General features: G+C 38.0%; 15 protein-coding genes, 1 long non-coding RNA gene and 5 pseudogenes across 19 annotated transcripts in view; 13 read left to right on the top strand and 8 right to left on the bottom strand.

Moving 5' to 3' along the window:
* LOC126790484 (auxin response factor 8) overlaps positions 1-3,001 on the top strand; it is a 9,348-nt gene extending 6,347 nt beyond the window's left edge. For both annotated transcript variants that reach the window (XM_050516733.1, XM_050516741.1), the window contains exons 11-13: positions 439-1,439; positions 1,531-1,721; positions 2,510-3,001. In XM_050516733.1, coding sequence (XP_050372690.1) covers positions 439-1,439; positions 1,531-1,721; positions 2,510-2,687 — 1,370 coding nt within the window. In that variant the 3' untranslated portion in view covers positions 2,688-3,001. The remainder of the gene's footprint in view (positions 1-438; positions 1,440-1,530; positions 1,722-2,509) is intronic.
* A 1,619-nt stretch (positions 3,002-4,620) lies between these two features.
* LOC126803399 (CAX-interacting protein 4-like) lies at positions 4,621-5,579 on the top strand (annotated as a pseudogene).
* Positions 5,580-9,684: 4,105 nt separating this feature from the next.
* LOC126803389 (kinesin-like protein KIN-7N) lies at positions 9,685-12,082 on the top strand. The gene is given in 14 exon segments (XM_050531200.1): positions 9,685-9,828; positions 9,921-9,984; positions 10,223-10,312; positions 10,398-10,446; positions 10,448-10,502; positions 10,592-10,705; positions 10,788-10,869; positions 10,971-11,041; positions 11,128-11,190; positions 11,307-11,449; positions 11,494-11,614; positions 11,686-11,734; positions 11,737-11,765; positions 11,849-12,082. Coding segments are annotated over 14 exon segments (1,182 nt in total). The 3' UTR covers positions 11,957-12,082.
* A 3,638-nt stretch (positions 12,083-15,720) lies between these two features.
* On the top strand, positions 15,721-18,364 carry LOC126803378 (26S proteasome non-ATPase regulatory subunit 8 homolog A-like; annotated as a pseudogene).
* Positions 18,365-20,602: 2,238 nt separating this feature from the next.
* Positions 20,603-21,354, top strand: LOC126790553 (uncharacterized). The gene has a single exon (XM_050516842.1). It carries the CDS (start codon positions 20,666-20,668, stop codon positions 21,128-21,130), a length of 465 nt encoding a protein of 154 aa, XP_050372799.1. The 5' UTR covers positions 20,603-20,665; the 3' UTR covers positions 21,131-21,354.
* Positions 21,355-24,366: 3,012 nt separating this feature from the next.
* On the bottom strand, positions 24,367-26,864 carry LOC126790584 (uncharacterized). The gene is made up of 4 exons (XR_007671749.1): positions 26,736-26,864; positions 26,563-26,635; positions 26,357-26,388; positions 24,367-25,825 (listed from the first exon to the last, which is right to left on the bottom strand). It is a non-coding gene; the product is annotated as an uncharacterized LOC126790584 (long non-coding RNA).
* A 4,683-nt stretch (positions 26,865-31,547) lies between these two features.
* Positions 31,548-35,700, bottom strand: LOC126803371 (pentatricopeptide repeat-containing protein At5g66520-like; annotated as a pseudogene).
* A 7,609-nt stretch (positions 35,701-43,309) lies between these two features.
* On the top strand, positions 43,310-45,598 carry LOC126790577 (uncharacterized). Its single transcript, XM_050516879.1, has 2 exons — positions 43,310-43,479; positions 45,378-45,598. The coding sequence occupies exons 1-2, from the start codon at positions 43,330-43,332 to the stop codon at positions 45,444-45,446; spliced, it is 219 nt and encodes a 72-aa protein (XP_050372836.1). The 5' UTR covers positions 43,310-43,329; the 3' UTR covers positions 45,447-45,598.
* A 1,714-nt stretch (positions 45,599-47,312) lies between these two features.
* Positions 47,313-48,760, top strand: LOC126803361 (exopolygalacturonase-like; annotated as a pseudogene).
* A 7,875-nt stretch (positions 48,761-56,635) lies between these two features.
* On the bottom strand, positions 56,636-61,493 carry LOC126803351 (uncharacterized). The gene is made up of 5 exons (XM_050531160.1): positions 59,427-61,493; positions 59,215-59,327; positions 58,826-59,137; positions 57,441-57,540; positions 56,636-57,334 (listed from the first exon to the last, which is right to left on the bottom strand). The coding sequence occupies exons 1-5, from the start codon at positions 61,491-61,493 to the stop codon at positions 56,636-56,638; spliced, it is 3,291 nt and encodes a 1,096-aa protein (XP_050387117.1).
* A 2,833-nt stretch (positions 61,494-64,326) lies between these two features.
* Positions 64,327-68,102, bottom strand: LOC126790546 (protein LEAD-SENSITIVE 1). Its single transcript, XM_050516829.1, has 2 exons — positions 67,860-68,102; positions 64,327-65,148 (listed from the first exon to the last, which is right to left on the bottom strand). The coding sequence occupies exons 1-2, from the start codon at positions 67,951-67,953 to the stop codon at positions 64,475-64,477; spliced, it is 768 nt and encodes a 255-aa protein (XP_050372786.1). The 5' UTR covers positions 67,954-68,102; the 3' UTR covers positions 64,327-64,474.
* Positions 68,103-69,319: 1,217 nt separating this feature from the next.
* LOC126803344 (uncharacterized) lies at positions 69,320-74,046 on the top strand. The gene is made up of 6 exons (XM_050531151.1): positions 69,320-69,323; positions 69,702-70,026; positions 70,117-70,213; positions 70,388-72,008; positions 72,916-73,009; positions 73,234-74,046. Exons 1-6 carry the CDS (start codon positions 69,320-69,322, stop codon positions 73,265-73,267), a joined length of 2,175 nt encoding a protein of 724 aa, XP_050387108.1. The 3' UTR covers positions 73,268-74,046.
* A 38-nt stretch (positions 74,047-74,084) lies between these two features.
* Positions 74,085-80,268, bottom strand: LOC126790507 (serine/threonine-protein kinase PBL36). Its single transcript, XM_050516764.1, has 9 exons — positions 80,238-80,268; positions 80,002-80,097; positions 79,330-79,647; positions 77,294-77,665; positions 76,796-77,005; positions 75,571-75,948; positions 75,194-75,437; positions 74,964-75,111; positions 74,085-74,746 (listed from the first exon to the last, which is right to left on the bottom strand). Exons 2-9 carry the CDS (start codon positions 80,033-80,035, stop codon positions 74,369-74,371), a joined length of 2,082 nt encoding a protein of 693 aa, XP_050372721.1. The 5' UTR covers positions 80,036-80,097; positions 80,238-80,268; the 3' UTR covers positions 74,085-74,368.
* A 1,906-nt stretch (positions 80,269-82,174) lies between these two features.
* LOC126790561 (uncharacterized) lies at positions 82,175-82,945 on the bottom strand. The gene has a single exon (XM_050516855.1). It carries the CDS (start codon positions 82,708-82,710, stop codon positions 82,333-82,335), a length of 378 nt encoding a protein of 125 aa, XP_050372812.1. The 5' UTR covers positions 82,711-82,945; the 3' UTR covers positions 82,175-82,332.
* Positions 82,946-83,864: 919 nt separating this feature from the next.
* On the bottom strand, positions 83,865-86,894 carry LOC126790569 (ubiquitin-related modifier 1 homolog 2). The gene is made up of 5 exons (XM_050516867.1): positions 86,769-86,894; positions 85,441-85,485; positions 84,531-84,606; positions 84,347-84,429; positions 83,865-84,192 (listed from the first exon to the last, which is right to left on the bottom strand). The coding sequence occupies exons 2-5, from the start codon at positions 85,461-85,463 to the stop codon at positions 84,075-84,077; spliced, it is 300 nt and encodes a 99-aa protein (XP_050372824.1). The 5' UTR covers positions 85,464-85,485; positions 86,769-86,894; the 3' UTR covers positions 83,865-84,074.
* A 902-nt stretch (positions 86,895-87,796) lies between these two features.
* On the top strand, positions 87,797-104,675 carry LOC126790513 (2-methylpropanoate--CoA ligase CCL4-like). The gene is given in 6 exon segments (XM_050516776.1): positions 87,797-88,192; positions 88,194-88,302; positions 88,305-89,128; positions 89,130-89,214; positions 89,217-89,361; positions 104,600-104,675. Coding segments are annotated over 6 exon segments (1,635 nt in total).
* A 1,255-nt stretch (positions 104,676-105,930) lies between these two features.
* On the bottom strand, positions 105,931-106,833 carry LOC126803335 (zinc finger BED domain-containing protein RICESLEEPER 2-like). The gene has a single exon (XM_050531138.1). It carries the CDS (start codon positions 106,831-106,833, stop codon positions 105,931-105,933), a length of 903 nt encoding a protein of 300 aa, XP_050387095.1.
* A 4,060-nt stretch (positions 106,834-110,893) lies between these two features.
* On the top strand, positions 110,894-112,742 carry LOC126790537 (probable acyl-activating enzyme 6). Its single transcript, XM_050516818.1, has one exon. It carries the CDS (start codon positions 110,906-110,908, stop codon positions 112,586-112,588), a length of 1,683 nt encoding a protein of 560 aa, XP_050372775.1. The 5' UTR covers positions 110,894-110,905; the 3' UTR covers positions 112,589-112,742.
* A 6,799-nt stretch (positions 112,743-119,541) lies between these two features.
* Positions 119,542-123,748, top strand: LOC126790499 (DEAD-box ATP-dependent RNA helicase 24). Its single transcript, XM_050516752.1, has 5 exons — positions 119,542-120,219; positions 120,457-121,685; positions 122,818-122,857; positions 123,003-123,414; positions 123,508-123,748. Exons 1-5 carry the CDS (start codon positions 119,640-119,642, stop codon positions 123,557-123,559), a joined length of 2,313 nt encoding a protein of 770 aa, XP_050372709.1. The 5' UTR covers positions 119,542-119,639; the 3' UTR covers positions 123,560-123,748.
* A 3,994-nt stretch (positions 123,749-127,742) lies between these two features.
* LOC126790520 (pentatricopeptide repeat-containing protein At1g02370, mitochondrial-like) lies at positions 127,743-129,622 on the top strand. 3 transcript variants are annotated; one of them, XM_050516796.1, is made up of 2 exons: positions 127,743-128,058; positions 128,234-129,622. In XM_050516796.1, the coding sequence occupies exons 1-2, from the start codon at positions 127,961-127,963 to the stop codon at positions 129,429-129,431; spliced, it is 1,296 nt and encodes a 431-aa protein (XP_050372753.1). In that variant the 5' UTR covers positions 127,743-127,960; the 3' UTR covers positions 129,432-129,622. The 3 variants fall into 3 exon arrangements, with proteins under 3 accessions (XP_050372753.1, XP_050372761.1, XP_050372744.1); XM_050516804.1 differs by having other exon boundaries at positions 128,170-129,622; XM_050516787.1 differs by having other exon boundaries at positions 128,175-129,620.
* Positions 129,623-130,488: 866 nt separating this feature from the next.
* On the top strand, positions 130,489-138,388 carry LOC126803330 (pentatricopeptide repeat-containing protein At1g02370, mitochondrial-like; annotated as a pseudogene).
* The last annotated feature ends 4,837 nt before the right edge of the window (positions 138,389-143,225 follow it).

The raw sequence follows: 143,225 nt of genomic DNA, 5'->3' as shown, positions 1-143,225 counted from the left end.
GGGTTTGGTTAGATGAAAAATTGATACTATCGTATGGAGTTGCATTTTTCTTTTGGTTGGATTAGTCAAATAGCGGGGGTGAGGATGTTGGAAATTATTGTGTAGACGAAGTGATTCTTTTAGGGTAGAATAAGAATTTTTACAAGCTATTGTCATCTTTGCATGATGTTTTTGTTGTTGGTGAATTGCTCCTTAAACTTCCATGTCAGTTGCTCAGTTTACTAAAAATTTTATCATTAAAAGAGAAAATTAGACTACCATATGTAGCATCATTTTTTTTTCTGAAACGATGTAGCATTGTTTTTCGTCACATGTTTATCAGTTTGTCCAAAATTCCGTTTATTCATGACCAGAAGACCGCACACAAAAGCTGTCATGATTAAAAAGAGAATAAAGGGTCCATGTAGCTAAGCTTTTCATGCTTTATTGATATTCCAGATAACAGAGATGAAGCAGCTAATAGCTTAATGTGGCTAAGGGGGGGAACTGGAGAGCAAAGTCTTCAATCCATGAATTTCCAAGCTGTTGGTATGTTCCCTTGGATGCAACAGAGATTGGATTCAACATATATGGGAAATGATCCTAATCAGCAGTACCAGGCCATGTTGGCTGCTAGTTTACAAAATATAGGAACTGGAGATCAGTTAAGACAACATGTAATGCACTACCAGCAGCCTCTTCAGTACCTTCAGCAGCCAGGTAGCCACAATCCTTTGTTGCAGCTGCAACAGCAAGTAATTCCACAATCAGTCCCTCACAATATGCTGCCGGCGCAACCACAAGTTCCAATGGAGAATCTGCCACAGCACCTTCTACCTCTGCAATTTAACAATCAAACTGAGGAAGAGCCGCAGCAACAGCAAAATAACTACCATGATGCACTTAAGGTTCAAAGTGAACAACTCCATCAGAGTCAGCAAATGAATGTGCCATCTCCATCATTTTCTAAAACAGATTTCACAGATCCAACCACAAAGTTGTCAGGGTCTACGGCCTCTAGGCAGAACACGCTTGGTTCACTCTGTCCTGAAGGGAGTAATGATGTTTTGAACATCTCCAGAGCTGGTCATTCTTTGCCAGCTGAGCAGTTACCTCAACAATCTTGGGCTCCAAAGTTTGCATATGCGCAGTCCAATGCCTTTGCCAACCCAATGTCATTCACACCTTTTAATGAGAAAGAAAATGCTGTTGATCAAGAGAATTGCAATTCAGATTCCCAGAATCCTACTCTTTTTGGTGTTAATATAGAATCTTCTGGTCTTGTGTACCCCACCACGGTGCCCAACTTTGCCACTTCATCAAATGATGCTGACTTGCCTGTGCCTTTAGGGGACTCTGGATTTCAGGGTTCTCTATATGATTGCATGCAAGGTTCGTCTGAGTTGTTGCATGGTGCAGGTCAAGTTGACCAACCTAACCCAAACTGTACATTTGTCAAGGTCTGCGCTGAAAATGATTGCGTATTGTTGGTTTTTGGTTCTCTTTCTCTCTTCAAATTGTTTGGCAGATGATACTGTGTTATTGCTGCAGGTGTACAAGTCAGGGTCGGTTGGCCGCTCACTGGACATCTCCCGGTTCAGCAGCTATAATCAGCTGCGAGAAGAACTGGCCCAGATGTTTGGCATTGAGGGAAAGTTGGAAGATTGTCTTAGATCAGGCTGGCAGCTTGTATTTGTTGACAGGGAGAACGATGTGCTTCTTCTTGGAGACGACCCATGGGAGTAAGTTCTTGATTGAATTGCACATGGACAATCTATTATTAGAACATTGTTCAGTTAAATGATGGATGTCTTCCTATCCAAAGAAATTTAAAACCAACTTAATATGGTTATCATTGTTGTTAGAATGTTAGTTCTTGACTGAATTGTTAGAATGTTAGTAGTAAGATAAATGTTAATAGTAACTTCCAATGGTAGGCCCAAAAAAAAAAGGCTTATAAGACTGAGATTGACAGATGGTTTTTGAGTTCAAAAAATCTCACTCTTGATCCATATATTGGAGGGTGGTAGAGTGCTAGATATGAAAGATTTTTTTTAATTACATTCTAACTATTGTTTCAAAGCTGATGGCGGTGAGATTTTTTAGTATTTGGAAGGTTAATTATGATCTTTTCCAGTGTCAACTTATTCTATCTGATATTATAAAGGATGGCTGAAAACATGTTAAGCATCATTTAAGCAGAATTCTAATCCCAAAAGAACTGGTAGTTCATTGGTTCATCCCCAAATGGTTATGAAGACAGAAAGAGTGCAAATTCATGATTATTACAGGTTTGCATAATTTTGAAGGGAAGGGTGATAGATTTCATCTCTCTTTAGTTTCCTGGGGATGTAGGTTGATGTTTTCTGTAGCAAGGAGTATTTTTTTCCATGAAATCTTCATTTTTTATTTTTATCTTTTACGCTTTCTGTTTACTTGGTTGGCCGAAGTCATTTACTGTTTCATTATATGAGAAAGCAACTATTATGTTTAGGTTCTTAGTTTCTCATCTATAAGACATTGTGTGCAGGTCCTTTGTGAACAATGTTTGGTATATCAAGATACTTTCTCCTGAGGATGTGCACAAAATGGGCGACCAAGCGGTTGAATCCTTTACCCCAAATGTGGGTCAAAGGGGGAATAACAGTGGAAATGAATCTCAAGACCATGTATCTGGGCTACCATCTCTCGGCTCACTTGAGTACTGAATTTTGTTACTTGTATGAGAAACTTCCACGCCATAATGCTTCTAATCCTCTTAGCAATGAGAAATTCCAGTTGGATGCAGTAACGTGGGATCTGCTCAATCTGGTGTTATCTCGTCTACTTTGAGTGTGCATCAGTATTATTAGACATCTCCCCGGAGACTGTTTTAGCTCTGATGAATTTGATTTTTATAAGGTATATTTAATATCTTAAATTTGGATGATGAAATCAATTATACGGTGTTCAATGATGTGATGTTCATGTGTGTACTGTATAATCTCATAATTCTTCTGATATATATTTCAAAAATCTATAATATTAAATCAATGACATAAATGGAAAATTTTACCGTTGTTGTAAGGTGCATGTCATCATCAGAAATTGTATAGCAACATCCAATGATTTGGCCACTCCCTTGAGAATGTGAGAGTTCCGACCTTCTCGGAGCAGTCTCGGTTTGAGACCTAGGTCTCAACTGGCAATGAATCACTTCCAGTGTTCGTTTTAACGACGATCCATCGTGACGGCGTGGCGGTGGGAGGTTCCGATTAGGTGACTTTTAAGTCCCTGTGTCATTTCCACTACTATAACTTGAAGTCCTTTTTTGGTGTAAACAACAACACCAAACTGAGAATGCCATGTTAGAGACATAATAGAGAGAAAGATTGAGAAAGTAATAATATTTCTAAGGGTATTAACAAAAAGAAAACAAAATAGAAGAATTAGAAAAAGATTGAGAACGTGGGAGATGAGAGCACCCTTCACCCATGTTCTCAACATGCGCCTTAACGTGTGCAATAAGGTTAGTCTAATATCATAACCTCTTTCTAGTCCACAATGAGCTTAATTCTCAACTTGATCATCTTCATTCTCGGTTTATTTTTCAGTTCTATGCTTGCGGTGTCCTAGGTAGAGCATTAATTGTTCTTCCAAATTGAGGGTACAATACGACATGGAAGTAAAATCCACACTATTTTATAATTTACACTAATTGAAGTCGCATTAAATATTAAAATATAATTGAACTTCAAAGAGTAAATTGCAAAATAGTCTCCTAAAATAAGTGCTCGTAAGGTGTTGTTTCTTTCCCTAAGGCTATTGATTTCAATGTGGTAAGGAAGTATTCACATTTTTTTTTCTAAACTAATACAAACCATTCACATTAAGTTAGGAATTACACTGCAAACCCCCCCCCCCAGAGAAATTACACTGCAATAACCATTTTGACCAGGCAAGAGTCGCAAGCCTTGAAGCAAAAACTGCGTCGTTTCTCTCAGCCCGAATTAAATTCTAAATTTATTAAAAGGGCTTTTTTTGGGTAAAAAGGGTCGTTCAGTCTCCTATTGAGTTTTTTTTGAAGAAACGACGAATTATCATATAAATTAAAAGGTGATGTACGAAATAACATAAACAAACTCCCACTTCCTTTTCGGAAGCAACGATAATTAAGAGTTTGCGAAATGAAAAACTTCTAACAAACTAGAAAACTAGAACTAGAAATTCACATCTCAATGTTGAATCTCTGTAGTCGGCCCAAAGTAACCGAATATGTCATGTTAGCCCAAAGTAACCAAATATGTCCTGTTTGCACGGCTATTTCTCCTATTGAGTTATTTCTCTCTCTCTCTCTCTCTCTCTCTCTCTCCCCATAAGCTTCATCTCCAATCATGGTTTCATAGGTAACGCTTCAATCTTCAAGCTTGTAAGCTTCATCTCCAATCATGGTTTCATAGGTAACGCTTCAATCTTCAAGCTTGAAATTCTTTCTTGAATCATACATCGAATGCAAAAGCCTTAGATCTTCTTTCAACGAAAATTATGCTTCAATTTTTTGTCCAGATGGATTAATTAATTTTTAATATATAATTTGTATTTGCTTAGGGTTTGATCTTTTTTTTTTTGGCAAATCTTAGGGTTTGATCTTGGAATATCAAGATGCCAGCCACCGCAGGAAGGGTTCGCATGCCGGCGAACAATCCGGTACACAACATTGCTGCCCTTCAAACCAACTGCATCTGGCAAAGTGCCATTAAGTATGATCCCTATAAACCAGCAGAGGAAACTAGGACCTCTTCTCAGGCCAACTCTATGATCGATGCGGAGAATGCCTATGCTAGTTACCGGGAGCTCCTTGCTCTTGCCTGCATAACCAACTCGACCACCGCTGATGAGACTTGCGGCGCGTGCAAGAGGTGCAACCGTGTTGGCCATCTCACCTTTCATTGTAGGAACTATCTCAGTTTTAAGGAGGACGATGATGACAAGGACATGAGACTGATGAAAGCTATTCAGTCTAATGTTGCATCCGAGTTGAGTAAGATGAAGGGGAAGCTTGGGGAGAATGTGGTTGAGACTAATAGCGATGGGGAGGATGAGGATATTGAGGATTCAGATTCAGACTATAATTCTGAGATTGAGAGGCTCATTGCTATCAGGAATGGGAAAACGAGTATCCGGAAGGAGAAGCCTAGAAAAAGGAGTCAAATACAGATTATGGGGAGTGAAAGAAGAGAGGAAGGTCGAAGAAGAGGAGAAGCATCGAAAGAAAACATGATGATTCAGATGACTTTGAGAAAGAAGATAGGAAGAAAAGGAGGAAGGAGAGACAGAGAAGGAGGGATGAGTCCTCTGATGAGGATGGGAAGCGACGTCGGTGACATATGAAGAGTAGGAAAGAGAAAAAGAGGAGGAGAAGTCATCGGCATTCTTATGATTCCGAGTCTGATGCATCTGAAGATAGGCACCACAGTCGGAGGAGCAAGAGGGCAACAACACCATGTGAGTCTGATGCAAGTGGCTCTGATGATGCGTGGATTCGGCGGTTAGGAAGTGTCACACCCCGGAACCATTTCCGGTCCCGAAATGCAACAGTAATCGCCGTAGTCTTAAATTAGTACTAATCGATACGGGATCCTACGCATCGACAATACCAAATTATGACTACAAGGCTATGGGGATAAATAAATAAGTAACAAATGAAATCAAAATAAGAAGCTAATGAGGTTCAAATTCAAATTATTAAGATGAGCGGAAGGTAGCAAATAGTTCAGAAAAATCAACAATGACGTGAAAGAGACATGTCATCACAACAAGTATCGGATAATGGGAAAGAAATGCAAGTCTGAATGCAAATAAATAGAGTACACAACAATGCGATTATTAAAGTAGGAACGAAGATTGAGAAACAAGGAAATCACACTGGAAGCTGGCTCCTTGGTATCAAAAGTAGACTACAACCAATGCAATGGCACTAGCACCTAGTCTAAGTCCTCGCAAGCCAGCTGCCAGGTACCTGAAAAGTAGGGGTGAACACTCGTCCTCGCTAACCCGATTCGGGTGAGACGATCCAACCGTAGTTAGGTTTGAAAACCATAAATATATATATACATATATATATATAAATATAGTATATAAATATACTGAGTGTTAACGTAAAAACGTAACAAGTGTCAAACCGAGACATTAACATGTCTCCTGACAAAGTAGGGCAAGTCTTAAATCAACAGATGTGAAATATGAGAAATCAGCTCAATGTATAAAATGCGTCATCGGGGTACAAACATCCTAATCGACCTCACTGTTCATCAAACAGATGAACCGAGAGCTAAACAATACTAAAATATGAACTACGGTGCCGGACAATTGGGACAACGAAAATCACCGTAGACTGGACACATGGTGCCGGACAATCGGGAACGGAAATCACCGTGGCTAAATACATGCAGTGCCGGACAATCAGGACAACGGGATCACCGACTTATAGTAATGCATAACATAAAATAAATGGGTTAATCTCGAGACTTAACGAACAAAGTAAAGAGCAAATGTATGCATGCATGATAAAGACATATAACATATATATTTTATATATAGAAAACCACTAACTCGGAAGGTACCGGCTCACCCTACCGGACGGCTCACCCTACCTGATATAACAATATCGAAGTCCGCGCCCCAATTCTCGTTCCTCGTGTTATGCGTAGAATCGCGTCCCTCAAATCCGTCTCGCAACTAATCAAGTAACGAAGGGAAGTGCGTAAGGGTCAAAGTGTTTATAGGTCGATTTACTAATTCTTCGTCGGTTTGACGAAGTTGACCATCCGAGTCGAGGTCTCGGGAAGGTCGGTTGATCTAACATTGGTAAGTGTGAGTTTCGATTAGTGTGTATTCACATCTAAGACTCGAGACACGAGTAGCATAACAATTGGTGAAGGTTACTTTATTCTTCCGACATTTAACTTCATATGCTTACGAGTTCCTCGATTTCCCAATTGGGCAGAAATCGAGTTTAATGTTTACGCGAAATTTATTTGATAATGGTTATTCATTACCTTAGTAACAATTACCATTTATTTTACCTAACGTAGAAAAGTAAATCTATCCAAGTAAAAAGGCTAATTACCAAAACAGTGAAAATAAAAGTAAAAACAAATTAATTAAATATACTGACAAGTAAAACAGTAAACAGAAGTAAAACCAAATTAACTAAATTTATTGTCGGTTAAGCTGTAAATGGTAACTGGGTAAATTCACCATGGTAAAAATCAGGGAATTTAGCCTATCGGCTCCGACGAGAATTTCGGCCAAGATCTCCACCTAAACTCAACCAATTTTGACATGCAAATATATTACGAGCAACATAACAAGATTTTCAACATAAGCACATCAAAATAAATAGGATTCGACCTCATTTGATCCCCCAACCAAGATAGGCAGTCAATCTCGTCGCCTCCAAGCTTCTCCACCTCCGAACCGAGTTGCTAGAGACTCGTTCTCGCCTCCCAGACGTTCCTGTTGCTGCGCCAAGCTCCTCAACGAACCCAAAAACCGAAGCTCGCTTTTAGAACCGAAGAACAAAGTCGCCGGAGTTCGAAGAACACGCCGGCGAAACCAAAGGGAAGAAAAGGTGAGTTCAAGGTCCAAATTTCAGGTAAAAGGTGGTAGATCGAATAGAGATTTAAGAATAAGAGAGGATTTTAGCAGGAGAAGCCCCATAAAGTCGCTAGAGCTCGGTGAAATCAGCGGCGGACGTTCGTTGCTTCAAGATTTGAATTTGCCGGAACGGAGTTGCATGTCAACTCTGTTGGTATTGTCGGAGAGAGGAGAGAGAAAGGTTCACGACGGTGGTGGTCTCGTGGTGTGGTGACGTCGGATGGTGGCGGTGCAGCCAGGAGAAGACGACGCTGGGTTTCTCTATTTTTGGAACAAAAGAGAGAGAGATGCGACGAGGGAGAGAGAAAAAGAGAGGGAGATGAACATTAATGGATGTGGGCTGAGGCTAGGGTTGGGCCTCCCTTTAAAGGAAAACTAACGGTGGAGATCAAGGGAAATTCTGCTGTGCGCGGTGGTATAGCATGCAGCAGCTTAATCTACCACTCACACCCCCCACACGCCCACGTGCATCTAATGACAGTCCTTCTATCACCATCCAATCTGTATGTATAACATGCAGCTGATGTACAACAACTGAACCCGGAGATCAAACGATGTAGATCAAAGGCTGAGGTTTAAAAATGTTAGAAATGTATTTTTTGAAATGCGACTTAAGTAATCATAAACTTCGTAAATTCGTAAAAAATTTATCGAGCGGTGGAAAAATATTATGCGAATATGCCCGCACTCGTGACGATGCGTAGTCTAACATAAAGTTGATAAACTAAAAATTTGACATTTCGAAAAAATGTCAATAAGCATGTTAGTTATGCCAGAAAAATAAATAAATTTTTCAGGCGCTCAATGAAGGGGTAGAAAACGTTCTAAGAAGACGATCCAGAAACACCATCATGATGAAAAAGAATAAGAAATCTGTGTATGCCAACAAGTCGCTGTTAGTTTTGGTAGTTTGCAACTATATACTATTGCAATTGTGAGACAACTAAATACATTGTCTCGTACAAGCGGCAAATATCAGTCCAAAGATTCAAAAGTTCAAAACATTACTGTGAGACAATTGTTACATTCAAAAATATGAACCACATACACTCATCCTCACTTCAGGTCAGATGTGATGAAGCCTCTTCTTATAGAGCAACTAATGGATCAAAAGGTTGTGAATTTGTATGTATAAGAAGTGTCGGTAGTCCCTTGTTTGAACAAAACGCATGCGTAAATGTGTAAGCCCAAGTCGGTATAAATCAAGGCCCAAGATTAAGTTGAAGGTTTGTCATGATCTCATGGTAAAACAGGTAATTCATACATATACATTTCATGTTTTTCATTGAGGATAAAAGAACAGTCTGATATCCTAATCTTCTGGGCTTATCCTTTGTATAATAAATTGGTCTGTTTTTTTTTTAAATCTTGCTTGTCAAGTTTTCTCTGAGTTCTCTTGTTGAAATCAGATTGATTATGTTCAGATCATTTATTAGGCTTGCACTCTCTAAGTGTAATCACTTATGTATAACTCTTATGTTTAAGAGTTAATCAAAGGTTTCCCCTAGTTGTCTGTAGGATAAAGATTTGCTTTTGTCCTTGGGAACCTTTGATGTGCAAATTTGCATGCTTCATTAATGCCAATTTGCACTACAAACTTGGCCATAATTGTCAGTTTGCACCTCAAACTTTCATTGAAGTCAATTTATCTCCTAAACTTGGTAAAAATTGCCGATTTGCACTCCATCCGTTAAATTTAATGTTTTCCATCCAATTTTAAGTCACATGTTAATCGCGTTTGGCGGGGCTTATAAGCTCCTTAATTATGAGATGAGGAGCTTTTGGTGTTTGGTAAAGACACAAACATCTGACTTTTCTTAAAAGAGAAAAGTCACAGACGTTTTCAAGAGATAAACAAAAACTGCCCTAACCATCCTTTGAATTATAAGTTAAGTAAAGAAACGCGGAGCACTTTTCGCGAATGAATAATATTTTGATATTGACGTTGGTTACCCCTGAAAACATCAACAAATTACAACATTGGTTTTTGTTTATTGAAAACCGACCTTGAACTCCAGATGCTATGCGTGTCGGAACTACGTCGCTCCTCTATCTTCCAGCCTTTTCATGGCATCAGACCAGCCTAGAGTTATTCCTCTCGACGTCGTCATCACCCATAAAACTTTAATTTTCAGAGACAAGACCTGGAGAAAGAGAATCGAAGGAGATAAGGTAGTGACAGTTTTAATGGGGTTTTCTGATTCCGGCCAAGTCAGGGCTTCTCATGAGTATGGATAGCTTCATCTCGTTATCCTTGACACCTAGGTGGCCTTAGTTTTTGAGGAGAAGCTTTCTTGTGAGAGAATCGATCAATTGATGCTCAAGAAAATCTGTCGGGTTCCTTTGCACTTTCCGGCGACGAGAAAGGTATCAGAGATATTCCTCACAATGTGTTTAATGTGATGATATGCTTCGATTATAGTTTCCGTCAATGTTAGACAGAATTGGAAAGTCTGGGATTTTACTGCTCTATCAATATAATGTCTCTTACGCTTTCGATAAATCTCCAGATGCCTAATGTAAATCACATAAGCCCTAATTATATGCTTATGTGTATTCATCTGTTGCCGTGGAAGTCTAATTCTGTGTAGTTTCGATTTTGCAAATCATGTGTTCGATGAAATGTGCAGCAATTCTAGGGTTTACGATCTTCTCACCAAGGACATAATCCACGCCGTAGTTGAAGGTTTTAATGGTAATTACGAAATGCAACCGTTATCTTCTAATCGATTGTCATTCGATTTGATTCGAGTTGTTGATGATGTAATTGGTGTGTATAGGAACTGCATTTGCGTATGGGCAGACCAGCAGTGGCAAGACTTTCACTATGATATCCTCGAATCATTCACCGAGCGGTTAGGGATGTGTTTGAGAGAATTCACATGGTAATGTGCTTTGTACTGTTGCTTATTGTGCTTTATGTTTGATGATATTGGTTAGTGTGTTGAATTTGATGGTGGTAATGCACTCTCAGATGTCGACCCGAGAGTTTCTTATTCGAGTTTTGTACATGGAAATATATAATGAAGAAATTAATGACTTTTTGGCTGTGGAGAACCAGAAATTGCAGATTCATGAGAGTTTGGAGGTAGGTTGCTAGAACACTGTTTGGAGTTTATATTTAGGTAATTCTTTTAAGTTAACTGAAATCAGTTTCTTGTCTTGTCTAGCTTGGAATATTTGTAGCTGGTCTTAGAGAGGAAATTGTCAGTAATGTTTAACATGTGTTGAAACTCCTTGAATTTGGAGAAGGTTTGCCCTTTGAAACCATAACATGACTGGTAGGGACTTTTGTTCTTTGTAATGTGTGTTACTTGAATATTATTTCTTATATATTGACGAAATTGTTTGGTTGCATTTAATACACTTTGAAGAAACAAATATGAATGCTCGGAGTAGTAGATCTCACACAATATTCAGAATGGTGCATTATACTGAAATCTTGCATGTAGAGCTTCAACTAAATACTGGATTTGCTTCTAATTGATACCATATACCTTATGCTTTTAGGTAATTGAAAGCAAAGAGAAGGACATTAATGCAGGTGCTGATGTCGTTCGTGTCTCAGTCTTGGTTTGTATTCTTCAATCATGCCTTTCTTTTTTCTTCTTTTTTTGTGTGAAAAGTTCACAGAGTTGCATTTATGTTGTACTTTTTGATATTCATTAATAACTGCTGCGCGTATGTAGAATTTGATAGATTTAGCTGGTTTTGAACGAATTGCTAAAACTGGAGCTGGAGGCATACGTTTGAAGGAGGGAAAACATATAAAGAAGAGCTTAATGAGTCTTGGTAATGTGATTAACAAGCTAAGTGATGGTGCGAAAAAAAGGTATATTACCTTGTTTTAGTAAATCATCTTCAAATGATCATAAGATTATTGATTTGAATGCAGGGCCATATTCCTTATCGTGATAGTAAGCTAACCCGTATACTTCAACCTGCCCTTGGTGGTAATACAAAAACTTCAATAATATGCACTATAGCACCACAAGAGGTAGTCTATTATACCTTGCTGAGATACTTAATATCATTCTTCTACATTTCGGTGTTTAATGATGAATTTAGGTACATATTGAGGAAACAAGGGGAACCCTTCAGTTTGCTAGCAGAGCTAAGCGATTACTAACTGCGCTCAAGTAAACGAGGTTTGTTTATCACTATGTTTTGTTTTGTTACCTTGAATATAAGGGTGACGTTAATTATTATCAAATATTCAAATTTGTCACAGATCTTGACAGAAGCATCCTTACTGAAGAGACAAAAACAAGAGATAGAAGAGCTTCATGGAGTTTCATGCCCTTTGTTATTGTGCAAAATCTATAAAAATAAAAAATAAAATAAAAAACCATGGACTGTAAAGATTATGTTAAAATGGCCGGCACATTGTATTCATTTAAGCATATTCTTGGAAAAGAGAAAAAAAAAAGACTTGAAATTATTTGATGTCCAAAATTGTCATTATACAAACTCATAAGCTAGCTTAAGTTTACTAAACACTCTGCACAACTTATGTCACTAAAAGTCACTTATAAAAAGTAATTTTACCAAACAGTCAGCTATTAACTTATCAATAACTTATTCTCAGAAATAAGTATAAGTCAGTTTTTCTTATAAGTTATGCATTTAAGGGCAATATTGTAATTATATATTTATTTATATTTAAGAATGAAATAAATTAATAAAATTACTTAAAAAGAACACTTGCTACTATGTTTTTTATTTTATTTTCAAAACATGTTATTGATTTATATATTTATTATTTTACGTGATATGATATGTTAAAATATATTAGAAAAATATAAATAAATACATAGAAAATTAAAAATAAATATATACATATAATACAGTCCATATCCAGAGTGAAGCTTCACTCTGAAATTTAAGAGTGAAGTTCCAATTTTGGCACACTTTTCGGTCAAATTTTTTCAGCATAAGCGATTCAATATTTAGGTATGCTATTCAAGATCATCTCTACAAAATTTCATCCAATTTGACAATGATTTGAGCTTTCAAAATTGAGATTTACACGAACGGTTCACGTTAAACAGTTTTAATTCATTCATTGATTTAATCTAATTTCAATACCTTAACGATGTCCGAATTAGATGAAATTTTGTATAGATGATCTTGAATAGCATACCTAAATATTGAATCGCTTATGCTGAAAAAATTTGACCGAAAAGTGTGCCAAAATTGGAACTTCACTCTGAAATTTCAGAGTGAAGCTTCACTCTGGATAGGAACTGACATATAATATATATATATATATATATATATATATATATATATACACATAGAACACACTATAATTGAATGTGTGAGTATGTTGAATATATAATTTGAAGTAGGGTTAAGTATGTAGAAAAAAGATATAAATAAATAATTTGATTAAAAAAATAATCCTTCTTTTAAAGAATATTTTTATTTGTTTTTAAGAAAAATATAAATAGAAAATGATAACATTACCCCTTATGTGCATGACATTTGACGCAAAATTGGATATAAACAATTAAATTTAACTGAAAGGGTGCAAATCGGTAATTTTTACTAAGTTTTATGGGTAAATTGACTCAAATGCAATTCGGGGTGCAAATTGACAATGTCAGCCAAGTTTGGGGTGTATTTTGGCAATTTTGCATTAATGAAGCTTAGTACTTTGAGTTTAGCTAATGAGATCTTTGCTCTGTTAGTTGCATTTACTTCCCTTAGAGGAATGTTTTGCCTAGGGTCCCTTGTAACCCTTACTAAGTTTGTTAACTTTGTTTGGCTGAGGCATATACTCATATATAAGCGGAAAAAACTTGCGTACAAACTAGTATGTACGCGTGCGTCCAAACTCTCGTTTATTTGCACACTTTGGGAATATAAATATATGATTTTAACCGTTCAAAAGTTTAGTTTATTACTAAAGATCATTTATGTAAAAGATCAACATAAACAAAAATCATCTTCATAATCGATTGCATCAAACAAATTAATAGTTATGGTGAAAGTTAGTAGTCTCATGATCAACCGTCAATTTGTTTGATGCAATCGACTATGAAGACGATTTTTGTTTATGTTGATCTTTTACATAAATGATCTTTAGTAATAAACTAAACTTTTGAACGGTTAAAATCATGTATTTATATTCCTAAACTGTCCAAATAAACGAGAGTTTGGACGCACGTGTACATACTAGTTTGTACGCAAGTTTTTCTCTATATAAGCAGCCCCTTAGCTGTTTTGGAGAGCACACTTGTGCCTCCTTGTTCTATAAATAAAGAGCAAAAGCTCTTAGCTCCTTGGTTGTTGAATTTGTCTTTGTACATTTTTTAAAAGCTGAGTTTTCTTTTGTGTCTGCATTCTTCTTGGTGCTTAGAGTCTTTCATGCGAATATAAATCTCTAAGTTTGAACAAACCTTTTTCAAAACCTATATTGCATTTGCATACCATGAGATCGTGATTGGTAATGCATCAACCCATGAAGTGTTCACAGTGAATTACTTAGTTGCTAGCTAGATTATGTAGGTGAAAATTTAGTGTATATTTCATTGTTGTAAACATACGAGAGACAAAGTGAGGTAGAACAGACGAGAGACTAGAGGTCTAAGTCAGGATAGGTAACGTGATTTCTATCCCTGTGTTGCTACGAACTTATAATTGTGTGAGTTTACTTAGTGGAAATATTTGTGTCTCAAGAGTTAGAGGCACGCAGTTTTTCTCCATGGCTGCAGGGTTTCTTCGAGTAAAAAATATTTCTGTGTTATTTCTGTTACCGCAACTCTACATTGTCATAATGGTATCCTTGTGATTCAGGATAGCACAATACACTGCCATCCTTGAAGCTCAATCTCAAACGAAAAAGTTTTTAGTGTCCTATTCACCCCCCTCCAGGATCTTTAGAATCTCCTTGGTGGAGAGTTGCAAAAGGTTGCACTATGTTTGTGCATGGGAACCAAAGCTGACATTTATCTCATCGATGAACCAAGAGCATATTTGGATTATGAGCAGCTCATTGTCACTTCAAAAGTCATCAAGAGGTTTATCTTGCATGAGAAAAAAAACTGCATTTGTGGTTGAGAATGACTTTATCATGGCTACATACGTGGTGGATCGAGTTATTGTCTATCAAGGGACGCCGTTAATTGATTGTAGCCAATTCTCCTGTCATTACTCACAGGAACGAATCTCTTTTTATCTCATTTGGATATCACATTTAGAAGAGATCCGACCAACATCGTCCAAGAATCAACAAAATGTACTCAACCAAGGATATAGAGAACAAAATAATGCTAGCTCCTACTACTAATTAGATGATTGATATAATCAGTTAATAGGTCTGCTAAAATTTCAGACAAAAGGATCTCTGGCTGGCCAGCAAAAATAGAACTTATTGTTGATTATTGCCTTTTTGGTACTCTTTTCTCTTTTCAAATTATTTGACAGATGGCATTGTGTTATTGTGTTCTTGATACTAAGTCAGATGTTTGGTATTAGGGGGAAGTTAGAAGATTGTCTTAGATCAGGCTGGCATCTCTTGTATTCATTGACAGGGAGAAAGATGTGCTTCTTCTTGGAGACGACCCAAGTTCTTGATCCAGTGGAATACTGAAAATATGTTATTAGAAAATTGTTAATTTAATTGATGGATTCACCCCCAGATAGTTATGAAGACATGAATGTTTACTCTATTTTCAAGAGAAAGGTGAGATATTTTATCTTCCAATTAGTTTCCTGGGGATATAATTGATCTATTCAGTAGCGAGGAGTATTATCTTTTATGAAGTCTTCGGCTATGTTTGGTAATGTTTATTGCCTCTAGTGATTATAAGTTAAGCCTGCTGTTGCGTTTGGTAACTCAACTTCTTGTCTGCGGCTTCTAGAAGTGATGGTTTTTTCCGTCCAAAAGCCAAAGTTGCTTGACACCTCCTTTTAGAAGCAGAAGCCCGTTGGATCACTGTAGCACTGATCACTGTAGCGAAATGAATTTTTTTGTAATACCGATGGGTACCCTCATCTGCTTCCATGAATTACAGAGAATTGCATTAGGAAACCTATCTTCTCTTAACGTAGGCGCTGCTCATCTCTCTCACTTCTCTCCTTGAATGACATCGATAAACACTCTGGGTTCAATCACGATTTGTGATCATCAATCACAGTTCTGGGTTCAAGCAGGCAACACATCTTCAACATCAATCACGGTTTTTGTGTTCAAGAATCAATAAATCATTGGGTCTTGGACTCTTGTGTAGTAAATCGGTCAACAAGTTAGTCAGAGAAACAGAACAAGCACAACAAACCAAGAGAAACAACCACAAAGAAAAGAACACAAGAACACATATTTAAGGTGGTTCAGCAAATAGCTTTGCCTACATCCATCGGACAAAAACACACACTTCCACTATATTAATAATGGGTACACAAGAAAGACTAAGAAAACAATGACTCTTCTCTTTCTATCTTTTTCCTCTCTGCCATCTCTCACCCTCTAACCGAGAATGGAACACACTATGCTCTTTGTCTCTGCGATGCCTAAACCTAGAGCATAACCCCTACTTATATAGTCATAAGGACAAACATGTTTTCTCACCAAATAGGAATCCTATTCTTAATAGTGGTAGGCTGTAAAGCCTCCTCCTTCTACATGTAAACCATCATCAATAATGATTTCCTATCCTTACCGGAACACCATACTCTAAGAAACCATCTTAGGAAAAACACATGGGTTGGAAACCCAACATCTTGGCAATCTGATTCAAGGTTAATCTTTTAGCAATCTTAATTTCTGGAGGTTTAGAGAAGAGGGGGGAGAGTTGAGGGCTTCTCCTTGTAGCAAAGGGTTTGAGGTGAGTAAACTTGCGAAACTTCCTTCTTTTGTAAATGTGGCATTTGGTTTCTCTCTTTAAATAACTATGTTGATTGACAAGTAGAATTGTTGGTTGCCATTAAGTTGTCAAAACATAATTGACTGTTCTGCTATATTGGTGAGAACTTCAATTTCAGGGGATTGAAGTGTGAGAAAAGCGAGAGAAAAACCAGAGAGAGGTAAAAGGTTGAAGAAGAAGAGAATGAGGGCGAAGTTTAACGAGTTGAGTCAGAGCTTCGGACGATTCAAAGTGGCGTTGATCCGTAAAGGCTTCGACACAACTAGCAATCTCCTCTTGGATCTGAAGGTAGCTATCGATTTTTCGAAACCCTAAGTTTGTTTGCTTCATTTGGGCATGATTTGATAGCTCTCAGTTGTGTTAATGCTGAATTAGATTATCAGTCTTGTGAATTTCGGCTATTTGGTTAGGTTTTTGGGTGAATTTGAGTTTCTGTGTTGGTCTATAAGCGTTGGTTGTTAAAGTTTGCAGTAATTTGGGAGTTAATAGAGTTCTGGGAAGCATTTTAGGTTATATTTCCATTTCTCTTGTATGAAGTTGTGTGCTTTTTTGTTGGCTTGCGACACTTTGAATAAGCCGTTATTTGTTTTTCGATGGGTGTGTGGTGAGCTGGAATCTGTATAAGAGAGATGTGAGGGAATAACACTAATATGAAACCTAAATAGATAAATGTGGGACATATGTATGATACAATACTGTGATACGGAGCCTAGTAACACATAGTACAGCTTATGGTGTGATGCTTGGTATGATTATGTCTGCGTGCGTATGTCTAAAGAGGCGTGGTGGTTCTTCAGCTGGTTGTTAGGCTGATGGGTAAAGAAATGAATTGTGTATACACTATTTGGAGGTGTTAGTAGTTTGTTTTAATGTTTGTGTTTGAGCTGAACTTACTCGATTGTTGTTGTTGGCAGGTCATGTTGACTAAATTCAGCAGCCTAGCACCCTTGTATGAAGATAACCTAATGCGGCTAAGGAATTAGAAGTAGCAAGTAATGTTCTTGTTCGGATTATGTTGTTGATTTTGTATTCGTATGGAGTTCTTAAAAAGAATTGTGTGATAGTTTCCAGATTATTTGCCTCTACCCCTTGAATTTATGATGTTTGTGAACTTTCAGGGGATATATATGAGCATGATGTTCTTCTTAGTGTGAAGACTGAGGATCAAGAGGCATTTGAGAGGGATTTCTTTCAGTTGAAACACTACTAGACAGATGCTCGGTAATTTATTAAAGCCTAAAACCATTATTTGAGCTACATTTTCTACTACAAAAATTGAGTCGTCTACTATATGCACACATATATTGTGATATATTGAGTAGAGGCCAACTTGGCCACGGTGAACTTGCTTGGAAAATATATAGCTCTCTTAGAATACATGAGTATGTGTGTGGCATTAGATAATCTTTTTGAAGTTAGGGTAACACATTTTCTGCTGCAGTGTTATTGTTAGTTGTGCCCTGTATGCAGTTAGGTGTTTGCTTATATTAGTTTCTTAGTCCTTTAAAATCTGGTCACATGGCTTTTAAAGTACTTCACAATTCTTTTGGAGCAGTAACCGTCTTCCTCAATCCACCCAAGAGTACCCAATCTTAGGCCTCAACCTGTTGAGACTCCTTGTCCAGAATAGAATAGCTGAGTTCCACACAGAACTGGAACTGCTATCATCTGCTGCTTTGGAGAACCCTTGCATCAAGCATGCAGTGGAGTTGGAGCAATCTTGTATGGAAGGAGCTTACAATAGGGTGTTGCATGCTTGGCAGACAGCGCCATATGAAACTTATGTTTACTTTATGGATCTGTTGGCAAAACAGTGGGGTAATTTTCTCCCCTTAGTAGATGTAATTCGAATGTTGAGTGACAAGAAATTTAGTTGATAGTAGCAATTGATTACTGGTATTTGTTCTTTTTTTTTTATTTCAGTTTCTATTGTGAATGATGTGAAAGCACTTTTTATACATAGTTTAGTTCTTCATTTCATGTTCATTGCATCTACTTGTGGAATTTTTCAACTCTTAACCTAGTTGCAAAAGCATGGTTTGACATCATTTTTCTGTTCATAAAGAATTGAAGTCATATTTGTCTCATCTCTTGGGAAGACGCAGCCGTAACATGGTTATATCAAGTCAATGTTTGTCAAAAGTTGAAGTTCAGATTTTATGTCTTCTACTGGAAGTAAGTTGATAGATCTCCCTCAATGCCTTCTTCATCAGACATGCATGTGTCTGAGGACCATTTATTCGAGGCTTTGCAAGTAAGAAGCTATCTGAAATTTGCAATTTCATTCTGGTTGTAGATATATTTAACTTCTCATATCTGCATGCATTATTTACTCTGCCAATTGCTATTTCAGTTGGATGGTTTGGCTCTAGAAAACGCTTCCACTATACAGCCTTGTATTAATGTCATTCCAAACCACAACAACCAAATTTACAGTGGACTGAAGCCAGAACTTCAGGTTGGTTTTCTTTTAGTTCTTGAAAACTATGCATGTCTTGCTGCTTGTAAGCTATACCACCGAATCTTTCTTGGCAATGAGTTTATGTGAAGTTGTAGCATGATGGAAAATATACAATTATGAGATCGTATCAATCTGTTGGAAATGGAAGTTGGTCTTCTTCTTTATTTTCTTGTATCGTGCATGAGCTTGTGTTCCGTAAACTGGTAACTGCATTTCACAACTCAAATGGGGACATACAAAATGCAAGTAGAGTAGTCTTGCAGCATTTACAGGTTTGTCTTCTCTCACTATAATTATAAGCACAACTGTTTCTTCTAAGACAATTGACGCGGATGTTACTGCTAGCACAATAAGTCTTGGTTAATAAACCTTTTTTGTATATTTATGTGATTACTAGTTGGTCTATGAATGTATTCAAGATATTGGCACCTGCAAATTAATGATGAAGCAGGCAGTAGAGCACATTCATCATTATGAGGTTATATTAACTTTGGAAAGTCCATGCATGATCAATACTACTGCAAAGGAGAAAAGATAAGATCATTTGTCCCCGACCTGAAGAGGGAGCTCAAAGGTATCAGGGCAATTTTCTTGCAGAAGTGGTTGTCTATTAGAAGACCAATGATTCATTGTCCTGATTCATATTCAAATATATGTATTGAAAATACTAACCTTGAATCAATATCATTCATTATTCATTGCCTTTTTTCCTAGATAGAAATTGTTAGCAACCGCTTGTACTTATCGTCTGATATGAAGCTAAAAGAGAATATCATATCTGTTTTCCTATGGTGTTCGTTTTCTATAGGAAGTTGATCAATGCAAGTTTGTAACAATATTTCTGAATATATGGTTTGAATATATATATATATATATATGATATTATCTTATTAACAAATAGTTGAAGCACTCATTATCAATGATCATAACCAAGTTATAATGTTAATAATATATTTAATAAAAATTTTAAACCAGTCAATAGTAATCATATGAAACACTATTTTACATCAAAATCAACTTGAAATTATATTACATGGCTAAATTAGTCATTTGACAAATTAAAAGCATAAGCCAATTTGATTTTACCAAACGCTTTGTCACTGCTTCTGCCATTAACAACCACTTATAGAAGTCAGTTCACCAAACACCCAGCTACTTTATTTATCAACTACTTATTCTAAAAAATAAATATAAGCTAACTTTTTAAATAAGCTTAGCTGTACCAAACACAACCTACATCAATATATTTCACCCTTACTGTTTAGTTGGTTGGTTGAAGACACTTAGCATATATTTATTATTTGGAACTAATGCATCGAAAACAAGTGACTCCTGCACTAACTTAAGGCGTTCATTGGCATTCTTTTCCCAAATGAAGCGCCTTCTGATGAGTTCATTTTCGCTCTTTACGTTTGTGTCCTTCCTTTCCTCTATGCCATTCCTCTCGTATCATGCCGTTGTCACCTCGTCTATTGTCGTCATCTAACAACAACCCTTGCTGCAACTTACTCTACCTCTAAGAATATTCGTATTCCTTATTTTCTTCTTCCTGAGTTACTTACTTATTTAGAAAATTTATGCAAATGAAAAAAAAAAAGAAACAAAAGAGAGGGTAAACACTACTATATAAGATATCATAAATGCGATTAAATCGCAAAATCCCCAAAACTGAAAACAAAGAGAAGAGAAGAGAAGAGAAAGAAGGAGAGGCTGTGAGATGGCGTCAACGGCGACTCTGATTACTCTTCTAATCCTCTCCATCTTCGCAATCTCCGCCACCGCCAGACCCTGCAACACTCTCTTCCTCTCCTCCTACTCCGTCTCCCTCCGCCGCCTCCCCTCCCCCTCCGGCTTCGTCACCGTCGTCACCGAGATCAGACAGCTCCGCCCCATCCGCTTCTACCAGGACGCCGCCGCCGATGAGCCCCGCCGCCCTCTCTCCACCGACCTCAGTTCCCTCCGCGATCGCACCAAGGACATCCTCAGCATCGTCGTCGCGCTCCTCTTCGGCGTCGGCTGCGGCGCCCTCACCGCCGCCACCATGTACCTGGCCTGGTCCCTCTTCTCCGCCCGCCAGTCGTTCGATGACGCCGAGGATGACTTCAGCCCCAAGAAGATGGGGTATGTCAAGATTCCCGAGGCCGTTAAGGCGGCGCCGGTGAAGGAAGCCGCGGCGGTATGAATTTCATCTCTCTTTTTAAGATGCTTTTTATTGTGTGTGAAAATGTGACCGTGTCTTTGGGATGATGTCATGATGATGATGATGATGATGAATAAGCATATATTCGTGAGCTCCTGGTCTGTATTGGGCTCGAAATACTGTCTCTCCTTCTTTCTCTATGGACATGATACATTTGAAGTCATCTGATGTGTTAATATATTTCTGTAATTATTAATTTTGTGATTTCTGGTTAGTGTTTTCAATTTCATTATCTAGAATTTCACATGCTGATTGATGGATGGCTTCAAGTTCTACACATTTATAAGTTTGGCTGTTTCCGTAGAAAATGCAATATCATTTCAGCAAGGTCAAGTGTTGAACTTGTTGGGTGAATGACTTTGAAGTCGGTATTTGTGGGTGCATTTGTCCATTTCGGAGATTGTGTTCATCAGGTGTCAGGATAGGATTAGCATCTGAAGTTTGTGGGTGCATTTGTCCATTTTTTTTGTTATATTTTCATATCTCATTTAGATTTTTGGAAACAGGGTTTCAGTTCTAACAGTCTTAAGGATAGAGTGCTCCTATTGTCTATTGGTACACTCTTGGTATGTTTCTTGTGCCACTGGCCCCATCATTGAATTAATCAGTTGGTGTTTCTTGTCTAGTTTTTCTCTGTGTCTTCTGTTGTTCTTTCTCTCTTCAGTTTTTCTATTTTACTTTTTGAGTGTATAGCTTGTCCGCTGTGCTATGTTCTCATTTTTTTTTGTTAATCAACTACTTATCCTAGGTTTTTTGGGTGTAGTAAATGTGGATGTCAGATTAATGCATATAAGCTGAACATGGAAATTATTCTTCTCTTGGTTGTTAAATATTGGCAATTTTCTTTGAGATTCTGATTCTTTAAGTGGAAAAGCAAAGGAAGGACATGCTGGAATTTTATAAAACTAGGAAGTTGAGGGCCACAGTAGCCTGGTTATCTAAATTTTTTCTTGTCCAGAGTTTGCTATGGGTTAGAGATTGTGGAACAGCCTTAGCACTTTAAAGATGATTAGATGTTATAAGTATCAGCAACTCTGTTTGGAGTTATGGGCTTAAGATGTTTGGATCTTAATAATAGATTGGTGGAAAAATTGCTTTGATCTCCTAGGTTTCAAAATTTGAAAGACTTGGGTTATAGGCTTCTTTGAACAAGGAGTTGGGTTATAACGTGGCTGTCGTATACTTTTTTGGCAAAAGGCTGCAGAAAATTGTTGAAATTTGGTTTCAAGAATGTGAGGAATGCGATATTACCTGGAGGTGAGGTCCTTTTTTTGGTGTTGGAATTTACTTTTCCTCTGAATAATGTTTATTGGAGTTGGGTTCCTAGGCAAGAAGTTGGGATATAGGTTTCTTTTGACAAGGATTTGGGTCATAAGTTGGATGTCGTGTATCCATTCAGTAAAAGACCGCAGACAAGTATTGGAATTTTTTGAGGATGTGACAAATATGTTTTTACCTGGAGGTGAGGTTACTTCTTTGGTTTAACCATTTACTTTGTGCTGATCAGTGTTGATTAATTTAAAAAGATGCTTGATATAATATTTTGTAGAGGTAAATCATAATTCCAGCTTGTTATGTGGCTTTGTTTATTAGGCTTTGTCAGTCACAGGCCTTAGCCACAGAAAGTTCAAAACAGATATTTATACATTAAAGTTTTCTCATCCCCTCGGTGGTTAATAGTTATAATTAGTGTTACTACATCTTTGATTTCCATGGCATAGATTGTAGGGATTTGTTTTTCTTTTTTGTATTTGTTTTCTTTAAATCACCAAAAAACAGGCCTTAAAAAAAGGAATGATTAGAATATAGAGAAGCAATCTATTTCAGTTGGAGTTGACATATAATATGATAGGTCAATTTGTGGATGCAAATGAAGTTACTTTCTGCTGATTAGTGTTGCTGGGGATATACGACATTTGTTTGAATGTTTTATGGTATTATAGTTGATAAATATTATATGGACATAGGAATCCATGTATGTTTTATGGTATAAATTTTGATATCTTTGCCGTTCTGTGAAGTAACCTCTGCTAGCTCATAGATTCGATTGGCATCAATCTATGTAGCACCGACACCGACGCTGTGTCACTGACACGGCGCGACACCGCAACCCAACAAATCTTAAAAATCTAGATCCCGACACGGCGTTGACACGGCAATTTATATATAATTTAATATATATATATTAATGTGTAAAAAATATATATAACCCTACATAATAGTTATAATATCAAATTAAAGTTCTAAATTCATTCAATTACATCATAATTCATAAGAAATAACATAACAATGTCTAAAGCATGTGATAAAAGTGCGAAGTTTAATTGATATTCATAACAAGATTAAATTAGCCTTCACATGGCTTCAATCAAACAAGAGACAAGTCTCTTTCCCCAACACCTATACATATAAACAACCAAATATCAAAACATGTAGATCCAAAGTAATTGTTCAACAAAATATTGATGACTAATAGCAATATATATCATAAACTTACCTTCACAAGTAGATCAAGACTCTATCTCATCTTCAAAAAATATAATCATCTCAAACACCGGTTCATCAAGGGACAAAGTGACAAGTTTAAGCATATCAACATTCCCCGATAACATAGACTCATGACCATCTCCCGCAAGATCCCACATTGAATCCAAATCTTTTTTGTAACTAGGATCCCTCTTTGCCAAAAGACGAAGATTTGTGTGAACATACGCCAAATCTTGTGCTCTTTGTGGTTGTAACTTGTTTCTCTTCAAACCATATATGAAACTATATGTACTCCAATTCCTTTCGCAACAAGAAGATGAACAAGGTTGATTAAGCAACTTAAAAGCCAAAGATTGGAGTGGGGTGGAAGCTCCATAATTACCCCACCAAACAAGAGGCTCAAAGTGAAACTTATTTTCCAAAGCTTCGGGTGATGAATAATCTTTCATGTTCAATGAAAAATAAGCAAACTCTTCCATCACTTTGTTACGAATTTGACCATTCGGAAAGAGCATTTGAAGACACTTCCTCCTTTCATTGTTGAGTTCGGCATCTCTATGTGGAGTAACCTGATTAGGGTCCTCTTCAAGCCATTGAGAGTTATAGTACTTAGGATTCAAGGAGTGAGCCATGCAATGAAGTGGGGTGGAACTCTTGGTCCACCTTGCAATTAATGTGGAGTACACCACTTCATAAAACCTTGTTACGGAACAATGCTCTTTTATGACATGTGCAAATTCGGGCTTGTAGATAGCCATCTTTACTTCCTCTATCATTGTATCCCACCACTCATAAACTAAGTGAAGACAAGACCTATCCATATCCCCCATCCTTATCATCTCATATATAGAACCCATGAATCCAATCATACAATCAATCTTCTCCCAAAAATAATCATTCAATAGCAGAGCCTTCACATCTCTTGCTTTACTAACATCATCTTCTTTATACATGTCCCATCTTGGACTTATGACCATTTGTTGCATGCCATTCTTCACTTCCTTAAACCTTTTAAGACACACATAATGAGAAGCAAATCTTGTCTCGGCAACACTAAGCAACTTCAAGGTACAATGGTCATTATACATAGACAACCGCATGTTGTGATTCAAGATAAAGTTCTTGATGGTATAAACATTATTCACAACTTTCATAAGCCACCCCAACTCTTTATCTACTTGCTCACCCGGTAAATGAGAATTTGCTTTCAAAGTATCATCTAAAACAAGGTTAAGGGTATGAACCACACATAGTGTTTAAAACATGTGAGGGTGAGTACTCTCAACAATTGCACCAGCAGCAGAGCACACAGGTGCATTATCGGTCACTACTTGAACCACATTATCGGAACCAATTTCATTGACGGATTCCAAGAGCAATCTACTAACTTCAAACTTGTCTTTGTATTGCCCTTCACAATTGATTGCCTTCAACATAATAGCCCCATTGGAACATGCAGCCATCATATTAATCAATGGCCTCATTTGATCATCAGTCCATCCATCCGAACATAAACTGACACCGGTTTCTCTCCAAGTCTTCTTAATAGGTTGTAGCATCCGTTCAATATGACATATTTCATTATCAAGAAGTGTGGTTCTCAATTAGTTGTACCCTGGAGGAACATAGCCTGGAATCTGTGAAGCACGACTATAAGAGTTTTGGTAGTGAGGATTCTTTGCTAGATTGAATGGCAGTCCACTAGTATAGAACATTCTAGCAACTTCAGCATCACATTGTTGTCTTTCTTCAATCTTGAAAGCTTTGGTTAGTTGCGGACTCACTCCCCTTCTCTTCTTCTTCACACTATCCCTCTCCTCTAAGGGAAAATAACTCGAACCACTTCCTGTCAAACTTGAAGATGAAGGCAAAGGAACTTTTCTAGGTGCTCTGTTACTCAACTGTTGTTGACAAGACTCTAGAAGTTCTAACATTTCCGACTGCTGTTTTGATGTGACTTTGGGGCAAGCAATGACACCATAACCTTTGAGTTTAAGAAAATGAGCCTTCACTCTTGAATGTGACCCATGGAAATTCCTTTTGCATATTTTACATGTAACAGAAACATTGCCTCCGTTGACTACCCCTTCCATTGCCTCCTTAGTAACATACTTCCAAAGTGGTGTATTTAGATTTTCCGGCTGAGCTGACTCAATACTTGGTTCTGTCTCAGCTGCACTTGAGCTCATCCTACTCAAATAAACACATCCTATTTATCATGACAGTCATCAAATGGCGTTGTATATACATCTTTCTCCTATTCAACAGAAATCATTTGTAGGACAATATTATAATAAGCATATATATGAATTCACAGTAACAATTCCAACTATTTTCAGAGGCAGACAGTCCCATCTATGTTATTAAGAAAAGATGCACGGATTCAAAGCTTTCAAAGTTTAGGCCTGTCCCATTTACAGGCATCTATAAAAGTTTCAAGGCCGTGTACGCACGGGCTTCCATGTCTAGAATGGATGTACATATTATTTCACAGGTTTTGCTATGCTGTTTTAATTTTGAACACACCTGGCTAGTTTCTCATGTATCATGCATTGCTTGTCCTATCTTCTATATATGTTATAAATCAATGATAAGATAGACTACGGGCAATGATTAACCTTGCAAGTTAATACAAAAAAGATAGACACAAAATGATCTTCATAAGGAGGCTAACAGAATTCGTAATAATAGATAATATCAAAGAAGAGGCAAGCAGCGTACCTATGTTTTCCTCCACACGAAGAACAAAGTATCTGCAAAACAAAACATACATCGACTGGTCAAACACAGTCAAGATGATAAAATATAATTCATTTAGGTTCTAAGGCTCTATAAATTCAATCTATGTGAGTACTGCAGTGGATTGATGTATAAATCTACTGAGACACACATAGAGTTTACAAGTTTTTAGGAGAAATAATGCAAACCTGCTGCTATCAATTACAGGTTCCACCGGATGCGGCTCTCCTTTTCTTAAAAATGCCCGAGCATATAGTTCACCTATTAATAAGTAAATCAGGTTATGGTTGAAAAAAAAGATGGAAACCACACATCAAGTTGATATGATGAGACTTGTTATAGTAAAATTAAGTATTCTCACCAGTGTTCTTCTCTTCTAGTCTGATAATGCAGTCTTCTCCTTTGCTTATGACTTTCGGTATTCCTTCTCAAACCCATTTGTTTACATCCCATTCATCAGCCTTGGTTCTAAGCTCGTAGATGAGTGTGATTCCAAACTCGAGAAAGCTTTTGCAATGATGATTATCTTCCAAGGTCGATCTGGTTCAGCAAAAAAAAAAGAAATTTTGAAAGTGGGAAAACTGGAAAAGTTGCGGCCTCTCCCTGAGGCTTAGGTTTTGTTGTTAGTTTTTTTTTTTTAAATCCAAAATAGTGTGACGTGGCGTGTCGGAAACGGGTCGTCAACGTGTCGGAAAAGTCAAAATTTCAGACACACCACGTGGCGTGTCGGGCAGTGTCGGACACTTCGACACTTCAGTCTTTGAATCATCAATAAGTCTCATAGTCGAACTTCCAGTTGAACCCAATGGTCTAAATATCGTTTTTGGTATCGTATCGGTCGAGAGGTAAAATAATATATCGGTTTTATCGGATTTGTTTATTTTCAATAAAATTTATAAAATTATACTTCAATATGTAACAAATAAACTAAAAAAATGGTACTAAGTAAACTAAAGAAAATAAATATTTGATTTAATAACAATTAAAGTACACGAACGACATCTAATAATAAAAATAGGTATTTAAGAATGATCATTTAGACTTGAAATTAATCATATATATTTAAAATATATATAAATTAAAAATATATATGAAAAAATGAAAAAAAAAATATATAAGTTTGACTCAAATTAACAGGGTGTACTTACGATCAATAAGAATGAGGAGATTTGGAATATTTGTAGGCTTGATAATGACAATTACAAACAAGAGTTTCCTGGTTCCTGTCAAAGTGGTGCTTATCAGTAACTAATAATGCACCCAGTCTGAAATTGTTTTGGTCATTTACTCACTTTGGTGTTCAGTGACATACGCCCAGCTGTAGCTGCACCCCTTGCTAAACCAATCAATGTGCTCCGTGTATGTGTAAACAGGTGAAGCTTACTACAGGCACAAATGATGAACCCACTAACTAGGCTACTAGGTTTGGTAACAATACTACAAACCAACTTATAAATGATTAGATTAAGCATGTCAGACGCAAGAAGTGGTAATTTTTCTTTATGCGATAACACGGAGAGTAAGTCATAAACGAATGCTTATTGACCTTGTTCACAGAGAAGTTGGCCTCAAATATCAATAGATGAATGCAACTGCATTTCTGTAGAGCCACATTTGCCAAGTGAAATTGCACGGTGGCTATATCACGGCTATTCATTTCAGCAGTTTTTTGTTTGTTTCGTGGATAAATGGTGAAGATCCTAGTAAATTGTCCTTTTTCTTTTTTGGGTTAATAAGATCCTAGTAAATTGTCATCAAAACATCTTTTGTTGTGGTTTCTTTCCCATTGTCGTCAACCGTGAGGAATCGAATCCTATATGTTTATGCACCTGTGAGCTGTTTCATAGCCGATATTTATTACTGCAGATAAGTAGCTTCAAAATCTTGAATTACACAGTTTTAATCATTCTTCTACCAGAACCTTTAAGCTCATGTGCATTGAGACTTGAGTCGATCTTTCAATGCACATACCTAGAGCTATCAGAAGAGTAGTATGTAAAGAAAATTCCTCTTGCAATTCGATGAACTTAAGCAAAATTTTCAAACTTTTTAATGAAGAACAGATCAGTAAGACAGTTAAGCAACAAATGTGTGAAACTCTAGTTTTAATGGAACCTAAAAACTAGAAGATCACCAAGAACAAGAATTAAAAGCTAAACCAGTTACTTAGACATGAAGACTACTTAGCTGCTGCAGAGGATAGAAACGAATCACCTTTTTGTTGTCCTTGTAAAAGAGAAAGCTCATGCATATGGCGCTTTGATATTGGCAAGAGATAGCCGGAACACCCCACAGAGTCGCCATAAAAAAAAATAAAAAAGCCTGCTGCAACCACGGTTCCTAAACTGTCATCCTGTTGTTTGTAAATTAACTTCAACATGAATATGATCAAACTTCCGAAACACATGTCAATCACGAAGTAGGGGCCAAGATAGAATGAAATTCCCATGGCCATTGCATTTGGAACAAATCTATAGATCTTGTACTCAGTCTAATCTTCAGAAGCTCTCCCTCTATGTTAATGGCAACGGCAAGTGCGAAAATGGAGACTGCAGTTGCAAACCAGTTTTTAGGGAGTGCGCCAATGCCCTCAACTCCGCTGGATTTGGTCATGTGGAATCGCCAACTTGGTAAGCATTGTAGAAGAGCCATCATATCAAAGGTAACAATAACATGACACAACCCACGGCTGTCCTGAGAAGTTGGTACAGAACATGGTATAGACCATCACCAAGTATCATGCCTATGGAGATACAGACCCTATAACCTTGGATTCCGTGAAGACTACTTGCATAAAGATGAACATCATATCAAATACCTTCCATTTCTTCAATCAAAGGCCATATGATTCCCCATGACATCACAACTCCAAGGAGCATGGATATGTTCACCATGTAATCGGTGATAATTCCACAACCAATATATGCCATTAAGTCGAAGTAAAACCTTGGCTTATATGCTTTCAGACCAAAAGTAGGAAACGTAGCAAACCCACACCATTCCTGACGAGGCCACAACGCATGTTTGCACCACTGTGTTTTTTTCGTTGAGTGAAAGGCTGCTTCAACAGACCAGACTTTTATACAAAGAGATGAGATTGAGCTTGCACACTGTGGATTATACCAATTTCCAATATGAGGAAATGCGACGATGCTTCTTCCTTTTTGTGGACAATGCTGTGAACAAGCCTTGATAATAGTAATATCTGGCTGCAGTCAGCAAGCAGTTAGAGTCCTGGTTAAAATAGGAGGAGAAGTAGATTTACAAATGAGGTTTGGATTTTAAACCAGAACTAGGTATGTTAAAGTATACAAAAATGCGTTTACAATTTTCTACAGTTTAATCCAAAACCAGGTCGTATTTAAAGATAAACTTTTTGTGTTTGTTGTCACAGCTACTTTTTTTTTTTACTAGCTACTTCTGCAGAAAACATGAACCGGAAGGCAGCCTCTGAAGAACAGTTTTCTGCCTCAGAAAGAAAACCATTTTTATCACTCCTTAACTAGATTAGATATCACTTTTCTTTAGAGTTTACACTGATGAGAAATTTAATATCATCCAGGTGGTCTGATTATTAACCTACATCTACTAAACATATAATCAAAATCATAAGAAGTTTAGTCACCAAAAAAATCATAAGAAGTTTTCTATAAATGACTTATAGGTGACAAAGTAATTATAGATCATTAAAATTGACGTTAATTTTTTTATATATTTTGTAAATGATCAGAGAATTAATTTCCTAGTTGCTGTCTGAAAGTCTTTTGAAATATGCCATAATTTAATTATCATTAATGCATCCAAAACGTTCCTGAATAAATCTACACAGGTGAAATTCCAAACTGCTAAACTGACATTTCATTTGACATTCCTAAGTCATGAGAAACACAAATTAGTAGGTTCTGCAGTGTAACAATTATCCAGCAGCATTTTTCAATTTTTATAAATTCAACACATTCATAGGCTCATCAATTTTTGCATAAAAGATGCAATTGAAACCTAATTTTGGGTTGTGGAACAGTTAGACTTGAATCATACCAAAGAAAAACATGGAATATTACAGTTTATTATTGTGAATTTCATACTTGATATGTGCTAATGAAGTGAGAATACCAATTCTGAGAGAAATTGATCAGTATTTTCGTCTAAAATAAAAAAGATATAGACTTTTATATGACCTTTGCGTGAGTGAAAATGCATTCAACATAACCAAAGTCAAACAACTCACATCTGTATTTCAAACATACACACATGAACTACATACAAACAAGAAACAATCCAATTGAAATTTACCAGCAATAGAGCAGAAGAAGTATGAGGAATGGAATAATTGGAACACTGAAGAGGATTGAGCTTGAAAATAAATATTATTTGACCTTCAGTTGAAATGAACTTTTATTCTAGAGCCGGTTGAGATTTCCCTTATCCACAACTACAAACTTGAGCTGGTTTGGAACTTCCCATATTGACAGGGTGTGTAACATGACTGCCTTGCCAAGTACATCTGGAAGTTGACAAGGGAATCTTCTCTTTTCTCAGTCTACTGAGGTTCTTAAGAAGCTAGGAGCTACCTATTTATGATTATACTAAGTATGGCATACACTAAAAGTGATAGGAGTTTCTAATCCATTACATGGGTGAAGAAAGGATCAAAGGAAGTTACTTACCTGTAGCAACAGTTTGTTGCAGCCACAGTAATCCACTAAATCCTGAAAAAGATGTTGCCTTTTATCGATCCTTCCAGCAGCTCTCTACTCGCCTCCTTATGCGGAATTACTGCCCTATAATGAATTCAACAGAATCTACAGGGAATACTCCAATCCTGAGCAACCCGTCTTAGAGAGTCGATGAATCTGCCTCTAGCAATAGTGAATAATATAGTCCTTTTGTTGTCGAAGGTGAGGCTACTATGCTCCAAGCCTCCAACATAAAGAAATACACATTGAGAGCCAAACAAAGTTTCCTTCTGCAGAGGAAAGAGACTTGCCCATCCAGCGGCAAGCAGCCCAATCAATGAGGGAAGGCCGAATGTATTGAAAACACGATCCATGTATTGAGCTAGTATTATATCTGTTAACAAGGACATTGTATCATATGTACAAAACTATAAACTATCATTGAAAAGGTGTAGCTTTGAGAACAACCGAATGTAAGTGTTTGCCTAGAGGAAAAAGAAGAACATAGGAAAAAACCTACAGACAGTTGAACAAGAAATCAAGTCGTTATTAGTTGTTCATGTACTCACCCTCACTACAAGTTATAGTTTAGTTGTCATCACCATCAAACCAAAAGGACTTTAAGTGCTTAGCAGTCACAAAGGACAACAACATGATATCCTGCATGAGCACATGTGATCTGTCGCTGTAAATTCATAAATCTCGCCATTGACTTCAATTGAGCTACACCCCGGAACCTTTCTCACCCTTTTCTCTTCCATTCCTTTCCTTAAGAGTGTGACATCGTCCCACTGGTTTTCAGAGGCATATATATTTGAAAGAAGAACATGCACACTGCTGTGATCTAATCTTTGCCCAGTGAAGCGCTCCACCATTTCTTTCCCCAAATCGACATCTCCATGAACTCTACAGGCATCTAGCAATGCACCAAGACATATGAATCTGGTTCCATTGGCATCTCCATCACAACCTTCTTAGCCTCCTCTAGCATCCCAGCCCTCCCCAGTAAATCTACCAAACAACCATAATGCTGAACCTCTGGCTGTATCCCAAAACTATCCTTCATACTTCTGAATATTCGTAATCCCTCATCCACCATCCCCACTCGACTGCAAGCACTCAAGACACACAAACGTAACTTCATTAGGAGCAACTCCCTCACTCTCCATTCTCACAAACAATGAAATGGCACTTGCACATTCCCCATTGTTAGCAAAACCCGAAATCAATGAAGTAAACGCAAACACATTCCTCTCTGTCATCTCCTCAGACACTGCGCAACCAGTCCCAACACAACCGCACTTTGCGTACATGTCCACAAGAGCAGTCCCCTTCCTCCTAATATAAGCATGTATCCACTTCCCCTGGTTCAACGCACCAACAAAAGCGCAAGCAGTGAGCGCGCCGACAATCCCGGCAAGACTAGGAGAAACACCAGCAGCCTGCATATCAGCGAAAAGCTCCAACGCCTCTCTAAACAGCCCCAAACGCACATACCCGCGCTCCACGAAACCGCATTCGTCTCAGGCATTTCATCGAACACCTGGCGCGCAGTCACAATCTGACCACTCCTTACGTACCCATTAAGCAACGCAGTCCACGTAACCACAACTTTAAACGCGCTCCCCGCGAGCCGAGTCCGTAAGCTCACACGTCACGTAGAAATGCAGCAACCCCTTCTGCACGAAATCGTAAGAGTCCCAACCCAACCGAATCGCATGGGCGTGGAGCAGCAGGCCGAACCAAACGTTGGAGCAACCAGCGGAGCATAGGAGCGTAGAGTGACAAAGCTTGTGTCGGTAAAGGCTCTGATCATGAGGTTCCAAATGTAGGTGGTTCGAGTGGGCATGAAACGGAAGAGGTGATAAGCGTGGCGGAGGTTAGGACGGTGGACGTGAGAGACGGAGGAGCGGAAGGCAATGTTCTTGCCTGCGGCGTAAGGGTCGAAAAGGGTGCCAGAGACTAGGAATGGCCAAACTGACCCGAAAATCGAAAAAAAACCAGACTCGAATCCAAACTGAATCCGAAAAAACCGAAATCCGAATAAAACCGAATTGAAAATAAACAAATCGAACCGAACTGATTCTATTTGGGTTGGGTTTTGGGTTCAGTCCCTTAGAAACCGAACCGACCCGAAAAACTCGAAGTCAATGGTCAACGTTACAAAACGACATCATTTTGTCATATTTATAATTTTACATTATTATTATTTTTTTAATAAAAATAATAATGTAGTCGGTCTCACAGCCGCACCTAATTTCTAACTTAATTGACCTAATGTATAAGAGGTGCATTATTTAGCAGTCTTGTTTCCTTCATATAGTCGCTTCATAATGCGATAATTTTATTTTAAACCTAATATAAATGTTATGATACATTAGTTAACACTTAGGCAATTGCCAACTCTAATTCGAAATATGGTCGATCGACACAAGCAGATGTGATCGGTATATATATCTAGGGACCACGTAAAAATTTCATCCATTTTGGACATGGTTTGACCGTTCGTACCTACGGTTAACTAAAAAAGAGGCGTTTAGACATATTGAAACCCCATTGACCGCGGTTTTCCCAAATAGATTTCTTCAATGCGACCGCGCACGATAGGTAACAAAAATTAGGTGATTTTAGATATGCAAACGGCTTTCGGCGTTCGCATATTTGTAATAGGTCATCCCTTAAGGCATAATAGTGGTGTTTTCGATTTACCGAAAATTCAAACGGTCAAATGAGGTCTGAATTGGATGAAATTTTTATAGGGTCACTAAATATATATACCGATCACATCAGCTGATGTCGATCGATCCCTAGAAGTTTTCTTCATATAGTCGCTTCATAATGCGATAGTTTTATTTTAAACCTAATATAAAGGTTATGATACATTAGTTGACACTTAGGTGATCGTCAACTCTAATTCGAAATATGGTTGATCGACACCAGCAGATGTGATCGGTATATATATTTAGGGACCCCGTAAAAATTTCATCCGTTTTGGACATGGTTTGGCTGTTAGTACATACGGTCAACCAAAAAAGATGTGTTTTCACATAATAAAACCTCATTGACCGGGGTTTTGCCAAATAAATTTCTTCAGTGCAACCACGCACGATAGGTAACAAAAATTAGGTGACTTCAGATATGCAAACGGCTTTCGACGTTCGCATCTTTGTAATGAATCCTCCCTTAGGGCATAATAGTGGTGTTTTCAATTTACCGAAAATTTCGACGGTCAAATGAGGTCTGAATTAGATGAAATTTTTATAAGGTCACTAAATATATATACCGATCACATTAGCTGGTGTCGATCGATCCCTAGAAGTTTTCTTCATATAGTCGTTTCATAATGCGATAGTTTTATTTTAAACCTAATATAAAGGTTATGATACATTAGTTGACACTTAGGTGATCGTCAACTCTCACGAAATATGGTCAATCGACACCAGCAGATGTGATCGGTATATATATCTAGGGACCACATAAAAATTTCATCCATTTTGGACATGGTTTGACCGTTTATACATACGGTTAACTAAAAAAGAGGCGTTTTGACATATTGAAACTCCATTGACCGGGGTTTTTCCAAATAGATTTCTTTAGTGCGACCGCGTAAGATAGGTAACAAAAATTAGGTGATTTCAGATATGCAAACGGCTTTCGGCGTTCACACATTTGTAATAGGTCTTCCTTTAAGGCATAATAGTGGTGTTTTCGATTTATCCAAAATTACAACGGTTAAATGAGGTCTGCATTGGATGAAATTTTTATAGGGTCACTAAATATATATACCGATGATATCGGATGGTATTGATTGATCCCGAGAAGTTTATATCATATAGTCGCTTCATAATGCGATAGTTTTATTATAAATCTAATATAAAGGTATGATACATTAGTGGACACTTCGGCGGTCGATAAGTCCAGTTTTAAATATGATGGATCGACACCAGCAGATGTGATCAGTATATATAGTTAGGGAACCCGTAAAAATTTCGTCCGTTTTGGATATTGATTGACAGTCCGTACCTATGGTCAACAAAAAAAAGGCGTTTTAACATATTAAAATCCTCATTGACCGGGGCTTTCCCAAATGGGTTTTTTTGTGCGACTGCACACAATCGGTGACAAAAATTAGGTGATTTCATATATGCAAACGCTTTTAGTGTTCGCATTTTAGTATTTGGGTCTTCCCTTATGACATATTAGTGTTGTTTTCGGGTAAAAGCCCATCGGACTTGAGGGACTCGGTGAACTTTTCGGATCCACGGGCTAAATGATAAGGCATAAGTCAATTAGGTATGGAATAATCATTAGACCATTAGTTTTTCATTTTTATGTTAAATTTTGTATTTTTAAAATTAATATATAATATTACCTATTTTACATATGGGTAAAACCGAAAAAAAACTGAACCGAACCGAACCGTACGGGTTGGGTTGGGTTGTGGGTCACAGTCTCTAAAATAGAAAAACCGAACCGAACCGAATCAAATTTAAAATTTGGGTTGGGTTATGGGTTTTGTTCAAAACCGAACCGAATGGACCCGTGTCCACCCCTACCAAAGACAGCGAGGTGGGATTGGACTTGTTTGAAGTGCGCCATTGTGAGGCACTGGTCCAGAAGTGAGAGAGCTCTCTTACTTGATCGACTCATGTCATCTGACACTCAATTGATCGGAGATTGACTTGAAATATGAAGTGATATAGCTCTCTTACTCAAATTTCCTCAGTTGAACTTTCTCAAAATCGGTGTTATTTATAAGTTTTATGTATGTTCAATTGTTACAGAAGAATCCAATTAGCATGATATAAATTGAATCATCATTTTTATTCATTAATAAGCAGAATTTATATATGTGCATTACACTGAGTATCATGTAGATTCAGAAATTATATATATTTTCTTAACTAGACTAACATATACTAATTAGGACAAGATACACCGGAAGATTACATAGAGTAATTCTCCTACAACACTCCTCCTTGTATCGCGATTCTAATGTGTCATGGTGCAATACTGTTGCCTCGTTAAAAACATTGTCAAGCAAAACAAAAATCTCTTGGGTAAAATAAAAACCTGGTCGAAGGGAAAAAGAGCACAATGCACCAACTACAATTGAAGATAAAATGTGGTATAGACTCTCCATGAAGTCTGCAAAACAACTCCCCCTGGTTGATAACTCAATCTCGGAGTTTAGATACATAGCGTATACGAACGCTCTTCACATTCTTCAAAAGTAACAATTGGTCAATGATTTGAATATCAAATCTCCCTAAACATTCTTAAATCAAACATGTACACTTATCCATACATGGATAAAAAAAAAAAGAATTCCATAACAACTCAAAACAAGAGTTTGCAATAAAAAACATATTCACGTGTGGTATGACCTTCACGCATTTAAATAGTCATAACTTCTTCGATACAATAGATATGGATGAACCATAAAATGTTCTGAAAAATAGACACATGTGGCTTTCCAGTGATATATAGTTGATAACCTAATTCGCTCTGAGCTGATCACAAAGCTCCATCGAAGTTGACTCAGCTGTAGTTTCTGGATAGATTCGTCCTATTTTACTAAAAGAGCTATACCTCACTCAATATAAGAGATATGTCCAATGGTTGGTGTACCTAGAAAGTAGACACATAGAGATTTCCAATGGTACTAAATTCACCATTTTCCAACAAGTGAGCTGCCTTATAGGTCTCGTGGAAGTTGTCCTACGAATCTGGGCAGATTCTGATATCGCTTCATCAAAGTGTCTTTTGTGTTGGGATATAGGATTTGATGTCATAACGTGTTGTGATCAAGCATTGACATATGTCTGGATTCACTCAGCCATCATCTTGGCCTTACGAGTTTAACCGAATGAGGTGTCGAGTCATGTATATTTACAACAAGTACATGCATACACATATCATACTTAAATATGGAGAGTTTCATCTCTTAAGACTTATCATCGCTCATACAGCGGAAACACGTCTTTTATGACTTCGACTGATTCATGGAATACTTGTAGATATTGGTTTAACGTCCTTATTGCCTTTAGACAACCGATGAACACCATCATTAATAACAGTCATCACTTTTGAGACCTAGTATTCTCAAGATCGTTTCATTCTAAGTACAGCTGCATTCAATATTGCATATCCCCAGACAGTTATGTGTAAACTACTTATGCGTAACGAGTGCCCTAACTATAAGCTTTAACTGCTTAATTGTCGCTCTTGCTCATCCATTCATGCAGAATGAACATGGGGTTACAAGGATGTCCAATCTCGGCTATGCAATAAAAGGTCTTCAAAGTGAATTCTCCTGCATTGTCAAGGTGGTGAGCCCTGAGTTTTGAGCAAGGATCTTCGGAAAGCAGCATTTGGCTCTTAGTTCATTAAGAGTCTATCACACTTCATTTTACTATCTCTTTGTTAAAACTGGATCTTACGGCTTTCCAGGAGGCTGTGGTGGCGACATGGGTCGATCATCACCATCAATTCCTACCGGATAACACTTTCCATGTAGGCCAATCTACAATATTGGAATTTTACTTCAACAGAGTATGTATAATTCGACATCAAACTCATTCAACATCGTCATTCTTCGAGATCTCTCATTTGGATAAGTATTAACATTGAGGCGTCCCCAAATGATAACCATCATCTAAGAAAACAGACGAGTGAGTATCATTTATCATATATCAAGTTGTGTCATAGCTCGCATTCAACAAGTATTATCGAACCAAGTGGTCTCTCTACACTTTCGTAAGAGCCATGGCCTAGTGACACCATCTACCACATTTATGGAGTCACCACGTCACCAACAAAGAGTGACTACATGTCCATTTGTCGAATATCAATCCTTACGGGCATAGTTGCAGCATGTATCTCTAATCTCGTCACTTCCATTTGTAGGACTATTAGGAACATGATGATGCACAGTGGGATAAACCACGACAAAACCAAGTCGTTGAACTTGAAAAAATTTGTTCTTCTCTCCTCCTAACGACGGGGAGACTGACTCATCAAAAGTGACTAAACGAGATCGCCTGTTAAGGTCTTTATATAAGCGGACATAGATTGGAAGTTCATGTCTTATTCAAAGATGAAATTCAACATCAAATAACTCATCATTATGCGCTTGTGGAGGCGCAATTTGGCACATAAAATATGTGGACGATAAACCGTTAACATAATCCGTTAACAAACATGCATATTGTTAGACTTGAAACACTAACATGCGAATCGTTACAACCGTAACGTCAATTATGGTGGTATAGATGGATACCGTAAAACAAGACACGCTACAAGCCATAATTCAAATTGTTGGTTCGTTGCAAGCCTAGGCACATCAACAACTAATATCGAACCTTTGTTTTACACTTCCTTGAATGGTTCACTGACTTTTTGAATCCCGAATGCTACGCAATTTTAGGAGAAAGTACACATGGGTGTTAAAAATCCAATGTCACCGGCCTCACTACCGGAACCGATCGAAAAGATACCGAACCGATACATAACGAGTCATTGATTCATTATTCCGAATCATAGTATCGTGAAAGAATACAATTCACGCTATTTTCGAGTCATGAGATGCTCTATATCATTAGAAGCGATATATAAGAACTCGTTCACAATGAGCTTGTAAGTGATAAATAATGTTGGCACAAAGATTGTCTTCAAGTAGCTTATCGTCTCACCAATTTTTATATATGGTATCGTTGTGAATTCATCAACGTAAATAACTACTATGACAAAAATCATTTCATAGGTTCAATTGCTCTATTGATGCATAAAAACATGTGACTTGAATCATAATGTCATAAGGCATTTAAACTTGAGCATATAAACTGCTCATGATTCTATATGATGATCTAGTCATCGTAGTCACAAATGATTAAAAACTAAATCCATTCATAGCTTTTCATTTAGGTATGCACTCAACGTCTCTTTAACATATTCATAAACAAGAATATAGAGACAAGTAGTCTTATGTTAAGACATAAATATCACAAAATAAAACTCGACAAGTGCATTGATATAGTCCCGAATGGCCGTTTAACGTTACTTAAGGGTTTTAGACCCTCAAACGTCATTCACGTGTGATTTTGACATGCAAATATCATGCATATACACCATAAATCCAAATACAAGGATCGGTGTTGCCTAGGCATACTAAAAAAAGGTTTCCAGCGTAAAAAAATGGAGCCAAAATGCTAGGAGTTCGTGAGGAGGCCGTGCAGGGGGTGCATGGACTGCGGGGGGCCTGCATGGGGGCTGCAGGGCTGATGCAGGGAGCTGCCAATTCCCCTTGGCTCGGCCAATATTTGATGCCATTAGGGGTAAAACCGGACGGCGGATGAAACATCTTGGTGATACCGTCAAGGTCGTAGCTCACGAACCTGTTATAGTTTGCTACTCCCCTAATCTTGTACGAGCGTTAGTTGAATTCGAACTTTGTGAAAACATCACCATATTTTAGAACGGTGGAATATAGAGTGCATTACATGACATGTAACACTACAAATCATCACCCAAACAAGGTGGAAACATGTCATAATAAGACATTAATCTTATGCCACATTTAAAAATGTGGACTTATGTAGGTAGTGTCATGTAGTATGTAATGCGTTACATTGCATTAACATATTGCTTTTCGTTTATTTGAACTACATGAGAATTTTATAGCCAACAATTGGATTGAGGTCTTGACCATGAACCAATTTAAAAATGCATCGACTAAGTAACATTAGTCACAGATGCTTGGGAATAAACGGATATGTAGTCATTCAGACTATTAATCGAAGTTTTATACTTCATTCTTTTCATTTTATAACTGCAATTTATAATTGCTTTATAATCCGTAATAGTGAGAAGATATTCTCATGTTCTTCTATATAATGAGTGTCTTGTTTCAAGAACTTCTCATATCTCGCTCTTGTATATTTTGACCATAATGTTTCTGTCTTTCAATGAAACGATGTTGCACCAACAGCAATTAATCCGGACTAGGTGCATAAACACATCCAACATAAAAATGCCAAATTTCAGGCGCATGTTGCGGTCAATAAGAGGGAAGATTCATTATGTATCAATATACGACACAACTTCCAAGTACTGAATTGGAAGTCAAGTCCCAAATTATGGTAACTCAATTCAATAAACCGTGACAAATTCCGTCACAATGGTATAAGTGACAATTTCAGTCACAAACCGGTGGTATAAGCGATAATTTCCGTCGCAAACCAATTTTTGTCCCATTTTTTCAAACTTGTAGCTACACACAACGGCTACGAATGGTAACAACGGCACTCCCAGCCGCTCCAAAAATTCGGTACCAAGGGAATCATATCCATGTATACCACCCGAGAGGTGAAAGAATTGGGTTGAAAAAGGGAGGTTGAAAGTCCCCGATGAAAGACAAAATTCAGAGGAATTGAAATTGCATGAAAGCAACAACGTTAATTTAAAACATACTTATTTGTTTGCTAAAGAAACAGCTTATTAGTGTTGCTCTTGCTTGATTTCCACATCATGCTTGAATCCATGAATATACGTCACGAAGTGACTCTCGCCATTCGATTTTGTATCGTTATGTGATAAATTTCACTAAAATTAAAACATATGGTTAGTTTAAATTCATCACATATAAAAATCAGTAAAATTAAAATAAAAGTATTGTATTTGTGATGCTAATTTTTTTTACCTGGGACAAAATTACCATACCCTTATTTTTACCAATTTACCGAAAGGTAAAAACTCTATCGTGTCGGGTCAGGCCACAAATATTCGGGTTGGACCCTCTGAATCTGGGTGGAGGGCAGCAGTAGCACTGCGTCGTCAATGGAGGAAATCTCCATAGAGTCGTCGATGAGCTGCGTCGATTTCTCCAAGCACCGGTCGCCATCGTCAAGCGAAGGAGGGCTGGTTCGGCGGCCCTGAGATCCGATGGGCTTGTAGTCGGATCTAAGACTCCGAGTCGGACGTCGGGGAGGCTCGATGAGCGATGAGGGTTGAGCGCCGGAATTCGTGGCTGCGAGGCGTTGGGCTACGAGAGGGTGGCCGGTCTCGCCGAGAGGAGGACGGGGAAAGTCAGGCGAAGCTTTGGTCAGCGCAGGTCGACCACTGTGGTTAGAGACGAATGGGACAAGAAGTCCGATCATGGCAGATCAGAGAAGAGGTGTGGTGCCGTCGTCGATGCAGATGCAGAACCCTCCGAGGACTAACGCCAGCCTGGGAACTTGTGCAGCGGCGCCGTGGACGGTGCTAGGTCGATGATGAGGAGCAAACCCGATCATGGCAGATCAGAGAAGAGACGTGGGTGCCTAGAGTGAACTTCTGGGTGCCCAGAGCAAGAAACAGTTTCTAGTTTTTTTCGTCTTTTCTGCGAAATTTTTTTCGGCAGAAGGAAAATTTGCTTCATCTTCCGTCAATTTTTTTTTCATGACAGAAATAATTTTACGTCTTCTTCTGTCGAATTGTTTTCATGACAGAAAGAAATTTTTCAGAAATTAGGGTTCTAGACCTAGGAACTTAGGGTTAGAACTACGTGTTAATAACATGTTACATAAGAAGGCAATACACATCAAATAAGGTGAAGCATCATCATTGTTCATTGATAAGGAGGCCTTATATATAGACATTACATTGAGTATCTTGTAGATTCAGAGATTATATATCATTCCTCAACTAGACTAACCTATACTAATTAGGACAAGATACACCGGAAGATTACGGAAAATAATTCTCCTTCAACACAATTATCTTTTTTTTTTTAAGATGATGAATACCTTCGTTCAAAATGCAAACAAAAGCCAACGAAACACCTCTACATGTCACTTGTTACCACCTTTTCAGGTTGGACAAAGATCCATAGCAAAACGTCAAGGGGCAAATATCCCGTCCACCTATCTAAGCAATAAGCACCATGCATAAGAAAATTCCATGATCAACATAGGAATACAAGAACCAAACCAAGCAAAAGAAAAAACCAAAACCTAGAGCTCAAAGCAAATAAAATAGAACAAAAACCATACGAGAAAAACAAAAATACTATAGGAGGCCAAATTTCTAGGCCCATTACTCTCCAGATCCTGGCTCACAATCCCAGGCCCAAGCCCGACCCAAGGTATTTACTCCCAACCCGCCAGTAACAGAACTCGATGCTGATACTAGATCTCCAGTGCCGACCACCACAACTGGAACTCAGATGCCTTGCACTGCAATCCGACTCCATCTTTGAACCACAATAGCCGAAATGCCTTCTTGGTGACCTAGCCCCAGGACCGACCAAGTGAGATCTATGGAGATCGATAAAAGGCCCTCAGACAACCCCTTGCTCCAGGAAAAAACAATCGCTGCACCACCTCCATAATTTGGATCTTCATAATCGCAGGTAGTAGTTATCCTAGACCCATGTGCACCACCATGAACAGCACCCTTCAAAGGGCGGCTCTGCCACCAGACAAAACCAGCCATCCTATAAAAAAAACTTTTCATACCGATAAGGTACGACACAACAGAACTGAAGAGGAGCAATCAAGGACAACGCAACAAGGTTGCGGCCGGAATACGATCTAGACGGGCTAGGATACCGAGCAACCAAGAGCGGCTCTCCTTTTAGGGTTCTCATTGCACTACCGAGCTTCTTATTCTCTCCACTGTGAACTATATTAATTCGACTCGTTTGATACATATGTATGTTCATTTATCAATTCCGAAACAATGTTTAATACTGTTTTTTGTTTAATGTTTTCTTAATTTGTTACGAGAAATTTTATATAGACTACATCAACCTCTTAATAGAGACTCGCATTTGTCATGTACACACTTCAAATCTCAAATAGAAGCACCCAAACAGTAAATTTTACTGTTAATTAAATTTTAGATTGACTTGAGTGCAAAATGTCATCATTCATAAATTCATATAATTTCATACTTGCCCGCCCATATAAACATACCGATAGGTAATTCGTGGAAACTGAGTATGATTTTTCCTACTCTTCAATTCGTTTCGAGTCCGATGTTATATGTACTTTGTCAACATCCCACGTTGTCTCCATATTTCATGTTAAGTTCGTGTGTGTTGTTTAGTTTCAGATCTAAATTCTCCGTCGTATATATGTAATATTGAGAGTTTAAATGCTAATGAAGCGTTTTACACCGCCAAAGACCACACGTACGGTGGTAGAGACGAAAATGAAATTGATTAGAACTGAAAGGACGAAAAAGCAATTACGCATTTCACTATTTAACCTACGGAGGAAGAAGAAGGAAATAAGGAAGATGGCGAAGCGAGTGGGAGGCAGGAACAGGGACGACGAGTCTCCACTGACTCGGACTGTCAACTCGGTCTTTGGCTTCTTCAGATTCGCCGAGTTCGAAATTCTATTCGTCCTCTTCTTCGTCATCGCCTTCATCATTTTCAAAGACCTCGTAAGTTCTCTCTTCCCTACATTTCTATCGAATTCTATTCAATTTCATGTGGAATCTTCCTGTAATTTGTGGAATTCGAATAAAAAAAACTGTAATTGGAGTCATTCTCACTCAAGAGTCCTTGGCTTTGCTAGTTGTTAGGGTTTTGTTCACAGGGGGATTTTTGTAGTCTTGAGATTGATTGATTTTCCAACTGTAAATGGAGCTATCTGTTGTGTTAGTATTGACAAAAGAAATAACACGAGGAAATACACCGTGTTACTAAAGTTGAGTATTTGTATCAATTTCCTGGACGAACACATGGTTCAATCTCCCAACCCTATAATTCCATCAAGCTCCTACGTTGTAACTGTTTAATGGGTTTTCTTCTATTATGTAAATGGCTGTTTGTATGGTAGATGAAGTGTAGTGTCCTTACCCCCAGATAGATCTTCCAACTGCGAATTATTTATTTAATATACTTCCTGTGATGATCTTTTATGGGAGTGCGTTGTTAATGAATAATGTAGCAATAGTGCCAGATTCAAACTATCTGGAGAGACCAAGAAGTTTTTTCCGTTCTAATAATTGTGTCCTGTGCTCTTCAGTAAAGTGAAAAGGTTCTTCTTGATGATTTCAATATATCAAAGGTGAACATGTTTCCGTGTTCCTAAAATTGTATTCTATGTTCACTCACCTCGCTCCTGAAGGTCCATATGCATATAAAATTTGAAAATTTCAATAGTTGTTGGGGTGCTGGCAGCCCAGCAAAGAGAAATGAATGAAGATAGTGACAGTACTTTTTTTTTTTGTCAATGTATTTGATTGCCAATATTAGACTGAGATTTGTTGTTAAATAACAACAGTAAACAATTCAGGCCCAAATGCCAACAAGGGGCTAGTGGGACTGGTCAGCAGCTCATTTATTTGAACCCCCTTCTACACCGTCTTAGGAATTTGCTATAATTTCCTTTTCCTGTAAACTTGGTAGTGTTTGGTAGGAGGCCCCAGGTTTACATGGATTCCTAGCTAACCTTGATATTGAGGTTTGTGTCTATTGTATTCTACTTTTTTGTTTTTCTAAACAACTATTCAAGCCTGTTTTCTCTGAACTTTCACTCGGTGATATGTTCCTTATTGTTTCGAAGTGTCTTAAAATGAACTTTAGTCAGGAACCACCTGAGCTATCTAGTGCTTTATCTGCTGATATGCATATACCACTATTGTCTGCTGACTTAGGAGCACCAGTTGTAACACATGTGGGAATCAAACGATTAATAGAGTTCAATTATAATACGTAATCTTTTGTTATGTTGGTTCTCTGATTTCATGGCAATCTAAAAATATTATCTGTATACTATTTGTTTTAAGATTTACTGCTTTATTTGTGCCATACAAAAAGTATTTCCAGAACTTGATTGGGTTATCCAATGTAATTGGAATGGAAGGTATTAGGTAATGTTCCCTTATGATTGATGTCAAACTGATAGACACCTTGATAAAAAGTGATGCTTGCTGGATTCCCATCTTGTGTCATTTAGAGAACAGAAGAACTTCTGGTGAGAGAATTGCTTGATATAGATATAGATATAGAACATAAGTTTAAAGAATCTATCAGTTGAGAATAATTAGATTATCAATTAGATAAATTTTAGTACGCCAGTTTGATTAATATGATTGTAGTTTGTAATATAGAGAATGGCTGCATTATTCTTTTTTTTTGTTTTTTCCTGATTTAATCTGTTGTTTTAGCTGCTTTTTAATGTTAATGATATATGGACACAGCTCTATTCCACCCCAGATAGTAGGCATTGAACATAGTGGCATAGCTCTTTTTCTTTCCATTTTGGTAGTTCTTAAATTAAAATGGTTTGTGTTTTCATAAATTGCAATCTGAACACTCGTATAAATGGTTGCAGACATCGCGGCCGGAATATAGTCAGATTCTGGTAAAGAAGCCTGGCGGAGGTGGTTTTTGGCCTTCTTAACTGGAGTTCTCAAGATTGGATAAACAGGTTTCAGTTTTGCTCTACTTATATTTTTGTTAGTGGAACCTAATTCCCTGCCATCCATGCACTTCGTTATTCAATGTATTTAATGTGATTTAATGCATCTCCCATGATATAGACAACTTTTGCTCTTCCATGTCAGAAATTTTATCCCTATGTAACAAGTTTGGACATTAGACCCATAGGGGTTTTGCGTTATAGAATCATTTTGTATGTTTTGAATACAGAGGTTGTGATAATGTGGGGTTTTGCTCACAGTACTTTTTCCTTTGTTCCATTTCTTTCCTTTTCTAGACAAACCCTTGAATCCATTATCCTTAATCTTTCCTTAAAACTCTCTCCGACCCCAATTAAGTACGGTTGCCAGAATCATTCATGCTGAATTTAAAGTCCCTAAAATCAGGTTTTCACCAAGCAAGCCTTTTCAATTCTTTAGACAGCATTCTTGAGCTTTGCTCTTAGTGAACGCATAGAGGTATGATCAAGGTAGTGTCTCGTCAGAATGTTTCCCCAAAACTGAGAGTCCCCTGGAATATCTTTCAGCTTGCCTTTACAAGCATTTATATTTTCATTTCTCTTTAGATCCAGGTTGTCCCACGAGGATAAGCATAATCAACGGCTCCACCCATTTAGCCTCAAATGATAGATTGACAAACAGTAAGGCATTAGTTACCTGTCTGCTTGGCATAAATAGGGATTGATGAGGATGTTACAGATTGAATGAGTGGTAACCTACGAGCCATACTTGTAATGTATCTATTAGGCAAAAGTCCATGCTTGTTGCAAGGAAAAATTCAATTATCCGGCAGACAGCGGCCCTTCCAAGTTTCTCTTTGCTGCAGCTGCGCTAAGCTCAGAAATTTGGCAAGTCTCAGTGTGTAAAAGAGGTAACCAGTCACTCACTAGATGGACCCTTCCCTCCAATTATCATTTGAAAATTAGTTTGATGGATTAATCTATCAAAACTAGTGTCTAGGGTCTGCATTTGTCATAATAGATGCTCACTGATCTACTCTTTTAGATATCTCAAGAATTTTGGCAAATCAATAATATTTACTCCGAGTGAAGGCTTGCGAAAAGCTTTATAGTTCAAGAAAGATTGATAAGAGCACTCTCAGGGTCCATATCGATTAGCTTCATATTTCTTGGTAAAGGCATCAAGCAACTGGCATCAATATTTGAGTGATGAACACAATTCATGGACCCTGCTCTTTTCAATTCTTTCCAATGTATAATCAGAGTATCATACTCTTCAAGTTAGGTTTATGAAGTTCTCAGTTGTTCCTTTAAAAACTACATTTAAATTTACTATCTAACAGCTCTCACTTCTTGCTTGATTGCTAATTGGTTGTTTAAAAGAGATAAGAGCATACGCACCTATTCTTTATAAATGTCATGAAGAAATTGCCTTGCGATTCTTCTGCCAATCTCAGCCGCTTCATCGCCAGCCTTCTCAATTTATTTATTTATTTTAGCCAATGCAATCCAGTCGAATCCGATCACACCTAATTCCCTCCTTAATTGCTGGCTAGTGCTGTAGGAAAACATTACCAATTTCTATTGGGAAAACAATGAAATCAATCCAAATAACCTGGGAGAAGTAGGAATATTCCTAGACATAACAGAGCAAATGGAAACTTACCAATTCCTACTAGGAAGAAAAAACTAAATTGGCTAATGTTTTGTTTCAACTTTCCAAAAATATTAGTGGCCGGATTCCTCAAGAGATTAGGAATTTACACTTATTCATTCCTATAGATACGCAAACATCCTACTAGTATGACATAATCAACAAACAAATTCACAAGCAGGTAGCGGGTATTGCACAACATATTCACCCTTGCAATGAGCTTCTTAGTGATACTTTTTCTCTTATTGTTAGCATCCACCACTGTAGCTGATCAACCCAATGTCTTCGACGTGACAAGCTCAAAATATGGTGGTGAACCTAACTCATATTTCAAAGGCATTGGCAATGGCATGGACAGATGCTTGTGAGTCAACGTCGACCAGCATTGTTCTTGTTCCAACGGGAACATATGAATTATCACAACAAGCAACCATGGAAGGTCCTTGTAAGGCTCCTATACAGTTTCAACTCCAAGGAACATTGTAAGCTCCAAAAGATCGGAGCCAACTCGATGAATATTGGGTTCATTTTAGGAACATCAACATGTTCACCTTATTTGGAGGTGGAACCTTTGACGGGCAAGGAGAGCTTTCATGGAAGGAGCACCACGACGGTACCCCTGTCGATATAAGTTCCAAAACCGTCAACAATTCGATGATTAGTGACATAACTTTCAAGGACAGTGCAAAATTTCATATTAAAGTTCATGACTCCGACAACATTACATTCCAACGTGTTATAATCACAGCACCGGAAGATAGTCCAAACACCGACGGAATCCACATAGCTCAGTCGTCAAGGATCACAGTCTCAGACTCCAACATTGCAACCGGTGACGATTCTGTTTCGATCGGCGATGGCTCCAACCAAATTCTAGTGTCCAACGTTAATTGCGGACCAGGTCATGGAATTAGCATAGGCAGTCTAGGAAAGTAAGAAAACGAACAGCCAGTGGTTGGTATCACGGTCAAGAACTGCACGCTTACCGGCACAACCAATGGAGCGAGAATAAAGACATGCATGGCCTGATTCTCCAGGATCAAGTGTGGCTTCTAATATACTCTTCGAAGACATAATCATGGTGAATGTGAAGAACCCTATCCTCATCAACCAGAACTATTGCGACAAAGGCAAGTCTTGTAAGTTAGCGATTCCGTCCAAAGTTCAAATCAGTGATGTGAGTTTCAAAAATATTAGGGGCTCTTCTTCGTCTCCCGTCGCAGTTAAGCATGATTGTAGTCGCAGCGCACCGTGCCGGAATGTGGAGTTGTCTGAAATCGACCTCACGTACAGCGGAGACGAGAAAGATGAACCTACTTCTGAGTGTAGTAATGTGCAGCCGAAAATAACTAGCGTTACTAAAGCTCTTGCTTGTGCCAACCGAAGTGACATACCGATCGAGGCAGACACACCTCCTCTTTCTCCCGTGGACACGCCACCTCTTTCTCCGGTGGTGGACACACAACCTCCCCCGGTAGCATCAGGTGATAAGTCTCCGCCGACGACAATAATATATGGGCCTCCCAATCCCAATGTTTTAAAAACTAAAAAGCTTAAAACTACTTACATAACGCCTCTGTTTTTCGGTCTGGACACCGAGACTCGCCTTTTACGCCTTATGTTACGTTTTTACGCATTTTACTACATACTAGCAAAAAAATAATCTTTTTAAGTATCTTTTTATATTTATTTATATAATGTGTTTAATTTGAGGAAAACTATCTAAAACGTTTGGATTATGAATTTCATTATATCTAAATGCAATAAATTGGTAAGTTCTTATGTATATTTGTTCTTTTTGTATGTGTATAATTATATGTTTACACATTTAACTACTAATTTTTTTTTATAACATAAGGCTTACGCCTTATGCGCCTCAAGTTCTAAGGCTCAAGGCCAGTGCCGGCCCTGGGGCGGTCAAGAAGGTGCGGCCGCACAGGGTCCTCCGACCGGCAAGGGCCCTCTGGCCGACAAGGGTCTGCAAATTTTTTTTTTCAGTAGAAATAAGGTATTGAACATATACTAAGCATAATCCATTTATAACCAAACAAAGTGGTTGGTGGATTGGCTACATACTAGCTTTTATAATTAGAGTGGCAATAAGATTGGGGGTTCCATACGGGTTTGTGTTTTTTTTTTTCCTTTTTTCCCCTTTATTAACTCCTTCCCTCATTCATTTATACGGGTCTGATTTGCATTTCGCACAGGGCCCTCGATCACTTTGGGCCGGCCCTGCTCAAGGCTCTTAAGAAAACGTCTTGGGTTACACCTTCGCTTTTTAAAACATTGTCCAATTTCTGGCACAAAGCGCCAACCCTTCCACGGTTGTCTTCTAAAATTGACAACAAGCATGGACTTATGCCTAAGTTATAATGAGACCAGAATACGACATCATCAGTAGCAGTAGGTTGGAGGATCTAATGAAGCTCCTAGAAAATGGACATTAACACTTGGTATTGCATTCTTTTGAGCTTCCCTGCCTCTGCGCACTGCTCATTTGCAGCCGAAACCTATGTTGATATTCAGATAGGGTCCAGGTGACTTAATTGTGGGAACTAGAACGACCATGCATGCATCTTATTCAGTTATTCTTACTCAACTTTTTGAGGACTTCTTGTCTCTTGAACCAACAAATCAAGGGCTTCTAATTCATTCTGATGACAGATATTTGAGCTTTTTTGATTTCATCATATATATCTACATGCAACAGTACGTACACTACTAAATAAGCAAACAACATGCATGTCTGACAAATCGACCAAGGCGCCGCTCTTCTAGCATGATGAATCTATAAACATGTTTTTGGCATTGCTGTGTCAAAAACCCTGCGGTGCGTGGATGATTTTTTTTCTGGCAGTTTCTAGCTTCATTGAAAAGCATTAGAATTTGCTGGTTCTTCACTGGTCCTTAATGGTGAAAAATTGAAAATCACTCTCTCATTAGCCTAGCCTGGTTCCTAAATCTGATAATTTATGTTGTACTACATGTTTTATTATGGGTTCTAGAATTAAACTGCTTTGGTGCAATGTTAATTAGTCCATGCCAAGTGAGCTTTCTTCCTGGAAGACATGCACATATCAAACAATCTCATATTCCCAGGAGTTGTTGCAGAAATGCCAAATACTAAGAGAGATAGGAAGGGGTTCATGGTTTGGAAAATCAATCTCGCGAAACCGTTATGATATATAAGCTCAGCTAGCAATTCATTAAGGCAGGTACTACATACTCTTTTCAGGTACATGTTAATGGAAAGCTCACTAAGACGTTTCTGCTGGGAGAGGGGACTTCACAATTCAAGGCGACCCTCTATGACTCTATCCCATTATCTCTCTTTGTGCCTTTGCATAAAGGGATTACAAGCTTATGATCACTTTGAACATAAGCATCTTAATTAACAAACATTTTCCGTCTCACTAACATCTTGTTTACTGTTATGCTCAGCAAAGCCTATTCACTACAAAAAAAAATTTCTTTACCCACTTTTTTGTTTCGTGGGTATAGCTCAATTGCCCACGGAATTGTGTCTCTGTTGCTCTTCCCCACGGTGCAGCGACAAAATTGAGATATGTCGGGACTACTCACGTGGCTATTGCCAATTCTCTCACGTATATACTACATTTGTGGGATATGGGACCCACCTCTATATCTGATCAACTATCTCACGTTTCCATTTGTTTTGTGGTTGACCAAAACCTTCTATTAATTCAAATGGGCCCTCTCATAATTGTATATATCTTATCATGTATTCAATAGTTATATACAGTATACCTATAGTATTCTACTTTTATTTTCACCACTTGAAGTAACTACTTAACAGTAAAATAAAATTTTCAATATTTACCAATGACTTAATTTTATAATATTTTTATAAATATTATTTTTTATTTAAATTATTTACAAATTATGTTCATATCTCCAATTTTTCAATTAGTCTTGTAGAACCGTTTTTCACAATCCAATATTAATCAAAAGTAAGAAAAAGAAGTAAATATACATAAAACCGATATATATATATATAAGCATGTCTTCAACATGTGTTTTTGATATATTACATCTCCACCATATCAGTTGATGATAAAAAGAAGAGAACAATAGTCACAGAGATTCATCCTTAGCAAAAGTGCATCTGGTCATCATGTCTTGCATATTCATCCTCACGTCTAAGCTAGATCAATTTCTTTCACCTAGTCATCTTCCATTTGTGACAAGTTGGGAACTCTACGCATCTTTGAACAATGAAGAAATTTGTTCTATGCTGCAACTAGTTTTTGTCCCAAGTGTGGAATTATTTGATCCTTGTAGCCTCATAATTTGAGCTTGTTGCTTCTGAATCATCACTTCCATCATTTGCATCCGATCCATGAATGCATCTTTATCTTTCTTCCTTTCTTCTTTATCTTTCTTCATTTCTTCTTTACCTTTCTTAATCTCTTCTCTAAGATTATCCTCCCGATCTTCAGCTTCTGCTCTAACTTGCTCCATTTCAGAATCATGTGCAACACGAAGAGCTTCTACCTCCAATCTAATCCCTCTTCTTGTTTCTTGAAGTGGTATGCCAGGAACATCTTCATGTCTCACTCCTAATCCAAATCCTCTAACAAGTGCACGCTTTTCTTTTCCCAGGACATGTGCATAAACTTCATTCGCTTCTACTTCAGTAAGAGTATCTGGTTGTTGTAAAACTCTCTTTCCTTCCTGAATTTCCAAGATTTTGTCTTTCATCGCTCTCTGCATCACATACATTTCAATCAAAATCAAGAACATAATACAACACTAGATAATTTGCAAGACATAAATGACATAATTCTCACTATTGCTTTGTCTGCGTTCTCATCTATTGTTGTTCCATCTTTCCTCAAGTGAGTTAACTCAAACATTGTGCACCTACTTGGAGACGCGCCCCCATTTGCCTTCTTCTGATGATTATAATTGGAGAACATAAAGTATGTTCATAAATACAAGCACTACAATTGTAAACATTTAGTATGACAATTAAATAGCCTTTACATATGTTATGGAAGAGATATATTTGTAAACATACCAATAATAATGCTTCATTCTTAAATACCTAAAAGATATTAAACTGTGTATGTGTAATCAGATTGAGATGTATGTGTAGTGTGTAGTCATATCTATATATTAGAATTTCTGATGCATCAGCAATTCATATAGATTAACCACCTGGAAATCAATTTCACTTACATATTTATGCCTCAGCTGTGCATATGTCGTTGTCCCTGTTGTTTGGTTCATCCTACGAAGTCCTCGAATTCTCTTATTGTTTGCTGCACATATCTAATCAAATATGTAATGAATGAATTAGTGGTTCTATTAATACAACATGTAACTCACTGTAATATTTGACAAACAACTTGATGAAATAAGTACTTTTGCATCTTCAGTTTCCCAATGATCCACCAATTTTATCCATTGAGGCTTGCTGACCCTAGCATCTGGACAATTATAATGATTTGGCGTATCCTTGTACTTCTTGATCCAATCTTTCTTCAATGTATATTTAAATCCTTTCCATCGATCATTTAATTTTCTTTCAAAGGTATATCTGATCTTACCAGCATTGCTTGAAGTATTTGGATCAGTCCAATCAATTTTCTTCTGCATTAACAACATAATGACCACAACAATATCAAATGTATCAGTCCCCCAATGAGCTATCCGCAAACGCGCCAATTTAATGTGCTTTTAAAATGATGGCTAATAATTACCTTGGTGCGTTCCCATGTTGCATCTATCGTGTTTTTATCAAAGTGGCGCCAATCTAATACATCAAGTGCAAGAACTGTATGATCTGCTGCCTCTATGCCAATATGTCGTTGCCATTTAGCTACAGTATCACCAGGTTCCACTGCTTGACCTTTTGAGTTAAACTGAACACTCTCTACACCATCTCTTGCAAAATGAGGTATGTTTATACCTCGAGTAAGAGACGAAGTACCGTCATGGTTGGCTTCATCTCTCTCATGTTCTCTACTTAGGTTAGGAAGAGATTCAGATCCTAACATGGGAGTAATCATTGAATCCATCTTGAATCCCAGGTGAATGTTGATCTGCCAAGAAAATAATAATTTAAAGTTACTATGAGAATAAAAAATTTCATGACAAAATAAATCTTTTGAAGTTCTAACCAATGCCCAAGCAATCATTTGCCAAATGATACAATAGGTTGATATACCGACTAAAGCCATTCTAGCATTCCTTCTATATGATTTCGAAACTTTAGCCAAATGTATCCAAAACACTTTGAAATAGCTCTATTATATGTAAGAAGAATACAGCTCAAGTATACCAAACACTCCATATCAAATGCCTAGAGGTTAAACCAATACATCTTCATACAATAAATTGTAGGTATAAGTATCACACCATATTTTCTACAGATCAAGCATGAAGAAAATAGCATTTAGAATCACCTCCAGGCAAATAGGAATAAATGTCTCCACAAAGCAAATTAAATGTAGACAAATCATAGAATATATAACCTGCACAACCAGGCTTGCACAATTCAGCCTTGGTTTGATGATGCTAATCTCACTAAACAATAATTACAGAGAGCACTAAAGAATATCAGAGAGTATTGTTCATGTGGAGAACTTCCTCTACTTGATCCATTTGTTATGCATTAGTGTCTCTAACCTTATCTTTTTATTTATGTAAGTGAGTGCCATTTCCCTCCAAAATTCAAACATCCAAAATTGAATACTTTCTCTATTAAAAATAATACATTGACATTGTACATATGTTTTAAGCGCCAAACAATGCTGAATGCTCCAACCTCCCGCCCAAAATTAGAAAACCACCTGTTACATAGTGATTTTAAAATTACAAAGTGATTTCTGAAAGAAGTATGTAGTAATTGTTGATTCTAATCTATAGTGATTTTATAATTAAAAAGTAATTTGTGAAAGAAGTATGTGGTAATAGGTGATACTAATTATGCTAATTTGTCTTATTGCTACACTTGTGTCAATTATTTATACAAGTAGATGTTGTTAATACCAATTTTTTAATTGCTTATGAGTTTAGTGGAGTACATATACATTGAATCTAACCTTTGCTGAGTTATTAGATCCACTCCCATTTTCTTCAGTTCCTACTACATCAGCCATCTGATTCAGGCCACCCACCATGGCCCCCAAGTCTGCAAGAGGAAAACAATCAAGGAGATCAAAAGTGTCAAGAAGAGCCAAGAGGTCCAGGAGAGCAAAGTTATCCAATGCAACGCATTGTCCAACTTGTAATCATCTTCTGCACAGCCAAGATATATCAGATGAGACTTCAACCCAGGCAACAAACTCTTTTACAGTAAGAATAGCAGAAATTCCCAAAACAGTTGAGTTTCCAATTCATTTAATCAAAATATGGTTCCCAGCTCTTCTATTACTAGATGGTGCAATTGATCAGCCAATACCCACCGAAGATGGCTCAATCCAATCAACCCCAATGGAAAAAGGTAAGCAGGAAATTAGCCCTATTGTTTCTGATACTGATTCTGATGCATGTGGAAAGCATATTTCCTACAGAAATGCGCAAGGGCTGTTTACTAAAATTTCTGATGTTAATGTTAATAACAACCATGGTGCAACTACCTCATGGGGGTTTAAAGAGTACAATGATGAACTGCGGGCTCTTGGATATGGTTCATGTAGTGAGTACCGATCGGAAAACACTACGGACGACGATGGAAACAAGGAATAGCCAATAGGTGTCTAATGAAGGAGAATGAGGTTTTGTCTTAATTATTTTGGGGTGTGAACAAAAAGTACATGAAATTGAGGTTTGTAGGGAAGAATTAGTCAGTTAATCCAAGCCTCTATGAAAGTTTGTACTCTTGCCCTCAATACCATTCCATCTCCTGTTTTTGTAATATATGTAAATTATTTTCTTTCTCAGCTATATATTTTCATGTTGAACATCATATATTTCTTGGTGAAACTATGCAAAGAAGTGCAGCCCCAATATGCACCAACCAGTTGTAGATTTTCACCATTCATAATGTAAGTTTGACTCAACAAGAAGTTTGGGAGAAGAGTTTTGTGAATTGTTCATATATGTACTAAATTTGTGAGAAAGGTTTGTGAATTGTTCATGTACGTACGTTGGTCTCAGGTTTATGGATGAGCTACTTGCTTACTCTGTTGATTCTTCATAAATTTTTCTTACAGGTTATAAAAACTATAGTTAAGCAGTCTTATTCTCACATTCATATTCTACCCTCAACCTAGAATCAACATGTGTTGAACAAGGATATTGGCAAAATAACAAAACATTTGGGTAAAAACTAAAGGCCGTAGGTGTTGGCTCTAGAAGTGCTTACACTATAAAGTCTTCATATGTGATTGTTTATCCAAAAATGCATGTGATGCAGTCGAAAAGATCACGTTACGAAAATATGTAATCTCTACTTAGAGGAAGCGAAAAAAGATGATTGTAAAAGAGCAAGAGAGGCATTTACTTGATTGAGCACAATGGCATGACTTCCTTGACTCCAGTAAGTATGTAGCAGTGAACGTATGTAGAACCATAACCATAGAAAACCAGCTCCTCCATCATATAGAATTCCGCACACATGATCAAGAATTTATCCCAAAATCGATCGAAAAACATGATGGCAACCGGTTCTAATATCTTGCATTTATGAGATAATAACCAAATTAAAGTGCATCTTAAACATTTATGTTGATGATATCTCTTAATGCAATAGTCAAAACAAGAGAAACTTAACCCACAAGAAACCAAGACTTAAGACAAGGAAGACAATCAACGAATGATCATTTGTACTTCAAGTAATACAAATCACATAATACATACAGAACAGGACCTAAGTCAAAAAATCAAAGTTTTTCCAGAAAGATCATTTAGGGTTGATTCAGAAGTACTCAAGTTCTTGATATATAATTCTTCATGTTGGGAGTTCATACATATCGATATATTGGGTATTTATTATTAGATTACAGACTCCGGTGATATGTCTAGCACATGTAGAGTATGAAAGTTGAAATGTAACATTTCAGATTGAAGAAAAATGTTAGGTCCAACATCGAACCGGATACCATGCATTGCTAGTATCCTCACTACAGTTAGACAAAGGCAAAAAAACAAAGTTACTTTTCCATACTTGCACGTTCGCCTTTGTCCAGTAAGTAAGTTCTATTGCTAGAATCCAATTTATCAAAACATTACTTGATTACAAAGCATGTACAAAGGGTTGAAGAAGCAATCATAAACAGGTCCAGCTAACCTCAACCAACCTACAGACCAATTGGCTAGTGCATAAGAAACTGATAATATCCCAAAATCCTGAAAATGACAAATGAACAAATTAATTAACCAAAAGAACAAAACAGAATGAGTAATCAAATAGAGAAGACCTCCACAATTTCGTAAAGAACATGATATACATTTTGCCATTTGTTAAAAAAATGATCAATCATAGTTATCATAGAAATCTGTAACCTTGATTAAGAGCTAAGACGATTTTGCATGTACATTCAGCTCTTCATCTGATGTGCTCGGCAAATCAAGCCTCGCCTTCGGAACTGGTGTCAGAACTCTCTAGCTCCGGAACATAAGCAACTACAGGTGGTAATTCTTGATTCATTGTTACTCCAGGTATATCAGCTCTCATCTCAACCTCGATACCATCAAGCAAAGGATCATCTAGGTCTTGTGGATGACAGGGGTCAGTGTGTGCAACCTCTACCAAGTCAAGTAAGTCTCGTGGTTTGGTTTTAATAGCAACCTGCCATTCCTTGTCAATCGGATCTTGCACATAGATGACTTGTTCTGCTTGAGATGCAAGTATGAGCGTGTCGCCTGGGGGAAGTAGTTTGTTAAAGTTCACCAATGTGAATCCATATTGATCAGTTTTCAGCCCTGCAGAATTTCCGCCACTCTGAACCCAGTCACAATCAAATAATACTATCTTTCGGCCATCATCGTACTGAAGCTCGATAACATTTACAAGCTTTCCATAGTAGTCTTGCAACCCATCCCTCGGGTTTCGATCATGGACGCTGGTATAACTATTGACATTAGCATTCACAAACACACCACTGTTCTGTGTACTCTTTTTCCGATCCACACGATTAATACGAAATCTGTAACCATTAACAACATATTTGGTGTAAGTTTTACACCATTGGCTTGGATCTTTAGCCAATGCCAACAAGTCGGGATGAATATCTCCTTGAACTCCACTCGCTTGCATGCTACAAACCTGCGATAATATTGAGAAACATAACTGTTAAAATGGCTGGCTGCAATTTGTAGAAGACTGAACTATTTGAATTTCAGTATATATATATATATATAACATGTTTTACATGGTCCTTGAATGCCTGAGGAAATGATGCATTTGAGTCTTTATCAGCTTGCCATAATGTCCGTCTTCCTTTGTTGGCCCTCCCATTGGCTCTATGTTCTCTGTAGAGTGTTAATCAAATTAGTAGTAGGAAGGCAGAAATACATGCTGCAACAAAGATTTTGTAGTTATTATTACTGCATAGAAGTAAGAATAAGACATTGAAACAACTTAATGTCAAGCACTTTTGGGTAAGATAGATTCAGGAAGAAGATTGTCTACATAGGAGAAATCTGTACTTGGGACATTTAAAACAACTCTAAAAGAAAATTTTAATGTTTCTCTGAACCATCCAGGAAGAAGATGGTCTCACCAGCACATTTAGATGAGAAATTTGATCTCCTTCCATTCCAAATCTAAATCTTAAAAAAGTTAAACAGATGTAACTCTAGTTCTTCCTACAGCAAGAAAGACATATGCAAGTTAATTCATAAGTAAATATTGGGAAGTGAGACTTGCAGAAAGCAACACTGATGTGTATCTTAATATACTCAACAAGAACATCATACCAGTAAGAAAATCACATCCAATAGAAAAAAAAAAGGAAAAACAGAAGGACATTTCTACAAATCCCGGTTCAACCATGGCTTCATGACTTTATCAGATTAGTAGCAAGAGATTTCCAAAGAAAAAAAAACTGATAATGCTAGTCCTATGCTCCAAGTTCCGTATGTAAACTATAGGTTCAAAACTACAAGATATGAAGCTAGTCAAACTAAAAATTCCAACCAAAAAAATTACCTGAAATAACGATGTCAGGCTTAGGAAAATTCTTCCCAAAACTTTCCAATAACAAATTGATACTAACTCAAGAGTTTTTTTTCCCACATATCAGTAAGATAGTCCATACAAAGTGTATTCCACCTCCCCAAGAGATGTGTATTTGATTTAAGAATGGCAGCTCTACCCTCAATTTTGGTTACCAAGAAACTTACTCAGTATTAGACAATTGGTTACTGATATGAGGGAAAGAAATTGTAAATTTTATTGTTTGCTCCACTAAACTTCCCATATAACAAATTGGATACTCATCAGCAATTAAGACTATGAAGACTACTACAAGTAATTATTTTGTGTACTGTGAGTGAGTGCAAACCAACTGTTCGAGATAATGTGTAGCTGAAAATTGTGACAGGTTTGAAACAAGATAAACAACGAAGACCATGTGAAGAAGCCTCAAGTGGTGTATGCATGTGCTAGAGATATTATCTTGGTCTGCAATCTAATGATTCTAATACTGAAAACACAAAAGTAGAAAAAAAAAATAGAACACAAAATTAAAGAACATAATACAAAATAAAATAGTAAAGTTTAGAATGATTAAATTAATAGTGTATGAATACTCACTCTCGAAATGGCTGAACTTCTGGACAATTAGAAAGAACATGTCGTCTCAGACGATCCCACTCATCATAATTCAAGTGGACATCCTTACCTTTACCTTGGACAGAACGACCTGCGTTCAGGAAGATGGAATAACCAGTAGGGAATTCACGGGCTTCCCCATCTGCATTCCGACCGGAACGATTATGATGTGTTTCCATATCGTCTAAGTACATAGAGCAATATGACAAGCACTCATCTACAATGTAACCCTCAGCAATTGATCCTTCCGGTTGACTTCTGTTACGCACATAACCCTTTAATGTCCCCAAGTACCTGATTTCACATAAGCAATGTCACATTACGATTTGAATCCATTTAAGGGAAGACTTATGTATATAAACAGAACAAACCTCTCAATTGGATACATCCATCTATAGAAAACAGGTCCAGCAATCGACGCTTCATAAGCCAAGTGGATAGGCAAATGGATCATAATGACAAAAAATGCAGGGGGAAAGATGCGCTCCAATTGACAAAGAGCCAGTGCAATGCGATCAGTCAATAAGGTATATGCTTAACTTGATGAATTTCTTTGACAAAGCTTTCTGAAAAATGAGCTCACCTCCAACAATACCTTACAGATTTGTACCGGAAGCACTTTTCGAATAGCAATTGGTAATAATTGTTGCATAATTATATGACAATCATGACTCTTTAATCCGGTTAACTTGGCCTCATTAACCTTGATGCAGTTGGCAATGTTTGATGAGTAGCTATCAGAGGGTCTAAATGAAGCTAACACTTGACAAATCAAAATCTTTTCAGCCTTAGTCAAGGTGAAACTAGCAGGGGGCAGATAAGTTTTGGTACCTTTTCTAACTGGATGTAGGTTTGGCTTGATCTTCAACCATTCTAAATCAGCCCTTGCTTTCAGAGTATCCTTGTTTTTTCCATCTATACCCAGCAAAGTACCCAACAAGATCTCAAGAAAGTTCTTCTCAATGTGCATGACATCTAAAATGTGCCGAATAAGTAGGTCAGCCCAATAAGGTAAATCGTAGAAGATACTGTGCTTTTTCCAAGGCCCTTTCTTTAGTTTTGGATCAGATTTCTTTCGTCGAGGACCAGATTTTGAGCTCCATTTGCCATACTTGAACTTCAACTTGGATAATTGGAGAAGACATTGTCTACCTGAAAGTGGTTTCGGAGCTGGCCTGTGTTCTTCTTTGCCATTAAATTGTCTAGACTCCTTACGAAATCTATGATGGCTGCTTAGAAATCTGCGATGACCCATGTAACATTGTTTCTGTCCATATTTCAATCGGCATGAAGAATGGTCATGATTGCAAAAGGGACAAGCCTTTTTACCACTAGTACTCCATCCAGATAGATATGCATATGCAGGAAAATCATTAATCGTCCATAACAGGACCGCTCTCATTGTGAATGTCTGTTTTGTGAACATATCAAATGTAGGAACACCAACATCCCAAAGAGTCTTCAGTTCATCAATCAAAGGAGCTAAATATACATCTATATCCATACCCGGAGCCTTGGGTCCAGGAATTAGCAGGGACAAAATAATGTATGGTTTTTTCATGCACAACCAAGGAGGGAGATTATATACAGTCAGAACTACTGGCCATGTGCTATGAGAGGTGCTCAAATGCCCAAATGGATTAAAACCATCGCTTGCTAACCCCAACCGAACATTGCGGAAATCACTAGCAAAAGATGGATATAGCTTATCCACCTCTTTCCAAGCTGGAGAATCAGCCGGATGTCGCATACAATCATCATTGGGTTTCTTAGTCCCATGCCACACCATATTTTCTGAAGTATGTCTTGACATATAAAGCCGCTGTAATCTTGGTGTCAACGGGAAATACCTCAAAACTTTTGCAGAGACTTTTTTTTGTTGTTCTCCCTCCTCAACAACTGCATCTTTATACCGACTAACACCACATTCATCACACTTGTGAAGGTGAGCTTTGTTTTTCCAATAAAGCATGCAATCGTTCGGACATGCATCTATTTTTTGGTACGTCAAGCTAAGATCTGTTATGGACTTTTTAGCCAGATAAAAGGTGCTTGGCAAGGTATTTCCATCAGGTAGAACAGATTTAAACAACTTTAACATCAATGTAAGTGCTTTATCTGTCATACGTGACAAACACTTGACTTGGAAAAATCTGATGAGAAACTCTAACTTGGACATCTTCGAACCAGGATACAAGCTTGTCTCAGCATCTTTGAATGATTTGAGAAATTGCTCTTGGTCCTCAGATCGCACATTCGCTGGTTCACCTTCTTCAACATTGTGTTGTTCAAATGTTGCATTGTCACCCCGAAAAGCATCAGCCAACAGGTCCATCATGTCAGTATCCATAGGGAGATCATCATCAACTTCTACTTCTATATTTTCCTGAAAATTTGGATTAGGTAAATCTTCACCATGATCTACCCAAAGCCCATCTTCGTAAGGTGGAAACATACCATGAACAATTAAGTGATCTCTGACCACTTCGGGAGGAAGCCGAACCTGTCCATTGCGACACTTCTTACATGGACACTTAATACGTCCAAAAGAATCTGCAACAACACTCACAGAATGTAGAAGGAACTCTTGCAACCCAGCCTTATAATCCACACTCGTTCTTGTCAATTTCACCCACCCTTTATCAATCATAGTTATCAAGCAATACTCTAATTTGCAATTCGCTGGGAGGAAAAAAAATAAACAAAACAAAAATAAGACCAAAAAAGTTCATATATAGAATATCTACATATCATCACTTTACTAATTAGTAAGAATAAAAATTATTGATGAATAAACACAAAACAATTGAATTTATAATCCTTAATCGTTCCCAATCCTTAACCAGTTAGAGTATGTATTATAGTTGGATCAATATCAATATTGAATAACTGGTACAGAGATAAAGTAATTCAACTCCATGGTCTTCCCTCTCACTCTCTACTACTAAACATGAAAATAAGAACCATTATCTGTGTATACAGATTTGACTAGTGTTGATGTATGTTTGGGCGGGATAGAAAGAGATAGTTAGAATTGGGAAATGGTGTTCGGTGGACACATCAACACTATGAACTTCTCATTGATACAGAAAACCTTTATTCCTGATTCCCTATTGCAAGCTTGAGAGACTTGAGATTCTTGGAAACTTACATGATTGGGAACTTGTTAGCTTAGAGAGTTATCATACGTCAGTGCACAATTTGTGAACCGCAGAAATTTGATATGAAGAAAAAGATTGCAAATCAAACGATATGAAAGATCACTAACTAACAGCTGCCTTCCAATTCCAGAAATTGGGAGACACACTTACAACCCTAGAATACAAAAACAGAAGCGCCCCAAAAACAGACCAATAGACATACCCTTCCTATAATGCCTTCACTACCAACTCTCTATAAACTACAATCCCCAAAAGTTATATTGTTCCTTCCTAAACAACCTACCGAAACAATAGTCAAAACTCTCGAATTCCAAAAATCATTTCCCTTTCGCAGTCCTCCAGATAACCCAAGTTACCATTAGCTTCCTATCTTTTTATATCAAGAACGTGGTTCTGTATATTTGATCCTCACTCAAGAAGACCGGAACACACATTAATTGTTAGTATCATCATGATAATCGCATTTTCCCAAACACTACAAAAACTAATAGCCTGCAGTTCCACAAAGCATAACTTAAATAATTGCAAACAAATTCAATTAAATTAAGACTCAAAAATATTGATGATTAGACGCAAAACGAATTGAATTTATAATCCTTAATCGTTCCCAATTCATGTATAACTTCAGAAAATTATTATCAAATTAAAGAAAGAATGAAGACTTTTGTTTTGTAAAAGATAAATAAACTGCTAGAGATTAAGAACCTAGGCAAGAATTCTAGCTATAATAAGAGGTTATTCTCACCGTAATTTGGTACTAACCTTTGTAGCAGCAAAGATGAGGAAGGAGAGGGAATTGCGCTTCAATCCTTTAGTAGTCAAAACACGAAGACGACGTCATCTCCCTGAAGAGGTTGGAGCCGAAGGACTGGAGTAGTGGAGGTTGTTGTGGTTGAAGATGGAAGTTCTTATTCGCATCCCTCTCTCAAATACGTATATGAATTTGTTTTCTGGGTTGGTTTACTTTCTGGGTTTGAGAGGAGAAGAGAGGAGGAGGAACACGAACATCCTTTCCTTCTCCAAAATAAAATAGAGAGGTGGAGGAACTATACTTGTTTTCTAATACATCTTGTATTTGTCTTTTTTTTTCTTTATGAAAATATTGTATTGGTCTGGATTGAAAACGTATTCTACTGTATGACAAAAAAGATCCCACGGAAAACGTGTATCTGTGACATGCTATGTCAATATAAATAAATAAAAATTATATAAAAGGAAAGAGAGAATTGTTTCATGTTATCCCACGTTAGTGACATATTTTATACTTAAAATTTCCCACATTTGACCAATTTGTGAAAGACTCTTTATTGTTGACATCTACATATTCCATGGCCCATACAACAGGGAATTTTCTCACGAAATATTAGTGGGCTTTGCCCCCATTTTTAGTAGTGAGTGTTAATGTTGTATACTGCGCTATGACAATACACTCCACTACTCATACACTGAATGTGACGTGTTCCTTGCTCTCGTTCCTGTCACAAATAGCACATCTCATCAGAGTGGAGACCACGGCGGCGTGGTCTTCAACTATCCGATGCTTAAGTCAGATAGATACTAATTTCTGCAGAGTAACAGTAAGTAGTCGAGATTGCTTACCTTATGAGGTCAAGGGTTTGTCCTTTAATAGTTGAGCTGAGGTATATCATTCACTCATGCTTCGATGTGAGACTTAGCCCACTTAAGGTGTTCTCTGGAGTTTCCTTTGAAATGTGGGTGCGAGCGCGTCCGTAGTTGGTTCGAGCCACAGGGCTGGCGGCTCGTTACACAGCTGGTGTAGCTGGCTCCCTGCCTGTACTGCGGGGTTGGGTTGCTTTTGGGCCTAAGTGTGCTAATAGTCGCACTAATTATGGCTGGGCATAAACCTATGCCAACATGCAGTGAGCTCAGAAAGTTGGCAAGTCTCAGTGTGAAAGTAAAGTAGACTGGTCACTTACTAGATGCACACCCTTCCCTCCAATTATCATGTGAAAATCAGTTTGACGGATTAGTTTATCAAAACAGCAGAGCTGCAGGGTCTGGCTTTGTCATCATAGATGCACATTGATCTACTCATTCAGCTATCTCAAGAAATTTTTCAAGATCTAATGTTCTCCCCGCTGAAATTTATCTCTGACAGGAGGCTTGCGAAAAGCTTTGTAGTTCAAGAAAGAATGAGAAATGCACTCTCAGGGTCATATCCGTAAGTGTCATGTTTTTTTATATTCCTGGATCAGCAGGCTTCCCTGCAGCCCTGATAGTTTCTGGTTCAACGGCAAATGCTATAGATTTAATATCTTCAACTTTGGTCATCTGAGAAACTTTTTTTTTTCCAAGAGTCTATAGTACTCATTTTCATATAAATAAAATAAAATAAAGGAAAATACATACCAAAGTACAAGCACCAGTAGAATGTTGATACAAACTAAATTAATAAACAGTGTCGTTGTGAATTCTTTAACAAGCCACAAAGCTACTACTTGCACATAATTTACTCTTGCTTGACCGTCTCAGCTGCGACCTCTGGCTCGACCAAGCCAACCCGATCAACTAGTCTTTCAACTGGCACTTTGGAAACATCACGGCGGATTCCAATATCACAAACCAATCGGTGGAGACAGTAAATTCCAGCACCAAAAGCACTCAAACCACTAACAGTAGTAGTCAAATATCGAGCTGGTGAACAAGCAATAGCACTTGCAGCAGAGAAAATGGAAGCTGCCTGCCCACTCCTTCCCACACTAAGACTAGTAAACACAAGCAAACCTGTTTTGCAATAGATTGCAAAATCTTCACAATTGTTTTTGAAGAGGCAGTAGCTACCAAAACCATTCTTGAGAAGGAAAAAGGCACGGTAAAGGACGTCTTCAGATGGATCAGATGAGGCAAGGGTACAGGTACCTCCTCTGGCTTTGGCAATAAAGAAGGCTGGATTGACACCATATTCAAAGAGGTACAGATCACCACCGGATAAGAAACACTCTAGGCAAGAAGACATGACACCACCATCACGCCCTGATGTTTCATCACAACTTGTGCAGGGATTCTCTGATGAGTGGGATGGAGATGAGCTGAAAATGAAACGGTCTAACACAGTTCCTGTGCCAATTTCCCGTCCAGCTGCCCGAGTGAAGTGGATAACCTTTCCCTCTCCAACATATATCCCTGAGGTGAAAAAGCAGACATGAGAGTAATGTACAAAGATTCTTGTCACATATCTACAGCAAAACAGGTCAAAAATAGAAAAATCATAAAAGGCTGAAAATGAACGGGAGAAATCATAACTCACATCAGCTGCTATAAGATACTCTTTGCGTTCAATAACACAAATCCTAAAACCTAAAGCAGAACAAGAACACCATGTAAAACTTTTATGTACTCCAAAGCTCAAGCATTAGACAGGTATCAACTAAACCGTGTGTAAGCTAATACAACCATGTTGATTTGAAACATCACATTTAAGACTATTTGACAAAATAAATTATCCACATGTTCAAGAATTTCTCTACATACAAGCCATTATAAACATGCACATTGCAATTCAGTTATAAATTGTCAGGTACTGAGCAAAACAAACAAATAGCCAAAAAAATAAAAAATAAATAAAGAATCAACACAATGCAAGAGAAACAACCCAGAAAACCAGTTTCGTTTGCTTCTATCATCCACATTGGACTCAGGGGAGTTCTTGAAGTAATTGCATCAAATAACATAAATGACCACCTGTATCATTCCAATTTCTTAACAAATTAATATTCCAGTAAAACAGGAAAGAGGATGATACTGACGGAGTGACCGTTAACCAAACATGGGAGGGAAAGCAATCTACCAGGACACAAGCATCACTCAAAACATTCCATGAATGCGGGTCTTAAAATCATACATTTTAACTGATTCATTTCTAGATCAAACTGATATGTCATTAAATTATTACCAGGAAACAATCAAATCCCAAGGAAACGGATTTTCTAGGCTATCAACCTCTCTTTAACTCATTATAGTCTTAAACTACAAAGAGGATTTACAAATCACTTGCTATTTCCTTGACCGGATCCACACCCCTAAGTATTCCTTGAAATCCAGGTCTAGCCCGATCAATCAACTTTGTCCCCTTCCTGGACCTTCCACCAAAAGTCTCACATTAACTTCTTCATTCTTCAGGGATGTTAGCATAGCATTCATTAGAAGGGACAATAACATTGCAGTGGTGTAAGCTAAATAACCATTGAAGAATGAAGCTATCTAGTCCTTTTGAGTTTTTTGCATAAGACAATATACTTTGAAGGACCTAGGGACCTGATGTTTCAAAGGTCACTCTCCAGCTTGATAACTAACATACTGTCCAAAATAAAGCAGAACTCAATTAATGTATTGTTATGCACCACAACTAAATTCCCGCATATGTGTCAGAACCTGACACTGCCACATTTTCACAATTATATAAAACCTGAAACTGCCAATTATTTTTAAGAATATGTTACAATCAACTAAAGAGTAGAAGAACGATATAAATACAGGCCTGCCAGGTACGACATCCCTACTCTCTCCTGGTACCTCTTTCTAGCCCTATGTATACAGGCCCCACCCCCCCCCCCCCCCCCCCCCCACAAAACAAAAATCCCAAAACAAAAAAAAGAAATAATTTAACAACAGCAGGTCAAGAACAAATGGTCATTTCCAAGTCCCCAAGTATCAATTTCCACAAGTTTAATGGCCAACAAACAGGTATACATATGGATGTGTTCCCAAAAAGACATCAAACAAAATTTGGTTATGTTTGCATCTAATTCCGGTACTTTTTTGTTATGTGAACTGCTACTAGATGTTGGCAAATTAACAGCCGTTTTCTTTCTTTTGAAAAAAAAAAATTTAATTGATCAACATGATATATGCAAAGATGTGGACAAGAGCTATCACCATATGTAGCAAACAGACTATCACCTACTGAAGACGGAACCCTACTCTGCCTTCCAATCTAACAGAACACAAGAAGGCCAACAGTACAGATTCCAACAAGCTGATCAAATCTTACGCTCTCTCACAGCTCCTCCACCCTTATCTGGTTTATAAGAACTCTATCCATTCAAAGATCCCAAGTAATGATGATGGAAAATCACTTGGGTATTTAGGGTCAACAATAATTGTTGGCCAGTTTCCATATATGACATCTGGTGACAATAAGCAAAGTAATATGTATAATTTTCCATGTTCCCTAGGAAACACGACAATCGACTGTAGATCAAATTAAGCATTGATCACCACACTGTCTTCTAGTTTTCACGGGAGGGCAGGAAGAATAATCAAGAGCATTTCTATCGCCCTGATGAATCTAGTGTCATAACCCTGATAAGTTATTTTCAATTTGAGTGGGTGTTTAAGCTCCACCTAACCACGAAGATAAAGAAACAGTAATGTTTCTTCTATCTTCAATTCTTCTTAAAGAAGCTGCTAATTCAATCCTCATCCCAAGAATCAAACTTTCACAACACACCACACAACATCCGGATACAAACAGCCACAATTGTCACCCTCAACATTCATTACTGCATTTTATCATCCATTCCAATACAATATAGTACATGAGCATTTTCATGGGTATCAACATTAAAGATAATATCTTTGTCGAAAACAAAAACATTAAAGATAATATCTTTGGTTGGTTTTCGGTTTTGGGTGTCGGCAAAAAATGCAGAAAATCGAAGCAAGACAGAACATAGGTCATGTTCTGTCATTTCACCGATGGCGGCCGACAATGTCAAATCGTATTGATCAAATCTAACGAGAAACATAACATGTTTGGTTTTGGTTCTGAGTAGAGAATCGAAGCAGTGTAAAGAAGAGAGAGAGAGAGAGAGAGAGAGAGAGAGGGAACGAACCGTGATGGGCATAGAGGTAGATGTTCCTCCAAGAATAGATATGATCGCCGGGTTTGAGTTGGTCCCTGTCGATCTTGTTTGACAGCAAACCCATTGCGTTGGATTACAAACGGGAATCAGTTCAGAACACCCAATTCATCTCCAGCAATCATTCATGCAATGGCTGCAGAACCACGCTATGATCTTCCTTCGCTTGTAAGGCTTGCTTTCTTTGCCACCCTTTATTTATTTCCGCCTTGTTTATTCTTTCCTGTTTCCGTTGACCACATTGGTACCGTTGGGGTGTAGTAATATCATTTTCCCTTATTTCTGCGTGCTTCTAAATTCTAACAGCCTGTAATTAGCGAAATTTCTATTAATTAAAACAATTTGGCATATGGCACCGTCAAACACATATATTTCATAGGTTACCCATAATTATATTCAAATAGTGGGTAAGAAAATAAAATTAAAACAATGAAACCATTTTCTCTTATAAATTCTCCCAAAAAAATATAAATATAAATATAAAATGTGGTGCACACGTTCAAACAACAGTAAAAGAAGTTGGTTTATAAATAGTAAAACAGTAAGCACGTCCTTGACACCTGCGAGAAAGCTAGTTTATTATAATATTTTGTTTATACTTGTTAGAGTAAAATATTTTTATCTCCACCCGGTTATAATTAAAAGCCATCTTTTTAGTGTCAACAGTTTCACTAATAAACTGAAATTTTGAAAATTCCTCAGCTAGATATATAATAAACAAACAAAAAATATTTACAACGGTTAATATAGTAAATAACAAAAAAATTATATTAGAAAAAGATTGAGACATGGCAAATGAAAAATAAGAGCTCGTGGAAGATGAAAAAAAGACATTACGTACCCAAGACCGAAGGATAGTATTGGGTGTAAGGAGATAAAGTATAGTTTTTGCAACATCTCAATAGCAAAAAAAGAAAAGAAAATTACTTAGTAGTATTATACCATATTTGGATTAACTAAAAACTTACTTTTGATATTTCTTATACAAATTAGAATATAATAGCTCAACCTCAAACAATAAGTAAAAATATCCAAAATGTCACTCCTAGATCTAACAAATTTCTCTCTTCTCATTTTTTAGTTTTAGTTTTTGCAAATTTAAGCTTTCCGACCAAACTACCGGCAATTTGGAGGTGTGCCAATATATAAAATTGTTCCTTATGTCATAGGGTTTCATTTAAGTACCATATTGCATATGTTTTAAAAAAAATTGAAATTTTGAATTTTGCTCACCAAAAATCACAGTAGCAGTTAATTTCTCAGTTGATAGTAGCAGCTAGATTTATAGTCGACAGTAGCAGATGTCTTCTAAGTCGACAGTAGTAGCTAGTTTTTAACTCGACAATAACAATTTATTTTTATAGTTGACAGTAGCAGTTAGTTTTTATAATCAATAGTTGCAGATAACCTCTCTATTGATAATAACAAACACTATGGGTCAAAGATAGGTAAAAAAGTAAAATATTTTATGACATGTGGCAACTTGCCATCATTTAGTCCTTATTTGTAAATTTTGGTCTTTATTTGCTTTAACAAATTAAGTAATGAGTTATTTATAAATTAAATTGTTGTCTAGTACTTTTAAGTAATTTGTTAAAAACAAATACTGCGGCAGTTTTGTTTTCGGCGCTCAAAATTTATTTTCGTGATTTTACTTTTTTTAATTAATATTTGTGATTTTACTTATTTAGAAATGGTTTTTCTATTTTTTCTCTCTCTTAAAAATCAGTTTGGGTTTGGTTTTGTTTTAAAGCCCACATTTTATCTCTCTCTCTCTCTCTCTCTCCCCCCTAAAAACCTGCTACCTTACACGAGTCTCTCCTTCTCCCTCGGTGACAACACACACGAGTCTCTCTCCCTCTCTTCCCACCGCACTGCACCGCCGAGCTTCTCTCCGTCACAGCGCCGCCGTACATGCATCACCACCATCAAGACCACTTCTCGAACAGTTGGAGATTAAGCTCAGACTTGATTACTGTTTTTGTACAGGCGGCAATTTCAACGGTCTAGATGCCCCGTGTGCCCGAACGAGTTTCGGGTTTGTTTCACTCATGGAAAACGTGGAGTTCTACCAGACCGACTGCGAGTCTCTCTGGTGTCAGATCAAACACCAAGAGAAGCAGATCCAACTCAAACGCAGGTCACCCCCCTTTTGCTTCTCCTCGTTCTAATCCATTTGTTTTGTTTTTGTGTTCCCACCTAACTTGTCGGTTTATGAAATCTTCTTCAGGTGGTTGTTGGGTACTCCTCTCTCTGAATCCGAGCAGAAGCAGTTCGAAGATTTCGGACGAGATTTACTCCCGGAATCGTTGCTCAGGGAAGATGATGTAAGCCCACTCTCTCACCCTTTTCCTTACGACTGCTGCTCTACTTGAAACAACTCATTATACCCATGATTGCTTTTTATAATTTGACAAGAACCCAGATGCTGAAGCAAGACCTTAGTTATAGTTCTGAGTTTCTTCTGCCTTGTTTATCTTGTTGCATTATGATTTCGTCAGATGTTTTATGAGAATGTAAAGTCTGCTGTTCAAGCCGCCTATGGAGCGTGCAATGTTGAAGGAGAGAATCAAGTGTTTGGAGATAGTATTGTAATGCCCGGCAGGAAAAGTGTATCCAGAGCCTTGTTATCATGTCTTGATGATTTGACCACTAAGGGGCTTCATGTTGTAGCTACTACACTTACACGAGGTTCGGTCAAGTTTGAGGAAACTCGGTGGGAGATGAAAAAGATTATTAAAGAATCTCTGGGAAAGAAGTTTGATGATGAAGCAGGTGTTTTTAAACGACTACTGCAACATCTTAGTGACCCACAGCATTTTCGAGATAAGTTTGTTACAGTTATGTCTTCCACATCGCAGGCTCATGTCAGAAAGGTACTGGATGGACTTCAGGACTTGCCTGATGAGGCCCTAATTGCAATGCACAGAAAGCTTATAGGAGGAGAACAACATGTACCAAGGTTAAAGAGTGAGAGATGCAAAATAAGCAATTTGATTGCTAAATTGCGGAAAACCTGTGAGAAGATGCTTTCCGAACTTGGTCCAGGTGATGAACTGCAGGTATCACTGGCCAAAGCCATGACTGTAGCAGGCCTATCAGTGAAGTTACGACCAGGTTCCCGTAATTCCACTGCAACAGAATTTCACCAAGTCTCGCAAGAGATAAAGATACTACAGGATGATATTGCAAGTGCTATTTGGCTGGTTAGTTTTAAATCAAAAGTTAGTGTGCCAGAGCTCGAATACCTGAAGACTCTATTAGATCGAGATGCTAAGGTATCAAAGAGGAGTTTACGATATGCAATTAGGAAGATGCTAACTGAATATCTTTTCGAGTGTAGTGATATGGATACAATTCCAGAGTCATTATCAAAAGCTGTTGATATTATCAACAAGAAGTCAGGAAAGAAGCTGCATAGACCCAATTTAAATGATGAAATTGATGCAGAAGTGGAATGTATACTGAATGTGAGTGCTCAGACAAAACAGATTGTATGGAATATGTTTCCTGACCATGAGTTAGATCTTGACTTCACTGACGCATATGTCGAGGAAATGGAGGATGAGGACGATGATGAGGATGGTAGTGATGATGATGATGATGAGAACCATATTCAAGGTTCACCGCAGGAACAAAGAACATTTGAAAGTGACAATTCTCACTCTGATGGTTCACTTTATGACGATGAGAGTATTGGGGAGTCAACACCGTGTACTTCCAACCTGTCTACAACTTCCAAAAGTGGCCGTAATCCTCCTGGTGGTAACAGTGTCTTTGTTGAGGAGGTTGAAACATTGTTCTCCAATCAAGGAATTTCTGGGGGCTCCAATGATATTAAAAGAGGGTTTAATGGCACTTCTACTGAGAGACATGAACAAGAAGATAACAGTGGAATGGATACACAAGACCCATTTCATGTTGAGCCAGATGTTGTGCATAAACAAACCACTTGCAACCAATACCTTGCAATTCAAAAAGTGTGTGATGAGACAAGTATGGTAGCCTATGATCTTGTTGGCCACATGTTGGAAGAGTTTGCACAGACAGAAGGCTTGGATATAGACTGTGATGATACTTTATATTTCAAAGGTGACTGTGCAACTGAAGAAGATTCCGAAGGTATCTGGACTAGTTCCTTTTCCTTTATTGAAATGAAACTTCATAAATTTAAAAGCCATCATTATATTATCTAAATCTATATTATTTCATTTTTCTATTTCAGTCTATATTTTAAACTCTCTCTTAATCTGTGTGGAAAGTTATCATGAAATTACTTTTGGATCCATTTTGCTAGCTAGATCAGGAGACATTTTTTTCTCTATCCTAGAAAAAGAATTTGTTTTTGTATACTGACCATAATATTAGTTCCACTAAGTGAGTACACCTGATGGTGTTTGGTATATGTTATTCTGTAGCCCTGAATACATACAACCAATACCAGAAGTTTGGCTATGGCTAGTTCAGGTTGGGTGGATTTATTTGTGCTGTAATCACTATGTGCCTTTGAGGAGTTCAACAAAGTTACAACTATTTTCACTGTTTTGCATAAATAGGTCTGACATTCGTCTTCAAGTAAGATGTATTAAGTATGTGCTTTGTGCTATCTTGTCTGATGTTAATTTAATCACCCTTTCTTAGGCAGTATGAGCTGGTATCAAATGCTGCCAATTACTGTATGAACGGAAAAAATTGTAGATAAATTGTTTCACTAAATTTCACCTAATCATTAGTATCCAATAAATTGATTTATGTTGTTTTTTTCATTCAAGTAGCACCGTCCATCATGTCAAGTTGTCAACCTATTAAGTATTGATGTTCCTGATATCAAGTAAATCTTATTGCATTTGTTTGAATTCTCTTTTCATTTAATTTAGTTTCCTGTAGTTCTAGAACTCTTTGCACGGCCTTGATTGTCAAATCTGTTAGTTAAAATTGTCCACAAACATTTACCCCACTCCCTTCCTAAAAAATGAGGAAAAAAAATCTATCTGAAGTCACTTAAATGATTCTTTTTCATCAATCTCAGGGCTAGGAGGAGAGCAGACATCATCTCAGGAGAGCGGAGGTGGTTCTGTAATTGTTAATGTAATTAAGGATCTAATACCTTCATTTCCAAAGAGGTATGCTTCCTTTCTCCACAAGCTCCAAACTTTTTATTTTTATTTTTTTTCATTTCACAATTCACTCTTACAATGCCAGTTATAGGGAGAAAAAGTTAATAATTTGACAGCCTTTGTTTAAAGAGATGATGGGTTTCTGAGATGGTTGATATTCATGTATTTTGAACAAAAGCATGTTAAAATACAGTTGAAATCTAATGGCATAGCTATTCTTGTATATGCAGTGGAATCGAAGCAGTAAGGAACTTGGTTGGGTAAATAATTGTATCAGGCAACGTTCAAGCTTGTTACTACTGTGTTTCTCTTTCCTGAGAACCAGTGGACACATTTCAGTCACTGTTTCAGTTGAGTTCGAAATTTGATGATGAGGCAAAGTATGCAGTGTGGTCTTCTAAATATGCTGCCACCCAAGTCATATATACATGAGATTTTGTCCTTGGCTTTCCATTAACAAGACAAGTCTTAACCATCATATTATACCAGTGTCAGTTTGTTCCCACATTGTGCGCGCAGGCAGTCAAAGTCTTCCATTGAGTCATTCACTCATTGGAACTTCCAATCTACAAGTTACATGTTCCCTTCTACGGTATGCAGGCATCTCATCATAAATTCCGGGTGTAACCGCAACAAGGCTGCTGAATCAACGAGGAACATATAAAAAAAGCAGCTGTCCAGGTAAACCAGGTCCAATATATGCAAGAGTAATAAATTAAGCAAGCGAACTGGTGTAAGCATCCACCACTGTCAGCAAGAATCACATTCTAAGCAAAAGGAGGCCTGTAGAATGATACGATCATGTGGAAAAGAAAACCAGAATCACATTCCAAACGAGGAGACCTGTAGAAAAGGATGATACAATTATGTGGAAAAGAAAACCATAGATGGGTTTAGACCTTAGATTTCCATTGAAATGGAGTTAATGGTTTAAGGTTTAAGGTTTAGAGTTCCATTGAAATGTAAGCATCCACCACATTTATCTTCCTCTCTGAAGACCCCAAAACACAATGGCCAAGTGCAAAGATCAAATTACAAGCGCTCATGTTTAGTCAATTACCACAAGCAGTAAATGTAAATGGATACGAAACACAAACCCCAATTTCATAAAATAAGCTTACAAGGTATATACAAAATTTCAACCAACATGCTACAACCCATTGCCTAGGGAAAGCTTTGATAATGGTTTCCCCACACAAGGGGCTACAAAAGGGCACCCGGTTTCCTCCCCTCATCAAGATTCACAATTACAAAACCTATACATTACTCCAAAAATAAATTTCTATATCCCCCCTTCAAGATGGGACTGCTCCTAAACAGCTATACCAAACAGCCAAAGTGTCTTCTGAACATTCTGCTAAGTCGTCATCGTCCTTCATGAAGATCCTCAGAGAAAACTGCTGTCCGGGAGATGTTGTCATTATCAAACGCACTTAGACCAGAGTATGGACCAGAAGAGAACATAGACGATGATACATCCGATTCATAGGTAGTTGATGACTGTTTGTGATTGGGTCTGGCAGTGGAAGTGGTTAGCGCAGAATCCTGATATTCAGTGATTCTCTGGACCATCTTCAGTGACTGTACCACTTCACCCATTGTGGGGCGCTGGCTTGCCTCAGGAGCAACACAAGCTGCTGCAATGGTGCAAACTCGTACAAAATCTTCCATTGGGTACTTTGCTCCAAGACTAGGATCTGCAAGCTCTTCCAGCCGATCCTTGTCTCTAAGAATTGGCCTTGCCTGAAAGACACAAAATTCACTTATCTCAGGCTCGCCTTCGAGATGAAAAAGGAAATATACCAAATGGAAATAACCTTTTGTTTTTTCAGTGATTTTTTCTTTTCCTTTTACTTTTATTTATTTATTTATTTTTATTTTATTTTGTGTAATGAATATGAACTTTCATGAACACTTAGAGACAGATAAATAATGGGTTTGATTTATAAATACTACTAACCCAAGTGACAAGATTCTCCTGCCCAGATGGCTGTGACATATCTACAGGCCTTCTTCCAGTGAGTAATTCAAGAAGGACCACCCCATAGCTGTAAACATCACTTTTAACTAGTAGGTGTCCAGTCATGGCGTACTCTGGAGCAACATACCTGTAGATCAAAAGAAACACATAGTGTCATTTGAGATAGAGGTAATATCGAGCTTGAGAAGGAAGAAAAAATTAAGACATACCCAAATGTGCCCATCACACGAGTAGAAAGGTAATTTGTTCTGCCTTCAGGTGCCTGTTTAGCCAGGCCAAAATCAGCAACTTTGGCATGAAAATCGTTCTCTAGCAATATATTCGATGCTTTAAAATCTCTGTGGATAACACAAGGTTGTGAGTCCTCGTGCAGGTAAGCAAGTCCTCTAGCAGCATCAAGTGCAATCTTCATTCTGGTGTCCCAATCTAGACGACAATTCAATCCCAGGGGACCTGAGAGAAATAACTGTTAGCAATGCTTTCATGAAACATAAAATTCTACAAGTATGCTTGTATTATCATCTTTGCCCAGATTGAGTTTACTTTAAAAACACTACACAAGAAGAGCATGTAAATTAACAAGTACCATGGAGCCAAGCCTCCAAGCTTCCATTTGGCACAAGCTCATAGCAAAGTAAGTTTTGTGAGGAGTCACGACTGCTATAGTAACCAACAAGCTTCACAAGATTACGATGATGCAGCCTACTAAGCATCTCAACCTCCACCAAGAACTCCTTGTCACCCTGTTGCCCTCCATTAGTAAGTCTTTTAATTGCTACAGCTGTACCATCACTTAAAACACCCTTGAAAACCTTGCCGAACCCACCTTCTCCAAGTATACTTGCAGATTCAAAGTTGTTTGTTGCTTGTTTAAGCTCTTCATATGCCAGAAACCGGGTGCTGCTAGGGTGGGGTAGAGATCCTACTGGTAGAACTGTTTCAAGACTCCTCTGTTTCTCTGGTGCTGGTAGGTAATTCAACAATGAAACCAAAAAAAATATGAAACATGCAAAGGATTTCACGACAAGAAAAGAAAACCTCTAATCACCATGCAGAACAGTCATATACATAACTCTTTTACTTTTTTCATGTTCCATGCATCTTTTTTCATCAAATGGCTTGTAATTTGATCTTATGCTGTTTTCATTGAGTATCTTTGTAACTTGTTAACAGAAAGCAGGAGAAAAACCAATCAACATGATACAAAAGAAAATCCACCAACAGCAGCAGCTAGAAACATCTTACAACTAGAAAAACAACCTAGAACAAGAGCTAGAAAAAGCCCAACAGAAAAACAAGAAAAACCCCAACTACAAGGATAACAGCCAAACAAAAAGAAAAAAAAATTAGCAACTAAAATAAGAGATATTCTTTCAAAACAAAAACACTAGATAAATTCGCATACCCTACTTTTATTACAAGCTTAATTGTTCAAGCAAAATTAATTAAGATTGCTCCTAACAGTATCAAAACAAACTTTATAGTGACATTAGAAGAGCAAGATTGCATCTTTCAAAATTTGTGATGCCTCACTACTCAAATAATTGATTATGCAATACAACTATCAGATGCTATAACTACTTTTACGACATCCTTTGTTAATACTGCCGGGGCATGTTTTACATAAAAGTCAAACAGTTACGTTGCAATGACTTATAATTGCTGGAAGTGAAATCAAAAGTTGGTTGGTATGATATTTCTTAACAGTAGTGAGTTATGGTTTGGATCAGGACAGTATAAAAAATTTGCAGACAACAAAGATAGAAGAACACAAAATTACGTACAATTGTGTAATTGAAAAAAAAAAGTACCTGTTTCTGCAGGAGATGCTTTGATCTTCTCCTTACAGAATGTGCATAAACAAAGTATAAACACAGATGTAATGGCAAGGAACAGTATGCCAGCACCAATACCAATAATACGTTTCCAGTTTGGATGTTTCCCTTTATTTGAAGCACTTGTGGATGTAAGAGCTGGTGATGGTTTTGGTGAAGTTTCCAATGGCGAAGTCGCAACAGGAGCTTTAAGGGAAAAAAATGTGGATGTTAATATTCATACAACACGATTAACTACCAGTCACAACTTTAAAAATATATACATACAGTAGAAGCAATACAAGCTACCTCAATGTGGAGGATAATTATATCAATGACTATCAAACTAGTTAAAGTTGAAACCACTTTCAAAACAAAAGAGTTGCCTCATAACTACCACTTTCACCATACAGGTTTCCACCATCCCACCATAATGCAAACATGCAAATACCAGAAGACTTGAGGGGGGAAATGTAGATGTCAGGACATAAGTACCTGGAGAAGGAGGTGGAGGCTTAAACCAAGTGATATTGAGGAGTTTGTAATCGCTCACTAATGAAGGATCTAAATGGACTTTGTGCATGACAAGAGACGAGTTTATCGCAGATGCATCACTAGCAGAGAAACTAACTCCTGAATGTGGAGTAATATCCATTGAAATATTTAACCTTGCAAAGTTGAGTACATAAAAGTTGATCAACTCTATTTGAGAAACTTCCAAACCAAGCTGCTTAGCAAAGTCATCAAGAAAGAGCTTCCAATTAGGATTTCTTGAAACATTTAATAGGAGAATGTCAAGCTTTATAGGATAAACACAGTCACAAACTCGACTTCCTCGTCTCAGTACCATATCCTGTTTACAACAGTCTGAAAAAAAAATGCATCAGCATCAATATTAGCGAATTACATTGCCTCAGCTTGCTAATATCACAAATGTTACCATGAAATGTAGTAGAAATTCTAGCGCATCATCACGTGTAAAAAATATTATTATATGCATACACTGGTCAAATAGAAGAAAACGGCATCATGAATGATGGCCAAGAAGTCCACAAAAAAAAAAGTAAAAAGAAAATTGCCTAACTAGGAGAATCACATTTGTTCAAGCTAGAAGAATCACATATATATTATACCGCAAATAGAAACCACATCCACCACACTCCATCCTAAATGATGCACTGAAAGATGGATAAATTAGTGATACTAGTCTATCAAGATACAACATAATCCAATGAGTGACTAGAATTATTACATCAACTCAAGGTTCCCAACTAAACATATGTGGCACCAGGAGTACCCTAACTGCTACAGAGTACAGACACATTACAGAGGCCCAACTATCGGTTGCTCCTTTTTATCCAAATTGTCCCAGATAGTGTAAACACATCGTCCATCCACCTGCAAACCGTTTCTTAGAGGCCAAAGCTTCACAATTCGAACTGTAACAACCTTCTTTTGCCTCATATTAAATAAGTTCTCAGTCTATACCGGGTGACATATTTTCCTCAAACCTTGAACCACTTGCAGCAATCCCCTCCTAATTGTACATGCTGGAATATATGTAGATATAAGGTACCCACACGATATACATAGATCTAGGACATTTTCATCATTCTTTTAAGTTCTCAGTCATGGATCATCATCATAAAAGGTTGCCGTACTTGTACAAAAACAGACAAAAGAGTGCTTATTTTAAACACTAAATGATCATAATCAAATGTCTAAAAGGTTTCTTCTTAGGCGGATATATTATGGAATTGGTCATCGATGGGACACCTAAACTAAAAGTTCATATGATTGGACTATATTAGCCCAATATTATAGTAAGATATTTTTGTTCTTTTCATCTGTGAATGACTGTGTATCTAACTCTGAAACTGATCATAATGACATCTTTTTGGGTTGAGATGGAGCATTACATAAGAACATTTGAGAATACGGAGGAGTGGGAGTCGAAGGTCTAGTGATTCTACTCTATGGAATTAGGTGCGATTCTGGTCTGCTCTATGGACATCAGTTACTAATGTGTTTAGGGATTATTTCCTTTTTTCTACTGTACTGAATTTGGCAAATGTAGTGACATGAGACTTGTTTGGTGGGGTGTTCTCTTTGCTGGTATATCAAAGACTAGGTTCTTGTACTAGTCTGCAGATTCCATATCCACCTCCTTTCATTTTTCAGAAATTACTTAAACAAGACAATATACTAAAATTTCTTGTTTCTTACGAAAAAAAAAGGATTATCTTAGTCCTTAAAATTGCCAAATTAGTTGAGGAATGTTTCTAGTTACAATTTTTGTTCTTGCATGTCTGCATTGAATTCCCAAATAATCCTGTTGAAGTATACACTACTGAAACATACACAGCTACCTTAATAGGTATACATATAAACAAGGAATATAAGATCAGAGATAAGAAGGTCAATGACTATTCAGCTTCCTTCATTGTAATGTATATTCCTCAGATAGTTGAGCTCATAAGACAAGAAAATGGCAAAATAATAATAATAATGCAGTCAAAAGTGTAACTTACTGGAACTGGATGGAGAGATTGGCAGCTTATCTAAACCAGGAGGAATTGAACCAGCAATAGACTCTGGAGCGATACTCTTAGCGGCAGCGAGAGGAGGTGCTAGGCCACTTCCCTTCATCGATGGCCCGGGCAATTGAGAAGTTGTGGGTGGATTACCCGCAGTTATCAAGGGGCCATATAGAGGAGGGTGTGCGATGGGTGCACTTGGTGGAGATACTGTGGGTGGTTTGCGTATATCATAGGGTACATTGGCATTAACGACAGACATCACAAAACAAAGCAAAAGCAACGGTTTCATCATCGTCTTGTTTACTAACCCTGCATAGTAGAGAGTTTAGACTAAATTAGTAGATCCCAAGGAGCAACCTAGTACACACTCAACAAAAATCCACCAGTTCTGTCAGTTAACCCAACAATCATATGTCTTTCATTTCTTGAGATTGGTTCCTATCTTAATGTCCCTCAAACCTTTAACCATGTCAGTTCGATTTTTCACATAGTATACATATCACAGGAAGAGAGCATAAATCAATAGAACCCTTTGATCTAGCATGAAGGGTACCCTCGCATTTCAACAAAGATAACATCTTTTCCTTCTGGGTATACGCAAATTTCTTCATAATAATTGATACATGAATTGAAAGATAAAAAAAAAAAGAGAGAGAGAAAGACCTCGAGGATCAAGATTGAGCTGGATTTGCTCCATTTCTCTGCGTTCCACTACATGAGCTGTGACTGAATGCCGAAAACCCAATTCACCATGATCATCTGAATCCACAAAATAAACAATTTGAAAAAGCAAATGGGGTTTGCTTCAGCTCTACGTCCTCTTGCTGGAAAATATTTCTTCGGATAAATATAAATTGGAATCACCCCAAACACTTTTGACACTCTCACTGTCTGACTACCTCTGACGACCCTTCTCTTGTTTCTTTGTTTCCTTGTTTGATGGGCGGCAACCGCTAACCAACTTGGCTTCTCTTCTTTGCTGGCTGCACCCTTCTTTTTTGGACACTGCTCCCTCACTTTTCAGATTCAACTCATTTTCTTCTTCATTTGCCATCACCCATCACACTTAACTACCACTTTGCCATTCAAAATTTTAGTAACTTTCTCTTTTTTTTTTATAATAATAGGAAGGTAACCGTTATGTTAATTTTTTCTTAGTTATTATTTCTTAACCTTTTGAGGTGGGTTTAATTTGCTAAAGTAATAACTGCTTGTTGGTAGATTTAGACCAGGAATGATATGATTTCCGAAAATCGACTATGACTCTTCTGTCGAGAACTAACTCAAATTCTAACGGTGTGCATATTGCAAGTATTACGGTTCGTGTTATCACAAAATTTACTTGATTGAAACAGTTATAGTCGGTGATAATGAGATTGATTTCAATAATAGATGAGTTATCATATATTTATCAACGTGCATGTTAACAAGCATGAGTCAACATCAACCTAGAGAAATCAAACTTAAATATCGAGGGATTTGATGACCAAAGCTGGTGAAATATTTGAAAAAGAACTAGAAATGGTTGGTCTTAATGCCGATACCACTTGGTGTGCCCTTCCGTGCACTAAGACGATAGATAACCTCAACTTAAAATCATAGAGACACCCAACATGGTGGTAAAAGTTCAAAAGGTACACACTTCAAACGGGTTAATCTACTATACATCTCACATCCGACAGTTGATAACGAATATTATTTTTCTGACCTCACTCACAATATAATATCGATCGTCAGATGTGGAATGTATCGATGTATATTAGAATTTTCTAATGAAAACATGATAATTAGGACATAACCTTGCTTTTATTCAGAAGATCTATGTTATGGTCGAAAGTTTGCAAAATCTGACTTTTACTTCTTTGCATTTATTACTCACAATATTTATATTAGTAGTTTAATCACAAAGTTTTGACAACTTTGATTGTGTCACCAATTATCAGTAATGGGAAGTTGATATCCCCTTCTATTTTCCTTCCCATGAGAAAGACGAAGTAACTAATTTCCTTTACGCTAACCAAACCAGGCTGCAAATCTTTATCTTTTTATTGTTTTGGTGGAAACTGGCAAAGTTGGTGCCGTCTTTTATGAACTTCTGCTCAAACATATGAATGAAGTTGTAGCTTACTTTCAGAGATTTCCCTATTGACAATGTAGACCACCTAAATCTAGAATCTAGGGTTTGGTTCACTTCATTTTGGGGCTACACGTACGGTGAGCCTAACTAAAGTAATTAGACTTGGCCAAAACATTAGACAGAAACGAAATCTATGGAAACTAGGTTTACTTCCTACGATTTGCTAGTTTTGTGGCTTCGGATTCATATTAGCATGGGATAACATTATAGAATTTCGAACAAAGTCGATCTCAAAACATCATATGACCTTGTAGCTTCTAAGCCACACTTGCTCATTATGGTTGTCTATAGCTTACTGTATGTCACACAACTAGCCATATTATCATGTATGTTACTGCTAATCTGGTGTATCAGTTAAATGTTGGCAATACCATAAGGTAGTCTGGCATATCAAAATTTTTGTTGATGCTGCAGATTGGTGCTTCTGTAAGCGTTCTGGACACGGCGAACTGGGTTTTCGGTTCTCCTAACAGTTATAACAGAAGCTCGAGATGATGCAGATTGGTGTAGAAAGGGGTGGTGAGGTTATGTTCAGTCTCAGATTCTTGAATGGCAAGAAAGCTAAGAGAGCGACTCAAGTTTAATCAAGCAACTTGACCTTTTTGATGAAAAGATGCAAGCATAAATCAGAATCTGAAAAACCCAACTTCATCTATCTATCTAAGGAACTATAATCAAAGTGGTAGCAGCAGATTTTTAGTATCAATATAATGGCATTCCATATGACCTTCTACCATCCGACACAATTCACAATAACAGAAAAAGAAATATTTTCTACATCAAAATGAAGTATTAAATAGAGAGGTACAAGATTGACAAACATCGATCACAAAATATGGGGCATCTGAAAAAAAATTTCACTCAGCTGACTCCTCCACAGTCGCTTCGATTCGGAGTAGAACGAATCCAACTGCAACTCCAACAAGAGTGAGTCCATTCATGATTGCTGCAATCTTGAAAATCTCACCAATTGCATTGCAGGTAGATGAAAGTGCACCTCCACCTCTGCCCTTGTTCTGTGATGGAGTTCTCAAGGAGCTCACAATCTTAGCAAAGGACTGCTCAGTACACTGAGGAAGACCAAGAGCGGCCACACTATTGTGAGCTTTGAGTCCAGAAAAGGAATTGACCCCTGAAATGTAATGCACATTGTTTGATGGTCTCCTCATAGACTTGGCCACTGTTGTAGTGGTGGTGAACATTGCTGGTGACACTGTTGCTGAGGCTGTTGCCATTGTGAAAATTTCTGTGAACAAAAAAAAAATGAACAGCAGAAAGATTTGGACACTGGGAAATAGATTGAAGGGTGGTGATGAGATTGAAGGAAATGATAATTATAGGAACCTTGTTGTGAAGCGAAGGAAAGCTCTTTTTCTGTGGTGGTGCTTGAATGATTAGGTTTTTCCAAGTGGGAAAGAGTGGAAGGGAAGTGACTGGGAGTTTGTATGGGATGGGATAAAGCTAGAGATGGATAAGGTAGGACTGTAGCAATGAGATGGTTGGTTACTAAGCAGATTTGGTTTGGCTTTGGCCTTTTTTTGTTTTTTTTTGTTTAAACCCTAAACCTTTAACTACTGCCAGTGTTTTACTTGAATTAGAAAATTAGGCAAGTCAAGTCTTAGTCAAGTTACCACTAGTGGAAATCATCATCTTCTTTTTTTTGTTACAAAAGGACCTAAAAGGCTTAAAAATAAAAAACACATAGACTAAATATTAAAACAAGCTCATGTGCGCTTACAGTTAGCAACACTGGTTAGATTATCTAAGAAAGGCTGCGCAGCATGTACAAGGGGATCAACAAACTCAATCAGCCACAACTCATGAGAAATACTCTTTTTGGCCAAGGCATCAACAACCATGTTACACTCTAAAAATATGAGAGAGTTTCACATTCGATAGTTTGGAAATCATAGAAGCACAACTAGCAAACAGGGACCCAAGAGGATACATAGAAGTGTTATCCCTTTGCATAAGTTGGATAAGAATGACAGAGTCAAACTCAATTTTAACATTTCCACTGTAATGTTTGGCAATGAGTTTCAGACCAAAAAATAAGCCTCAAGCCTCAGTATCCAAAATCTCCCTAATCCCCAAGTTCATTTGAAAACCATGAATCCAATGCCCATGTTGATCTCTAATCACCCCTCCAACACCAATATTCCTAGAGTTAGAATTTCTGGTGCCATCAATATTCAACTTATACCAACCAGCAAGAGGCCTAGACCAAGAAAGCATAGTATAACTATAAAAAGAATTTACTTTAGCCTTGCTTAGAGAGCAGCTCCACTCTTCAGCATAATCTCAGATGATTTTAGCAGTGTATACATGCATGATAAAGGAGGTATCAAAAACACACTTGTTTCTCCACTTCCATATAAACCAGCAAACAAAGACAAAAATATTGCTATAAATAGTGAACGAGTTATAGGACAATAATTCGATATAGTAAAAGTTATTACAGGAATAGTCACTCTTCAAGATCAGATTTTGTTATTGCTACAATCAGGGAAAGATTCACGGAAGGATAGTTTCAAAGAGGGATGGCTGGCTAGTAAGGTATGCCTTCATGAGCTAGAGATACAACACACTGATTCAGATACTATCCCCCGTGCAAGGTCGAAATGAAAACAACCACATCCTTCTCCTCTAATGTCGTATCCAGTTGACCAGTAAGCTCCCAGTCACAATCATTCACAAGGGCTAGAACACCAGGTCTCCTGTAACACAAACAAAGGCCGTCAGTATGGTTTGAGCAATTTATATTGGTTCTTCCACCAAAATCATTAACAACATGCTTAAGTTTACATTATTTATGTCTGACACACACACTCACACAACATAAATCTGAGTCTGGAAGCAGATTTCACTTACACGGAGTCTCCTTTCATAAACATTTCAGGCCTCTCCTTGATCAAATTAGTACGTATCCAAGCAAGTAAATCTTTCATAGTAAACTGAGAAGAATATGAGATCAAGTTAGGCCAAAGCCAATGATGTACATACCCAAAATATCAGTCTCACAATCTATATCAACTGTTTTAAAAAAAACAGTTACCTTTTCTGCTTCCTTTTGCAGTTCTACATTTACTTTATGAATTTTGACAGAGTCACAAAGAAGCTCTAATCCTCCACTGCATAAAGCAAATTCGATTTCAGTCAGATTCATAATGACACATGGTTGAAACATAGTATCATCACATACTATTGATAATAACAATGAACCGGTTACAAAAAAGGACAAGTTCTGAGACTCTCAATCTCTAAATACCTTTAAATGGTTTCTGTATATATATATACATCCTTGTATGAATTTAAACCAACTACCCAACTATAAGTTTGCATGGTTTCAGAGAATTGCTCATGCTGTGTCATTTAGAATTTAGAGTATAGTAACAACATGTTCCATACTTTAGAAGCCTAAGAAAATGTGCGGAGGAACTACTCCAATTTCTTGCACACCTCAACTAATGGTAATGTTAACTAGAAAGCATTGAGTCATCAAGGGTAACAAGTTCTCCTGAAAACCATATAACTAAGATTGAATTTGAATTTCTTGTCAATGAAGAGATAGCCACTTAAGTGTCATGCAAAGCATAATGTGAGAAAATAATCGTTAGAGTCCAAAAACAGTATTATATCCATCATGAGCCCTAATTATGAGATAGCATACGCTTGAGAAGGACAAAAAAGAGTTTCAAACTTTGACTTAATTACTAATCACATCAAAGCTAGGTTCTTACACAGCAGAAAAGGCAAAAGACTGAGGTAGCCAAAGTTCATCCAACAAAGAGAGTTTGACATGACCCTGGAGTAGCAATTTATTATCTATTGTAAATTCAGAACCAGCTTCACTTTTGCAATATCATTTATATTAGGAATTAATCCCCAGACCAGTACGGCTCTGAGCAGTGAAGCATTCTAAAGTTGTTCAGGAAATCATATATTAAAAAATTCATATTAATTACCCGAATTCTACAGTCAGCTGCATACTGGAAAGCCTGTAGAGGTTTCTGAGCATCAAAAGTATAGTATATTAGAATGCAAAAAATTTAGGATGATAATCAAAGGTGCAGAATACAAGCATCACAGAGAAGAGATTTCTTCCGCACTATATATAGCAGGGAAACGAACTAAACCACTGCACCATCCACTAGGAATACTGGATAGCTATTATCCAATTGCATACTACACCATCCACAAATAATGAACTTATTCCCACAGTAAAGACCTAAACCACTAATCAAATAGAAGAAACAAAGAAAAGAAACCTAAAGGGAACAACACATAATTGAAGAAGATAAACGGTATATAAAAACTAAACACCATGAATGATGCACTAACCACAACTTGGTTGGAAGTGAATATCCACTTAGGAAGCCTAAGACTAAGCCCAATCCTTTATTTGGTCCAAAGTAAAGTCTAGACAGTATTTTTTTTTTCAGATTTATGAAGAGTAAGTTCATTCTTCTGGTGTAAGTGGTGTTCTAGGAGCCTACGGGTTCTGAATTTTAAGCCTGTAAACATTGCTACTACTTAGAAACCCAAATTAGACTGGAATGAAACAAACTTGAGTTTTTTTCATGGTTTGACAAGCCTTGGTTTCTGTTCTCCTACCTTATTCTCTAGGGGTAAGAGGACCTCCCTTCTACAACTAAAAGCCCTCTAAAATCATTCTCCTTTTTTAATCTCTCATCACTCCCCACTTTCACAACTGTTAACTCCTGCATCAAAGAACAAGAAGATGCCTACTCAAGTTCTAAGCATATTCGAGCCACTCGAGTATCAGTTCACTCACTATCATTGAATTACATATTGTTTTCTCTTCGAATTTTAATCGGTACTCAAATTAGTGCCACGTTACAGGGGCAGTAGCCACCATCAGCCAGATAAAACCTCTGATGATGATGGATGATAATGGCTGATGATGGATGATGGACACCACAAATTTCCAGCTTAATTGTGATTGATCCTTATTACACGAGTGTCGAACTCACTAACTGATGCACATACTTTAACATCGTTTGAATCTAGACTCAAAGTATTGGCAATTGTTTCTAATGAGTGTAATTATAACTGCCCAGAACAAAATGCATAGATTCAAATATCAAAACATAAGAGACAGTTCATGAATAAGCCCTCAACACCAGGCTTGAGAGATGCAATTATCTAGCTAGCTTTATGAATCTCGAATTCTATACGAACGAATACAACAGTTAATCTATGGAAGTCTAAAGGAATTCATGAGTAACCGGAAGTCGCTAGGAGAAAGAAAATGGAGAGGAAACGGGAATACCTGGTGGAAGAGAAACTTGTATTCCTATGGATCTTGTATTCTGCTTTGTGTTTGCTTCAATTGAAACGACTAGGTAGATATTCTGAAACCCTAAACCCCTTTACTTTCTGTGGGACAGTGAGGGAGAAAAGTCCACAACTTCTAGCGCCTGTGGTCGAAAGATGTTACTGACAAGTAACGGAAATTTACTGATTAATGGACAAATCAAACTACTTACTTTTCTATTATTAAGATTAAATGGGCAAAGTTGACGAAATCGAATAGCTCAAGTGGTACAACCACAATTACCTAAGGAGTAGGCTATTAGATCCTGGATTCAAGTCACCACGAGGAGTAGCGTAGCTGTGAAACCAATTGATATACACTCAACTGATAGGTATTCAAACGTGTCGGTTGTATAATGACTGGTTAGCTGCCACTACTCACATGTAGTTATAATTTAACTATTAATGTCAAAATGATTGAGAGTGAAAACTCTGAGCATGTAAAACTATATGATAGGTCGTTATTGAGTTTATGACATTTTGTCTCATTTTGAGAGACTGACGTGTAATTGAGATTATTAACTGTCTCTAGTGATGTTTTTGTAAGGTGATTCGGATAGTAGTAAGAGTTAGGGAGAATAGCTAGGAACTTTTCCTAATTATATCAACGTATTTTAGTAGGATTGTTGTTAGAGGCTTGTTGCGTTATGCTAAAGAGGTTCATTTCTTAGTTTGATGAGAATCATTTACAACTACAATTCTACATTATTTTGTAGTCGTATTGTTCTTTTGTCTTCTTGGAACTGATTATGATACTAGTGACTAGTAGATCTAGATAATGTAATTTAATTTGAAAAGAGTAAAAAAAAAAAAACCAAGAAAAATTGCAGTAGAAAAGTCATCGCACATGTGTTTTACCTTGACCGTATTCTTGTACGGGTTGACTATTTGCCTTTGTCTCCAATTCTACAGGCTTGATCTCTCTCCACTTCACCAAAAAGTGTCTACTAGATTTGTATGTGACCGATTCATCACGTGTGATCTATGGACGAGTTGAAACCAACCCCAGCCAACTCATCACCTCTCACCCCACTCCTCTTCCTCGACCGAGCCGCCACTGTCTACGGTGACTGTCCTTCCCTCATCTACGACAACACCACCTACACATGGAGCCAGACCCACCGCTGATGCCTCTGTGTGGCCTCCTCCATCTCCTCCCTCAGCATCCACCGCGGCCACGCTGTCTCCGTCCTCTCCCCCAACACTCCCGCCATGTACGAACTCCACTTCACCGTCCTTTTCTCCAGCGCCATCCTCAACACCATCAACACCCGCCTCGACACCCGCACCGTCTCCCTCCTCCTCCGCCACAGCCAATCAAAACTCCTCTTGCTCGACCACTCCCTCACCTCCCTCATCCTCGATGTCGTCTCCCTCTACCCTCCTAACACCCCCGCCCCCCCTCCTCGTCCTCATCGCCGACGATGCACCCTCACCTGATTACTCCTCCACCTTCTGCGCCACCTATGAAAAACTGGTCGAACGCGGCGACTGGAGTTCAAGTGGGACCTACCGAACAGCGAGTGGGACCCGATGGCGCTGAACTACACTTTCGGCACCACATCCTCGCCGAAAGGAGTGGTGCACTGCCACAGGGGGATGTTCATCGTCACCGTCAACTCTCTCCTTGACTGGCCCGTACCCAAGAAACCTATCTATCTCTGGACACTTCCGATGTTCCACGCCAACGGCTGGAACTACCCGTACGGGATCGCAGCCGTGGGTGGGACCAACGTCTGCGTCCGCAAGTTTGATGCACATGTCATTTATGACCTGATCACACGACACAACATCACCCACATGTGCGGCGTGCCAGTGGTCCTCAACATGTTGACAAACATACCCAACATGGAGCCGTTGAGAAAGCCGGTTCAGATCATGACCGCCGGAGTTCTGCCCCCCGCAACGGTGCTGTCACGAACGGAGGCGCTGGGGTTCATGGTGAGCCATAGCTATGGGGTGACGGAGACGGCGGGGATGGTGGTATCGTGCGCGTGGAAGCCTGAGTGGAATATGTTTCCGGCGACGGAGAGGGCTAGGCTGAAGTCGAGGCAGGAAGTAAGGATGGTGGCGATGACACGCGTCGACATGGTCGACCTAGATACGGGTAAGCCGGTGAAACACGACGGCACGTCGCTTGGGGAAGTGGTGTTGAGAGGCGGGTGTGTTATGTTGGGTTACCTAAAAGACCCAAAAGGCACGGCGAGTTGCATGAGAGACGGGTGGTTTTACACCGGCGACATGGCGGTGATGCACTCATACGGGTATCTAGAGATAAAGGACCGATCAAAGGATGTGATCATAAGCGGGGGAGAGAAACCTGAGTAGCGTGGAGGTGGAGTCTGTTCTCTACACCAACCCCGCCGTGAACGAAGCGGCTATGGTGGCGAGACCGGATGAGTATGAGGGGAGACACCGTGCGCATTTGTGAGCCCGAAAGCTGACGTGAGGCTGACAGAGAAGGAGATAATGGAGTATTGTAGAGGGAAGTTGTCGAGTTTCATGGTGCCGAAGACGGTGGTGTTTAAGGAGGAGCTGCCGAAGACGCACTACCAAAATTAATGACTAAGATGACAATGACATTTCGTCGCCTAAGATCTTATTTTCGTCATCTTAAGTCATTAGGTGACGAAATTTTTGTCATCTAAGTTCCGTCAAGTAGACGCTGTCACCGAAATACTTAGATGATGATATTAGGTATTTCGTCACCGAAGCTCACAGTAAGATGACAAAACTACGCCCATCACGTTATTACTAAGATGACGAAATTTTAATACTTAAATGATGACATATTTGTTGTCGTGTTACTACTAAAGTAACGAGGTGTAATTCTTAAGCAACGAGATGTATTATGTCACCTGATATCTAAGATGACGAATTGCAGTACTTAGATGACAACTTGTTGTCGTCATCATGTTTGTTAGCCAATGAATTTTGATGATCTATAGTGATGAAATTTGTCGTTAACTTAAGTGTAAGACGGTACAATATAAGCCAACGAGAAGAGTTTGTCACCTTACTGTTCTTATTTATATTTTAATACTTATATATAATTTGTATTGAATGGATTATAATTTGAATCTAAGATTAATACTTTAAATATTGATGTGAATGATCAATTTCAAACAAGATTATCATATATATAGAAAGGGTCCCTTGAGTACAATTACCTAGCTAGCAAGCAAATTTTTTTAGATCCATTGAGTTTAGATGGTGATCTACATCCATATATCATATACAAAAGATCATATTTAGAGGATGATATACCTCTGTACAAAAAATCATAGTGCTAGGCTAGTACACAGTTTAAGCAATTAAGAAATTCAACTACCAATTCTAAGGTAACCATTCTTACCACCTTCATCCTCATCTTCATTTGAGGGAGGCTGAGGCGGGAATGATGGTGGCTCAGATCCAAATGTCTCAAACATGAAGTTTATCACCCACTTGAGCTTCTCATTGGCTTGTACAAATTCCTCTCTTACCTTTCGAGCCTCCTCCTTCGCTTCTTGGGCTTCTTGCTTAGCTTGTTCGACCTCCTCATCAACCATGACAGCTAATTGGCGACGTGAGGCTGAAGCATGTGATGAAGAAGTCACACCAAAGCTGCCTGCTGCTCTCAACCCCCGAATATGACCATTGTTCTGATGTCCCAGTGCATCTCGAAGAACTTGAGCTTGAGTGGGAACGTCAAAATAGTTGATATACATCTCCTCCGGATGGTCAGGGTACTTCTCCTTCACTTCTCTCATCACCTTGTTGAACTCCTCATTAATCTTCTTCTGCATATTAAACAATAGCATTTTATTAAGACATTAAGGAGCATCAATCTCTAAAAGACATGGCAGTAACATATTGATATGTTAAAGGTGACAATGGTGCAGCTGATGTTACACAGTGGAATATAACCAAAATTGAAAATGAATAGGCTGAAGATGAGCATAATATGCAAGTAAGACCACATGTACATTTTGTGATATGTTAAAGTGACAATGGTGAGGCTGATGTTACACAGTGGAATATAATCAAAGTTGAAAATGAATAGGCTGAAGATGAGCATATTGTGCAAGTGAAGACCATATGTACAGTTTGTGACCAGATTACTGGAACAGAATTGGTCATAATGTGCTCAAATCAAAAGCACAAAACCAACATACATACATCAATTTGATTACTATTATATTTTTGATCTAACATGCTTCTACACTCACAAACAAGGATATTAATCTAGATTATCATAACAAACATCATAAACTCATCATACAAAATGCAACCATAGTATGAGATTTTTTTTATGATGTCAGTCCCATCTTTCATCACAAAACATAAACCACAACAACAATTTATTAAATACTAACTTACTATATTGTCTGCCGATTCCTTACTTTTGGTAGCGTCATACACTCGAAGTAATTGGAAAGGATCGGGATGGGGTCACCCTGGGCTCTAAGCTCTTACACATTGCGAATGAAAGACTTTGCCCCAGTCTTGTGGTCTAAAGTCTTCTTATGTCGGTTACTCTTGTTGGCACAAGATTGTTTCTGTGAACCAAAACATAAAACTTTTCATATATAAATCAAATTGCCCAACATGTTTATTAAATCGTCACATTTATATAAATATAACTTGAATTTATCAGACTTAAAGTGGCTACACAGATATTGCCACTGGTCCAACCTATGCAGGAACTCTGCTAGTACATCCCCGTTCAACTTTAATATCGCACTTGAAGTTCCTGTAAGCAGTGTTAGCAATCTTACTTATCCATCCCCACTCTAGAGACGAGACGCCAAAGTTGAACTCATGCTAGACCTTTTACAAAAATGAAACAATGACAATGAAGACATGTGAAAACGATCACAAATAAATAGATTTGAAATTAACTTTTTATCGAGAGTTCCGCTGGAACCTTCTTCTTTTCTTCATTGTCAAGCGCCTTCCAAGAAGGCTTCAGCAAAGCAATGGAGTCTGATACGATGTGACCAATATCATGAGTCAACATGCTATGTATGCTAGCATTCATCGGGCCATTCAGGAAATTAGGGTCCCAAATGAGTTTGATCTTCTGTCCAGTGCTCTCTACAATCTCCTGAGCCTTCATGCCCGTCACCAACCCATGAGTGTGTTTGGGGGGAGGTGCTGCAGTACAATGTTTAGGTAACTTAGGAATTTATCATTTAGAATAACAAAATAAGTTGTTAACTTTGAAAATCTGATTGGAGTATTGTAACATTACCTCCTTTTGCAGGTTTTTTCCGGCGACAACTCTTTGGCTTGGATAAGTAGTCACTATGAGCAAGGAACAAAATCTCCCCGATATTTCCGATATATCCTCCAATGTCTCCTTTTTTCAAAAAAAAAACGATATATCTTAGGGGTAAATATCTTATTTTTTCCCGTATCTGCGATATTTCTCCGATAACATAAAATATCTCCGATATTGCTCTGACATTTACGATATATCCGATATATTTTCGATATTTTAGAGAAATATTTGAAAATTTTCACTTGAAATTTTTTTAACTCAATTTGAGGATGTCTCGGACTCTCCTTGACATGGAATTTTTGATTAATTAATCACCTCGAATCTCAAGGGATATAAAAAAATAAGACTAGAAGAGTAGTCATTCAATCGGCTAATTTTTTATTTTTCGTAAAAGATATCGAGATGAGGAGGGAAAGTTCAGGTCTTAACTCTTAAAAATCAAGTCATATCAGTTACCAATGCTCTCCTTAACCATGAGGGAATCCAAAATAAAAGGTCACAATGTAGTCTCACACTCTCATGAAAGTCATAAGAGAATATCCAGAATTTTAGTAACAAGTGTTCTCCTCGAGGAATATAAAAAGAGTAGTAATATTTATCTCATTGACGTCCTCTCAAATGATATTTAGATAATGAGTGTTCTCCTCGAGCACTATTAGGGAAAGTAAGAAAACATGAGTCACATTGTAGTCTTTGTCTCATAGAAGTTCCATCATACATTCGTAGATTGCTAGCAACCCGTGAACCCATCATGGAAGGATGATAATATTGAAATTTGCAATGTGTATTTTAGCACAAACGGCTTTCTCTTCTGCTTGTGAAAGAAAGTGGAGTATTTTTGCTCTTATTCATACAAAGCAAAGGAACCGTCTTGCATATCAAAAGTTGGAAAAACTCGTATACTACTAGTACAACATGAAGTTATGACTACGTGATAAACGAGCAAAGGATAATGTGATCAATGAAAACAACTATATCGATCTACTTCATGTTGCTAGTGAATCACTTCAGAATGACATTGATCATCTTCATGATTGGATTATGCATGCACACCTCGATGATGAAAATGACAACCCTCCTGCACATGTCATAGAAAAGGCAACTGATTTTGGAATTGATGTAAACAAGGTATTATCTGATGAAGTTGGAGACCCGAGAGATGATTCTGATAATGCTAGTGTGTGGGGCGGTGTAGCAACTCTAGATAGTTCAGATAATGATGATGATGGTGGTGGTGGTGGTGGTAATGGTGGTAATGGTGATGATAGTAGTGGAAGTCGACAAGGTGGTAGAGATACAAGGTTTAAATATGGACAATTTTATGTAGGTGGATAATTTGAGCAGTTTACTTGTGAAAATAATTTTGATCATGCTACCCAAGATGAGAATCATGGATCTAGGTGCATGAGGATGACAAGAGGAGCCATTGATGATCAAAATATTTCATCTGATGTTAGTTCAGTTGCCTTAAGTTTTGATTCTATCAGTTTAGACACATAACACAGTGGGATGTCAAACGAATCACATGAAGTCAACTATCAATCTGGTCATCCTATTTACAATTATGGTCAGTTTGGAGACGTTTATGATCAATTATCGGGTTGGGTTCATCCTTACTATCTCATTCTCGGAGAAACTGTTAGTAGCTCAAAAGAGATATATGACTATCATGTTAACCATTACAATTCATACTATATGGCTCGTATATCTTGGGCAAAGTATTGTAGTTTTGTTGACCAACGTGCATCTTTTCAAGCACCTAAAACATCTTTCTGGTACTAGATAAAATTAATAATTGTATTTATTTGTATGTAATTCAATAATAAATAATTTCGGAAGATGAACGCTATTTTTTTTCCAATATCCCCGATATATCCCCCGATACCGATATTTTGAACCTTGACTATGAGGAACAGAAGTTGATGAAGGAGGGGTTGAATTTTCATCTAGCAGTGGGGGAGGGACATGGGGTGCTGAACCCGGTGAAGGCACAATGTTAGAAGAACTAGAGTACTACTCAGCCAATTCACGAGCTAGTTGGTCATCTTTTTTCTTTTTGCATCTGTTTATTCCAACCCTTACTAGTTGGCGGCATCTTGAACCTGTAAATTGAAGAAGTTTGAAATTAGAATACAACAATCTTGTAAAATGTCTATGAAATGCTTAAAAGAAAAGGATTGAGACTGGTACATAATGCAGTGCTACAGAATGATACAATAAGAGCATGATATGGTTATTCATAGATTCATAGAGTAAGTGTATAACTAGTGTGGTTCTTGCAGTATTAATCTTATGTTCAGATTATACTTAGGCAAGTCAATACTCTCAACCTATCTAAGATGAGCAAATCATAGATCAGAGATTACAAGCATCTATTATCAACTACACCCGGCTTTGACCTGATTAATATTTCAATCAGTCGCTCATTTCTTGCCTCCTCCAGCTTCATCCTTCACTGCTATAACGTTTAGATCAAGAAAAACCCCAGCCAAGGGGAAACCATTTTTGATAAGTAAATCACCAATAAATGAAAATCATATGCTGAAACATTCTTAGTATTGTAGTATTCTTAACATAGACCTTTTACTTTTCGTGTAAGAATTATAAACAATGATCCTTATCTCTCTACTGCTACTGACATAATATAACACTTCAATCAAACTTAAAACTAAACAAAAAGGACAGAGGCTACCAAGAATCCAAGACAAAAAGGAAATGATAACTTTATAAACTCTTGGAGTGAAAGACATGATTTCGTATCATGATTATTGTATTTTGACTATTAATAGAATCCAAAACAAAGGAAACTAGGAGTTCTGTAAATTACAAATACAAAATCAAATTATCGAGACACAAGAACGCATTAACAATAAATCAAATGCACATACAGTTATAAGAAGCCTCAAGATTTCAATACTCTTAACCTCACTAAGCTTATGAAGAATCCATTCACCCTCAATGAGATAATAACCAACTAACTCAATGAGATAATAAGCCACCAACCCAGAAAAAAACATCAGAGGTTTGTACCTGTTACAAATCGGAAGGAGACCGGGAAATAGAATGATTCGCACTAGACCAAATGCTCGCACTATTGGATTTGGGAGATTGGAAGCTTGGGTTAATGGATGTGCGGGAACTGAATCTGATTTCAGAGAGATTGGTTTCAAAAAAGAAGGGATTTGGGGCAACTAGATTTGGACGACTTTAGGGATTGGTTTCAGAGAAGATAGTTTTAGAGAAATGGGGGCCGAAGTGTTCGAGTGAGTCGATTTAGGGGTTTTAGTAAAGAGTACTTAGGCGACAGGGTTTCGTCGGCTAAGAATAATTTCCCTGAGTTTTTAAATTTGTTCGCCCAATTTTTGAAATTTCATTCAATATGTGGGGGGAAGATCGCACCGCTAAAATTTTCGGAGCTTATACGACAAATCTTCACTGCCTAAGTGTTTTTCACTTCCCTCTTCTTTACTAGCTAGCTAGCCTCTGTGAATTACATGTCCCAATATGGAAATATATCTATAATTAATTAATATAACTATATAATAATTAGTCTAAATATATAATTAAATTATAATATGTGTGCACTGTTCGGCACTGTTCGCCACTGTTCATGTATGTGCTATGAGTTTAGAATAGGGCGAATGATACATTTTCGGAAAGAGAACGGCGCCAGAAACCAAACTCGTCGCTATGCCACAACGTGTGTGCTTTTTCGGGCATCCGAGGTCGTTTAGGCAAAAAAAAAAGCTTTTAGTGTTTTCTGAAATTATTTCAGATTTTGTTAGTTTTGAATTTTATTTTATTTTAACCCATGAACTTGATTAGGCTTTTGTTAGCACCCTAGAGAAATCCTAATCTTGTGTCGGTAGTGGATTCTAATGGATTAGTTCCACTGCATTAATCATTAGTAATAATAATAAATATTTAATACACCACAACTAATTTCATCAAATTAATTTAAACAACATTAGTCACTCAATCATGCATCATTACATAATCTTCATCCTCTGTATCATTTGCCTCTTCTGACTCCTCGGCAGAATCCTCATCTTCAATATTGATGTATTGATCTGGTGCGGTAGGGTTGAAAGCATTGTTTATGCGAATAGCCGCAGCATTAGGAATTTGAGAAGTTGAAGGCTCTTGATATGGTTCAACAACCACGTCCTCTTCATAATCTTCTTCACCCCCTTCAACTGTCGTAAATGCTCATTAAGGAGACTTTGGACTTCGTCACAATGTTGTAGTACACACCAATGTGCTTCAATAAGCTCGGCATCTCTTAAACGCTCAGAGTGTGGTAGTTCACCAAATGTTCTTACATCCCTTGAAACTACAGAAAGATGGGAATGACGGATGCTTCCAGCAAAATTAGAAGACTCCACCTCCTTAGTACCACGAAGATATAACCTATAGTAGGTTATACACTCATCTACAATGTATGACTCCGCTATTGATCCTTTTGGGCAACTATTGTTGATAACATATTTTTTTGTATTGCCCAAGTTGCCTAAAAATAACACAAGCATTTAGTCAAATACCATGATAATATATATATATAAATACGTACCTTTCTTAAGGATACATCCAAGTACAGTGTACAAGGCCATAAAACAGCACTTGTTCGAGAAGGTGGATCAAAAGGTGGATCATGATTGTAAAGAAAGGTGGTGGGAAAATCCGCTCTAATTTGCAAAGGATGTAAACAATGTCTTCTTTCAATATAAGAACATCTTACTTCTTCAATTCTTTAGCACACAACTTTTGAAGGAATCTGGACAATGCTATTATTGGTTCCACCACATCATGAGGCAAATATGGTTGAATAACCACGGGAAGAAGTCGTTGCACCAACACATGACAATCATGAGTCTTCATTCCAACTATCTTATTTTTCGTCATTCTAATACACCGTGATATATTTCCCGCATACCCATTAGGATACTTTACTCCTTTAAACCAAAGCAATACTTTTTTCTTCAAATTTGGTCTAATTGTGAAAGATGCAATAGGATATTTAATAGTTGACCCCACCTTCTAAGGCCACAACAGTCTGTGAATTTTCAACTCTTGAAGATTCTCTTGTGCTTTTGCGGTGTCTTTATTCTTGCCTTTAATACTCAGAGTTGTTCCCACAATGTTGTCAGTGACATTTGTCTCTATGTGCATGACATATAAAGCGTTCCTGAGTATCAATTTCGCCTAGTAAGGCAAGTCAAAGAATATACTCTTGTGCGACCAACACAAAAAATCATCAGGTCGCTCTGGAACTAGTACTTGTGGATCACAACTCAACTGCCCAAAATCAAAAGAGTTTAACTTGTCCAAAATTTCATCACCAGACCACTATTAGGGTTTCATACGAAACTCCTGAAATCGGTCAAATGCAGCTGCATCATACCGCCACTCATGGTCTGCTGGAAACAATCTACGATGACCTAGATAATACACATTTCCAGCGTACCATTCAGAATGTACTTCACTTAAGCAGACCGGACAAGCATATTAGCCTTTAGTGGCTTGCGATGACAACATCCCGTAACTGGGAAAATCGCTGATGGTCCACATCAATGCGGCTCTCATCATTAATGAAGTTCCACTGTGCCTATCAAATGTAGGAGCTCCACTTTCCCATAACATCAGCAGTTCGTCAATCAATGGTTGCAGAAATACATCCAAACACTTTCCTGGTGGCTGCGGACCAGGAACTAACAAAGCCAACATATTATCGTCCTTCTTCATACACATCCAAGGAGGAAAGTTGTATGCCACAACCATCACAGGCCAAATACTATACAATAAATTCATATTTCCAAAAGGATTGAACCCGTCTGTTGCAAGTCTGAGTCATACATTTCGAACATCTACTGGAAAATCAGGAAATGATCTATCAAAGAATTTCCAAGCCTCACCATCAGCGGGATGTCTGAGTGTATCATCATCTTTCCTTACTTTTGCGTGACATCTCATCTCTTTTGAAGTGTATGCAGACATGTAGAGACGTTTCAACCTAGGAATCAAGAGGAAATGACGGAGCACCTTCACAGGATCAGGTTTCTCCGTGGATGCAGAACATTCCTCCCACCTCGACTCGTGGCAAATTCGACAACTCTGCCTTTCGATGTCATCCTTGTAAAACAACATGCAGTTATTCTTACAAGCATGAATTTTATTATAACCGAGGCCGAGGCTTTTCAATATCCTTTTGCACTTATAATAACCATCAGGAAGTAAGTTTCCTGGGGGAATGACCTTTACTATGACAAGAAATGCATCAGACCACAGATATCCCCCGTTGTCTGATAGCCTACCTATCTGTCATCTACTTTAATGCTGTCTCTTTGCACATTAGACCACAGATATCCCCGGTTGTCTGATGATGCTATCAAACAAATTAAAAAAATGTCCTCTGTTGTGTGATGTTATAATACCATTTCTAGGTTTCGCATCACACAACATTTAAATGTAGAGTGATTGCAACGATAACTATATTTATATGTAGTGTATTTCTTATAGTTACTAGAGATATTGATAGTATATGTTGTTTGATAGCTAATCTAACAATAGTTATCTGTAATGTTAATTGTAATTACATTACAGTTATACGTTGTTTGATGTGCATGTAAACAAAGATGTCGAACTAAAGACAATAGGTAAATGTTGTTTAATTTGTTATGAATTAAAAATTACTTTTCTCTATGGTTCTCTATATGTTATATGATTTTCAAAACAACAATAGTTACTTATTAGTTACCATTGTTTGAATTCACTTCAAATAACAATTGCCAGTTTTGTGCTTGTTGTTTTTTGTTACATCAAATCACACTCATTCACTGCTCATATGATACTTCACTGATTATTTAGTAAGCCAAAAACTGGAAATTTCACATATAATTGATTATCTAACGGTTCAATAACCAATCAAAATACATAACGGTTCAAAATACATATACAACTATGCAGCACTTAAACACCAAGCAATATAAACTAAGCAACTGATCCCATATAGAGATAGCTTTATCTTTTTGGAGTACTCATTGTAACATCCTTGATTATGTCACTTGCATCTTCAATAGTTTGAATTTTTTTTATGGTGACTTGCATCTAGACCTTTCCACTGTACTAAGTATTTTAACTCAGGGTCATACTTTTTAGTTCATAGAGCATTTGCGTTGGAACAAGCCTCCCCAATATCCCAATAGGTCATGCCATGCATACCTGTGAAGTTCAACAAAAATGTTATGCAAGTGCAGTGGATCAGCATGAATGGAATATACATAATTTAAAGCTAGATACACATGAATCTTTTTAGAGTATCATGAACTATAAACGAGAACAGAAAATAAAAAAACCATTATTTGGTGGTAAATTTTTCAAGCATGACCACTATTGCTGGAACACATATGACAACAGCAGTTTTCTTGAAATGTCATACCTATACAGCATGAGAAGGTAATTAATAAGTGCATAACATAAACCTTACTTGATTTCAAAACAGAATTCTAGTAAAAAAGCTTTAGTATTTACTAGAACATAAATGCCATATATTGATATTGATGCTGGAACCCAATTACTGTAGTAAACTGACTTTATAATTTACAAATTCTCAAGGAGCTAACCTACTCTTTCACCCGATCAAAGGGATGGTACAATAATATTTTATAAATATTGATTAAAATTTTGCTATAACTTTAAAGAATACTCAAGTAGATATTTCAATAATATTTGATCAATATTGACTAAATTACAATACTTACGAAATGTATTTGCAAAAGCAACATGAAAATTGCTAGAGAACAACTGGTTGCATTATTAATCAATAACAAAATAAAAGTAAAGATGGAGTCCTTACGAGGCCCTCCCAAAAGCTTCCTCACAATAGAATAGGGTGATAGAAATAAAAATTTGTTCATTTCTTCATGATGAGTAATTTAGAGAGAATAAGTTAAGCTTTAATGGCCTACTAGAAGCACAATGAAGTCACCTTATAGATAATGATGGTACTTACCTGTCAAAAATGTCATGAATGGATTAGTTCCCAAATCTACTACTGAGCTGAGCCAATGCACCAACAATTACTATGAAGATATATGTTTCATGAACTTATCCGCATACAGACATCCGAACATGTACATATGTACCATCTCCACCTACAACCTATCAATTTTAAACACAACAAATTTAAATCTTACAAGGACACACACCTCTCCACTTATTACATATACAAGCTTACACAAAACAATGAAGATACTAGAAATTTACCCGCGTGTTGATGCGGTTCAATTCTACAATGACTAATGATGAACCAACTATCCAGGAAATTTAGGAATAAGGAATCTGATCAAATAAAATGGCATGATGATGTATTCAGATATTTACAAAAAACGGTGGATCATCATATAGTTTTTTCATCATAGTAGAGTAACATTTTCCACTGACAACTACAATCTCTCTATATATACATGCAAAAAATGAGTTGGTTCCTTAGCTCAATGAGATCTGTTGAGAATATAGCTAAGCCAAAGCATTTCAAAAGTAGTTCAATCAGATCTTGTCATGTTCCACATTGTTCTAAAATAAAAGCACCTAGTGACAACTACCTTCCTTCTAATCAAGTTCATACCCCTGCATCAATAAATTCAAATAGCACTTACTCTAACATCTTATAAAAAAGAAACTACATTATCTGATCTATGATCACCTTTTGAATACTCATCAAAATGCTTGAGCATTTTTCGTTCTCTCTGAGGCTCAAAAACCTGTGAAATTAAACACATCATCTATCATAATGCTCACTGTTCCAAGTTCTCAAAAGCAGAACATGTGTCCTAAGAAAATCAACGATTCCTACACCCCAATTAAGAATGAAAGTTGGAAATGAAACACAACTTTTGTCTCCAGTATTTTCAATAGGTTAACAACACATTTTACAAATATTAAAATAATTATGGAAATCAACTTTTGTCTCCAGTATCTAAATGTTGATTTTGTGATGTTTTTACAATATTTCAAACTTTTCAGAAGCTCAATATTCATGTTGGGGTTCAACTATAGACTTCCCTAAAACCTTTGGGGTAGTCTCCTAATTGTAGGAAATTGCAGTGAACAAAAAAGATATAACATTCCCATAGAGTAAATGAAACATATAATAAAAGATAAGTAAACCCAAGTCTAAATCTACCCCTCATTTTATATGCATCTAAGAAAAACGCTTGAAATTAAAACATACATACCCTCAACTATGCCCAGAAATCCACTGAAATTCGAATTCGTTGTTGTAATCACCATCTTGGTTCCACCTATGACTGAAGGATCGAAACACATAAGTGCAACGACAACATGTGATGCCAGCTTGATATAGGGAAATAACTATAACCATACCCCCGATTTAAAATTCTTGTCACCATAGCCCTAGAGGCAAGCTAGTTCAATTCACTATAAAATTAACCACCTATTTATTGACACCAACATCCAATAATGTTGAGAACAACTTACAGAGTCTCTAAGCACTTAATTTATAATTTGAAAAAAAAAACTATTCAAATATTTTTTCCAACTGAAAAACAAACAAGTTCATAAGACAAGTAAGGGCATAGATGAAACAGAAGCTCCAATATGAAGAGGGACACGAAAATACCTAGGAACGTCGCATTTGGAAGCCCAACCGCCGCTCACGGTGGAGCTGCGGCGCTATCCCGAAATGGAAGTTGGGAATAGGGGATCTGATAAACAAGAGGTGTTGACTCCGATTTTGGTGATGAAGAGACTGGATTCTTGTTGGATGTTGGAGATCGCAAGGCTACTAACTTGGACTGTGTCAGCGTCGGGACTGGGGTCATCAGGGCTCCATTGGCGCCCAAACTTCTGGGTTTTGTCCACTTTAAACTCTAGAGTCGAGCTATAATTGCAATGCAACGAGTTTGTGGCCGGAGAGTGAAGAACTCTCGGTGGCAGTTGGTGATAGAGGAGGTGGGAGGAGGTAAAGAGCATCTCTAATTTTCATGGGTTTTGATCGGAAAGAAAGGCCGAGTTTTTCTGTGGTGGTGACTTGGTGAGGTAGTGGCCGAAGCAGGACCTTTCGATGGTGACAGAGAAAGAAGGAAGAGAGAGTGAGCTCAGGGAGAAGGAAGAAGAAAGAAAAGAAGAGAACTGTGCGGCTGGTCTAGGAGAGGGAAGAAATTAAAAGGATTAGGGTCCCCAATGTGAAATTACAATCTTGCCCTTGCGACAACATAATCTAATTTTGACGCTTAACCTTCGGTAAATCATAACTTTCACATACGGTGCCCAAACTAGGTGTGTTACGTGTCTACAAACTCAATTCAAAGTAGTCTATATCTTTAATGAAGGAAAGTTTCCCGTAACGTCGATAAATAAAAAGTCAATCTTTGATCTATGCTAAGGTGAGAAGTTAAGGTGGAATGTTATTTTAATGATGTGACGAAGTAAATTACTAACGCTCAAGGCTCAAACAAAGGGATTAATAGGAAACATTATATATTTTTAATTAAAAGCCAAACTCTAAAATCAGAATTGCAAAGCATGAGACAACAGACATGTGTTGTATTAAGTTCAAATAGTCTCATAAAACCCTAGCACTCATTCAAAATTTAAGAGGGAACTTTCTGAGCCAAGATTATATCCAAATCTACAAGTTAAAATACAAAAAAGTCAAGTATCTTGTATAAACAATATTGATATGTTGTCTAATATGTAAAGTTTTAAGTAAGATTTTTCTCCCTTGGCTAAACAACATATATGTGTAGTTTAAAGTTCACAATATGTTTAAGAGGGAAAATATATGGTTGAGTACTTCGAAAGAAGGAAACCTAAATATTGACACAAGGGTCAAATCTAATTTCTCGGCAATTTTAATTGAACCACATATAAGTATTGTCTAAAGACAAAATCCTGTTTTGGTCTTCAAATTGGTGAATTTTCTCATTTTCACTTACAACACTTAATTGTTGTATGAACGAAAAGCATAAAATATCAATTTTCATGACCCCTATAAAACGACATATAAATTTCTATGTGTTGGTTAAAAATTGGAATAACATAAAATTTCTCAAATGTTGTTTACGTACTATGGTATGAGGCACTTTCTGACATAGTGCTTCTTCCAACTCCTCAACATCTTGTCAAAAGACTTATTTGACCATATGTTATTCACTTTCAGATACATTTGTTCGATGATGGTCCCCAAAACAGTCTTATCACAACCGTCAAATAAAGGAGTTTGAACACTAGCAAGCAACATGGTATAAGTATCATAATCTACATCACCATAGTTTGAGAAATCATCACCTTGAAAAATAGTGGTATCATAAACTACATCTTCCTCACGTCGTGCATATATTGTAACTGCTTATGATACCCTGTCTGATTTAGGTGGTCATACATATCTTTGATTGACATTGCCTTTGTATTGTCACAGCATTTGCATGGACATAAGTGTAATTGTCTTCTATCACCATGTTCAATTACAAACTTCACAAAATCAATGATTCCTTGTTGATATTCAGGGTTCCCCCTGCTGTATTGCATCCATCTTTTATCCATGACCTGCCATATAATTATATCAATGACATATAAGCACACATTACTAGTAACAACAAACATACATCTATGTCATTGCTGCTTACTCACCTTCTACCTCCGGTTATGGTCCTAATCTCATTCAAGAAAACAAGACTTTCTTTCGTAGGTTGCAATTCTTGTGATTTTGTTTTCTTTCATTCACTGCAACATAATCATTTGATGCATAAATGATTTAAAAATATATATATATAAATAATTAATTAACAAACTAAATAATCAATTAATCAACATAAATTCAAATTATTATCAACAAACTAAACATTATGTATATATAACATTCACAAGATCATAAATCCACACAAATAGCATAATCACTAAACAATATGATGAACATATGGCTGAAATTCTTCATGGGAAAACTCATTACTACAAAATAAGGAATATGTAGAAAGAAAAATATGGAAAAAGAGATTATACTAACCTACCAAGTAATGGTAGAGGTGGACTAAGCATTAGAAGACCTAACTTGAAGACATTAACCACCGAAATGAAAATTTGGCACAGGAATTTCAAAGCACCAGTTTTTTCTGTTTTTCCTTCGTTTCTATCGATCTGGAAATAGATCTAGATTATAAAGTCATGCTTTAACTTAGACGACGAACTTTTTTATCATCTAAGTAGTTTTGTTCGTCACCTTACAAATTCTTAGACGATAAAATCTAAAGGCGTCGTCTAAGTTATGTGCTGAGATGACAATGGAGCAGTTTGCTGACTAGGTCACCATCTTAGGCGACGAGATTACATTTCGTCGTCTAAAATATCCAACTAAGATGACAACACTGCATTTTGTCATTTAAGTGGCACCTAGGTGACAAAAGTGTTCACTAAACTGACGGCTTTGTTTTCATAGTCTTATAATTTCTTAGGTGACAACTGATTTTGCTGTTGTCATCTAAGTGCTATTTTCTGGTACTGACATTGACGGGGAAGATTCAGAAATTTGTGCTGAGAGAGATGGCCAAGGAGTTGGGGTCCACAAGGCTGAGTAGGATGTAAATGTGTAAAATTAGGGCTCGTCAACGGGGTCCACAAGGCCGAGTCCGGCTCAAGACTTAGTATATTTAAATAAGTGACAGGCCGGGTCGGGTATTTTCAACAATATGAAGATCCAAGTCCGCCCACCTAAAACGAGTTTTTGCAGGCCGGGCCTTGCGGGCTTTTACGGGCCTCCGGGCTTGTATTATAAAAAAATATAATACTCTAAATTAAGGGTTTGAAACAATAAAAAAATTATTGGAAAACATTCTAAAAAAACCTCACAGCTAAATTCAAGTTTCAAAATATTGTCGATCGACACTAGTAGATGTGATTGATTTATATATTTAAAGACACTGTAAAAATTTCATCTGTTTTGAACATAGTTTAACCGTCCGTACATACGGTCAACAAAAAAATAGACGTTTTGACATAACAAATCTCATTGACCGGGGCTTTGCCAAATGGGTTTCTTCGTTGCGACCACACACGATCGGTCATAAAAATTAGGTAAGTGATTTCAAATATGTAAATAGCTTTCCGCATTCGTATCTTGGTAATGGGTCCCCCCCTTAGGGCATATTAGTGTTGTTTCTGGTTTACCAAAAATTCCAACGGTTAAACGAGATCCGAATTGGATGAAATTTTAAAATTGTCACTAAATATATATACCGATCACATCGGATGATGTCGATCGATTCTGAGAAGTTTTCTTCATATAATCGCTTCATAATGCAATAGTTTTATTCTAAACCCAATTTTTCAGTTTTTTTTTCAAAAAAAAATTGAAAAAAAACATACTAAATCACTGAATGAGACAGATTGTTTCATTTGAGGATCTAAACCTATTTTTTACCCTAAAAATCATTTCTAACAATCAAAACATCATAATTTTAAATTTCTAAAGTAAAACCAATTAAAGTACACAATTTATAGTTTCATACACCATAAAACACAAATTCAAAGTCCAAACTTCAAAGTAAATTGAGTTCACCAAAGTCCAAATAAAGATGAAATTTTTCTTAACAAGTGAGTTTCCTTCTCAATGCCATAATCCCTCATTCATCAATTCTCAAGACAATTAAGTGGTGTTTAGTGTCAATATATCATTCTAAACACTTCCCATCACCATATTTGAACATGACTCCTTTCGTAATTCTACATCCAATATTAACATGAGAAACATCACATATTAGAAAATTCCGATGTATATAAACTTTAAAACATCAAAAATTGGAAACATCAAATGTTATTTTCAACAACTTCATGACATATTTCACTCTTCCATAGTGAGCTCATGACTTATGGCAACATTATCAATCATAATCCAATTTTGAACACATATCAACGCCTCCACCATTTTAGGACTTAATGAAGCACGGTATGGATCAATCACCCTCCCACTAGTGCTAAAGCAAGACTCTGAAACTATAGTGGATAAGAGAATAGCTAATACATCCCTAACAATGTGTGCCAATATAGGGTACTTGTGAATTCCATTTATCTTCCACCAATCCAACAAATGGAATTTCTCATGATCACTCTCCATAGCATCTCCAAGATACCTATCAATATCAGTGTTAATGACTTCGGTTCTCCTTGCTCTTCTCCTTTCTTCTTTCTCCTTCAACATCTTATCAAACTCTGTTAAACCCTCAATTGAAGTTGAACTCCCTACATTCCCCTCATTAGACACTTGAGAACCACTAACACTAAATCCTTCATCTTCCTCATAAACCTTGTAAATATCATACAAGAGGTCTTTCACCATCTTTGACTTCACCTCCACCCTCTCATCCATCTCCCCAAATAAAATCTCAAAATAATCAACCACTTTCTCAAGCTTATAGCGAGGATCGAGTACAATAGCAATAAAGATATATTGATTCAACTTATCTAAATCACCCCAATACTTATTATACTTTTCTATCATATGTTCTCTAATCCCAATCAAATTTTGATTAATTTGTGTTTCTAAAAGACACTTAATTCGAAGCAAATCACCAAATGTATCATGAATTGAAGGATAATGAGAACAACATACCTTCAAGGTGACATCATAAAACGGTTTCAAAAATTCCATATAGCATTGTGCTTCTTCCCAATCAAAACTACTTGGAATGGATGGAGTGGTGCCGTCGAAAAATGATATAGCATTAGGCTCATCACAAAACATCATATCAAGGACTTTGTGGAACTTATAGGAAGATCTCAACATCAAGTAAGTCGAATTCTACCTAGTCGGCACATCCATAATCACACCCTTTTTCCCATCAATTTTCATCCTCTCTTTCCACATATTGAAATTGTTAAGTCTTTGTGGGGAAGACCTAACATACCTCACCGCCGAACGAATAAGCTTGATACAATCATTCATCACACACAATCCATCATTGACAATCAAGTTTAGAATATGAGCCACACACATCATTTGCAAATTTTGGTCTCCATGCATAATGACATTTGGATTTCCCCAAGAATTCACTCTTCTAATAATATCTCTAATTGCCACATCTTCTAATATATATATTCTTCATTTTGTTTGTCGTTCTAATGTTTAAAGAATTTGAAACGAACAATTGTGATCTATAATGATTCATAAGAACGAACAAGAAACAACATGAACATTTATAAGATGTCACTATATATATATATATTAATATATTAATCACACTAAAACGTAGCCTTGTAAGATATGGAGAAAATTAAAAAAAAATGGAGAACACGCCCCATGCGCTAGGTTTTGGAGAAAAGCTTCTCGCCATCATTGGTGTTTTCCGTCCGGCTGCGCACTTGCGCAATGTTGGTCTCTGTCCTTGCTGGTGTGTGGCTTATGTGGTCGGTTGAGATGATTTTGTACTCTGACTTCGTGATCAGAGATTTGAGTGGAGAGGATCTAGGGTTATGCAAAAAATTGTAGCGTTGTTTGCAGGGGATGGGCGAGTGTGGTGGCAGAGATGGTCAGGCCTTGCGACAACAGTTGTAATTCTTGTCCCTGTAGCGAAAGGAATGGAGATCGGAGATGGATCTGGGATGAGGGACTTGGCTTGTCCGATCTTAGTTGGATCATGTTCTCTAAGATTTGGGCACCTAAGTCTTAAGGGTTTGGTGGTGGAGGCTAAAGGTTGTTGGTTCTCTACCAGTGTCTTCTTTTCGGTGGTGGTCATGGACAAATTGCGGCGGCATAAAGGTCTGGGAAATGGAGCGGCGATGGTTTCTATGCAACGACGGTGCAACAATTGGTCCAATCTTTGGGCCTTCTTTGCTCTATTTGGTTGTGGGCCTGGAGATTTCTGTTGGGCCTTGTTTGGCCTGATAATAAGGTTTGGGCTCCTTTTGTAGGTCTTGACGAGCTTTTATTTATTTATTTCGTATGTTTAGATGTTTATTTTGTTTCATAATTCCCTACGTTAGTTTTGTAAGGGGAGTCAGGTTTTATGTCTGTGTGTGCACTTTGTCCTTTGTATGCTCTAAATCGGCGGCGAGTTCTTTACTTCGTCAAATCAAATGGTCGTTGTTGCCGCCTAGTGGCAGGGTGAGACTAAATGTCGTCAGATTGATTTTCCGGGAGCAACATAGTTGAAGAACTATTTTATTAGATATTAGGATATGTAACTGCTGCTTCATTGTTATTAGGATCTCATATTTATTGTCATTTCCATTATGTCACCGCTGTTTCAAAGCAAATAGAGTCATCATTAGAGTAATACTCTTGGCTAGTTGGTGTTTTGTTGGGTCTTGTTTGTAGGAATCTATGATATTATTTGAAGTCTTTGTAATCAGGGGTTCATGCTTGACGTCCACCCTTTGTATTCGACAGTTTCATTAATGAAGGCTTGAGAGTAGCTGTACTAGCCTTCCATTCAAAAAAAAAAGTAGCCTTGTATAGCCAAATAATAAGGTATTTTGTGATTTTTTAAAGGTATTTTTAAATAATTTATGTGGTGTATTTAGTAGATTGAAATGAGAATTTAAATGGGTGGTGTATCAAGCACGTGTGTGTAATAAGAGGTTTGAGTCGTGTATTAAAATTTTCTCGAGTTCAAAACCAAACAATACAGCAACAAAGAAATGAATTAAACTAGCCAAAAACTAAGAAAAATTTCAAACAAATGGACAATCTAATACTAGACTAAAAAAACTTTAAATGAACTCCACATATATGACGATCTATGAAGCACAGACACATGCTATATGCATCGTATTGCGTGTCCGACATGGACACGGACACGCGAACTGACTTTAGACACGGCCCGGACACGCGAGTATCCGAATCGGACACGCACAAACTCATAATAAAAATGAAAGTGCTTATGGTGAGATTCGAACCTTGTGATCCAAGACACTCAACAACTCCTCAACCATTCCAACAGATTCAGTTTTTGTTATATTTATGCACATTTTAATATATATATATAAGGAGAGAAACTGATGATAAAAATAAAAATGCTTGTGGTGGGATTCGAACCTTAATTATCCAATGTACTTATCAAGTCCTAAGCCATTCTAACAAGTTATGTTTTCATCATTTTAATGCACACTTTGACATATATATATACATCTAAAATTCTAAATACTTTCAAATTAATAAATTATTTTATTAATATATATATATATATATATATATTAAAAATAATATTTAATTAATGTGTCCACCACGTGTCCGTGTCCAAAAACATTCCTATATGTCGTGTATACGTATCGAATCATGTCAAATACGGACACTTGTGTCCGTGTCCGTGCTACGTAGATGACGATAGACCAAAACATATGTCATGTCGAATTTCCTAAAGACCACTTGGTGTACATTTTCACGCAATAAAATAGTGAATAGCTTCGATCACGCACCAAAATACCAAAATAGATTAAAGATGCCACGCTTCCAGAAAAGTGCAAACAAGCCGGGCTCAAAAGACAAAAAAAGATAGAAAAAAGGAGAGTCCAAAGGCCCAGTTTCATTACAACCCAATGAAGCCTAAGGCCCATAGGCCCAATCCTCTCCCCTCATCTCATCCCTTTGGTTGTGCCTGGTAATTGTCTCCTTAGAGGATGTCGTCAGTTGCCGTACTAATCCGGCAATCTTTCAAAATTGAGAACCATGGGGGCCATACACTTCAACCCTCAAACCCTCCTCCTCCGATCGAACGCTGGATAACTTCCCCACGAGGCAACCCAACGCCACCACTGCTACGAGACCAGGTCTGCCACGCTACTGAACTAGAGGCCGATTGCTAACGCAAATCTCCAAGCTACCGTGTAATTCCCGAACAAGAAGCGGGGAACATTGGTCTCTCGGATCAGGAACCACTGTGAGGCTAGATGAGACGCTTCCTAACGGACCCTGCCATCGGCGACCACCGCTGCCCTGCTCGAAAGCCCTAGGGTTTGGTCTTCGCAGCTCCGAAATTGACGAAGCACCTTTTAACACTGCCTTCCCAAAATAGTATGACACCATAATAGATTTATAGCGAGGCTATTGATTCAAATTACATGATTTGTTTTTATCGAATGCTTCCAATTACATGTTATGTATGATAATACATTTGATATCTAGACCAGTGGTCCCCAACATTTGTGAAATTTACATCAATCCCGTTGCACCCTTCAGGAAAACATACGAAGCAGTGTCGGTGAGACAATGATTGATCCCAAATTTCCTTTCAACTGTAATTCACATTTTGTTAATTTAATTTCCAAGTAAAGGGAGGTTAAAAATCTCCAGGCAATAAGTTTGATTCAACAAAGTTTTAAAATTTTGCAAGTGATAGCTTGATGAGGATGTTTAAAGGGGACGACCTTTGTAAATTTGTTAGTAAATTACTTGCCTAATAAGACCTTCTCTAAAATTTGAAACGAGGGATTTTTTCCTCTTCACCCAAAAGCATCGAGTTACTCCAAAGTTAATTTTGAATTTCTGGCTTCAATTAGAGGTAAACCATCAGGTCTGTTTCTAGTTGTATTCTACACTTTGCCAATCCCTTAATTAATGGTAGTATCGGCTAATTGTTAGTTAATTACCTAATTAATAAGGACTATTAATAATAGTCCATGATTGCTATATGCAACAACAAAAAATAGTGATCAATGATTGCATCAACACTTTTGGGTCAATGATTGAAATTGATTAATCTACAGTTAGATATAAGCACTGCTCCATCTACAAACCAAGACAGATTCCATTAATCTTCTTTAGTCTTCTTCTTCAAGTCTAGTCTTCTTCTTCTTCTTCTTCTTCTTCTTCTTCTTCAACTATGGAGCAGCTGAAACCCAGTCCTGCAAATCTCTGCCCTCAAACTCCCCTTGACTTCTTAGACAGAGCAGCCACCGTTTACGGCGATTGCCCCTCTATCATCTACAACTCTACTACCACCTTCACCTGGTCCCAAACCCACCGCCGATGTCTCCAGCTGGCCTCCTCCATCTCCACATTCGTCAAAAAATCCCAGGTTGTCTCTGTAGTATCCCCCAACACTCCGGCCATGTACGAACTCCACTTCGCCGTCCCCATGTCCGGAGCCATCCTCAACAACATCAACACCCGCCTCGACGCCCACGCCGTCTCCGTCATCCTCCAACACAGCGAATCCAAGCTCGTCTTCGTCGACTTCCTCTCCCTCAGCCTCGTCCTCCAAGCTCTCTCCTTGTTCCCCTCTCAAATCCCCACGCCACCTCTCGTCCTCATCAACCATCATACTCAACAAGATCCACCAGAAACCTCCACCGTCGATCCAATTCTCGACACATACGACAACCTGGTGGCGAAAGGTGACCCGGGGTTCGTTTGGGTCCGGCCGGCGAGCGAGTGGGACCCAATGGTGCTGAACTACACTTCAGGTACGACGTCGGCTCCGAAAGGTGTGGTTCACTGCCACAGGGCTCTGTTCGTCGTGAGCCTCACCTCTATCATAGACTGGTCGGTACCCACGAACTGTGTGTACCTGTGGACCCTGCCCATGTTCCATGCAAACGGGTGGTGCTTCCCGTGGTCGGTGGCCGCCATGGGTGGGACCAACATCTGCCTCCGCAAGTTCGACGGTCCTATAATATACGATCTCATTCGAAAACATAGCGTCACTCACATGTGCGCTGCGCCTGTCGTGATCAACATGCTGGCCAACAGCCCGAGATCCGACCCGCTTCCTAACCCGGTTTGCATCTTAACCGGCGGAGCTCCGCCTCCTTCGAGCGTGCTGCTCCGGGCCGAGTCGCTGGGGTTTGTGGTCAGTCATGGCTACGGGTTGACAGAGACGGCAGGGGTGGTGGTGTCGTGTGCTTGGAAGCCGCATTGGAATAAGTTTCCGGTGATGGAGAAGGCGAGGTTAAAAGCCAGGCAAGGAGTAAGAACGCTGGGGATGACGGAGGCGGATGTGGTGGATCCGGAATCGGGTTTGAGTGTGAAGCGGAACGGGTCGGACTTTGGAGAGATAGTCATTCGAGGCATGTGTGTCATGTTGGGCTACTTCAAAGACCCGGAAACGACGAGTAGAACTCTTAAAAATAACGGGTGGTTTTACACCGGCGACGTCGGGGTGATGCATCCAGACGGATATCTAGAGATAAAAGACCGATCAAAGGACGTGATCATAACCGGGGGAGAGAACTTGAGCAGCGTGGAGGTGGAGTCGGTTCTCTATACCAACCCCGCCGTGAACGAGGCCGCTGTGGTGGCGAGGCCAGACGAGTTCTGGGGGGAGACGCCGTGCGCGTTTGTGAGCCTAAAAGCCGACGTGAGGCCCAGGCCGACGGAGAAGGAGATAATGGAGTATTGTAGAGGGAAGCTGCCGAGTTTCATGGTGCCAAAGACGGTGGTGTTTAAGGAGGAGCTTCCGAAGACGTCGACGGGGAAGATTCAGAAGTCTGTGCTGAGAGAGATTGCAAAACGTATTGGATCTACTGCGTCGTCGTCGTCGTCGATGAGTATTAGTCGATTGTAATAGAATTAATTAGCCAATAAAGTATTACATTAATAACCCGAATAATCTTTGGGGTTGGTCGATTGGTTCGATCCTTCGGTATTTCATATGTTCGTGAAGTTATGGCTATGATAAGTTCAGTCAATAAATATAGAATCAAGCTGAAACTCTGTTGGGATAACTTTGCAATATCTGTTTTCCATTTCTTTTTTTCGAACTCTTTACCCTTCATTTATGGTATTTTAGTTCATTCAGTTGTCTAGCTAACATAAACGCATCCGCACCGGCAAGCAAGAGGAAGAGATTTGCTCGAGCCAGACTGGGTTTGGAGCTCGCAGCGGCGGCAATAGCGGAAAGCTTTCCTCGCTTAGTCATAGTGTTGATGAATACGACAATAACAAAAAAAAATGGACAAATTGTGAAAGACAATTTATGCCGATTTTATGGAAAATTGGGAGCTAGCTCCGGGTGAGAAACCTCCGAATGAGCCGAGTACCCGAGTTGCGCTCACTACAACAAGTTCAAGCTACTATTGCAAAAAATAGGATGAATGTTTGGCGGCGGCCAACGTGTAGCTAGTGGCATTTCGTTAATGGACGAAGTAAGTTTACATTGTTTTATCATATATTATAATTTTTATTTGATTATATATCTAATAAAATTATGTAATTTATATATCTAATTTGTTTAAATATGTAGCATTGTTTACATTATTTGTTTTAATATATCTAATTTGGTTACAATATTTGTTTATCTAATTTGTTAAATTATGTAATTAAATATGTACCTAATATAATTTTTTTCTAGGAAAGACAAGCTCAATCATGTTACTATAATGCAAAGAAGAAAAAGTTTACACACCATGAATGTTGGGAAGCGGTTAAAGATCATCCATCTTTTGCTGAGATGCGACATACTACTCCATCTCCATATGCAAGTACTTACCATGTTATTCATTCCGCAACCGAATCATCTCCAGCCGTTAATTTGGATGACGACCAAGTGAACGAGACACCTAAAAGCAACATGGAATCTTCCTTGAGTCCGCTAGACCAATGGGAACTAAGACGGTAAAGGAAGTTAGGTGCCAAAAGAAACAGGGTAAGACTCCTATTGAGCAACGAGTTGAAGTTTTGCAAACCATTGCAAGTGACCAAGCATCATGGCATACCAAGAGGTTAGCGCATAATGAAAGTGAGCTTAAATATTACATGGAGTACGTAGACATTCAAAAGCGGAATGAATCAAGGGCGGAAGAAGAGTTACGATTGAAGAAACAAGAGAGTGACACAAATATCATGACAATGGATTTGGAGGCTATGACCCAAATCTTGAACATGTATTTTACCAAGACGAAACTAGCAATCCTTAATGAAGGAGGAGCTAGTCAAGATCAACCTACTGTTGAAACATATTTGGATTGTTATCACCCAAGTGCCCCAAGTTGCGTGTTATTTCCATGATAGTTATAGATTGTACTAATTGTTAATGTTATGCAATTTAAAGTTTACGTAATTTAAATTTTTGAGAAATAAAAATGTAATTTATTTATTAAGATGAAATTGAAATACACATAAAATTAAAACACATACTTAAATTAAACACAAGCTTAATAATTAAACACAAATAAAATGAAAACACATAATAAAACATATTTAGAGCACCATTTTCCACCCTCCAAATGTGCTACACCAAATCTGTCTGGAGCTCTCTATGGATGTAAACGGATTTGATATCGGCAACACGGTCGTGAAACCGTTGTATATTAGCTACATCTCTACTGATTGGCTCAAAACTAATTCAATTTCCTCATACATCCACCGGCCCATCATAAACCTGGAAAGTCCTAAATAGGTTTTGCAAGTCTTCTTCTTTCTCATATTCTTCCTCCTCATCCTCCACGTACTATTCCTCAATAATCTTGTTATGCAGTATAATACAAGCTAACATGATGGTAGTCATTACCGATTTGTGGTGCATTGTACAACTATGAAATATACTTGCCCATCGAGATTGCAAGATGTCAAAGGCCCTCTCCACATCTTTTCGGTGTGTCTCATGTTTCTTTGCAAAGAGCTTATCTTGCGACATCTGGGGATGAGAATTGTTTTGAAAAATGTAGAGTACCTTGGATATATTCCGTCAGCCAGATAATAAGCTGTCGAGTACCTGTGTCTGTGGACTTCATAGACGGCAGGTTGGCCTCTTCCGACAAAGATATATGAGGACACATTTGATAGGTGGAGCACATTAATGTCATTTTTAGCTCCAAGACACCCAAATAAATTGTGCCATATCCATGTATCATAAGAGGCCACGACCTCTAAGTGAACCGTTGGGTGACCCTTTCGACCCGAGTATGCCCCTTGATAGGCGGTTAGGCAGTTTTTCCACTCTCAGTGAATGCAGTCAATGCTTTTAATCAAACCTGTAAAGCCTCGACATTCGCCTTTAGCTAGTAGTCGCATGAGGTCTGCCGATGTTAGACTACATAGGTATCTTGAACCATAGAGGTGAACCACTTACTTGCAATTTAATGGAGGGTAGTTGATTCCCCCATCCTTGTAATTTCAGTATATTAATCTGTGACTGACTCTTACGCTAGCATTTGTAGAGCCCCGTTTATCTTTTGTTAGGGAAGTAGCCCTAGAAAACTAGTGGCATCTTCTCTTTTGTGCCAAGATTGGTCGTGGTTGCATAGGTCCGTCATGATAATATTGAATTGCTCTCTGCTCATCCTGTACCTCAGGCGAAAGTCTTGCGTGTCGGAGATTGGACGTTCGATGAAGTAATCGTCCATGAGATTGTGTCCCCTAGAAAGCCTTTGACGTGGTTTATTTGGTGTTTTACCGCAACGTGAACTAATTGGCCGTGTTGGTTCATCGTCGTGTTATGCTTCTGCCATGACCACCTAATTGACGTATGATTGCTCCATATGGTCATCATCTTCTTGTTGATGTTGTCTCCGCCTGAAAAAAAAATGTGGAAGCTGAAATGATTCATTAGTGCATGAACAAGGAAATGATGTTGAGTTTTTAGATAAAAGAATCCTAAATCTGCTTTAATTCTTCACAATGGTGTGGGTATAGAATTAGTGATATTAGACAATTTATAGTCAATTGGTTGAAAATCTCACCGGAAATATGTCTAATTATTTGCCGACAATGACATGTGACAGTAACATGTGTCAATTCTCTATTAGTCGAAAATCTATCAGAAATCATGTATAATATCGAGTCGATAACGATACGTGGCACATTATTATTGGTTGTAAATATATCCGGTAATTTTCTTAATCATTTCACAACAAGACAGAACTGAATTACTCAACCAAATTGTGAATGAGTGTGTGAAAAAATCGATTTGCTTGAGCAAATATTGAAATCGATTTACTTAAACCACCATTTGCTTCCGGATCCATCATTTGCTTAAGCAAACCCATTTTATGAGTGCAGATGCTCTAAGACGATGATTTGGGTACATTCTATATGAGTATATATAAGACAAGAAAGCTCCGAAAGGAGAGTTCTTTTTGGTGCAAATGTGAATCACCTATTAATTCACAACGCTGCTAAGAAGAATAAGAAATGAAGAAAGAGCATAACCACCGAAACACTGGCGACTTCGGTGACTTCCTGTTCCAAATGTTGCTATCATCATGTGTTTCATGCCTGTGTTCATGATTAAATCATATGAGGAAATGTAGGGTATATACTTTATAGCGCCAACACACACCTCACATTTTCTCCGATAGCTACTTCACATTTGCATGTGGATCGATGCATGTTCCCACTACTGTATATACCTAGTCTTTTTTTTTTAGAATACCTGTATATACGTAGTATAAGTTGTACTGTAACTTGCAGATCGACTTCACACTAACTAATATCAGAGAAGTGTGGGTCCCATGAGTCGGTAAACTATAAACAAGAAAACACGGAGACCCATTTTGGTGAATGAGTCAATTAAGACACAATTTAGAGAATAAAATTTCTTATATTTATTAATCTTACACGAGAGATTATATATAGAGAATACATTTTATTACAACTCTATATATTACGTACTACCATATACAAAATATATAAGTATTAACTACATGATATACATCCCTAAATTACATTTCTATGACTCACGCTGACACTCACCCTCAAGTTAGCGCATATATATCTACCATGCCCAACTTACTAAATGAGTCATAAAACACTTTATTACAAACTCCTTTAGTGAGAATATATCTACAAGCTGATATTCAGTAGGGACAAAAGGGAAACTAATAATCTTTGTATCTATGAAATGATGTTCCACATCCACGTGTTTAGTACGATCATGTTGTACTTGATTTTGTGATATGTCAATTTCTGCTTTGTTGTCACAATACAATTGCATAACACTTTTTAACTTAACATCCAAATCACGTAGTAGATTTCTCAGTCACAACAATTCACACACTCCATGAGTCATACCTCTATACTCAGTCTCAGCACTAGATCTGACCACAACTTTATGCTTCTTACTCTTCCATGTGACCAAATTACCTCCCACAAAGGTAAAGTACCTGATGTCGACCTCATGTCTGTAATATTTCCAGCCCAGTCTGCATATGTAAAACCACTAACCTCAAGAATGTTGTTGTGTTTAGAGAACATTACTCATTTCCTTGGAGCTGACTTCAAGTACCTCAAAATTCTCACAACATCATCCATGTGATTCTCTCTTGGATTATGCATGAACTGGCTCACTACACTCACTGCATAAGCAATATCTGGACTAGTATGAGCCAAATAGATCAAGCGCCCAACTAACCTCGGATAGCGAGCTCGATCAGTTGGTGTCTGGTCTGGATACTCTGCTAGACGATGGTTTTGCTCGATAGGGGTGTCGATAGGTGTGCAATTTAACATACATATCTCTGTCAACAAATCAAGTATGTACTTCCTCTAGCACAAGTAGATCCCGTCTCTCCCCCTTGCTACATCAATCCTTAAGAAATACTTGAGATCACCCAAGTCCTTCATCTCGACAATTGTCCCTGCAGCCGATCAATCTCTACAGTATCATTGCCAATAATCACCATATTATCAACATATATAATCAAAGCTACTATCTTCCCTTGTTGATGCTTAAGAATCATGGTATGATCTGAATTACTCTGTTTGTAACCAATCTTCCGCATAAACTGTGACAACCTCCTAAACCAGACACAAGGTGACTGTTTGAGACCATATAGAGACTTTCTCAATTTGCACACAAAATCACCAGAAGAAGTAGTTACATACCCTGGAGGGAGACTCATATACACCTCTTCAGCTAACTCTCCATAAAGAAATGCATTTTTTACATCAAACTATCGGAGTGGCCAATTCAAACTAGCAGCAAATGAAAGGAGCACTCGAATAATATTCATCTTTGCAATATGAGAAAAAATCTCATCATAATCAATACCATATGTCTGAGTAAACCCCTTCACAACAAGACGTGCTTTATACCTGCTAATTGATCCATCCGCATTATGCTTCACAGTGAACACCCAACGACACCATATAGCCTTCTTACCATGTGGTGGAGGCGCAAGTTCCCAAGTATCATTTTTCTGCAATGCCTCCATCTCTTCCTCCATTGCTTTTCTCCATTTTGAATCCCCCAATCCATCATTCACTTTATAGGTACTGATACAACATATATTTTATTCACAAACGATTCATATGACTTTGATAAACTCCTAGTGGACATATAATTGGCTACTATATATTTTAATTTGGCATGTAAATTAGGTTCATATCTTTTGGGGGGTTTACCTCTAGTAGACCTGTTTGGTAACACATATTGCCCACTATCAGACTTACTACTAGTACCAGTGGATGGACATACCTCAGATGAGTGACCTTCTGCACCAGTAAGTCATTGGTCGGGGTATGAGTGATGGCGGGAGGGACATTTGTTCTCTCAACTATTGGTTCTTCTTCTGGAACCTAAGTGTCTGATGCTTCTACCTCTGGTGGAGCTTCTGCTACTGCTGATACCTGATTATCTGAAGTTTCTACCTCAGAATGAGCTTCTGCTACTGGAGTAAAAGTATCTCCAACAATGACTCTTTCTGATTCCTCCCCCTCGCCATGATACAAATCTTCAAAAAATGAATTCTCCCTCTGAAAGGCTGGATCAGAAGAGATAAAGTAACTTATTCCTAAAAAAAGTAACATAATACTTTCTAGTGGGTGGATGATAACACATGTATCCTTTCTGATTACTCCCATATCCAACAAACACACACTTGATCGCCCGAGGATCTAAGTTCGACTTTCTCTGGCTTTTAGGGACATGAACAAAAACCGCACAACCAAAAAGACAAACATATGTATTGTGAAAAGAGGGAACCCCTGCCTGAAACTTGATTGGATCGTGTCTTTTTTAGATGTCGTATAATCTTTTTGTGCAATGTTGTTCATCAGAGAAAGGTACTATAAAACCATATCGTAATTTTTCCATGTGTTCCAGGCATTTGTTAATTCCTTACACTAAAAATAAAACAATCCATACATAGAATAAGAAATCATGTGACTGACAATTGATATTATTTCTCTAACCTCATTCACAATATAATGTATAATAGAACATTACCGAGCTTGCTTCCTCATCTTTATCTTCAAATCTCATAATCTCAAAATTCTTGAACCATTGTTGATACGTGGTCAGAGTTTTCATTCAAAATCAATTGATAATAGATTAACGGGCCTAAATCCTTATAAACCCTTTAGCAATGCCCAATATTATTGTTTCCAAATGTGGGATGCATTTCATCAAATTACCCTCTTTTTAGAAGACTAACAAATCTACTGACCATTATAAGACTTGGATCCTATAAGTGGGCCTTTCGCACCCTACCGAATACCGACCCGATCCAATATCCAGTGGATAGTCGGCGACCGTTGGCTCTCTCCGGCTTTACATTCTAATTCCAGTCTCCTATTTCCCTCTTTTCTCTTATCGTCCCCAAATCTCCTTCGAAACCGAAACCCTAGACCTTAGGGTTTATCCAATTCCCAATCCTCCTTCCCCGAATTTCCAAACCATGTCGAAGCGCAAGTTCGGATTCGAAGGGTTCGGCATCAACCGCCAATCCACCTACAACTTCGAGCAATCTCAACCCCCTCAACGCCTCTACGTCCCTCCCTCCTCCCGCTCCCACGGCCACGACAATTACGAGGACACTGACCTCGACAACATCGACTACGACGACGCCGAAGCCGCCGCCGCCAACGAGGAGGAGGAAGAAGTCGATCCGCTCGATGCGTTCATGGAGGGGATTCACGAGGAGGTGAGGTCGGCGCCGCCGCCGAAGCCGAAGGAGAAGGCGGACAAGTACCTGGACGAGGAGGAGGAGGAGGATCACCTGGAGAGCTTCTTGAGGGCGAAGAAGGACGCCATGCTGACGTTGGCGTCGGACGCGCTTCACGCCGGATATGATTCCGACGAGGAGGTGTACGCCGCTGCCAAGGCTGTGGATGCCGGAATGGTGGAGTATGATTCCGATGACAATCCGGTTGTTGTGGACAGGAAGAAGATCGAGCCGATTTCGGCTCTGGATCATAGCTGCATTGACTATGAGCCTTTCACTAAGGATTTCTACGAGGAGAAAGAGTCCATTTCAGGTGCCTTACAGTTTCGATTTCTCGTTCGATTTTCGTTAAAGTTTGAATAGAATTGAATGCTGAGCTGCTGTTAGAAACTAAGATTAGGAGGAATAGAGTTTCGAGTTGGATGACTATTGTGGATTAGGGAAAATAAGATTAGGAGGAATAGAGTTTCGAGTTAAATGAAGTTGTTTTGATTCTTTGAGTAAATAGATTTTTGAGTTAAATGAACTTACCTTTTGAGTCTTGTTTTAGGGATGAGTGAGCAGGATGTGGCTGAGTACCGGAAGAGCTTGGCTATCAGAGTGTCTGGCTTTGATGTACCAAGGCCGGTTAAGACATTTGACGACTGCGGGTTTTCTCCGCAACTCATGAATGCAATTAAAAAACAAGAGTATGAAAAGCCTACACCGATACAGTGCCAAGCTTTACCCATAATTCTTTCAGGGAGGGATATCATTGGTATAGCGAAAACCGGCTCCGGAAAGACTGCTGCTTTTGTGCTTCCCATGATTTTGCATATTATGGATCAGCCGGAACTTCAGAAAGATGAAGGTCCTATAGGAGTCATATGTGCACCTACTAGAGAATTGGCGCAGCAAATCCACTTAGAGGCTAAGAAATTCGCTAAATCACATGGCATCTGTGTCTGTGCTGTATATGGTGGGATGTCGAAACTTGATCAGTTCAAAGAACTCAAGGCAGGTTGTGAGATTGTTGTAGCTACTCCTGGGAGATTGATAGACATGATTAAAATGAAGGCACTGACGATGCAAAGGACAACTTACCTTGTGCTTGATGAGGCAGATCGGATGTTTGACCTCGGTTTTGAGCCTCAAATTAGGTCAATAGTTGGTCAGATTAGGCCAGACCGGCAAACGTTACTCTTTTCTGCTACAATGCCACGTAGAGTTGAAAAGTTGGCTAGGGAAGTTCTCTCTGACCCTGTAAGAGTTACAGTGGGTGAGGTGGGAATGGCCAATGAGGATATCACTCAAGTTGTTCATGTACTTCCTTCTGAAGCTGAGAAGATGCCATGGCTTCTTGAAAGATTACCTGGTATGATTGATGATGGTGATGTTTTAGTATTTGCTTCTAAAAAAGCTGCAGTGGATGAGATTGAAACGCAGCTTTCTCAGAAAGGTTTTAAAGTTGCAGCCATTCATGGTGATAAGGACCAGTCTACTAGGATGGATATTATGCAAAAATTTAAATCTGGCACCTACCATGTTCTGATTGCTACTGATGTTGCTGCTCGTGGTCTTAACATCAAGTCAATTAAGTCAGTTGTGAACTTTGATATTGCAAAAGACATGGACATGCATGTTCATCGTATTGGTAGAACAGGTCGTGCTGGTGATAAAGATGGCACTGCATATACTCTTATCACACATAAAGAGGCTCGGTTTGCTGGAGAATTGGTTAATAGCTTAGTTGGTGCTGGTCAGAATGTTCCAGCGGAGCTCATGGACCTTGCAATGAAGGTAATTTTGCACTACTTTTAAATTTAAATTTAAATTTTTATACTGAGTTTATGCATGCGTTCAATTGTGTGGTGTTTTAGTTTTTGTACTCCTTTCTCATCGGACACACAAGTTTTTCCTATCATGTTTTGATCTTACTACTACTAGCTTCTAGTGAGATGCTCTCTTTTAATGGAATAACCGAATAAGTATACATGCGTGTTTGGCTTATGAATGGCCTTCTGTTGTCTGCACTCTGCTTTATAGGTCCGTACATCTCTTAGGTAAACCCTGATACATACTGCACTTTGAGATGGACTTGTTTTTGTTAAGTTTTTAGATGTCAATGGGGTTATCGGCTGCAACTTCAGGTCAATACAAGTACCTTATAATGACGACTTCTATTTTTTGAAAATGTGCTAGTTAGTAGTTTTGTGCAATGTGTTGAATGTTCATCTTTGTTTGTATACCATGGTCTACATGAAAAACAATCGCCGATGATGTATTTTGGCTTGTTGGGTGGGATGTACTGTGTATGGATGAACTAAAAGCCCAAAGTTACTCATGTGAATAGATTATTAGAAATTGTTGCTATGAACAGCACACTTGATTTTCCCTCTAATGACTTTCATTCTTATCCCATTGTACATCATATTGAAGAGCCAATAATCCCTACACAACCCTTTCGGGTTTACTATGAAATCAAATTAGATACGAGTCATAGATCCTTAGTTACATATTGTCACCCTCACTGTTTTGTTCAAATTAGATGCACAAGTTAAGATGAGTAAGAATTGCACTTATGCATTAAATACTTTTACTTGACAAGAGTCAAAACAAGTTAACAGCATATCAGTGTTGATTTAGCATTATTTCCTAGCTGTCCTTTGGTTGATATTTGATGTGTGGTTGCTCTGGAGATGCTCTTTAACTTGTTTGTTAAGTGATCAGTCACTTTCATGTGCTTTTTCCTTTTCTTTTCTTATCTGCATATGAATTTCTTTTCAAATGATATAGAGAGGGCACAAAGTTTATCTCGTGTGAGAGCTTGTACTCTAAACCTTCTGTTTGGCACAATTAGGAGTTAGTATGAAATCTTGGATTTCAGATCTTACATGCTCTGCTCTAATTAAATTTACCTCGCAAATTGCAGGATGGAAGATTCAGGTCTAAACGTGATTCAAGAAAAGGAGGTATGACTTTAATCTTGCTATAAATGTAATTGTATTCAGGTGCTTTTGCAGAGGATACTCATGTGGCAGCATTTTGTGGAGGCAGCCTGTGATATATTAAATACCCTTTCTAATGTTCTAATTTTCTGATGTGTGGGTTGTACAGGTGGGAAGAAGGGTAAGGGGAGAGGTGGTGGTGGTGGCAGCAGTGGTCGAGGTGTGCGTGGAGTTGATTTTGGTCTTGGTATTGGATATAATCCAGATTCCAATAGTTCTCCATCACCCGCTGTTACTAGTCGAGCTGCTGCAGTTACTTCTGTAAGAACAGGAATGATGTCTCAATTTAAGAGTAAGTTTGTTTCTGCTTCATCAAACTCTCCAAGTCAGGGTTCTGGTAACAGTTCAAGTGCGCATGCCAACAAGAGGCCTGCATTACGAGGATTCGTAGCCGGTGGTTCCATTGGGGGAGGCATATATGCACCTCAGACAACCAATACGGTTTCTCCTTCTCCTGCATCAATGGTAAACACCTCTTCTCAGAACTCTGGAGGAAATTCAAGCCAGAAGCCGACAGAAAGGTTAATTTCATGCTCTTGTCTAGACATGAAATAGAGTTATTAATTATTCTCTCTTTGCAATGCTTATGAGGTTCAACTATTGTTCTGTTGCAGTTCTAGAGATAAGCCTAGAGAAAGACGGAGGCGCTCTGGTTGGGACACTTGATGATACAGTTAGAAGACCACTCAAACAAACGGACAAAAACTCTTTATTTTCCATGTAAATCAAGAGTCCTGCTATATCTATCTGTATTGTTGTAGGTCTGGGTATGGTCTATGACTTTGCCTAGTTCCTCATTGTACATGTAACTTGTATACTTCATTTCACAGATTTGATTTGTATGACAAATCAAAATTTTGATTAATTTCTTGCGTTACCGTTTCTGGACTACAAAGTGATTAATATCGTATACTTGAATCGACTATCGAATTGAGCCTGTGCTTAGACGAAGGGCACCCAGCCCCCTTAACTGGGGGTTCCTCATAATGTATTATTATCTGAAAACCTAATTTTCACCTGTTCAATCTCAGGGATTGATACTAACTCACTTACAGTGCAGTTTTGAGTACCCTTGTTTGACTGAGAGGATTCTTTCACAAAACCTGTCACTTTAGACTTGTGATTAGAAAAACCGATTCCGAAAGTGTCCCTTGGAAGTCTGGAGTTTAACAACATTTTATTCACACAGTCTGAACTGTTTTGCCATTTTTTCGAATTTTTCTTGAGAACTTGCAAGTCAGCTAAATCAGTAGATAAAGTATCATTAAGATCAGTCTGAGTTTGAAGCTCTTCTTTTAGTAAAATAATCTCGTCATCTAGCTTCAACTTCTCATGTCCCCATTCAGTCATGTTTAACTATTCTTTGAGTTTGTGTATCTCCTTAGCAGCAACTTGCCTTTCATCAGAATGTTGTTTTTGAACCTTCCTCATTATTGCCTTAGATTTGAAGTTCTCCTTCTTGAGTTGATTGACTTCATCTTCTAAAGTATTGATTCTACTACACATGCTTTAAAAAACATTACACATTTGAAAATATTTTTCCACAATATCATTATCATTCAAATAATCACAATTATTTTCAGAATCTGAAAAGTTCTCATGCAGTGAAGCAACATATGCCACATTTTTTCTCCCCACCTTCATCATCACTCCATGATGATTTTAACACCTTTTTCTGTGAGTCCACGTGAATTTTGTTAGCGCATTCAGAAGCAATATGACCTTGGTCACCACAGTCAAAACATCTAGTTTTGCTCATATTATTCTTGTTTTCAAACTTTGAATTTCGACCAAATCGATTATTTTGAATCTCAAAATTTGGACTCTTTCTAGAAACAGCTCCATTTCTTGAAGCATTTCTTTGAATCAAGATTTTTTGAAATTCTTTTGTAAGAAGAGCATAATCAGCAGAGCTATACTTCTGCTCAGATTTTTCAGATTTACTTGAAACTTTGAATGCAATATTTTTGGATTTCTTATTTTCAAATTTCTCATCATCTTTTAGCTCAAGTTCAAAAGTTTTTAGATTACCAACAAGTTCACTAAGAGAATAAGTATCGAAGTCCATCTTTGAAAGTACTCGTAAAGAGAATAACAGAAGAACACAACAAGAATATAAATCACACACATGAATTGTTCAATACAGTGAAAACCATAAAAGGTAAAAACCACTGCGAGACTGTTTGCGTAGTCCACACGTAATCCACTATACTGAGTTGATCAAGAGTACATAATACAAGTAGAGATTTAACAACTGAATCTCTTTACTAGCACCACTTGCTAACTTGTTACCTGACTGTAATTATACCAAAACAATAAGCTTCATAACCCTGATTCCAATGAGCGCAACTTGATTGCTTGCTAAGAACCTGTCACTGAATTCAACACACAAGTGAAGATTACAATAACAATAGTACTTATAGATCAGAGAGCTATTTGATATGCATATCACAACAATAAGACTCTTGAAATTCAGAAACTGAAACATAAAGACCTAATAAATAAAAACTTAAACTTGTAAACTGAACAGAAACAAAAAGAGACAAGTAGACTCTTGAAATAACACTAAGCCTAAAGACTCCTAGGATCAGAATTCTTCTAAGCTGCCAATTTATCATGAGAGCAATTAATCAAGCATAAAGAAAGATAAAGATCAGCTGCTCTAAATTTCCATCTCTTTCATTCTTAAACCTTGAAAGGGTTGGCATGATGTCCTCATCAAAGTAGTATTCCTTGCAGGTAGGGAAGTCCTCATCAGGTCTGTTCCCAGCTCAACAGAATAGTGTTTGGATTTAATACTGGTGTTTGTAAAAAGCTAAATGTTGTTCTCTCTAAGTTCTCATGTGGGTGTTCAAACAATGGCGGACATCTTAATCAGGAAAGTTGGGATAAGGTGCAATACTAAAGACAAGTGGAGGCAGTCCCAGTGTCTAACTGACTTTCTTCATCTGTCTTGGTCAAGAAGGAGAGTTCTACAATATTCTGAATTTCTTTGGGTTCAGGTTCTACAATGGACTTAATGTCCAAAATTAAGACTCCATGTCAGCTTGTAAGTTGTAAGGGTTCATCAGCCACTTGGAATGGGAATGGCATAATGGATTAGGTGCCTTTTCAATAACTATGCTCTCTGGTAGGTGTTAAATGGATAATCAACTTAGACACACATTGCTAGATGCTTTTTAGGTACAGAAGTGGGAAACTATCTGCAAATCCCTCGCTATCTTCAGAGTTCGATCCTTACCAGAAATTATTGGGCGGATTGGAGCAGTTTAGCTTGGATTTCCGTCATTTTCATCATTTGAATCTAAGATGAAATTTCGGTCCCATACAGGCATACAGCATACCAACTTGTTTTGGGGGCTTGGATCTAATGATCTAATGGACTACTCAATTATTGACATCGGATATACTTAGTGACCCTTTTTGCTACATGTGTGGCAGATTCTTTACAGTTTTCTAATATAATCGTACACCCATTAAGGTCCTTAGGCGAGCTTATTAGTTCAACTGTTTTGAGTCATGTATCTTCTACATGGTTACCATCTTTATTTGATAGAGTAAGTAGCTTATCGTCCTGTTGGTTATAGGCTAGATTTCTACTGTGATCAGCCTGTATTTGCTCCAGTTCTAAAACTGGATGCCCCTATGGTCGAGCATTGTCGATCCAATTAAAATAGTCTTTCCTTTTCTCAAAACAAAAAAAAAACATAAAACCAAGATTGCAATCTAGAATTTCAATTTTTTCCTTTCTCTATGATTGAATTTCCTTTAAACCCAAGGATTAGGCAGCAAGGAGCTATGAATGACATGGAATGCTAGGTGTGAAGGGTTGCCAGTCCAAATTTAATGGCCACAATTAAAAGGGTTTTTGCTGCTGTATATTAATTTTCCGCTACTCATAAATTTTCGGCTGCTTTCAGCTAAAAAAAACATTTGGAACCCTCCTTTATGCAGATATGATCTAAGTCAATGTAGATGGACAGTTGTGGCAACAAGGCTGGGATTGCTTGCATTACAAAAGATTCTAGCCTTGAGGTGATCGGGAAATCTAGTCTCTGCCTAAGGAGTCTCACTGTTTCCATCAGGGTTCTAGGCAATTTAGATCAACATTTGAGTTCTAGTGTTGTCCATAAAGAGCAAGAATGCAAGATATATGTACATCAGTGCATGTATTAAAAACTAGAAATGAGAGTAGAATAGAGAGAGTACCGCAGCTTCTTTAGTATCAGAATTTGTTGGGTTTGTAAGCATCATCCGATTCGCAACTTCAATAAGCCCATCATATCCCGGCTTATCTGAAACCCACCCCACTTACTCCACCATTTTACTCCTGAACACTTTCAGCAACAACTCATCCAACACTTTCAGTAACTCTCCGCTTCCGATTCCGATTCCAATTCCGCCTCCTTCATCTGCAACAACTAACACACAACAGTTGAGTTAGCTCACATTTCCATAAAACAAACCCAAACCGATCATCTCCCATCAACAAAGAAAAAAAGAACACAGAACTCAAACACTCCCCCACCAAACAAGACAAGACCGGAAACCGCGAATTTCGGAGCTGAGATTTCGGAAAAGTCCGAAACCGAAGCGGAAGGTGGTGTCGTTGCTGCCACGACGAGGAGGAGGAGATGCTTGCGGGACAAACAACCGCCAAAGCCTTCATTTTTCTTCCGAGAATAAGATGAGGAGACCCAACTCCCTATTTACAAGAAGGCCAACCGGGACAACTCGGGTCGGGTCATCTCATTTCCGGGTCAAAACCGACCCGTTCTGAATACATTGGGTTTTACCGTTTTGCTAAAACCCCCCGACCAGAAAAAAAATCACAATTACGAAACCCTTTGTTCTTTGTTGTGAGAGTGTGAAGAGTTTTGGAGAGAATGAATCGTGGCCGTTCGATGTCGTCGGCGGCGGCAGCCGCGGCTCGTTTAAACGGAGGCGCATGTTGCGGCGGCGTGGGTAGGCTCCATTCGGCGGGGGATCGGAGTGACAAGCCGGAAAGGCTGTACCGGAGGTTGTCGGCTCTGGGAGGCAGCGGGAGGAGCGCGGCGGCGGCGTTGAATGATTACATCATGGAGGGCAGAACGGTCAAGAAATATGAGCTCGATAGCTGCATCAAGGAGCTCCGCCGGTACCGCCAGTACCAGAATGCCCTCGAGGTTCTCCTCTATTTCCACCTCTGTCCTTTTTTCCTGCTATTCACTTTGTTTCTGATCAAATTGCAATGAAAGTATAATGAAATGAGTTGATGGAGTTAATGCTGTGTTTAGTGTAGATAATGGAGTGGATGGAGTTTAGGAAAATTAACTATGCTTTTCCTGACTATGCTATAAGATTGGATCTCACGGCGAAAGCCAAAGGGATAGAGGCAGCTGAGAGTTACTTCAGCAACTTGCCGCCGGCTGCGAAGAACAAGTTCACTTATGGTTCCCTTTTGAATTGCTATTGCAAGGAAGCGATGGAGGAAAAGGCGCTGGCACATTATAAGAAGATGGATGAGTTGGACTATGCTAACTCTACTCTGGTCTTCAACAATCTCATGTCTTTGTGCATGAGAAAGAAGCAGCCGGAGAAAGTGGGGTCTTTGGTGGAGGAAATGAAGCGGAGGGGGATACGTTTGGATACTTTTAGTTATAATATCTGGATGCAGAGCTGTGCGTCTTTGAATGATATACAAGGGGCGGAAAGTGTGGTGGAAGAGATGCAAAGCCAAGATGAAGATAAATGTGATTGGTCTACGTATAGTAACTTGGCTTCTATATATGTGAAAGCACAACAATTTGAGAAGGCTGATATAGCTCTTAAAATGTTAGAGAAAGTGATGATAAATGGGAAGCAGCAGCGGCAGGCATACCATTTCTTGATTTCCCTGTATGCCAACAGTGGTAATGTAGGTGAGGTTAAAAGAATATGGGAATCACTCAAGTCAGCTTTTCCGGATACCAACAATATAAGCTATCTTCATGTGCTTCAAGCTCTGCGCATACTAAAAGATGTTAAGGGTTTGAAAGAATACTTTGAGGAGTGGCAGTCCAATTGCTCCAGCTATGATATGAGGTTGGCAAATGTTGTTATACATACTTATCTTAGTCAGAACATGTATGAAGAAGCGCTGCTGATCTTTGAGGAGGCTAGTAAAAGGTCGAAAGGGCCTTTTTTCAAGGCTCGAGAAATGTTCATGGTTTACGTCTTGGATTCCCACCAGGTTGATTTGGCAATTAGCTATTTAGAACAGGCGATTTTAGAAACCAAGGATGAAGAATGGCGTCCGTTGCCAGAAACAATTACTGCATTTTTGAAGTATTTTGAAGAAACAAAAGACGTTGATAGTTCCGAGAATTTTTGTAAGATTCTGAAGCGTCTAAATTGTCTCAGTTCCAATGAGTATTGTTTGTTGCTGAAGGTTTATGTAGCTGCTGGTAGTTTGCTTCCCGAGATACGTCAGAGATTGAAGGAAGACAACATTCAAATAAGCACTGAGCTTGATGAATTGGTGGAGAAGGTTTCCCCAAGTAGATCAACAGCATATTAGTCCCCTAGTTTTGGCATTTGCATTTTATCTTATAGTATCTGTAGTTTTTGAACTGAAGATCATTATAGACTGGTTTTTGGTTTCCCGAAAGTAAATTTCAATCTGATTTGATATGTGGCATCAAGCATCCAATCGGAATCAACTTCACAAATGTCATTGTAATTTCAGGTATTTGTTTTTTAATTTTTGTTTTGTTTTATTTTACAATATCTGATTTGGTCGGAAAATGACTATGATAAAAGTCTTGATATTAGTAAGGTGCACCATACTTCCGGTTTAAGGGTTGTGCAATTTTTGCATGTTGCATTACTTATTCACCTACGTCCACCATCATTAAATTTCACTGAGGACTAGTGAATACGTACGAGAGTTGAATAACTTTTGCAATTCTTGAGCTTGACATGATTGAAATGGATCTACAATCTTTGAGCTAAGTTAGAACACTTAAATGTGTCATATTGCCGCCATAGTGCAGAATGATGGAGCACAATGATAGGTTGTTTGGTTAGTTTGAGATACGAATAAGTATCTATAAACTTTCAACTTTGTCCGCTAATGTTAGTGACCTTAATAGGTGATCTCTTCCAAGTTAGTAAACGTACCAATAAGTCATTTATATCAATTTTGATGGTAGAATTAACTTTTATTGCCTGATTAGATCTGATTGAAGAGTGCATCGTGATGATGAAATTTCACCCCCTAGCATAATATCATTGTATGGAAACACAGCGCAAAAGGAGATGTGAATTCCTGCATATCAAGACTGCATGACACTCCCTGTTTGATTAAATAGCTCTAATGGAATGGTTGCAGACTTGCAGTTGGGTTCTTGGTTGGTTCCGGTACAAATAACCTTCATCTTCTGCCCACAATAAGATCCTCGAGTTTGCTGGCTTTCATTTCAATAGGCCAACCGGGTGGACTCGGGTCCGGTCGGTTATTTTCACTTCCGGGTTAACCTCGACCCGTTTTGAGAAAGGTTTTACAACTAAAACCCCCCCAGCAGAAGAAAAAAAAAACAGGAGTTACAAACCTCTTTCAGAGAGCCTGAGAGTTTCATAGAGCGAGAGAGAAATGAATCGTGGCCGTTCGATGTCGTTGGCGGCGGGGGTGGCGACGAAGCTTCGCACTGCGGTTCGTTTAAACGGAGGCGGATGTTGCGGCGGCTCCTCTCGGCGCTTTTTACGTTGGCGGATCGGACTGGCAAGCTGGAGGAGCGCGGCGGCGGCGTTGAATGATTACATCATGGAGGGCATACCGGTCAATAAAAATGAGCTCGATAGCTGCATCAAGAAGCTCCGCGGGTATCGCCAGTACCAGAATGCCCTCGAGGTTCTCCTTTTTTTTATTGCTGCTATTTCCTTCGTTTCTGATGAAAATTTTTATTATTCTTTCAGATGTATGAAAATAAAGGTGGATTTTAACCACTGGTAATCTTGATGAGTTTTGCTCGATTGGTAGGAATAGATATAAATCTGTGTCTGCATTTTTTCCTTCTTTTTTCTCTTCTTTTCTATGAACAGAGGTGTTAATGAGCGACAGATGGACAATGGATGGTTCCTGTAGTCCTGCTGTGAGTTATAGTATCACTCCTCTCTGAGCTTAAGTTATAGTCTCATGACTCATTGTTTAATTGAATGGGTTTTAGGTTATTATGCACCATTATGGTTTTCATGTTAGAGTTGGCTTGCAATATCAGGAGCATATATAGAGTAATTGTGCAATATGAAATACTTTCAGGTGTTTTTAACATATGACATGTAAATTAAAATAGTTGGGCATATAAGAAGTATATATAGAGCTTTTATCGATAATATACTCTCTGTATTGAACTGCCTAAAAAACTAGAATTTATCCAAGTCATTTTCTCATGTTGCTTTTCTATTTACCCATTTTATTATGTTTTTAGTTTATCAATACACCGACCAAGCTATAGAATTCTTATCACATCTGCAACTTTTTGATCCTCTCATTTGGTTCTGGTGTCCATAATGGGGAGCATTGAATTACTAGGGGAAACTGTAGGTAACCTTGGAATGCAAATCCCATTACAGCTCAATGCCTTGGAATTTGCCCTAGTGTTATGAAAACCCTGGAAGATTCATATTTCATAAGCCTGATGCTACAGAAAACAAAGAAGCACACTTTTATCCATCATTTCCAGAAATAGGACATGATCACACTACCATAACACGTGTAATTATTTCTCTAATTAATCTGAGATCATGTTTCTCTGCTTTAGAATTTGGAAACAAATTACAGAACGAAGCAGCTGCCTCTCGTTGGAGGCGTATCCTGGCTTCCATTTCAGAAGGCCAACCGGGTCGACTCGGGTCGGGTATATTCACCTCGGGATAAAACTCGACCCGTTTTGAAAACAGGTTTTACAACAGAAAAAACAGTTACAAACCCTTTCAGAGACAACTTCAGTAAGAGAGAGAGAGAGAGAGAGAGAGAGAGAGAGAGAGATATATGAATCGTGGCCGTTCGATGTCGTTGGCAGCGGGGGTGGCGACGAAGCTTCGTACGGCGGTTCGGTACGGAGGCGGATGTTGCGGCGGCACGCGGGGGCTCCTTTCGGCTCTTTTTGCGGTGGGGGATCGGAGTGACAAGCCGGACATGCTGTACCAGAGGTTGTCGGCTCTGGAAGGCAGCGGGAGGAGCGCGGCGGTGGCGGCGTTGAATGATTACATTATGGAGGGCAGACCGCGATAAAAATGAGCTCGATAGCTGCATCACGAAGCTCCGCGGGAACCGCCAGTACCTGAATGCCCTCGAGGTTCTCCTCTATTTCCACCTCTGTCCTTTTTTCCTGCTATTCACTTTGTTTCTGATCATATTGCAATAAAATTATACTGAAATGTGTTTGATGGAGTCAGTGCTGTGTTTAGTGTAGATAATGAAGTGGATGGAGTTTAGGAATATTTACTATGGTTCGCCTGAGGACTATGCTATAAGATTGGATCTTACAGCGAAAGTGAAAGGGATACAGGCAGCTGAGAGTTACTTCATGAATTTGCCGCCAACTGCGAAGAACAAGTTCACTTATGGTTCCCTTTTGAACTGCTATTGCAAGGAAGCAATGGAGGAAAAGGCGTTGGCGCTTTATAAGAAGATGGATGAGTTGGACTATGCTAACTCTACTCGGTTTTCAACAATCTCATGACTTTGTACAGAAAAAAAGGGCTGCCGGAGAAAGTGGGGCCTTTGGTGGAGGAAATGAAGCGGAGGGGTATACGTTTAGATACTATTAGTTATAATATCTGGATGCAGAGCTGCGGCACTTTGAATGATATTGAAGGGCTGGAGAGCGTAGTGGAAGAGATGCAAAGCCAAGATGAAATTGAATGTGATTGGTCGACGTATAGTAGCCTGGCGTCTATATATGTGAAGGCGCAGCTTTTTTCGAAGGCTGATGTAGCTCTTAAAATGTCGGAGAAAGTGATTGGGAAGCAGCAAGATCAGGAAGGATCCGGCTACTGTGCAGCGCTTTACCGTATGCAGTGGATACTATTCACATAGTTACTATTTAGGTAAAAAAAATTGACGGAGCATAGTGGGTCTTTATTTATGAGTTTGTTTGTTTACGTATTACAAATATATAAATTCATCCTACACTCAAAGATAAACAGTTATTTTCTATCATTATAGCAATTGCAATTGCCTCTAGACTTGAATTATTAGCATTTGCTAAAATTTCTCAGAAAGAACTTCAAGAAAAAAAAAGAACAATATAAAAAGTTAATAAAATATAGAAATAACATTCCCAAAAATACAAAACATTATTTTGATATTATATAGAGTTTAACGTAGAATTTGAAGAAAATGTTAAAGCTCTTCGAGAAGTCTTCGAAGAAGATCAAAAACCCCTTGATTTTTTGAGCATCGGGTAGATCCGCCCTAGCTGGTATCAGAGTCTGCTTAGCTCAAAAGCAGGTAGGCTAAAAAGCCTTATGCCACAAAGTTGGCTTCTCTCAACTAACAAAAGAGAATCCAAGCCAAAAAATTATCAGGCATTTTGTATTACAAAAGATTCTGATAGGTGACAAAAGTGTTTTCATTCAAGACATCCAAGAGGATCAATACTCGATAGAGTACGCTTGTAGAATACTGAATACACTCTACGACGAATTCTCTCATCTTAAAAAAAATAGGAGTTGAAGAACTTGACCTAACTCGGCCAAGTTTGATAGAATTCCTAAACTATTTATCCAGTAACAAGGCTGCAGAAAAGCTGCTTGAACAACTTGAGAGATTTCATCTGAAGATTAATCTACTTGAAGAAGTAATCACAAGGATTGGAAGGCTTGAAGTAAAACTTCACTACCACAAAGAAAAGCAATATCTGCTAGACATAGAAAAGAAGTTAGTTCGAACAGAAACTCTTGCTAATAACATCCAAGAGCAAGCAGTTGAACTAAAAAAAACCCAAGAGATTCTGAAAAAGCATTTAGAAGCCCTTATTGTCCGAATAGGATGAACCAAAGGGTTGAGGTAAAGGTCAAGGAGAGAGACAAAGAAGCAAAAAGCTTATATCTTCCTACTTCAGAAGCCCTTGTTGAAAACTTAAAAGCAATAATTCATCAGCAAAATTATAATATTACATATCTTCAAGAAATAGGTACGGAGCTGGAAGAACAATTCAGAGAGTTGAATCTCAAACTCTCCCATTTGCAAAAAAAACATAGAAAAGATGAAAGCTGAAGCTGGAACTGAGAAAATCGATGCAGAACAATTAGCTCAAAATGTAGCTAGCAAGGTGATCTTACCTTCATACCTAGGAGAAGAAAGCAACCTTAAGTTTAGTGAATCTAAGTTTCTTACCTGGAAATCCCCTAATTTCACTCAGAAAAGGAACATGAAGATGTTGAGCAGAGTATTCAGCAAAAGGAGCACAATTCCTATACAACTCATCAATGCTCAAGAATTTGAGTACAATGAAATAGAGTCAAGTGTACGGGAGGCCACCGTTCCTAAATTCAGACTCAACGAAATTTATAAGAGAGGATCTTTCCTTCTTGATTCTCACATGTTCAAGATTCTTGAATTAACCATTCCGGCAACAGGCGAAGAAACTGACATAAGATTGATAACTCATAAAGAAGTAAGTGAAGCAATTCGAAGAAGTTATTCATACATGTACATTGGAGCGGTTCAAGTTGGAATAAAACTTCTAGCCAGAGATGGAATAGATTGCTCTGTCTTATGTCTCCTGCAAGATGACAAGATAAAAGACTTCAAGAAAAGCCTGTTAGGAATGGTAGAAGCCTCTCTATGCAATCAGGTTGCTTACTTCAATGTTTTTCCAAACTTCACTACGCACCTTAGAGATGCACCACACTGTCTCAGGTTGAGAATCAAGACAGACGGGATTTCTATGAAAAGAGGAATGATGGAGCTTGCCATAGATTACCGAATCTATTATAAGCTCATGAGCTCGAATGTAGCCCCAAACACTAAATTCCTTAACAGTCTCGGAATCACTACATCCATCCTCACCAATTCAAGAAATCATACCGAACAGAAACATATTACAAAATGGAACGAGGTGACATTTCTACGAGAATGGAATCTGACTCCTCCAGTCAAGCAAATTGAGAATACTAAAACATCAATCTATGAAGACATGGGAGGAAAGATAAGCCTGCAATTCCATAGCCATTCGTTTGCCAGTTATGAAGAAGGAAACACTTCGGGAACAAAGTTATCTACATGCCTTGAAGAATCATTCGAGGAAGAAGATACAAAAGAGACCAATGATGATGCTTAAGGCTGAAAAACTCAAAGATCTATATGCAAAGGCAGAAAGGTGTGAGTCAATAGAAGAATTAGAAGAAATCATGCAAAAGATCTCACAGGTCGAGATAAGAAGAAAACCAAGAAGGAAGATTCTTCCATATCAAGAGGCTAAACCAGAAACTGGTGAATCCTCTAATATGGATATAGAAAATATGAATATTGCAAATCCCCCTCAAGGAAGTACAGTAGTTCAGAATATCACGAACTACCGTACTAAGATCATTAGAGAAAATAAAATTAAACTTCCTAAGGGATTAGCCCCTACGGGAAAACCTGTTGTAGTTAGAACTTACAATAAAAGAGTTAAAAATTTTAAAAACTACAAATTAACTGATGCAGCAGATAGAGGAAGAGTTTTAAGATGGCAAATGTTTTTATCCCAATATGAATATGATGTGGAAATGATTGCAGGTAACAAGAACTTCTTGCCAAACGCTCTCACTGGAGAAATGACAACATCCAGAAGAGAAGATGGAGATGATGATGAAAGGCGAAATCCTAGTTGCAGGAAATCGGAACCACCCAGTCTTTGGAACAGATGCAAAAAAGGAGATAAGATTGTTGGACCTTTACATGATGGACCAGGTTACTAATTCATTGTGTCTTATGAAGCAGCTGCAAGACTGAAGATAGGATTCGACCAGGAGGTTGGGATCAAGAGTCCGAGAAAAGTAAAGGAGGATCTGATGAAGAAGAAAAACTCGGGAAAGAAAATTTGTTGTGTCCAAAGGATACAACCTTAACTGATCGGTCCCAGGGTAAAAGACCGGCTTGCCCGTCTCAAACGGCAGACGGTAAAAGCTTATCAAGTCCGTTGAAGGCTGCTGCTTTGCCAAAAAGCATAATGGCCCCTTTTAAGGGAAAAATGGTTGAAGTCACTGGTAAGAAAAATGTTCATTGCTATCCTTTGAAGATATTCAAATAACCAGTATTCAAAACGGAGAAGCTATTGGCTTTCAAGCATAAGATTGTTATGGATAATGTTCTACAGGCTTTCTATGAGGAAGACGAAGAACATTTGTTGAAAAGTCTCAATGCCTTGACAGAAGAATTGTATGGAGTCCATGCAAAAGAAAAGGAAAAGGAAAAAGAAAATTTGAAGGAAGGAGGTGCAATGATCAAGTATGTAGAAGGTCCTGAAAGTGCGCGAGTTCCTATTTCATCCCAAAAGGAATTAACCTGGTGGGAATTTGACTATAAAATCGGAGATGGTAAAATGCTTCCTTCAACTTTGACAATAGTGTCTGGCCCATATTATGGGAGATATCTTGTAAATGTTCAAGCCGAACACTCTCAAAAGCAGAAGCTATGGCTCATTGAGAATGGTTTTGTGCACAATCTTTGGACTAAGTCAAACGAGGACCTAGAGGGTCTTCCAGAAATCATAACTTAGGCAGTAAGGAACATTCGTCCAGATGGATGCATCTTAAGACTAAAGTTCATTTCTACCCCTCCGGAATAGGAAGTGGTGGATGGACGCAAAGGCTACATTTCTCCATATCATTATGTGAGAGTTATTCAAGGTCCGATCAAGAGTTCAAAAGGTTCAGAGAAAAATGACAATCCCAACAATAGCATTCCGTGGATGAAAGCCATGGCCATAATGTGCATCAAAAACATGGTTCAAAGGGATTATGAGTCCAGTTTTTAGCCAGTGGAGAAAAAATCATAGTCACATGCTACAATCATCCTCCACCAGATGCCTGTGATTTCTTCTCTGCCATTATGAGAAACGAAATAGATGGAACTCGAGAGACAACTACATGGCTAAAAAAGGTAGATAAAGAAAAATAATACATGATTCCTTATCCTTTTCCCTACGACTTAGATCTGGATGAAAAAGAAGACATAGAGTAAGAAAGTGACCACGAAGGCCAAGATTCTTTGGGAGATTATGACTGTGCAGATGAAGAATATTACAATATCATAAACATAATGGAAAAGTGAGCTGCCCGACGCATCCAAACAAAGAACGTGAGCTGCCGACGCATCCAAACAAGGAACAAGAAGCTGGCGACACATCCAAACAATAAAAACGTCTCTTTCTACTTTTGTAAAATAGTTTGCCGACGCATAAGGACAACCAACTTTTAAAAAGGAGAAGATTCTTTGTCGTCCATTTTCAAAAGGAAGTTTGGCTTGAAGCTTAGAGTCTGAGCTATATATAAGGAGGATGAACTTCTTTGGGAAGGCAGAAGTTGGGAGGAAGAAAAAATAAGAAGACTATATTATAAGTTTCAAAGAGTGTCGTTCTACCAAGTGTTCTGAAAATAAGAGAAATAGATAGTTTGAGCGTGAGTGTGAGTGTGCTATAGTTGTGTAAAATCTTTCTGCTGTATAAATCCGGTGTGGAGTGCATTTTTCAAGTAAGTTTGTATTTTAAACATGAGTAGCTAAACAGATGTAACTGTTTACCTAAGAGGAAGACTCTGAGTTTTATATTTGTAATTATATTAAATAAATAAACTTTATCTAGTTCCCAAAAATCCGTCGCAAAAAAATATTTAATTTTACTTAGATTTTTCTAGCACTGCATATGAGTATTTAATTTATTTCATTTGTGTTTATTCTGCTCTATTAGAACTCAATTTTTTACTTTCTAGGACAGCAGTGATTCTGCAAAAGTAACCGTTTAGATAAAGAGATCATTTAGGTAATATTGGCATGTTGAATGCTAGTTCTTAGGAAAACAAAAATATGTTCAAAATAGAGTAGTAATAAACTTTTACTATCTTGTTTTTACACTTTTATCACTATTTACTTTTATTGTGCACATATTGTTCACTACTGTTCATATTACTGTTCAAGCCTGTTCCAAGATGAAGATAAATGTGATTGGTCTACGTATAGTAACTTGGCTTCTATATATGTGAAAGCACAACAATTTGAGAAGGCTGATACAACTCTTAAAATGTTAGAGAAAGTGATGATAAATGGGAAGCAGCTGCGGCAGGCATACCATTTATTGATTTCCCATTACGCCAACACTGGTAATGTGGGTGAGGTTAAAAGAATATGGAAATCACTCAAGTTTTCCAGAGACTAACAATATCAGCTATCTTCTTGTGCTTCAAGCTCTGCGTAAGGTAAAAGATGTTGAGGGTTTGAAATAATGCTTTGAAGAGTGGAAGTCCAATTACTCCATGATAGAGCATTAATTAAAACGTCTATAATAAACTCTATCAAACATTATCGTTACTGTAGAATAAATAGAGATTGTTTTTTCCGGGAAATTGAAGGGAACTCAAAACTTTTAGTGTTAACAAATAATAGGGGGGGGTTTGAGATTGATTATTAACTAATAAAATAAAACCTAAATTACTATTTACATGATCCACTTCTCTTTAACAAACTTAAACCAAATTTACCATTACACCACATAATTACAAGTTCGAACCTATCATGGATTTTAATCCGACCAATTACATACTTTTTAGACACCAATACAATTAGAGCCTTAGGGGATCATCTAATCATGCAAGATTTCAATTAACATTTAGATTGACTTAGGGCCTAATCTAAATTTGCATGCAATCGAATTCAATAACACTTAGAGTAGAAATCAAACAAGATTACATTTAAGCACCAAATCTTTGTTGGAGACATGTTTCATGTATGACGTCACCCACCATGATTTCACATGTAAATTTCCAGAATTTTATCACTTTTAATCAACGCAAACTGAACCTACTAAGGGCATGATTTGATTTGTGTTAATATGGTTGATAAATCTAGCACTCAAACACAATCTTAGGGACTGCATCCAAACACTAAATTCATATGCACATATCTGAAAATTATCTAAAAGTATGAGAAAGATAATTAGAACACAACAATAGAAATACAAACTCATTAATTATAGGAAACCATCAATTCAGCAAAGATCCAAAAATCCAATAAAACAATTTGAAAATTTCGATTCTTATACAAAACAATAATCCTACACAAACATCATACTACAATATTCATAGACAAAGTATTGTAAAAAATCAAAAACGAACAAACCCGTGGAGATGAGTTGCGAGAATCACACGTTGTATGAACCTTGGAGGTGTGTCTTCAATGGTGATTTCGGTGGAGATGAAATTTGTATACGGGGGAGAATGACTTGTTGTTTTGGTGAATGATGTTTGAGGTAGTATTTTGGTAGAGTTTTGGCTCTTGAATGCAAAGAAGAATTGATGGTTTTTCTTTGTGAATGATGTGCTATTTATAGAAGAGTTTTGGCTCTTTGAATAATATAGCTTGGACTTTTTCTCTTCAATTTCTTTCACTTATTTTTGTCATTGGTGGCTGCAATTTCCTTTGATAAATTCATTTTTGTTCTTCTTTTTTAGTGTCTCCTTCTTTCTCTTTTACATTATCTATTTTTATTCTCTTCTTTTTTTTTCTCCACAAATTTTTTCACTTATTTTGTCATTGGTGGGTGCAATCTCCTTTGATAAATTCTTTCTTTTCTCATTTGTACATGTCTCCTTCTTTCTCTTTTGCATTTTCTCTTTTTATTCTCTTCTTTTTTCTTTTTCTTTTTTTCTTTTTTTCTATTCACTTATTTTTGTCATTGGTGGGTGCAATCTCCTTTGATAAATTCTTTCTTTTTCTCTTTTGTAGGTGTCTCATTCTTTATTTATTTTCCTCCTTTACTTGACTTTTCCTCTATTTTTTTCCTTCATTGTACAATCTGAAAATAATAAAAGACAAGATAATTCATATAAAAAGATCAAGTAAGTTACTAGAATAGGAGAGTAAGATTAGGAACGTTACGGAATAAAATTTTAAGTTCAAGTAAGATTTTCCCAAATGGTACATTTTCTAGGTTAAAAATGATTCCTAATGCAAGGATGACTCTTAAGATATCGCCAATGCGACCAAAACGTAGAAAGATGAAGACTCCTAATCCAACTAGGTTTGCTGGTCCTACAAGGATTCCTATTCAAACTATGACTCTAGAGTCTAGACCAATTATGAGTTTTTAACTCATGTAAGCAAAAAAATGCATCCAATACCGCCCAAGACTCTTATTACGACTCAATGACTTAATAGTACAACAATAAAGGCTAAGAAAAGTACAAATTGAGGTAAAAGCATGTTAAGAACGTCGCACAAAGTGCTCCTATCAACTACCCCACACTTGGCTTTTGCTAGTCACTTAGCAAAACAAAACTAAATAAGACACTATTGCCCCTAAATGATTGTCTCAGAATCTCAAAACACATAGCTTTCAAGTTTAAGCATTGAATGTAAGTACATAAATTTCAAGTTTCATAAACATACTTCATAGTATGAATTAGTCAGATACGAGACAATAAACATTTAACATGTTTAGTCAATCTAATCCTCTCACAAGACATACTCTCTTCTTTTTACTCAGATTTATGGTTATCATTCACACACAAGTATATGCAAGAGAGATGATATTAAGGCATCAAATAACTTTCATATTTCAACAAATGAAAACACTTTGTGAATAACACATGAAAACCTCATTTAACAACTAAAGGCAAACTGAACCTACTAAGGGCATGATTTGATTTGTGTTAATATGGTTGATAAATCTAGCACTCAAACACAATCTTAGGGACTACATCCAAACACTAAATTCATATGCACATATCTGAAAATTATCTAAAAGTATGAGAAAGATGGTTAGAACACAACAATAGAAATACAAACTCATTAATTATAGGAAACCATCAATTCGGCAAAGATCCAAAAATCCAATAAAACAATCTGAAAATTTCGATTCTTATACAAAACAATAATCCCACACAAACATCAAACTACAATCTTCATAGACAAAGTATTGTAAAAAATCAAAAACGAACAAACCCGTGGAGATGAGTTGCGAGAATCACACGTTGTAGGAACCTTGGAGGTGTGTCTTCAATGGTGATTTCGGTGGAGATGGAATTTGTATACGGGGGAGAATGGCTTGTTGTTTTGGTGAATGATGTTTGAGGTAGTATTTTGGTAGAGTTTTGGCTCTTGAATGCAAAGAAGAAGTGATGGTTTTTTTGTGTGAATGATGTGCTATTTATAGAAGAGTTTTGGCTCTTTGAATATAGCTTGGACTTTTTTCTTCAATTTCTTTCACTTATTTTTGTCATTGGTGGGTGCAATTTCCTTTGATAAATTCCTTCTTGTTCTTCTTTTTTAGTGTCTCATTCTTTCTCTTTTGCATTATCTATTTTTATTCTTTTTTTTTTTCTTTCTCCTCAAATTCTTTCACTTATTTTTCTCATTGGTGGGTGCAATCTCTTTTAATAAATTCTTTCTTTTCTCATTTGTACGTGTCTCCTTCTTTCTCTTTTGCATTATCTTTTTTTATTCTCTTTTTTTTTCTCTCTCTTTTTCTTTCACTTATTTTTGTCATTGGTGGGTGCAATCTCTTTTGATAAATTCATTCTTTTTCCTTTGATCAACTTCACAGATGCCATTGGGGTTTCAGGTATTTGGTTTTTTATTTTTGTAATTTGACTGCCTATTTGGTGATTGATCATGTGATATCGTACAGTTTGGGGAAAAATGTGCCAATTGATCTGAATCTTATCGACATCTTGTTTTTTTGCTTGTTTTTGTTTTTATTATTATCTAGGTATCATTGTTGTGATCGAAATTTTATGATTTGTCAATGGGGTATCTCATCCGTGAACCAGATATGACATATAATATCTGCAAACATCGACAGTGACTCACTTTCTTGATTGATTATCGATGAACAAACTGGACAACATATTGGTAACTCATGTAACCATGATAAGTTCAATCCAATCAAATACTGCACCTACGCCTATACAAAGTACACATGATACAATTTAGATCACCTACGCCGCTCCCATCTCCGACGATCTCCCTCCTCTGGCCACCATGCACGACATCGCCGGTGTCGTTAGGACCGCACGGCCGAGCCACGACGATCTGTGGCACCGGTGAACCACCCCACGCTGTGACGCGGTACCATCGAGAGAGGACAGTCGCTGCATCGACAGCGAGTCTTCCTCCATCTCCCTAGGCACGATTCCACCGGTGGTGAGGATCGAATCGAGTCGCTTCAGCTCCGATCTCCTCTCCTGGATCCGAGATCATGCGGTGGCAATTGCGGCATTTTCCAGCTGGCTTTGGATGAGCTGAAGGTATGGTTGTGTCTCTCTCCTTGTAATCTATGTTTTTCATGTTGGAAGTTTGTTGATTTTAGGAGTTTTGGTCGGGGGTGGTGGTGGAGCGCGTTGTCACGGACCTAGCCATTCGGCTGCCACACTTGGTCCATGTGGCGCTCCATCCCCATGGAGCCAGCCTTATCCAACGGGGCAATACATTGGTTTCGCCCTGCCTTGGGCTCATCAGGGGATCGGCTTCAGACCCCTACATGTGTGTAGGGCGGCCAACTCGCCTCTTTGACGTTAAGTCCTCGACTAGCGACAAGCTCTCCGAATTTAACCGGGTCAGCATGCCTGAACCCCTCGGAAGGAGCAACCATATATCTCTCACACATTGAATCTTGGAGCAAATCCCACATATCCTTGATGTTCTTTCAACCAGCAGCCCACGATCGACACTCCCAAAATAGGGACGTGACATCCTCCCCCACCAAAATTGGTGTACGTCCTCGTACACAGCATCCTCACTTGCGGCCCGCGCATCCCTTGTGCGCCCGCGATGCCTAGAGCGACAAAAAGGAGTTTCCAAAGATCTTCCACCCAACAATGACTTCGCGCCGGATCTCTCTTGTCCTGGACATTGCCACGGATCTTCTCGTCCGGTCCTCCCCCCTGGAGGCGACCTTGCCTACTCGACTTCCTCGCGGAGACCCCCGTATCTTGGGGACATGGCGACACGTGTGAGCGCTTGGCGAACACAACAACAGCGATGTTGAGATGGCTCTGATACCACTTGTCACGGACCTAGCCATTCGGCTGCCACACTTGGTCCATGCGGCGCTCCATCCCCATGGAGCCAGCCTTATCCAACGGGGCAATACACTGGTTTCGCCCTGCC

The sequence above is a fragment of the Argentina anserina genome, chromosome 1 (assembly GCF_933775445.1).
Source record: "Argentina anserina chromosome 1, drPotAnse1.1, whole genome shotgun sequence".
Classification (NCBI taxonomy): Eukaryota; Viridiplantae; Streptophyta; class Magnoliopsida; order Rosales; family Rosaceae; genus Argentina; species Argentina anserina.
Note: the sequence above shows the minus strand (reverse complement) of the source record. Positions and strands in the feature narration are given on the sequence as shown.

Coding starts and splice junctions, on each gene's coding strand:
- LOC126790499 (XM_050516752.1), top strand. CDS start 119,640: ATGTCGAAGCGCAAGTTCGGATTCGAAGGGTTCGGCATCAACCGCCAA. Junction 121,686..122,817: donor TCATGGACCTTGCAATGAAG/GTAATTTTGCAC, acceptor CGCAAATTGCAG/GATGGAAGATTCAGGTCTAA. Junction 122,858..123,002: donor ACGTGATTCAAGAAAAGGAG/GTATGACTTTAA, acceptor TGGGTTGTACAG/GTGGGAAGAAGGGTAAGGGG.
- LOC126790546 (XM_050516829.1), bottom strand. CDS start 67,953: ATGGGTTTGCTGTCAAACAAGATCGACAGGGACCAACTCAAACCCGGC. Junction 65,149..67,859: donor CTACCTCTATGCCCATCACG/GTTCGTTCCCTC, acceptor TTTTCACCTCAG/GGATATATGTTGGAGAGGGA.
- LOC126790569 (XM_050516867.1), bottom strand. CDS start 85,463: ATGCAGCTGACTGTAGAATTCGG. Junction 84,607..85,440: donor CAGCTGACTGTAGAATTCGG/GTAATTAATATG, acceptor TGCTTTATGCAG/TGGAGGATTAGAGCTTCTTT. Junction 84,430..84,530: donor TGCAAAAGGAAGCAGAAAAG/GTAACTGTTTTT, acceptor TATTCTTCTCAG/TTTACTATGAAAGATTTACT.
- LOC126790577 (XM_050516879.1), top strand. CDS start 43,330: ATGGCGAAGCGAGTGGGAGGCAGGAACAGGGACGACGAGTCTCCACTG. Junction 43,480..45,377: donor TCATCATTTTCAAAGACCTC/GTAAGTTCTCTC, acceptor AAATGGTTGCAG/ACATCGCGGCCGGAATATAG.
- LOC126803351 (XM_050531160.1), bottom strand. CDS start 61,493: ATGATTGATAAAGGGTGGGTGAAATTGACAAGAACGAGTGTGGATTAT. Junction 57,541..58,825: donor GAAGTTCAGCCATTTCGAGA/GTGAGTATTCAT, acceptor AACACTCTACAG/AGAACATAGAGCCAATGGGA. Junction 57,335..57,440: donor CTCAGGCATTCAAGGACCAT/GTAAAACATGTT, acceptor ATATTATCGCAG/GTTTGTAGCATGCAAGCGAG.
- LOC126803335 (XM_050531138.1), bottom strand. CDS start 106,833: ATGATGTTTTGTGATGAGCCTAATGCTATATCATTTTTCGACGGCACC.
- LOC126790507 (XM_050516764.1), bottom strand. CDS start 80,035: ATGGAGCAAATCCAGCTCAATCTTGATCCTCGAG. Junction 79,648..80,001: donor GCTCAATCTTGATCCTCGAG/GTCTTTCTCTCT, acceptor TCTACTATGCAG/GGTTAGTAAACAAGACGATG. Junction 75,438..75,570: donor CTTGGAGGCTTGGCTCCATG/GTACTTGTTAAT, acceptor TATTTCTCTCAG/GTCCCCTGGGATTGAATTGT.
- LOC126790520 (XM_050516787.1), top strand. CDS start 127,780: ATGAATCGTGGCCGTTCGATGTCGTCGGCGGCGGCAGCCGCGGCTCGT. Junction 128,059..128,174: donor AGTACCAGAATGCCCTCGAG/GTTCTCCTCTAT, acceptor TGTTTAGTGTAG/ATAATGGAGTGGATGGAGTT.
- LOC126803344 (XM_050531151.1), top strand. Junction 70,214..70,387: donor CGTTGCTCAGGGAAGATGAT/GTAAGCCCACTC, acceptor TGATTTCGTCAG/ATGTTTTATGAGAATGTAAA. Junction 72,009..72,915: donor AACTGAAGAAGATTCCGAAG/GTATCTGGACTA, acceptor CATCAATCTCAG/GGCTAGGAGGAGAGCAGACA.
- LOC126790561 (XM_050516855.1), bottom strand. CDS start 82,710: ATGGCAACAGCCTCAGCAACAGTGTCACCAGCAATGTTCACCACCACT.
- LOC126790537 (XM_050516818.1), top strand. CDS start 110,906: ATGGAGCAGCTGAAACCCAGTCCTGCAAATCTCTGCCCTCAAACTCCC.
- LOC126790553 (XM_050516842.1), top strand. CDS start 20,666: ATGGCGTCAACGGCGACTCTGATTACTCTTCTAATCCTCTCCATCTTC.